Genomic DNA, 120,664 nt, shown 5'->3' on the forward strand with positions numbered 1-120,664 from the left:
GGTTTCTAGGTGGGCTTAAAAAATCTACAGTGAAACAAAAGTGTACATTTTAACTAATGTTTATTGACTTTTAAAAAGACCACAGTAACATGACAGTATAAGTGGAGATGCTCCAAAATAGGCTATTGGATATTCAATGTACAACAATAGTTTTAGGTAACAAGCAAATATGTGTTAAATATGGGCCACAGTCATCATGACACCTCTTTATGAAAGGCCTTTACTTATGAACTTAAACAGATTCATTTTCTACCCTCTTATTCATTAATGCTGTGGGCATACACAGGATTTACATGCCGGACGGATTATCTAACATGGAGGGAAAACTTACGGAGCTCTTGAGGGAGTGTGCAGCGTCTTAGCGATCGTGAATTGGAAACGGAGAGAAGGGTTCAGGGCGACCAGGACCTATATGTAAGAAAGGCATAGTAAAAGACATAATTATGAACGGCTATAAACTGTATGTACAAAATATTTTGAATAAAAAAAATGGTTTCAATTTCAACGAAGGAATCAATGTCCTTTCCATCATCACCACTGTCCCGGAGAAAAAAACTTGCGGAAAAAGCCATGTGCGTTGTGTGCGTGAGTGTAGGTGTATGTGTGTTTCAAAAACAAAGAAACGGGGGGGGTGTGTGTTCAAAACAACAGGCGTCTGCGCTCAAGGCTCTCTATCTCTCTAGTCTTTGTCTTACGGACACTTACGAATCATTAACAGCATTTCAAAACATAATTTATGTTTTAGGGTCTAAAACAGAGGCTGTAGGGTTTAAAAAGTCAATCAGTCCAGCGTTGTCTAGAACTCCCACTCCCAGGGCTTGAAACGTACATAGGGGGTTTCTATCTCCGCGGAGTTTGTAGAATATCCTAGGGTGTAATAAGGTTTAGCCACACCAATCCTTGTTTTGAACCAAAATAATTTAGGGGTTAAATATAGCTGGGGTCTAGTCCTAAAAAAAAAAACGTCACCCCGGCTCTGTAAACTCATTCCGTACTATACGACTTTTGAGCCAAGGCGCAAACTTCTCAACGAGTCTAGTGAACCAATAGTTCCCACTGTTAGCATCGTTTTAGCGCAGTTACACACATGCAGGAAGCAGCCCCAGAATAGTTTATCGGACAAGATCATCTGTAAATCCTTCCGCTTTCTGAAGGTGAGTTCGTGAAAACGTATTATTTTAGATTTGGGATGCGGGGACTTGTTTGAACATTAATGATATTATTTATATTAAACAGGAGTTATATGTGTTTTAAAACGATGACAACAATTATTATTTTATTTACGTCAAATGCACATATTCATGTAATTTAAAACGTTCGCAGGATATGCAACATTAAGCCAACTGCATCCCGGGGATAAATGATATGGAAAGCCTTCATTAGAATGGAATTCCGAAGAGCAACGGTTGGACACAGAATTTTACGAGATATCTATATGTCAATGTATGTATTTTTTTATGATAAAATGTAACACCCGACAATCGAAAACCATACAACCTGGAGGACATGATCGAAACGGAAGGGGTACCCCCGGAAAAATGAAGAGTAAACATTGAATTCGGAGATTTCCCCGCTTCAAAATGACATTTCGGAGGTCTCTGATTTGCGGTTGTTTGTGATGGGCAGAACAAGTTAAGGAAAACTCCGAGGCTGAAACAACATTCAGTCATGCTATTCTAAAACAGGAAGACAACGATTTTTTACAGATATTCAGAAACAGATGGACAATAATTATCTATAATGTGTTTTTTTAAATATATTTTTTAGGCAATATGTTAAATGGAACGTATTCTTATAAGTTAAAATGTATCTATTTCGTATAAATACATGTTAACATTATCTAACGTCTGTATGATACCAAGAGGCTACAGGGCATAATGGATTGGGAACAGACAGAGTTAGACGGGATTCTCAGAAGCAAACTGCGACCGGTCCTTATCGTGGCCATTCACTAATACACTATTTTCGGCGTAAGTCCCCCCACCCGACTACGGAAGAGCAGATGAAACAGAGACAATTCTGCGGGCTTGTACTGAAGGCCTTAACCTACTCCAAACACAAGCCGCAGACAGGACAGATAAAACGATAGACGGTGATCTTTCCTTCCTCATGGAACTTTTTTGAAGGGGAGTTGAATATTAGAGGTGATGTTTTGTATATATATATAGTATTATCTAAGAATGATTGGTATTAATTCTAGCATTTACATGTATGTTTTTTTAAAAAATGAAGGCTATTTATACAAGGAACATTGTTTTTATTCATACTGTTTTAAACAATAGCTTCTGACCCCTTAGGGTCTACTTGAACCGCTTATTAAATCAGACTCTCAGACAGAAAGTATGATTAGAAACATGGCCAACTATATTCAATCTGTGATTAGAAGCGATAATTAGAAGCTATGACAAAACTATGATCAAACTATGATAATAAACTATGAACAACTATGAAGACAGGGCTGTATTGTGTGGAATGATGAGCTATTATTTAAGTGTGTAATATTACTCTTCTCTCCTCTCTCTGTCAGGCTATGAAAAAGAAAGAGAAAGGACAGGGATCCTGAGTGTTTGATAGGTCTTAGATTTTATAGACAGGGTATCTGTAAAACACAATGTGACAACTATTGAAGATGCAAAAAGGGGTTTTCAGAATATATTTGGTTGCAGATTTGTATTATTATAAAAAGTAATATAAAATGATTAGAATCTTTAGTATTATTATGTTACATGTGCGAGACATACCAGAAATGTCAGCGTAGACAACTTACAAGAATGTGTTTACCAGGCCGTGATGAAAACATTTTAAAGGAGCTTTAATTCAAACATGCAAAGAATATATATTTGATACAATTACCAACAGTTAAAAACTGTTGTTACAATATCACAAATAATGTTTCTCGGACTAACACACTGTAGAGTTTCCTATATACTAAAGAACATCACTAAGACAAAACACAAAAAGTTGTAATACAATCAGTATACATGGCATTCTATATGGAAACAGGTACATTTTTGAAAGATTATGATGTTGATGTGATTTTAAAAAATTCATTTCTCAATTTAGGATAATACGGTTTTATTTTATACTTTACTTAAATTGTATATTTATCTAGCCTCATACCAGGCTAATACAATACCAAGCCATGCAAACAGCTAGGAATTAACCCAGAACAGTTGTGGGTCTTTATTATTATTATTATTATTTTTTGGAACATAAATGATCAAGAATACAATAGGCTTGATTGATCCTCAAACCTATCACGACATCCTAGAATGCACAGACATATGCAAAACCATAAAACTCTGACAAGAAACAATGAAAATCTTAACATGACTACATGCCCTGCCATTATTTTTTAGTTACCATCACCAATGGTTGAATTTGGTACTTTTTCTATGTAGATGCACCGAGCCTCCAAGTGGCTGGAGACATACAACAGGCTAAATTAAAATGACCCAGTATGTGAAAAGCGGGGGGGGGTCGCAATGTATTTTTTTATGTTTGGTTTTTGTTACAACCAACAGGGCTTCCTAACATTCGACATAACTAGTAAGCTTACGAGGGAGATTAGAACTCAAAAGTAATATGGGGGTAAGAAAGATCATAAAGGTAATTTCATATTTCGGTTTAGGGGGTTAATAACTTTTGGGAAAACAATATTCACACTATGTGGATTTATAACATGTTAGAGATCCATCACATCATGATGTAACAGGGATGAGTGGCGATTCAAAGTACAAACAGGAGTCTTCTGGAAACTGCAATACGTGTTAAATATGTTTTTACATACAGCCATAACTGAGTGGTTTCACAAACTCCCTTTAAAGGTTTTGTAAGAAAGTTGTAACAGGCCTCATTAAACAGTCTAGAGATTAACCTAGAGCACGCAAAAACATCAAACATTTAGAGCAGCTTGGAGATTATTCCCCATGTAAGGTGGGCAAAGAGCTGATTTATCATACCAGTGTCAGGGTTTGCTAACTCTGGAAATTCCTTTGGTATGGTAAATCAGCTCTTTGCCCACCTTACATGGGGAATAATCCCAAGCTGCTCTAAATGTTGATGTTTTTTGGTGTCTCTAGGTAATCTCTTAGACTGTTGAATGAGGCTGTTACAACTTTCTTACAAAACCTTTAAAGGGAGTTTGTGAAAACCACTCAGTTTAGGCTGTATGTAAAACATATTTAACACGTATTGCAGTTTCCAGAAGACTCCCTGTTGTACTTTGAATCGCCACTCACCTGTTACATCAATGATGTGATGGATCTCTAACATGTTTATAATCCACATAGTGTGAATATTGTTTTCCCTAAAGTTATTAACCCTAAACCGAAATATGAAATTACCTTTATGATCTTTCTACCTCCCAATATTACTTTTGGTTTCTAATCTCCCTCGTAAGGCTTACTAGTTATGTCGAATGTTAGGAACCCTGTTGGTTGTAACAAAAACCAAACATAAAAAAAATACATTTGACCCCCCGCTTTTTCACATACTGGGTCATTTTAATTTAGCCTGTTGTATGTCTCCAGCACTTGGAGGCTCGGTGCATCTACATAGAAAAAGTACCAAATTCAACCATTGGTGGATGGTAACTAAAATAATGGCAGGGCATGTAGTCATGTTAAAGATTTTCATTGTTTTCTTGTCAGAGTTTTATGGTTTTGGTCATATGTCTGTGCATTCTAGGATGTCGTGATAGGTTTGAGGATCAGATCAAGCCTATTGGTATTCTTGATCATTATTGTTCCAAAAAAAAATAATAATAATAATTAAGACCACAACTGTTCTGGGTTAATTCCTAGCTGTTTGCATGGCTTGGTATTGTATTAGCCTGGTATGAGGCTAGATAAATAATACAATTTAAGTAAAGTATAAAATAAAACCGTATTATCTAAATGGAGAAATGAATTTTTTTAAAATCACATCAACATCATATCTTTCAAATGTACTGTTTTCCATATAGAATGCATGTATACTGATTGTATTACAACTTTTTGTGTTTTTGTCTTAGTGATTGTTCTTTAGTATAATAGGAACTCTACAGTGTGTTAGTCCGAGAAACATTATTTGTGATATTGTAACAACAGTTTTTAACGTTGGTAATTGTATCAAATTATATATCTTTGCATGTTTGAATTAAAGCTCCTTTAAAATGTTTTCATCACGGCCTGGTAAACACATTCTTGTAAGTTGTCTACGCTGACATTTCTGGGTATGTCTCGCATGTAACATAATAATACTAAAGATTCTAATCATTTTTTATTACTTTTTTATAATAATACAATCTGTCAACCAATATATTTCTGAAACCCCTTTTTGCATCTTCAATAGTTGTCACATTGTGTTTTACAGATACCCTGTCTATAAAATCTAAGACCTATCAAGCACTCAGGAGTCCCTGTCTTTCTCTTGTCTTTTTCATAGCCTGACAGAGAAAGAGAGAAAGAGTAATATTACACACTTAAATAATAGCTCATCATTCACACCACTACAGCCCTGTCTTCATAGTTGTTCATAGTTTATTATCAATAGTTTTGATCATAGTTTTGTCATAGCTTCTAATTTATCGCTTCTAATACAGATTGAATATAGTTGGCCATTGGTTTCTAAATCATACTTTCTGGTCTGAGAGGTCTGATTTAATAAGCGGTTCAAGTAGACCCTAAGGGTCAGAAGCTATTGTTTACAAACAGTATGAATAAAAAACAATGTTTCCTTGTATAAATATGCCTTCATTTTAAAAACAATAATGTTAAATGCCTAAGATTATACCAATCATTCTTAGATAATATTATATAATATATACAAACATCACCTCTAATAATACACTCCCCCTTCAAAAAGTTCCATGAGGAAGGAAAGATTCACCGTCTATCGTTTTATTTGTCCTGGTCTGCTGGCTTGTGTTTGGAGTTAGGTTAAGGCCTTCAGTACAAGCCCGCAGAATTGTCTCTGGTTTCATCTGCTCTTCCGAGTCGGGTGGGGGGACTTACGCCGAAAATAGTGTATAGTGATCATGGGCCACGTAAAGGACCGGTCGCAGTTTGCTTCTGAATCCCGGTCTAATCGTTGTTTCCAATCCATTATGCCCTGTAGCCTCTGGGTATCATACAGACGTTAGATAATGTTAACATGTTTTATACGAAATAGATACATTTTAACTTATAAGAATACGTCCATTTAACATATTGTGCTAAAAATATATTTAAAAAATCACATTATAATGATAATTATTGTCCATCTGTTTCCTGAATATCTGTAAAAATCGTTGTCCTCTGTTTTAGAATGCATATGAATGTTGTTTCAGCCTCGGAGTTTTCCTTAACTTGTTTTCTGCCCATCACAAACAACCGCAAATTCAGAGACCTCCGAAATGTCATTTTGAAGCGGGGAAATCGTCCGAATTCAATGTTTTACTCTTCATGTTCCGGGGGTACCCCTTCCGTTCGATGCATGTCCTCCAGGGTTGTATGGTTTTCGATGTCGGGTGTACCATTTTATCATAAAAAATACATACAGTTTGACATATAGATACTTCGTAAAAATTCTGTGATCCAACCAGTTGCATCTCGAATTCCATTCTAATGAAGGCTGTTCCATATCATTTATCCACGGGATGCAGTTGGTTCCTGATTTATCCCACAGCATTAATGAATAAGATGTGTAGAAAATGAATCTGTTTAAGTCATAAGTAAAGGCCTTTCATAAAGAGGCTGTCATGATTGACTGTGGCCCATATTTGACACATATTGCTTGCTACATTAGAKCCTAAAACCTAAATTATGTTTTGAAATGCTGTTAATGATTCGTAAGTGTCCGTAAGACAAAGACTAGAGAGAGAGAGAGAGAGAGAGCCTTGAGCGCCAACCGCATGGGCTTTTGTTTTTGAACACACACCCCGCCCCCGTTTTCTTTGTTTTGAAACACACATACACTCCAGCACACGCACGCACACACACGCTCGCACATGGCTTTTTCCGAAAGTTTTTTTCTCAGGGACAGACTGAGCTAAGAGTGAACAAACTAGCGAGTTCAGGACATGGTGAGATTCTGCTTTTAAAACCATCTTTTATTTCATTCAAAATATTTAGTACATACATTTTATAACCGTTCATAATTATGGTCTTTTACGATGCCTTACTTACAGATCCAGAGGTCTGGTGGAGCCAACCCCCATTATCCGTGTCCAAGTCACCATCTAAATGCTGGGATCTCTTGCTAGGTTCATCAAAACTCCGTAAGTTTTCACTCCAGGGGTAGATCATACGTCGGGCCTTTTGGTCGAGACTATGTCTCAAGGACAGTCTAGGCCAGCGCTTTAACTGTTAGCGATTTTGGAAGAGACTGTCCAGCTTATTCATAAGGGTTATGAAAATCGGATAATCCAACCATTTAAAACTAAACACAGGAATAAAAAAGTTTACATCTTTGCATGCTCTGGAAGATACAGGAGAATTGACAGACTTTGTAGCATTAGCACCATCATAAACTTCACAGGCTAAAATTGTCACTTTGTTGTCAGGGCTATAGTCCATTGAAGCGATTCTTAGAGCCTTCAGATCCCTGCCCCCGAATACCGGTTCTTCCAACGCATAACCGGGCACATTTGTACCACTCAGAGCCTGTTCCATTTTACAGAGCGCCAGCCTGATCTTTAGCCATTCTCTCATCCCCAGAGCAGGAGAAAAAATCCCAGGTTTTGCCGGATAAAGGGGTTTGGGTCCAATGTCTGTGAATATCTTTACCGTAGAATCCTCCGGGTGGAATATGTAAGAAATATGGCCATCACTCGTACCCAAAAATCCTTTAAAACATTCTGGAGCTTCACACAGAACTTCTTCAAGGCTTTGGTCACTGGGTTCATGACAAGCCGAGCATAACATCCCGAAAATTGGCATAGGGGGCATTTTTGTTTAATATTCAGGGGGTTATCATGTACAGTCTTAAACCGGGATTGTTCAGGGGCTTTATAAGGCTTCTGCAAAGACCAATACCCCCTGACATTCGTGTTTCCTAGACAACAACCCCGGAGGGCTATAAGCTATAAAATAGGCCTTACTCTTTGAAATGTTCAGCACACACACCCCCCACCCAACCTGGTCCCCAACAGGACACTAGACATCAATCATTTTTTTGACAGCTGGACTTAGGGTCATCAATCATTAACGGCCTGTCAAATGGACCCTTACTCACCCCATAGCCCCCACCTAACCAGGCTTGCCTGACCAGAAGACATGCACACGTCATCACTACATAGGGTTCACATAGAGTTCACATAGGGTCATCAATCAAAATTTTGACACGTCACATCTACTTTAATCTCTCTCACCTGGTCAGTCTATGTCATGGAAAGAGCAGGTGTTCACCTAATACCTTTTTTGCACTATTGGTTAGAGCCTGTAAGTAAGCATTTCACTGTAAGGTCTACACCTGTTGTATTCAGCGCACGTGACAAATTATCTGATTTGATCTTAATATTTTGTGCACTCAGCGTACAGTCGCCCACCCATCCACCCCAACCAACCATCCTACTTTCATTTTTAACTTAACTAGTTAAATATAACTAAATGTAATCGAAAATGTTCTACATAGTCCCCAAAAGTAATTATTTATCATGAGAGGGCCATAAACAATAATTAGTAATGCTGCATACTCAAAGAAAGGTTACAATCTCAACTTTCTGGTAAAAAAAATAGTTTTACATTGCTGAGCTGTAGTCACTTTTGAGGACACAAGGACAAGTACACAATACAAAAATGATGAAGATATGAAAATATTTCATATGATTTATTTCATATTCAACAAAACTGTATGAATAAGGCTGGAATTGACGTATATGCTTTCTAAATATAACATAATAAAATTATAAAACAACCTATAAGAATTCACCTTCCTTATATCTGTAAAATACATATTTGTATGTTTAGTGTTAGAAAAAAATGTGCATATTTTCTAAAGGTCTCCCTTGATCAAAACGGCTGACCCCATCGCTGTGTCTCACAGAGCTCTAGCTTGGCTTCCTGAACTCATTAGGAATTTGCCTTTCATCTCATATTAGTCCGTCTATAACAAATAGAAAGTGTTTTTTGATTAAAATCGACTAATTATTTTAGATTTATGGCTATAATTTGATCTCTGAACGTGTTACCATGATGAAACCACTTTCTCCTGCTGCACTACAATTGGAAGCATGTGCTTTCTCAGTGGCTGTGACGTAGGTTTCAGCCAGGAGTTGATGGACAGTCAGAAAAGTGAATGAAATGGTAGTAGGGACATCCCATCTTCAAGTGGTTTCAGATTTCACATTCTAAATCACATAAGCTCAGAAAAGATATTACTGTGTCTGTGGGAACCAGGGTTATAGCTCAATGCAAGCCATTTCGATCTACGGTGTCCACTGATCGATTTGAGGGAAAATGACGACCGGAACTAGTACCAGAACCACGCAGGTCCCCTAAACAGGGGACTTTACATCTAAGAGGTTTTTAAAGCTGCAATATGTAACTTTTCGGGGCGATCCGACCAAATCCACATAGATGTTATAGATCTGTCATTCTCATTAAAAGCAAGTCTAAGTGGTAGATACAGTATGTTATATGTGCATATTTCTATGCTTCCCGTTCTTAAGTCACATTTTTGCGTCTTTTACTTTCGGCATTGTACACCAGCTTCAAACAGCTGAAAATACAATATTTTCAGTTATTGAAAATATATTTCACAGCAGTTTAGATGGTACAATGTTTCTCTTGCTTGTTTTGTCACATCATCTGAAATTAGGCAAACTATTCGAATTTTTGTGATTTTTGCATACTGTACAGTGGAGGTGTCAAAATACCCATAAAACCTAGCGGTCAAACAGGGAAATTGTTCTAATAATTTTTCCAGCACTAATTTTTCCCATAGGGGATTTAAGAAACAATTAAAATAAGGGCTGTGTTTCATGTAGGCTTACCCTGGAATTATGTTTTGATAACCATGTAAATCTCTCTCGGACAAGGTGACATATCAATATATTCGTCTCAAGGAGGACTCCTACCAACAGAGCCTTCGCCCTCTGAGGAAGAGACTGAGCGCCCTGCAGAACAGCAGCACTGTCACCATCAGACACACCACCAAGGCCCACAACTGTGAGAGAGATAGATACAGTGCCTGTTTAGTTTGCATTTGCACATGACTGTTTCTTCTCTTTTACAATAATATATACTATTGCACTAGCACTTTGATAATTACTGGACTTGCCAATGTCTTGTGTTATGCTTTTCTGTCTGAATGTCTCATGATTGTCTTACTGTTTGTATGTCTCTCCCGCTCCCTCCCCAGCTACCGGTCCTGAGCCTGAGAGCCTGTCCTATTGTGGGAGGCTGGTGAGGTTGTTTGGTGTGGGGCAGGAGGTGCACTTTGTTTGTAAGGCTGGTTGTGAGCTGCTGGAGCCCCAGACCAGAGTGTTACTGGCGTCTCTGAAGTGGAGCAGCCAGCAGCCCACATGCAGGGGTGAGTCAGAGCCCTGAGCCTTTGCCGACCTCTGTCTGTGACTACTCTCCCTCCGTGCCTGGAAGGATAACATGGTGTTATTCTACTGTTATATTACCTTATTCAATATTCATGAGTGAGGAATCCCTTTTACTACTGTATGTAGACTGTATCTTATTGCTTTTACTTGCTCTGCTGTGTGGTGTAACCTTTTAGGTCTCTTTCTGTTCCCCAGTCTTAAACCCCCTGCCGCCCTACCCACGCCCTCCTACCTCTCTTCGTCCTCCCGCGTCACTTCATCCTCCTCCACAGCTCCTCCCACTGCACGTATGACACAGGCTTCAGCATAAGCTGCCGCGACAGCAACATCTGCACAGGTCAGTACGGACAAATCTTACCTGAAAGAAGAAAGAAGAGTCAACCAGCAAAATGGTCAAACACCACAGGCTCCTCTACTTCAAATGTGTTTCACTTTTAAGAACCAATCGGTTCTTAGATCCACACAATCTTAGAACTGTGTGTACGTCATGGGATCTTTATATAGGAGTGAGGTCAGTGCACTGTTGGGACACACCACCAAGGCCACCAGGGGTCTTTTCACAGTCCCGAAATCCAGAACAAATTCAAGAAAGCGTACAGTATTATATAGAGCCCTTATCGCATGGAACTTCCTTACATCTCATATTACTCAAATAAACAGCAAACCTGTTTTCAAAAAAGAGATAAAGCAACACCTCACGACACAACGCCTCTCCTCTATTTGACCTAGATAGTTTGTGTGTGTGCATTGATATGTAGGCTACGTGTACCTTTAAACATTTTTTATGTAGTTCTGTCCTTGAGCTGTTCTTGTCTAATGATATAATGTATTATATTTCATGTTTTGTGTGGACCCCGGGAAGAGTAGCTGCTGCTTTTGCAACAGCAAATGGAGATCCTAATAAAATACCAAATATTGGAAGAGGCCTTACAAAATACTGTATGTAAACTAAAGTACTATCTATATCAGTGACATATTGACAAACTGTGTTTCAGACATTGGCGAGTGTCAGTTGTTCCCACTGGCCCAGCCTGGGCGCCTGTGTACGCACACCTGTATCAACACCCCTGGTAGCTACCACTGTGTGAGTAGTGCTAATCTAGGATCAGTTTTGCTTTTTAGATCATAATGAATAATGTTATATGGACAGATCTTAGATCAGACCATTCTATTGGCAAACATGCAATCATTGGAAAGTAAAATTGATGACCAACGAGCAAGATTAAACTACCAAAGGACATAAAAAACTGTAATATCTTATGTTTCACCGAGTCGTGGCTGAACGATGACATGAACATCATACAGCTGGCGGGTTTTACACTGTATCGGCAGGATAGAACGGCAACCTCTGGTAAGAAAAGCGGTGGCGGTCTATGTATATTTGTAAACAACAGCTGCTGCACGATATCTAAGGAAGTCTCAAGGTTTTGCTCACCTGAGGTAGAGTATCTCATGATAAGCTCTAGACTACACTATTTACCTAGAGAGTTTTCATCTGTATTTTTCGTAGCTGTCTACATATGACCACAGACTGATGCTGACACTAAGACCGCACTCAATGAGCTGTGTACCGCCATAAGCAAACAAGAAAACACTCACCCAGAGGCGGCGCTCCTAGTGGCCAGGGACTTTAATGCAGGGAAACTTATATTTGTTTTAACAAATTTCCACCAGCATGTTAAATGTGCAACTAAAGGGAAAAAAAACTCTAGACCACCTTTACTCCACACACAAAGCTCTCTCTCTCCCTAAATTGGGCAAATCTGACCATAATTCTATCCTCCTGATTCCTGCTTACATGCAAAAATGAAGGCAGGAAGAACCAGTGACTTGATCAATAAAAAAGTGGTCAGATGAAGCAGATGCTAAGCTACAGGACTGTTTTGCTAGCACAGACTGGCTTCATCAATAAGTGCATTGAGGACGTCGTCTCCATAGTGACTGTACGTACATATGTAACGGGGTTGGTTATGTTTCCACTTGCCTCTAAAGAAATGTGTATTTAATGTTCAAGCATTCTTATTGGTTAGTTCAACTCTGATGACAATAAGGTGTGTTGTGATTGGCCCCGCTTGCAGATAGGGGGAGATCGCGAACGTCAGGTCTTCCCAGTAGGAAAATGTGATGCAAGGGGTAGGTCACGTTCTGAATACTGTTTTCTATTTTCTATTTTACAATGTGTACAAGTTTGCTGTACGTTACTGATTTATACATGTGTGGGTATATGGTACCTGTTAGGGATTGAGGGGCTTTCTGGGATGTGCTTTGGCATATGATTGCTGTAAATAAGTGTGTTAGCTAGCATACACCGATGTCATGGTCACATAAGCCACTGCTAACACAGTTGTCTTCATGCTACAGATTTTGCCATCGACAGCATCAATACTGTTAAGCCCTGCACAACTAACGTGCTGTTTCCCATTTAACAATAGGTATTTACACATGTTATATTTTGTATTGTATTTTTGTATTTTGTTCGCCCAGTAGGAAAATGTGATGCAAGGGATTTTGCCATCGACAGCCATCAATACTGTTAAGCCCTGCACAACTAACGTGCTGTTTCCCATTTAACAACAGAAATAAATGATGCTCAACTGGGACCACTGGCCGAAGTGATTTATTTTGAGAAAATACAACGCATGGAGAGTACATTATACATCTGTTACACATACCCCAATCAGGCGCCATGGATTACAGGCAACATACACACTGAGCTAAAGGGACTGTAACCCGGAAGCTTATAAGTAATCCTGCTATGCCCTCTGACGAACCATCAAACAGGCAAAGCATCAATACAGGACTTACAGTGGGGAGAACAACTATTTGATACACTGCCGATTTTGCAGGTTTTCCTACTTACAAAGCATGTAGAGGTCTGTAATTTTTATCATATGTACACTTCAACTGTGACAGACGGAATCAAAAATCTAGAAAATCACATTGTATGATTTTTAAGTAATTAATTTGCATTTTATTGCATGACATAAGTATTTGATCACCTACCAACCAGTAAGAATTCCGGCTCTCACAGACCTGTTAGTTTTTCTTTAAGAAGCCCTCCTGTTCTCCACTCATTACCTGTATTAACTGCACCTGTTTGAACTTGTTACCTGTATAAAAGACACCTGTCCACACACTCAATCAAACAGACTCCAACCTCTCCGACAATGGCCAAGACCAGAGAGCTGTGTAAGGACATCAGGGCTAAAATTGTAGACCTGCACAAGGCTGGGATGGGCTACAGGACAATAGGCAAGCAGCTTGGTGAGAAGGCAACAACTGTTGGTGCAATTAATTAAGAAATGGAAGAAGTTCAAGATGACGGTCAATCACCCTCGGTCTGGGGCTCCATGCAAGATCTCACTCGTGGGGCATCAATGATCATGAGAAAGGTGAGGGATCAGCCCAGAACTACACAGCAGACCTGGTCAATGACCTGAAAGAGAGCTGGACCATAGTCTCAAAGAAAAAAACCATTAGTAACACACTACGCCGTCATGGATTAAAATCCTGCAGCGCACGCAAGGTCCCCTGCTCAAGCAAGCGCATGTCCAGGCCCGTCTGAAGTTTGCCAATGACCATCTGGATGATCCAGAGGAGGAATGGGAGAAGGTCATGTGGTCTGATGAGACAAAAATAGAGATTTTTGGTCATAACTCCACTCGCCGTGTTTGGAGGAAGAAGAACGATGAGTACAACCCCAAGAAACCCATCCCAACCGTGAAGCATGGAGGTGGAAACATCATTCTTTGGGGATGCTTTCTGCAAAGGGGACAGGCGACTGGCCGTGGCTGGGTCTTCCAGCATGACAATGACCCGAAACACACAGCCAGGGCAACTAAGGAGTGGCTCCGTAAGAAGCATCTCTAGGTCCTGGAGTGGCCTAGACAGTCTCCAGACCTGAACCCAATAGAACATCTTTGGAGGTAGCTGAAACTCCGTATTGCCCAGCGACAGCCCCGAAACCTGAAGGATCTGGAGAAGGTCTGATGGAGGAGTGGGCCAAAATCCCTGCTGCAGTGTGTGCAAACCTGGTCAAGAACTACAGGAAACGTATGATCTCTGTAATTGCAAACAAAGGTTTCTGTATCAAATATTAAGTTCTGCTTTTCTGATGTATCAAATACTTATGTCAATGCAATAAAATGCAAATTAATTACTTAAAATCATACAATGTGATTTTCTGGATTTTGTTTTAGATTCCGTCTCTCACAGTTGAAGTGTACCTATGATAAAAATTACAGACCTCTACATGCTTTGTAAGTAGGAAAACCTGAAAAATCGGCAGTGTTTCAAATACTTGTTCTCCCCACTGTAGATCGAATCGTACTACTCCTGCTCCGACGCTCTACGGATGTGGCAGGGCTTGCAAACTATTACAGACTACAAAGGGAAGCACAGCCGAGAGCTGCCCAGTGACACGAGCCTACCAGACGAGCTAAATTACATCTGTGCTGGCTTTGAGGCAAGTAACACTGAAACATGCATGAGAGCATCAGCTGTTCCGGATGACTGTGTGATCACGCTCTCCGCAGCCGATGTAAGACCTTTAAACAGGTCAACATTCACAAGGCCGCAGGGCCAGACGGATGACCAGGACGTGTACGCCGAGCATGCGCTGACCAAGTGTCTTCACTGACATTTTCAACCTCTCCCTGTACGAGTCTGTAATACCAACTATGTTCCAAGCAGACCACCATAGTCCCTGTGCCCAAGAACACTAAGGTAACCTGCCTAAATGTCTACCGACCCGTAGCACTCACGTCTGTAGCCATGAAGTCCTTTGAAATGCTGGTCATGGCTCACATCAACACCATTATCCCAGAAACCCTAGACCCACTCCAATTTACATAACGCCATAACAGATCCACAGACGATGCAATCTCTATTGCACTCCACACTGCCCTTTCCCACCTGGATAAAAGGAACACCTATGTGAGAATGCTATTCATTGACTTCAGCTCAGCGTTCAACACCATTGTGCCCTCAAAGCTCATCACTAAGGCAAGGACCCTGGGACTAAACACCTCCCTCTGAAACTGGATCCTGGACTTGACGGGCCACACTCAGGTGGTAAGGGTAGGTAACAACACATCCGCTACGCTGATCCTCAAAACCGGGGCCCTTCAGGGGTGCGTGCTCAGTCCCCTCCTGTACCCCCTGTTCACTCATGACTGCACGACCAGGCACGACTCCAACACCATCATTAAGTTTGCCGAAGACACAATAGTGGTATGGCTGATCACCGACAACGTCGAGACAGCCTACAGGGAGGAGGTCAGAGACCTGGCCGTGTGGTGCCAGGACAACAACCTCTCCCTCAACGTGATCAAGACTAAGGAGATGATTGTTGACTACAGGAAAAGGAGGACCGAGCACACCCCCATTCTCATCGACCGGGCTGTAGTGGAGCAGGATGAGAGCTTCAAGTTCCTTGGTGTCCACATCACCAACAAACTAACATGGACCAACACACCATGACAGTCGTGAAGAGGGCACGACATAACCTATTCCCCCCCAGGAAACTAAAAAGATTTGGCATGGGTCCTCAGATCCTCAAAAGGTTCTACAGCTGCAACATCGAGAGCATCCTGACTGGTTGCATCACTGCCTGGTACGGCAATTGCTTGGCCTCCGACCGCAAGGCACTACAGAGGATAGTGCGTACGGCCCAGTACATCCCTCGGGCCAACCTTCCTGCCATCCAGGACCTCTATACCAGTCGATGTCACAGGAATGCCCTAAAAATTGTCAAAGACTCCAGCCACCCTAGTCATAGACTGTTCCCTCTGCAACCACATGGCAAGCAGTACCGTAGCACCAAGTCTAGGTCCAAGAGGCTTCTAAACAGCTTCTACCCTCAAGCCATAAGACTCCTCAACATCTAATCAAATGGCTACCCAGAATGTTTGAAATGGTACAGGACTATAAACAGTTTGGGAACCACTGCACTATGAGATTAAAAGCTACACTGATTCAATGCAGAAAGAGATTCTCTACACTCTCAATCATTTTGAAACAAACTAACAATTTAGCTGTTTCTGTGGAGAGAGAGAAAAATATATATTTTTGAAATGTCATTGTCATCACTGTGCAGCTCCACCCATAATTTGGCTCACAACCTCATTCACCTAAATTAGCCCTTGCTCTGAACAATAATTGTTTTATTGAGCATATAAATAACTACTGAAATTAAGACAGATACACAATACCACAATAGAAAACATTTACAGGGGTTTAAGGATGTGAGTTTGGATATTGTTTTTTGTTAAGTTATATTTCCTGGGTGAAACAAGAAGAACCCTCCTCACCCTATCCCTGCCTCCTTGTACTCTGTCCCAGGCGGTGAAAGAGGAACCCGTGAGTGGTGTTGGACAAGGCCTGCTCCCAGGCTCCCAACTTTGTCTCCTTCCACTTCCTGCCTGTGGTCTCCAACATGTCCGCCCCAACATGTCCGCCCCACGGGTGCCTGCAGGCGACACGCTGTGCTTCGGCCTGCTTCGGAGTCACGGCCGCTACGCTCGGGCAGGCAGACGGGCACTCTGCTCCGGTGAGCCCCATGCAGTGCCCTCTACTCTGGAGGCAGAGGTGGAGATGAGCGATTCTAGAGTGAAGAAGAGCGAGAAGGGAGAATGAGGGGGACAGTGGTAGAGAAGAGGAGAGAGCACTGTCTGGTGTGGTGGAGAGAGATTTGAACTACTGCGAGAGCATTGTGGGTAATGGCGAGGGGGAGGCCTCTGTGTAGATGGCTATGCTGTGTTCTACAGGAAGTCCTGAACTAGCCATACTGTTGTTTTTTCTCACTGGTCTGTCAATACAGGGATCATATTGTAAATCTTTTTTATTTTTTATTAGGCTTTAGGCTGCTCTCATTATCACCTTGGAGAATTTGAGGTATTTTTATGAATGAACCTCAGAGGTTGTGCATTTAATACAATGTTGTTTCTTTGGGCTATGGAATTAGTAGCTTTAGTATTACAGGCAGAGCACCTCAGGTGTAATGCATACTATAAATGAGAGGTCATTAGTATTGAGAATTACCATACTTAAGTGGTATTTGTCTATATTTGTTTTGTATGTGTTTTCTTTTTTTTAAGGCATGTGTGATTTGAGGTCCTCTTCAAACTATATGTTCTGTACCTTGTTTTCGCAATTTCTAAATGTTTATCATTTTGCTTAATTGGATATTCTCTGAAGTTGTAGGAATACGTTCATATAATAAAAATCTATCCATTTAACTAATAGTACCTGTAAAGCTTCACTGTGCATGTAATAACACTAATATCGTTGGCCAGGGCGACTTGGCTGAGGCACTCGTCCCACTCACCAGGCTATTGGAGCTGTGTCTTGGCCAGCTGATTGCGGAGTGTTCAATTAAATCGTTCCACCATTCCATCACATTGCAAATGATAGGAGCTGGTCCTGGTCTTCTTAACACCCAGCAACGGTCTCCAGACACTATCTAAAGAACATTCAAATGACAATATTATCAAAACGTAAATCGTTTTCTAAATGTTGTCTACTATCCAGTGCACCTGGTCCTTACAGGGAGAGTACACTATCTATCCATCTGCCCATGTATGCACTGGAAGGCAGACAAACAGGATCTATCAATCCAGCCATCCGTCTGACAATGACCGGATGTGCACACACACACCAGAATGTCACAGGTCAATTCTTCAGATGGTCATGAGGCTTATCTGCCTGGTGAATAGAAAGTGTTCGTTTTTCTACAAATAAGGGTCTTATGCAAGGTTTGCCAAATTCAGTCCTCGGGACCCCAAGGCGTGCACGTTTTGGTTTTTGCCCTAGCACGACACAGCTGATTCAAATAATCAACTAATCATCAAGCTTTGATGATTTGAATCAGCTGTGTAGCGTTAGGGCAAAAACCAAAACGTGCACGCCTTGGGGTCCCAAGGACCGTGTTTGGGAAACGCTGAACTAGCGGTTAGTGTTGGGCCAGTAAGGTTGCTGGTTCAAATCCCAGAGCAGACTAGGTGGGAAAAAATGTAAAATGTGCCCTTGAGCAAAGCACTTTACCCTAATTGCCCCTGTAAGTCAGTCTGGATAAGAGCTTCTGCTAAATGAATAAATAAAACAAATATAAGACTTACTGGGGCCGGTCGAGCACATGAAAGGTTAAACCCCATGCAAACAGCAAGGCAGTGTGTTCCCTACAAACAGATAGGTAATTCACTACTCGTGGCCCGAGAGGACCCCTGGCATGAGTACTCATACTGAATGTAAGTTAAACTACCATGGATGGTAGTGCCTAGCACAACCTGGCATCGTCGCCAACCAGGCTACCCTAAAAAGGCGTGGCAACGAAGTGAATTTAGAGGTATGGCAACGTGACTATGTACAGCCAGGCACACAGAGTAGGATGTCATGCATCCACTCTCTTGTGGAGCTGGAGAAAAAAGTTGACTGAAGTTGTGACCACTGGGTATGCTTCAGAATGTACTAAAATCAACAAGAATCTACAAATTTATGTCCATGTGTCAATACTGACTACTTTTATTCCTAGACTAGACAAACTGTGTGCAGAGGGCTGGAATGAATACCTTCCTGGCTTGGACCCTAAACTGAGGTGGTAGGTGAGTTAGTGTTGATGAACAAAAAGCTGTCCCAAGTGGGTTTTGAGGCTCTGCCTGGCACTACAACCTCCATCCTCCCAGTGTCCCAACACCTCTCTCAATAGACATTATGCTGGTACTGGTCATTCTATTCACAGTGGACAACAGTATAAAAACCTGCAGTCTTTATTATTAACAAATTGTCCAATTTCATCTGTACAGAACAAAAATCTAAACCAGGGAAATACATTATTCTGTTACATCTCAAGTACATGGCATAATCAGAGATGAAAGCAAATGGACCTCCGTAAATTTAAACACATTACAAAACATTTTTCATCATAATCTTAAATCAGATGTTATAGACATTGTTAAAGTTATCATTTCATTTTGACTTGATGAAAGCTTTTGACAGACAGAAATAACAGTAAGCAACAGTAGAACGACTCAACAGTATTTAATGCAGTCTGGATAGCACAAGAGAGGAGTGCTGGTTAAAAAAAAAGCCATGAGATCTCTTCTTGGCGTCTGTTAGAAGGTTACCCCTCTCCCAAGTTGGGGTATGACCGCTTTGAGGGGTGCACATACACACCTTTGCTCAGTTTGAAGGGGTGTTAGGAGTGGGCCAGGGGCCTGTGGTATATGTATATATACACACACACACACTATGTACATACATGAAGGATCCCTATCTTACACACACACTTTATGTACATACATGGAGGAACACTATCTGGGATTGTCAGAGTAGGCACGCATTGACAAATCTACCTTTTGGATCATTACAGCAGAGTCCATTTCACAAGTCAAATTATCAACTGTTTTTACAAGCAAGGAAGGAAGGAAGGAAGGACTCACACCAATTCAAGAACAAGGCAATGACATAGTAGCAATAGGAGAAACTACTAAAATCCCATTTACATGGCATGACAGTTTGTTTTGCGAAAACGATTGTTGAATCGTCATGAAAATGCCTTTGAACTCTTCTCGTTGAGAGGGCTTTCCTCTGACTGGATTGGTTAAAGTTTAGGTCCCATCTGAATCAGTACTTTTGAGTAATAACTGAAACACAAATGGCAACAGACAGAATTCATTCCCGCACTGAGGAAAGAAACTCCTGGAGTGATAACACCAAGCCCCTCCCCCCCACCACCACCCTCAGCTCCCAGGCTTCACTCGAAGGCGAAAGCCTTTGGCTATACAGGCAAGAGAATACCACAGTATGTGTCGTAATACCTATAAAACCTAGTGGTCAAACAGGGAAACGGTTCCAATCGTTTCCCCACCATCCACTTTTTCTATTCTATTGCATGATGTCTACTTTTATGCTAATTTGCATTTTTGAATCAGAGTAAATAGAGCCGAATATATTTATAAAAGTTACCTTGTCGGATTGAGATGTATATGGTTATCCAAACGTCACGCCAGGGTAAGCCTACATGAAACACAGCCCTTAAGTTTTTCTAAAATCCCCTGTGAAAAACTAATTGGAACCATTTCTCTGTTTGACCACTAGGTTTTACAAGTATTTTGACACCACTGTGGGGCTCTGGAGAAAAGGCAACAAGATAACATTCAAATCAAAAAAGGACTCAAACTTTGACCATTAGTAAACAAATAAATAAGGCTAGGACCAAACAATATACAGTACCAGTCAAAAGTTTGGACAAACCTACTCATTCAAGAATTTCTCTACTATTTTCTACATTGTAGAATAATAGTGAAGACATCAACTATGAAATAACACATATGGAATCATGTAGTAACCAAAAAAAGTGTTAAATAAATCAATATATTTGAGATTCTTCAAAGTAGCCACCATTTGCCTTTATGACTGCCTTGCACACTTGGCATTCTCTCAGCTTCATGAGGTAGTCACCTGGAATGCATTTCAATTAACAGGTGTGCTTTGCGGTCAAATTCCTGCAAAGAAACTACTACTAAAGGACACCAATAAGAAGAGGCTTCCTTGGGCCAAGAAACACGAGTAATGGACATTAGACCAGTGGAAATTTGTCCTTTGGTCTGTACAAATGTGAGATTTTTGGTTCCAACCGCCGTGTCTTTGTGAGACACAGAGTAGGGGAACGGGTGTGCGGTTCCCAACGTGAAGCATGGAGGAAGTGTGATGGTGCTTTCTGGTGACACCGTCAGTGATTTATTTAGAATTCAAGGCACACTTAACCAGCATGGTTACCACAGCATTATGCAACGAAACGCCATCCATTCTGGTTTGCGCTTAGTGGGACTATCATTTGTTTTTCAACAGGACAATTACCAAACACCACCAGGATGTGTAAGGGCTATTTGACCAAGGAAAGTGATGGAGTGCTGCATCAGATGACCTGGCCTCCACAATCACCCGACCTCAACCCAATTGAGATCGTTTGGGATGAGTTGGACCAGAGTGAAGGAAAAGCACTCAACAAGTGCTCAGCATATGTGGGAACTCCTTCAAGACTGTTGGAAAAGCATTCCAGGTGAAGCTGGTTGAGAAAATGCCAAGAGTGCGCAAAGCTGTCGTCAAAGCAAAGGGTAGCTATTTGAAGAATCTCAAATATATAATTTGATATGTTTAACACTTTTTTAGGGTTACTACATGATTCCATATGTGATATTTCATAGTTGATGTCTTCACTATTATTCTACAACGTAGAAAATAGTAAAAATAAAGAAAAATCCTTGAATGAGTAGGCTTCCAAACATTTGACTGGTACTGTGCGTATATAACTAAAATAACATACAAATGTGCAATGGTTCCAGTATAATTTCAAACAAAAACTTCTCTATAACCACTTGTCTTTTTTTTTTTTTTGCATTGTTCTTGACCCCTTCTACCACCATTCTAACGCCGCTACAGATACCCTTGGCTTAAACTTGCTACATGGGAAGCTTTGGAAATGTTAGTGTTCAAAATTAGACTTATCTTTCTGCACCGTCTGTCACCAGTGTTGTGTCCAATCAGACCACCTAGACCCAGCTCTCCCAACTTTGAAATGCCCATTGTTAACTCTGAGTACCTTGAGAGAAATGTGTGTGACTACTCGCCTGGATGTCCAGCCATCTAGTCAATGCTAACCGTTTCTCTACCATACCACCCATTCGGTTAGCATTGGCACTGGAGCCATCTATGATACACTGCCAGTTCTGTCAGTATAATCACAAATTGAGGAATCAATCATATTTATCATCAGTTATTATAAGTGTACGACTGATCTAATATGCTGTAGGCTGTTGACTCCTCTCCTATGTGGCTCAGTCGGTGGAGGACAGTTCACACCTGGCAGTCTCATGGCAAATCAGTGAATGTAATAAACATGGGTAACCTGAAGTCAGTCAACCCCCCCACCGCCCTCTCAGGAGAATAACAATATACTAGAAAAACAGTTAACACTCCCATTTCACATACACTTTCATTCTCACAAACACTCACACTAAAAGCAATTTATCACTACTGAAATCATTGAAAGCCTCTCAGGAAGAACATAAGTACGGAGACGTTCTTTCTGTCTCTCTCACATAACTCTTACTGTTTATTGTGAATCCACCTCCCCTTCTACCCCACTGACCCCCCCCACAAAAAACATCTGTAAAGAAATATTACCTCTAAATGAGATAAAGCAAAAAAAGAAAACCACTGCAAGAGAAACCAAAAGCAGAATCCAGAAATTTAGCTTATGCCCCATCGGGCTGGCCTAACTGGGCCGCTCGATGGTACAGGTCTGTTAGCGTTAGCTGGTTAGCAGTGGAGTGATGGTGGACAAACAGGTGGCGGCAGCGTCCTTCTAGAAGTCTCCTGTATAACTTCAGAACATCAGTCAGACACTGGAGTGGAGATGGTGGAGGGGTTATGAGTCGGTCTCACAGTCAGGGCATGTCCACTCTCACACCAGTGAAACCAACTATTATAGGGTAGACTGGGTAATCTAGGCCAGGCCCGCACCCTATGTGGCCCTCAGACAGCATAGCAATGATGACAGAAGCTCGAATGGCTGGCTCCCCCTAGAAGCCAGTCTCGGGGAGGGATGTGGAGGCGGCTGGGGGGGTAGAAGAGGAGGATAAAAAGGAGGAGATGGTTTGTACATGGAGCCAGGCTAAGGTCAGGGCAGCTGGGGCTATGTTGAGTGAGGGCCCTGTCCTGGTTCTGTGGCCCCTCTCTCTACCTGTCCTTCTGCTCCTGCATTAATCGCTTGGTGATGCGGCCACACAGCAGTCCAAACAGGAAGAGAATGCACACACTCAGGCCAATCATAGCCAGGATGTAGGTCTTGGAGGGTGAGGTCATCACCTGCATGGCCAGGTCTGAGAAGCCTTCGGCCGGGGCCACCTTGGAGGGACATAGGGGGTGGGGAGCAGGTGTGGGTGTCAAAGTATGAAAAGGTAGAGATTGTTCAATGTGATATTGTGTGAGTTGAATCCTAGGCAATAAGAGGGTAGCATCCACTGATAGCTCAATTCCTGACAAAAAACATACACGCATTAAAAAGTGTGATGGTAATGTTTGGTAGGTTCGCACTTGTTTTGAAGGGACTCAGGTGTGAGTGTTTAGGCAAGCTAGTGACGTCTTGTGGGTGTGTGTGTGTGTGTGTGTGTGCGCGCGTCTTGTTCACCTTGGCTGCGTAGCTCCACATGTCGATGCGGTCCTGCAGTCTCTTCTTACACTCTGGCTGCAGACGCACCCTCTTGTCCTGCAGAGCCTCCATCAGACAGGACATCTCTGACGAGAAACACAAGCAAAAAGAAAAGGCCATTCAGCACAGAGAAAAAGGCCTTTCAGGAACAGGGATGTATGTACAAAGGACAGAGGTGTTTGTACAAATGTGCAGGTGGTGTGTGTGTACTACTCACGGCGTCCTCGTCCTGGTGGAATGGCAGCACACTGGTGCTTGATGTCCAAAGCGCAGGCCGTGTGGAGGACAGGGTCCACAAAGATGTCTGCCTTACTCTCCTTCAGAATGTTGAGAGCCTCCTGCAGGGGGGGGGGGGGGGGGGGGGGGATAAAAGGATGTTTCTCAGACTCTTGGCTCTTAAGAAGGCTGAACATTGTCAGTTTCTGTTTACCAAGAGGAGAGGGAAGAGAACAGAACCACCCACCTTCTTGCAGCCCTCCACTTTGATCTTGAGGAGGTTGACTTTAAGACACTCCTCTACTTGACCGGTCTGCTCCTGGGCCGCAGCCTCCTCTGGACACAGCCGAGAGATCTGACACGCAGAAGGGTAATGTATAACCACCATTTCTTAACTGTGTTACAAAGCGTGTGTGTTTGTAATAGTTCTGGGGTGTATTGCGACGATTCTGTAGCGAAATATTTCAACTGTTTACTCCACACGGAAAACGATTTGCAACAAAACAGAGTTTCTATTTGGCAAATTCAGGAAGGTCCCTCCCTATTTCGTTCCGTTTGGTTCTTAAAAACTGTATATGGTTTCCATTGCAAGACAATGAATACACCCCTGTTTAGACCCAATCACCTCATCGGTGCAGTGAATCTGCAGCTGCGGGTCCAGTCTGTAGTCCAGAGCTGACTCCTGTAGGATCACTCTGATCTGGTCCTCACAGTCTGGAGACAGACGCTGTGGACACACACGTAAGAGAATGGTCTAAGTACACCCACACAGACAAACACACAGACAGTACGTGTAACCTACCTACCAATCCCTCAAACATGGTCGACTATACTGAACAAACATATAAACATGTAAAAGGTGGGTCCCATGAGCTGAAATAAAAGACCCCAGAAATGTTCAATACCCACCAAAAGCATATTGCTCTCAAAAGTTGTGCACAAATTGGTTTACATCCCTGTTAGTGAGCAGTTCCCCTTTGCCAAGATAATCTATCCACCTGACAGGTGTGGCATATCAAGAAGCTGATTAAACAGCTACACCCTGTGCTGGGGACAATAAAAGGCCACTAAAATGTGATGTTTCGTCACAACACAATGACACGGATGTCTCAAGTTGAGGGAGCGTGCAATTGGCATGCTGACTGCAGGAATGTCCACCAGAGCTGTTGACAGACAATTGAATGTTAATTCCTCTACCATAAGCTGCCTCCAATGTCGTTTTAGAGAATTAGGCAGTACAACCGGCCTCACAGCCACAGACCACGTGTAACCACGCCAGCCCAGGACCTCCACATCTGGCTTCTTCACCTGCAGGATCATCTGAGACCAGTCAGCCGTACAGCAGATGAAACTGAGGAGTATTTCTGTCTGTAATAAAGCCCTTTTGTGGGGAAAAAACTCATTCTGATTGGCTGGGCTTGGCTCCCCAGTGGGTGGGCCTTGCTCCCAAGTGGGTGGGCCTATGCCCTCCCAGGCCCACCGATGGCTGCACCACTGCCCAGTCGGGTAAATTACATATATTAGGCCTAATGAATTAATTTCAATTGACTGATTTCCTTATATGAACTGTAACTCAGTAAAAATAGTTGAAATTGTTGAGTTAATATTTCTGGTCCGTATAAGGAGACACAGTAAACATGTGTAGTCTGACCTGGTCTGCATATTTGAGTTTGAGGCAGGAGACAACCTGTCCCTCCAGCTCACTGTCTCCTGTAGCCTTGTTCAGGATGTTCTGGCAGAATTTAGGGATGTCAGCCTTACACGACTTCCTCAGCACCGGGTTCAACCTGTAGTCTGGACAGAACACAAAAGAAGACAGGGTGAACCATAGGGGTTAGATTGGGGAGACAGGGTGAGAACCATAGGGGTAGGGTAATACTACAGAGGTGTTGTGTACTGTATGTTTGGTGGAAGCCATAATCTCTGCTCATATTGTGAGCTATAGTGTGTGTGTATATTCAGTATCCACCTGTATTCTGTGTGATCTGTCTCTTGGTGATCATCTGTTTACACTTGGGGTCCATCAGCTCGCTGTTCTTGTTCTGCTTCAGGCACTGCAGCATGTTCTTGGCATCAGCCTCAGTACAGAACCGCTGGCAGAGACACAGACAACACTAGGACACTCAGAAACACAGATGAAGGCAGCGTAGCTGGTGAAACGTTGCTCTCTATTATCGATTAAATGTATTGCATCTATGCAGATGAAATACACACACTGGGAGAGAAGACACAGGGGAGAGACCAACAGACAACAAGCCAGTCATCATGTCTGTATGGGACAGTCTTAGTAGCAGCCAGGGATCTCTCCTTCAGAAAAGTACTCTGAAATGTAACTTCATACGGACACAACGTAATCAGGAATCATGGTTTGACTGAGGCACCTTTGAGCATAGCTACATTGTTGAAAAGTTCCTTACATTCCTTGCTTTGGGTTTGGACCAGGGTCCTTGTGTTATGCATTCGGTGCTAAAATGACTCTGAAAAGTACATACCCGAATCATCTGCTTGCAGACCCTCATGAGTTGGAAGTCCAGCTCTGGGTCCATCATCTCTACCTCCTGCAGCTTGAACACCCTGTGGTGACAGCGCTGGGTCAGCTGCCTCTTGTTCTCCTTCAGACATTCTATCACCTATTACAAACGTCAAAGTCATCAATAGTTGCCATCAGCGTAATCAATAGTTATGAAAAATACTGTTTACACTAAATGCTTTTTCAAGGCACACAAACAGTTGTCAGTGGGCCTTACCTGGGCATTCCCGAAGGCCACGTTCTGGCACAGCCTCCCAATGTCCTGCTTACAGGAGTCGTAGAGCTCAGGCTCCAGACGGACATCCTCAGACATCTCCAGCTCCTCCACCCTCAGCTGCTTACGACACTTGACAGACACGCGCTGCTCCTTGACGTCCTGAAGAGTGTCGTTCCTCACCGTGGTGCTTAGACAGAGCACTACATCCACCCTAGAGAGACAGCAAGAGAGACAACATTTGGGTCCGTTTAAAGTTTGACTGTAATTGGGTCAACTATGCCCAGGTTCTCTCTCAGACGAGACTCACTTCTTCTTGATGTTGGGGCAGAGTTTGAGCACATCCTCTTTGCAGGCCATCTTAAACTTGTAGGAGAAACGGAAGTCCTTAATCTGGACCTGAAAGGGAGGCGCAGAGAAAATGGGAGTGAAGCAGCTGTCAAAGTCATGGGTTCAAATCTCACATACTATCAAACTGGATGAACTCACTGCACTGTAAGTTGCTTTGGATGAAAGCGTTGGTTTAGATGCATATTGTATGTTTCTCACTTCCATCTATCCAATCATTTCAGATCGACACCAGTGTTGGGAGTTTATTTGGAATTGGGCGACAGACAGACTCACCAGTTGGAAATGTGTGACTCCCACAGCACACTTGTCGTTCATCTCCTTCTGGTGTTTGTTTTGCACCAGACACTCCATCAGATCCCCCGTGTCGATCTGGTTATCTGCCACCTCCTGGGAGAGAGAAGGGGAGAAATGGTCAGGATAACCTGATCAGTTAATGGATAATTTTACATTCTTGACAGGAGAGAAATCCCAGTCATTGTTAGTGGAGTTAAAATGGGGGTTGGTGGTATGAGAAACCCTGAGAGGGCGCTCGGGGCTGTGGTAGAGGTAGGACTCACGTGACAGTGCGACTGGATGACTGGCTCACAGGCTCTCATCAGCAGAGTCTCAATCTGAATGTCCTGGTGGGAAAAGAGAAGAACGCCCTTTTACCATGTGACCAACCATAGTTTACCACAGCCAGTTCTTCTTACAGAGCAGTCAGTCAGCTAGTCAGTCAGTCAACCAGTTAGTCAGCGTGTCCCTGGTACTCCTGTCTCTCTCACCTCAGACGCCAGTTCAGTCAGGTTCCCCACCACATCCCTGCACTCTGACACCAGCTCCTCTAGGTGATCCTGTAGACACTCCAGTTCCTGGAACACCAAAAAAAGTCCATGTCAAACTTTTTACACCCTGGTTGTGCAATTACTGTCCCCCTGATCTAACCCCAATATGTACAGCCATATTCTATAGTAAAGGACTGTCTGCATCCAGCATTTTAAAGCAAAACCATCACGTCAGCAGTTACAGGCTACAATTCAATGAATGGATGAGATGGCTTATTATGCAAGTCATCTGAATTTGCTGTGACAGACAGCAAGCGGTCTCCTCCAGTACCTGTCCAGACTCAGTCTTCTCACTGCACCACTTCCCCAGGTCAGTCATACAGCGTCTCTGCAGCTCAGGGTCCAGCTTCACATCCAGCGCCCTCTGGTGGAGGATACGCTGCACCTCCACTTTACAGTCCCGGGACAGCTAAAGAATATCAAGAGAATAGCACTCAACATTATAAAAAAACACAGGATCTGGATCAATTCCATTTCAATCCAGTCAATTGGACTTTCAGGAACTTCCTAAATTTACTGATTTGAAATGGAATTGAGGCCAACCCTGTTTAGGATGCAGGACAAGAGAACTAGACAGTAGGGGAGATAGGAGCCCCCAAGACAGACAAGTGTCAACACTTATGGAAGGTCCCATCAGAATTATATGTTTGCTTGTAGTGTACCTTCAGTATATTGAATGGGCAATCACAATAAATAATCCCACTGTTAACGTCACCAATCAACCATTACAGTCAAATATTAAAAAGGCCCAATGCAGATATTATTTCAATATCAAATCATTTCTGGCAAAGARGATTTACTCAGAGAATTTAGCATGATTAGAGAGATTAGAATGTGATTACAGCCATGGTCAAAAAGTGGACACTGCTCCGTGAGCAGAACGGCGCCAAAGTCGAGCGTCATCTGACAAGCTAACTAGTGCCTACAGGTTCATGTGTGATAACATGGGCTTTTTATAAATGAAAACCACAGAATAAAAGAAAAACACTTGCACACAAAATTAATTTACAAAGCGAACAAACAGAATCAGTATCTACCCTCCCCCATTTTTTGTTTATTTCTGAGTTTCCCCTTTATAATCACCATAGAAACAGGCCCTCTCAAAGTTGATTGACCAGGGTTTGAGGAATAGAAAGCCATTGATCTCGAGATGAAAATGACAAAGGGTATCAAGTTGATTTTGATTGGTCCAAAGCGTGGAAACATCTCCAAATGTTACCACCTCGCAACGTCTAAATATGGAAGCGATACAACCAAGACCAGTGCGGTCTAAACTAGCAACGTTCACAACAAACAATCTTATTTAATCAACACTGTACAAGCATATTAATGTTATAATATTGTAGAGAACAATCTAACGATTCACTGTATGTGATTCATACTGACATAGGCAAAAACATAACTAGGTTTAGACACTAATTTAGTAGCACCCTCTTGAATTGGCCCGTATTTCACGTCATTCTCGAGCAAGAATTTTGCTAGGACTGTCTGGGAGTGGTTATTGGTAGACAGGTTTGGAACTCTGTTATTGATCTATTAACCAATTTACCGCCTGGTGTTATCACCAGGCAAGCCGAAACTCACGCCAATCAGGCTGATGAGGTCTTGCGTAGATTGCATTTTCAACCAGCAACTACCAGGAAATACCACGGATTCCATTTCTTAACACTTTTACAGTGTTAGTTACTGCAGGAAAACAGAACTTTGACTGCACTGGGCCTTTAAGGTAGTCATTCTCAAGACCATTTCCGGGAGTATAGTGATCGTTACATCACATAATCCCACTGCTGATACCAATGACACATTCAACATGTAGAGGTGCATGCACTCATACTTTAAGTCGTTGGCTAAATCATTTCATTATCAAAAACGTAATCGAATTGACATTCTCCAACAAGCAAAATCTATAATATGCCTTCATTTTGACCAGAATCAACTTCAGGAATCAGAACCCAATCAAATCGTGATAATCATCCCAAACAAAACACTGAACTTACAACGAAAACACGTCTTCCTGTTTCTTCCACTGCATTTCCCTTTTAAAAAGGACAACACCTTCAGAATGTACTGAGGACAGATGCATTTCTAAAAAGGTCCTAGATCACTTCAGACAATATTTAGGTTTTCTGTGAAAATTTGACATTTAGCTACATCTATATTGATGTTCCTCTACATTAGCCACTGATAGCTACGTTTTGTGCAGCGCACTGCGGTGAAATCAGTCCTACCCGCCGTCCCTGCTCCTCTGTGCGGTAGGCGTGGCGGTACAGACAGGAGAAGATGGCACCAGGTGGCATCATCTCACTTGTCTCGTTCCAGCCGTGGGTGTGGCACAGGCGGGAGGCATCGCCCTGGCACTTCTTATAGAGGATGGGGTCCAGTCTGGCAGACAGTAAGAGGAGTGTGTGTGAGGATTAAGCAAATACATTTATAACATCCTTTTACATCAGCAATTGCCACAAAGTGATTTTACAGTAACCTGGCCTAGACCCAAAAAAGCAAGCAAAAGCACAGTGTAGGAAACCATACCAGGGCACACTGACCAGGCATACTAAAAACCCTTAATATGGAGTCTGATCAGGCCCCTAATAGGCTTTGAATGTGTGAAGCATGTGAGAGAAATTACAAGATTGTTTAATACTGTTTATGCGTCGAAAAGCTATTATGAGTATTCTCTCATCTGTGTCTGTGGGGCTGAGTTGGGCCTCTGGAGCTTGAGCTGACAATTGAGTTGCAGCCTGACATTCCATAGACAACATGTGGTGGGTGTAACCGAGATAGCCTGGAGGAGTAGAAGAAAACCCCTCAGTTTCTAATCATCCTGGAATCTGGGAAACTAAACCGGGGTTGGGTTAAAACAGCACCAGGTGCAGATAACCATGGCTGATCTGCATGGGAGGTGTGGAACCAGCCATGACTAAGCATTCTTAGTGTCAGCTATATGAGAAACAGGATTCCTCCGTAAAGGTTAAGCTCTCGGCAACACACTTTAAAGTGTGCGGTCGACCAGCCTCATTATTGCAATAATTAATCAATATTGAATAAAGATGATTGTTTGAAGAAATGACAGTCTCTTACTTGATTAGAATATTCCACGACAAGCATCACCATAAACTAGTAGCATTGCTACTTACTTCCAGTCCCGTGCTATGAAGTACTGCAGCTCTAGAAGCCTGTGTTCACAGTCCTCCACCATCTTCTCGGTGTACAGGTGCTCCATCAGACAAGACAGGATCCTACACAAAAGCATGTTAGAGCTTAACAATTCCACAGACAAATGTTCTGCTAGCTTTGTGTCAATCAAGCAGGAGAGAGTAACAATTTTGTGACTCACATGGGGTCTCCGTTGCGGATGTGTTTACAGGCGGTCTGGATGACAGACTCACAAGCCTCGTTCAGGGCCCGGTCGATACGGTAGTCTGCCCCAGGATCAGCCTCCTGGATCAGGGTCTGGAGCTAAGAGAAAGAGAGACCCAAACCTTCAACAACCACTGTCTGGTAATGGGAGGGTTACACAGCTAGATGACTAGGCAAACTGCACGTGTAGTAAAACTTGACAGTGGTTCTCTTTTCTGTTTGACCTCGGTGGTGGAATGTCCTAAATTAAACTAATTTTAAGATGAATTCCTGGTGATTATACAGGCTTTTTTTTTTTTTACTACAAAAAATTAAAATAAATTAACTTCTTATGGCTGCAATCCCGTTAACGGGATGATATGACAACAGCCAGTGAAAGTGCAGGGCGCCAAATTCAAACAACAGAAATCTCATAATTAAAATTCCTCAAACATACATGTATCTTTACCCATTTTAAAGGTAATCTTGTTGTTAATCCCACCAAAGTGTCCCATTTCAAATAGGCTTTTCAGCGAAAGCACCACAAACGATTATGTTAAGTCACCACCAACTCACAGAAAAATTCAGCCATTTTTCCAGCCAAAGAGAGGAGTCACAAAAAGCACAAATAGAGATAAGACTAATCACTAACCTTTGAAGATCTTCATCAGATGACACGCATAGGACTTCATGTTACACAATACATACACTGCTCAAAAAACTAAAGGGAACACTTAACACAATGTAACTCCAAGTCAATCACACTTCTGTGAAATCAAACTGTCCACTTAGGAAGCAACACTGATTGACAATAAATTTCACATGCTGTTGTGCAAATGGAATAGACAACAGGTGGAAATTATAGGCAATTAGCAAGACACCCCCAATAAAGGAGTGGTTCTGCAGGTAGTGACCACAGACCACTTCTCAGTTCCTATGCTTCCTGGCTGATGTTTTGGTTACTTTTGAATGCTGGCGGTGCTTTCACTCTAGTGGTAGCATGAGACGGAGTCTACAACCCACACAAGTGGCTCACATCAATGCGAGCTGTGGCAAGAAGGTTTGCTGTGTCTGTCAGCGTAGTGTCCAGAGCATGGAGGCGCTACCAGGAGACAGGCCTGTACATCAGGAGACGTGGAGGAGGCCGTAGGAGGGCAACAACCCAGCAGCAGGACCGCTACCTCCGCCTTTGTGTAAGGAGGAGCACTGCCAGAGCCCTGCAAAATGACCTCCAGCAGGCCACAACTGTGCATGTGTCTGCTCAAACGGTCAGAAACAGACTCCATGAGGGTGGTATGAGGGCCCGACGTCCACAGGTGGGGGTTGTGCTTACAGCCCAACACCGTGCGGGATGTTTGGCATTTGCCAGAGAACACCAAGATTGGCAAATTCGCCACTGGCGCCCTGTGCTCTTCACAGATGAAAGCAGGTTCACACTGAGCACGTGACAGACGTGACAGTCTGGAGACGCCGTGGAGAACGTTCTGCTGCCTGCAACATCCTCCAGCATGACCGGTTTGGCAGTGGGTCAGTCATGGTGTGGGGTGGCATTTCTTTGGGGGGGCCGCACAGCCCTCCATGGGCTCGCCAGAGGTAGCCTGACTGTCATTAGGTACCGAGATGAGATCCTCAGACCCCTTGTGAGACCATATGCTGGTGCGGTTGGCCATGGGTTCCTCCTAATGCAAGACAATGCTAGACCTCATGTGGCTGGAGTGTGTCAGCAGGAAGGCATTGATGCTATGGACTGGCCCGCCCGTTCCCCAGACCTGAATCCAATTGAGCACATCTGGGACATCATGTCTCGCTCCATCCACCAACGCCACGTTGCACCACAGACTGTCCAGGAGTTGGCGGATGATTTAGTCCAGGTCTGGGAGGAGATCCCTCAGGAGACCATCCGCCACCTCATCAGGAGCATGCCCAGGCGTTGTAGGGAGGTCATACAGGCACGTGGAGGCCACACACACTACTGAGCCTCATTTTGACTTGTTTTAAGGACATTTCATCAGTTGGATCAGCCTGTAGTGTGGTTTTCCACTTTAATTTTGAGTGTGACTCCAAATCCAGACCTCCATGGGTTGATAAATTTGATTTCCATTGATCATTTTTGTGTGATTTTGTTGTCAGCACATTCAACTATGTAAAGAAAAAGTATTTAATAAGAATATTTCATTCATTCAGATCTAGGATGTGTTATTTTAGTGTTCCCTTTATTTTTTTGAGCAGTGTATATGTCTTGTTCGATTAAGTTCATATTTAGATCCAAAAACCTCAGTTTACATTGGCGCCATGTTCAGAAATGCCTCCAAAATATCCGGAGAAATTGCAGAGAGCCACGTKAAATAACATAAATACTCATCATAAACTTTGATGAAAGATACATGTTTTACATAGAATTAAAGATACACTTGTTCTTAATGGAGCCGCTGTGTCAGATTTCAAAAAGCTTTACGGCAAAACACAATATTCAATAATCTGAAAACAGCGTTCAGCCACAAAAGCAAGCCATACAGTTACCCACCAAATTGTGCAGTCAACAAAACTCATAAAAAGCATTATAAATCTTCACTTACCTTTGCTGATCTTCGTTGGAATGCACTCCCAGGACTCCCACAAGAAATGTTTGTTTTGTTCGGTAATGTCCATCATTTATGTCCAAATAGCTATTTTTGTAGCGTGTTTGGTAAGCAAATCCAACATCAGGAAGCACGTTCACTAAAAGCTGACAATGTCCAAAAGTTCCGTAACAGTCAGTAGAAACATGTCAAACGATTGATTCAATCAATCTTTAGAATGTTTTTAACATAAATCTTGAATAACTTTCCATCCAGAGAATTACATTGACTTCAGATGAGCGATGGAACAGAGCTCCCTCTCATGTGAACGTGCATGGTCAAAGAATGGTCAGGTCATGGCAGACCTGACTAATTCCCCTCTCATTCGGCCCCCCTTCACAGTAGAGGCATCAGACAAGGTTCTACAGACTGTTGACATCTACTGGAAGCCGTAGGAAGTGCAAACTCATCCATATCCCACTGTGTATTCAATAGGGTCTTGGTTGAAAATCGACCAACCTCAGAATTCCCACTTCCTGTTTGGAATTTTTCTCAGGTTTGCCTGCCATATGAGTTCTGTTATACTCACAGACATCATTCAAACAGTTTTAGAAACTTCAGAGTGTTTTCTATCCTATACTAATAATAATATACATATATTAGCAACTATGACTGAGGAGCAGGCTGTTTACTTTGGGCACCTCTGTGCACCTTTCATCCAAGCTACTCAATACTGCCCCTTCAGCCATAAGAAGTTAAACAAAACTCTGAACACCTCCCCCTTCCAGACCTCCCCCGCCCACCTTACACAGCAGCACCACTCCTGGGGAGAACCCTGTGAACTCACAGCTTTCTGGCAGAGGTTGTCGATGGTGCCCATGTCTCCTCGGCCCACCCTCATGAGGCAGTGCAGGGTGCGTCCCTTGCGGTGGAGGCCGGAGCAATGGGCCTCGATCTCCCCACGGCAGTGTAGCACGATCTCAGGGCTCAGAGAGAAGTCCTCCATCAACATCCTCCTGTAGTCCAACATCTCCCCCTGACACTCACCGCTCACCGTACGACCTGGAACACACACGTCAGGAAAAGTCACATAGGAACTACAAGTGGGGCACTAGAAAGCCATTTCATTCCATTAAGTGGAGAGAAAAATCCTCAAAGTAACAGCAGTGTGACACCGTATGAGAGAAAGACGAATACAGATTGACCAAACAGGTTGACAGGGAGAGACACAGATATAGATTAGGAAGAAGAGACAGCCAGCCTAACCTCTGTGTACGGCAGACTCCAGACAGAGCAGCAGGTAGGAGAGGCGGGCCTCGCGTGCACGGGGCATGTTGGTGTCCACACTGCAGCGGTACTTCCTCAGGTCTGTCTTGCAGGCCTTGGCCAGGGAGTAGCTCACCTTGTAGTCCTGGGTAATCAGCTTCTGACGCGTGGTCAGAGCCTCTCTGCACTGTGGAGGTCAACCAAAACACAGGTCGGGTCACAATCTCCATCTGACTCACTGACTAATAGAATGGAATTACCAGAACAGATATTCCCATTCAATGGTGTTCTCTACATTTTAGACAACCTTGCTGACAAAATGCCTTGCAATAACAGCATTATTCATATGGACAAATGACAAGTAGCAGAAGATATGATTATTTTGGCGATGACTCCGTTCCAACCAGGCTGTAGAGCAGAACACGTACCTTTTCAGACATGGCCTCCTCAAACTTGTGGTTGAAGAGACACTTGTAGACTCTGCCCTCTCCGGCTGGAGTCTAGAAATCAAAGAAAATAGAATTGTGATTCAATGATGAATTCATTTTCACATTCCCAACGTTAGTGACAAAAACACCTTTGCAAGGAGCTTGGATTCAACTCGGATAAAAGTCTGAATTTATCTGACCCCGAATCTCAATATTTAGCCTCTAAAGAAAAGAAAGAGACGAGAAGGGAACAGGAAGAAGGTACTCACATTTTCACAGAAGCGCTCACGGTCCTCCCGGCAGGAAAAGTAGAGGTACCTGTCCAGGTGGAAGTCGTCTGAGGAGAGTTCGGCCACACGCATGATGGCCTTCTTACAGTCAGGCCTGATGGCATGGGCCCCAGGCTGCTCCTCTGCCTCCCTGACCAGACCCTTCTCCAGGCATGCTATCACCTCACCTTGGGAGTGCACGTCCTGAGGGACAGACAGGGTGGCATGGGGACAGTGAGATGGATACGTTCAAGTTGGCTACAGCACTGACAAGCCTTTGTGTACTGATGCGTCTCTGTGTGAGACCAGAAGTGTTAACACCCAGAGTTGCGCTTTGGATCCGATGTTTTTATCAAATATTGTTTTTCAAAGGATTTCTTTTAGCAATTTAATAGAACACACAACCACAAAAACAGTCAGAGAGGGGAGGAAATACACTAGTAAATACAGAGAAGTTAAATATTTTAAAAAAGGACCAACATTTTTTTTTTCTTCCAGCGTCAGTAGTTATTGCCGTTGTGTTGCCCTGACAACTGGCTTTTGATTCCTGAAGGCATGGTCATTAATCATCCTGTAGAAATGAATAATTCAGAGGATGCCAGGATGAAAATATAAATTGTTTAACACTGGGAGTTTTGGGAGCGTGGAAGCTAAATTCGTCATAAATCATGACTGAAGTAGCTAAGTTACTGACTGTAGTGAGTGCAAACTCAGGAGGACTCATAGCCAGGAAAACCACACTGGATCTCAGAGCAGCACAGAGGCAGTAACTCAAGCCTGACTACATTATGCCCAAAGCAGGAAACCTCATGTAGTCATAAGCCATGGTGGAACACAAAGTGTCAAATAAAAAGGAAAACCAAACAAATTAGAAACCAGCACAAACAAAATGGGTATATCCTGCGCCTGTCCGTTTTTTTTGTTACCTCTAGAGACAGAGACCGATTCATACAAATCTAATGCTATATAAAGCCCTCATGACAAATTCCTGATTTAAAACGTGAGCAAGTGTTCCATCTTTACAGATGTGTAGGCTACTGAGTCGCCAGTGAAATGAGTTGAGAGTAGACAGTAAGAAGAGACAGGTGTGTATGAGAGTTAGACAAGGTTAGAGCTATGCCTATAGATGTGGTCCCCTGTAACTCAGCTGTTAAAGCATGGCCAGGATAGTGGGTTCGATTCCTGGGACCAAATGGATGTAAAGCGTCTGCTAAATAGCATGTACTCTGATATATCACAGAGCAATAACAGACAGGCGAGAGAAGGCCACGAGAGCAGTCACCTTCTCGCCGGTGGATATGCTGCCACAGTGCAGGCTGTTGATGTCCTCGCGGCAATTGTCCATGAAGCCACAGATGAGGCGGTAGTCGCTGAACACAATGCTGGTCATCTTGGTGATGTACTGGTTGCACTGGTACTCCGTGATGTTGCCGCGGTGATCCACCAGGCAGGACACCAGGTAGCCCTTTCCTCTCTCCTCCGCCGCACATTCTTTTATCTGAGAGGAAAGAGGGGAAAATTATGGTTAGCGTATGTCACAATATATCTTTCTTACACAATTAGTTTGCATGGGCATCAAAGGCCTGTGCACGTAGGGATTAAGCCAAAACCAATCCATGATTAAAGAATGGAAGAAACTACTATAGGCAGGCCACTTAACTGTAATTGAAGCTTTTCCAGTTGAGCATGGGTGTGTTAGGCCAACTTACAAACGGTGTGTTGGTACTAGGTGTTGCTAGGTGCCAGGGACAGTGACAGCATGAGGACAGGACCTAACGGTAGCGGCAGGTAGCCTAATGGTTAGAGCATTGGGCCAGTAACCGAAAGGTCGCTAGTTCAAATCCCCGAGTCGACAAGGTGAACAATCTGTCAATGTGCCCTGGAGCAATTAGGGTTGCCGTTGATAATGGCTGACCCTGGCCGCTCGCCGAGGGTGTCTCAGGGGGAGTTGGGATATGCAAAAAGCCCATTTCATGCATGTGTATAATACACACACAAGGCCATTGAGGAGAGGATATGTGAAACAGGACAAATAAGCACTCAAATAATAATAATTATTACCTAGTCAGATGCATAAAGCTCTGCAAGCTAGCTATCCAACTTACGTCGGTGATGGTGGTCTTGCACACCTCCACAGCCACAGACTCAAACTTGGGGTCAGTCGTCAGGTTCAGCTTGTAGTTCCACAGGAGCTGGAGAAAGAAGACATTAAACAAGTCTATTGATAGCTCAGAGAAAACAGTACAGGTCCACTGAGTGGGAAATGGAAGCAGGGGTGTGATAGCAGGTCAGACCACAAGTGGGGCTAACAACGCTGTATTAAATCGTTATTCACATTCAGTTACACAAATTGAAAGGACGGTTTAATGATGTGAGGGAGGGAGTTCAAAACACTTACATGGTTGCAGTCAGCAGCGATCTCGGTTTCCTGGAGAGAAAAAAAGGGTCAAATTATGATTCGAACCGTAAAGAGAAGCAGGAAAATGCTGGGCAGTGAGCAATTAAGAGCACAAGGCCAAACAAACACAGTGATGCAGCACTTCAGTTGTCAGTTAGTGTGGAGTAGAGAAGAGCTGAACACAACACTTAGCCACCAGTAAGATGTAATGACTCAACAACTTGTAGGGCTGTAGAAACATACGAGTGTCACCTGTCAATATCAGTCCCATTTCACTTTATACCGTTAGTGGGCCTATAGCTACTGTCCTGACTGAGCCCACCTCCTAAATTATCACAAGGCCATTGAGGAGAGGAATGTCTGCATGCCTCTCCTTAGCACCTCTCAGGCCAGGCTGACTGATGTATGGCCTCCCTATGGGAGCTGAGCCGCAGGAGACTGACTGTAAGCAATGCAGTCCTGTCCAACTAAGCACTAATCATCGCTATAGTGTTAAAATAACACTCTACAAAATGGCCTACTACAATCTACAGGAGGGCAGTGCCACATGGAAGCCAAATCTTGTGGTAGCATTTGAAATAATGTCACTATTTGAATATCATGCATTTTTCCCCCAGTCAAAATAAAAATACTTTGATTAAACTTTGGAACTGATTTGTTGTGCAACTTGGGAGGTGCCACTCTGCTTGCAGCAGTTCGGGGGATGGGCAGAGGTCAGTGTGTGRGTTTGACGAGCGAGCATACGGACTCTTGCTAGTTAGACAAACTTGTAGACGCCATATATCATCATCATCCCATCTGGTAGTGCCCGTCTAATGCATCAAATCGATGGAAAGAAACTAGCTAAGATAGCCAGCTATGTTAGCCAGCTAGCTAACGTTAGGCTAATTGAGGCTACTGTATTTTGCTGTGCTTCCCGTCCTTATCTACAGCAAATCCATTCAGATTCCACAGCCTACCTGATGGTTGCTCGTTGTAGCGGACTCCTCATTTAGCTAACTAAAAATCTGAAATCGAGGCTCTGTTCCAGGGCCTTCCTATTCATTTGCTTGAAATCTATGGATATACATGCACTTCATACGCCTTCCACTAGATGTCAACAGGCAGTGGGAGGTGGAATGGGGTGTCTAGCTTGATCTGAGGTCGAACAAGAGCTCTTGGAATGACGTGACCACTATTTCCTTTGTCTACCAAGGCGCGGGAAGGACATCAGCATTGGCTTCTGAAAAGCGTTCGGTATAGACGGCTAATATCTCCGGCTTTGATTTTATTTGATACATGTGATAATATCATCGTAAAGTATGTTTTTTCAATATAGTTTTATCAGATTATTCAACGTTTAATCGGGAGTTTTGGAGTTTTCCGTTCTCTGCGTTAGGTGAAGATGGACATCTTCGCGSCACTTGGCTAGCTAAGGTTGCTAATTCGACAGGAGAAGAGGACATTCTAAAACCAAACAACGATTTATTCTGGACAAAGGACTCCTTGTACAAGATTCTGATGGAAGCTCAGCAAAAGTAAGAACCATTTATGATGTTATTTCGTATTTCTGTGGAAAATGTTTAGTCGTATTTTCCTTCCTTTTTGCGGGCGCTATCTCGCTATAACGTAAGCTGTTTGTTATGGTAAAGTTATTTTTTTAAATCTAACACGGCGATTGCATTAAGAACTAGTGTATCTTTCATTTGCTGTCCAACATGTATTTTTTAGTAAAGTTTATGATGAGTTCTTTGATTAGATTAGGTGACTGTCCAAAATTCCTCCGGAGATTCTGGTGAATCGATGCTACATATTCACAATGTATAACCACGGTTTGCAGCTCAAAATATGCACATTMTCGAACAAAACATAAGTGTWTTGTATAACCTGATGTTATAGGACTGTCATCTGATGAAGTTGGTCAAGGTTGGTGATTAATTTTATATCTTTTGCTGTTTTTTTGCGATCGCTACCTTTGCGGTGAATGAATGCGGTTGTGTGTTTGGCTATTGTGGTAAGCTAATATAATGCTATATTGTGTTTTCGATGTAAAACACTTAAAAAATCTGAAATATTGGCTGGATTCACAAGATGTTTATCTTTCATTTGCTGTACACCATGTATTTTTCATAAATGTTTTATGATGAGTATTTTAGGTATTTCACGTTGCTCTCTGTAATTATTCTTGCTGCTTCGGTGCTATTTGTGATTGTAGCTGCAATGTAAAACTATGATTTATACCTCAAATATGCACAGTTTCGAACAAAACATAGATTTATTGTATAACATGTTATAAGACTCATCTGATGAAGTTGTTTCTTGGTTAGTGACTAATTATATCTCTATTTGGTCGGTTTTGTGATAGCTACCTATGCGGTAGAAAAATTGTGAAAATATACGGTTGAGTCTTTTGCTATTGTGGTTAGCTAATAGAAATACATAGTGTTTTCGCAGTAAAACATTTTAAAAATCGGAAATGATGGCTAGATTCACAAGATGTGTATCTTTCATTTGCTGTATTGGACTTGTGATTTCATGATATTTATATGCTAGTATTTACTTGTGGCGCTATGCTAGGCTATGCTAGTCAGCTTTTTTACTGATGAGGATGCTCCCGGATCAGGGATGGTGATGAAGTAGAGGTTAAATTCATTTTAAAAAGTTAGCTTATTAACAGTGAAACTTTTTTTGTGGGATACACAAGGCAATTCTAGATCTTGTGGCATATTTTGGTTAAACGATCCCCAATTCAATGGAATTGCAACCTTCTGCATGCACAGTGCATTCTTCCATCACATGTACAGCTGATTCTCCAGATCTTGCACCCTAATGAGATGCTATTGAGCTAAGGACTACATGCTTTCTGATAAGTTTTGATCACAATACTGGGTGGGTTGAACATATTTTATATGACATTTTTTTGTTAACTAGAAAATAGTAGCCTAGAGCAAAGTGTGTTTTAAATCATTTCTAACTTCCTAACAATTTCTGCTAGTTAGTTTTTGCTACCATGTGGGTTTTAGCTTGCTTAAGCCTGCTAACTGAGTGGTAATTCACTTGTTTCCATACACGTTTTATTTTAAAACATGTATCTTACAAAAGGAGTTGTTTAATCTAACTGCTTAACCATTTATCTGTACTTGGAATTGTATTTGTTTTTTGTTTTTTTACAAGAAAATGCCACGGGCACTATCTGATGTGTGGAGACATTTCACTGCAGAAGGAAAATGTAGTTGGAAAAGCTGTGTACATTTGCAAATACTGTGCCAAATCATGTGAAAAACGCAACAAAGATGCAGAATCATCTGGTCTAAAGTTCCCTCAGAGCTCACAATAAGCTACCTCTGACAAAAGTCCCTCTACTTCTATTCGAGGTGAAAATGATGAATCAGACACCTTATCGATAGCAACAGCTCATGGTCCTCCTGGAATCAAGTTGACTCAATGGAGGAACGTAGTCAGAGAAATGCTGATGAATGTCTTGCTCGAGCTGTGTATGCAACTGGTTCACCTCTGATGCTCACAGGCAATGTGRATTGGAAGAGATTTCTGAATGTTCTTCACCCAGCATACACCCCTCCAACCAGACATGCTTTATCTACTCATTTGCTGGATACAGAGTTCAAGTGAAGGTCAAGCAAATCATAGAGAAAGCAGACTGTATTGCAATCATCTCTGATGGGTGGTTGAACGATCTTTGGCAAGGAATAATTAACTACATCATCTCCAACCCTCAACCAGTATTCTACAAGAGCACAGACACAAGGGACAACAGACACAGAGGTCACTTCATTGCAGATGGGCTGAAGGCAATAATCAATGACCTTGGACCACAGAAGGTATACTTGCACTGGTGACAGACAATGCTGCGAACATGAAGGTTGCTTGGTCTAAAGTAGAGGAGTCCTACCCTCACATCACACCCATTGGCTGTGTTGCTCATGCATCTAATCTGCTTCTCAAGGACATCATGGCACTGAAAACAATGGATACACTCTACAAGAAACGGTTAGGTATGTGAAGGGTCATCAAGTTATAGCAGCAAAGTGAGAAGAATAAGAGCACCACATTGAAGCTGCCCAGCAACACCCGTTTTTTATTTATTTCACCTTTATTTAACCAGGTAGGCTAGTTGAGAACAAGTTCTCATTTACAACTGTGACCTGGCCAAAATAAAGCAAAGCAGTTRGACACATGGAATAAACAAACATTGTCAATAATAGGGTAGGGGAAAAAGTATATATACAGTGTGTGCAAAAGAGGTTAAGATAAGCGAGGTAAAGGCAATAAATAGGCCATGGTGGCGAGGTAATTACAATATAGCAATTAAACATTGGAGTGATAGATGTGCAAAAGATGAATGTGCAAGTAGAGATACTGGGGTGCAAAGGAGCAAGATAAATAAATAAATACAGTATGGGGATGAGGTAGATTGGATGGGGTATTTACAGATGGGCTATGTACAGGTGCAGTGATCTGTGAGCTGCTCTGACAGCTGGTGCTTAAAGTTACTGAGGGAGATATGAGTCTCCAGCTTCAGTGATTTTTGCAGTTCGTTCCAGTCATTGGCAGCAGAGAACTGGAAGGAGAGGCGGCCAACGGAGGAATTGGCTTTGGGGGTGACCAGTGAAATATACCTGCTGGAGCGCGTGCTACGGGTGGGTGCTATGGTGACCAGTGAGCTGAGACAAGGCGGAGCTTTACCTAGCAGAGACTTGTAGATGACCTGGAGCCAGTGGGTTTGGCGACAAGTATGAAGCGAGGGCCAGCCAACGAGAGCGTACAGGTCGCAGGGATGGGTAGTATATGGGGCTTTGGTGACAAAACGGATGGCACTGTGATTACTCAGCAAATTGGATGCAGTCTGAGTGTTGGAGGCTATTTTGTAAATTACATCGCCGAAATCGAGGATCGGTGGATGGTCAGTTTTACGACGGTATGTTTGGCAGCATGAGTGAAGGAGGCTTTGTTGCGAAATAGGTAGCCGATTCCAGATTTAATTTTGGATTGGAGATGCTTAATGTGAGTCTGGAAGGAGAGTTTACAGTCTAACCAGACACCTAGGTATTTGTAGTTGTCAACCTAGGTATTTGTAGTTGTCCACATATTCTAAGTCAGAACAGGGCAGCGATCAGTTGAAGKGCATGCATTTAGTTCTACTTGCATTTAAGAGCAGTTGGAGGCCACGGAAGGAGAGTTGTATGGCATTGAAGCGCGTCTGAAGGTTAGATAAGTGTCCAAAGAAGGGCCAGAAGTATACAGAATGGTGTCGTCTGCGTAGAGGTGGATCAGAGAATCATCAGCAGCAAGAGCAACATCATTGATGTATACAGAGAAATGTCGGCCCGAGAATTGAACCCTGTGGCACCCCCAGACTGCCAGAGGTTCGGAKAACAGGCCCTCCGATTTGACACACTGAACTCATTCAGAGAAGTAGTTGGTGAACCAGACGAGGCAGTCATTTGAGAAACCAAGGCTGTTGAGTCTGCCGATAAGAATGTGGCGATTGACAGAGTCGAAAGCCTTGGCCAGGTCAATGAATACAGCTGCACAGTAATGTCTCTTATCGATGGCGGTTATGATACCGTTTAGGACCTTGAGCGTGGCTGAGGTGCACCCATGACCAGCTCTGAAACCAGATTGCATAGTGGAGAAGGTARGGTGGGATTCGAAATGGTCGGTAATCTGTTTGTTAACTTGGCTTTCGAAGACCTTAGAAAGACAGGTCTCCCGGGTGGCGCAGTGGTCTAGGGCACTGCATCGCAGTGCTAGCTGCGCCACCAGAGTCTCTGGGTTCGCGCCCAGGCTGGGCTGGGTTCGCGCCCAGGCTCTGTCGCAGCCGGCCGCAACCGGGAGATCCGTGGGGCGACGCACAATTGGCATAGCGTCGTCCAGGTTAGGGAGGGTTTGGCCGGTAGGGAGGGTTTGGCCGGTAGGGATATCCTTGTCTCAGTATGTAAAAAATAAAATAAAAAAAAGAATGTTATAAAATGTATGCACTCTACTGTAAGTCGCTCTGGATAAGAGCGTCTGCTCTTGGCCGGTAGGGATATCCTGCAGGCCAAACCCTCCCTACCGGCCAAACCCTCCCTAACCCGGACGACGCTATGCCAATTGTGCGTCGCCCCACGGATCTCCCGGTTGCGGCCGGCGGCGCTGCTGCAGGCCAGCAGCATAGCACCCTGCATACCACTGCTGGCTTGCTTCTGAAGCTAAGCAGGGTTGGTCCTGGTCAGTCCCTGGATGGGAGACCAGGTGCTGCTGGAAGTGGTGTTGGAGGGCCAGTAGGAGGCACTCTTTCCTCTGGTCTAAACAAAGATCCCAATGCCCCAGGGCAGTGATTGGGGACACTGCTCTGTGTAGGGTGCCGTCTTTCGGATGGGACGTTAAACGGGTGTCCTGACTCTCTGAGGTCATTAAAGATCCCATGGCACTTATCGTAAGAGTAGGGGTGTTAACCCCGGTGTCCTGGCTAAATTCCCAATCTGGCCCTCAACCATCACGGTCACCTAATAATCCCCAGTTTACAATTGGCTCATTCATCCCCCTCCTCTCCCCTGTAACTATTCCCCAGGTCGTTGCTGCAAATGAGAACGTGTTCTCAGTCAACTTACCTGGTAAAATAACGGTAAAATATTTAAAAAAAAATATATATAAAAAAATCCTTGTCTCAGTATGTAAAAAATGTAATAAAATGTATGCACTCTACTGTAAGTCGCTCTGGATAAGAGCGTCTGCTAAATGACTAAAATGTAAATGTAAATATAGGTCTGTAGCAGTTTGGGTCTAGAGTGTCACCCCCTTTGAAGAAGGGGATGACCGCGGCAGCTTTCCAATCTTTGGGAATCTCAGACGATATGAAAGAGGTTGAAAAAGCTAGTAATAGGGGTTGCAACAATTTCGGCAGATAATTTTAGAAAGAGGGTCCAGATTGTCTAGCCCGGCTGATTTGTAGGGGTCCATATTTTGCAGCTCTTTCAGAACATCAGCTATCTGGATTTAGGTGAAGGAGAAATGGGGGGGGGGTGCAGGGCTGTTGACCGGGGTAGGGGTAGCTGGGTGGAAAGCATGGCCAGCTGTAGAAAAATGCTTATTGAAATTCTCAATTATAGTGGATTTATCGGTGGTGACATTGTTTCCTAGCCTCATTGCAGTGGGCAGCTGGGAGGAGGTGCTCTTATTCTCCATGGACTTTAGTGTCCCAGAACTTTGTGTTTGTGCTGCAGGATGCAAATTTCTGTTTGAAAAAGCTAGCCTTTGCATATTGGTTCCTAACTTCCTTGTAAAGTTGCATATCGCGGGGGCTATTTGATGCTAATGCAGTACGCCACAGGATGTTTTTGTGCTGGTCAAGGGCAGACAGGTCTGGAGTGAACCAAGGGCTATATCTGTTCCTGGTTCTCCATTTTTTGAATGGGGCATGCTTATTTAAGATGGTGAGGAAAACACTTTTAAAGAATAACCAGGCATCCTCTATTGACGGGATGAGTTCAATATCCTTCCAGGATACCCGGGCCAGGTCGATTAGAAAGGCCTGCTCGCTGAAGTGTGTTTTAGGGAGCGTTTGACCGTGATGAGGGGTGGTCGCTTGACCGCAGACCCATTACGGATGCAGGCAATGAGGCAGTGATCGCTGAGATCTTGGTTGAAGACAGCAGAGGTGTATTTGGAGGGCAAGTTAGTTAGGATGATATCTATGAGGGTGCCCGTGTTTACAGATTTGGGGTTGTACCTGGTAGGTTCATTGATCGTTTGTGTGAGATTGAGGGCATCAAGCTTAGATTGTAGGATGGCCGGGGAGTTATGCATGTCCCAGTTTAGGTCACCTAGCAGCACGAGCTCTGATGATATGGGGTGGGGCGATCAATTCACATATGGTGTCCAGGGCACAGCTGGGGGCAGAGGGTGGTCTATAGCAAGCAGCAACGGTGAGAGACTTGTTTCTGGAGAGGTGGCTTTTTAAAAGAAGAAGTTCAAATTGTTTGGGTACAGACCTTGATAGTAAGACAGCCTGCAGGGTTCTAACTCCGCCCCCTTTGGCAGTTCTATCTTGTCGGGAAATGTTATAGTTAGGGGATGGAAATTTCAGGGTTTTTGGTGGTCTTCCTAAGCTAGGATTCAGACACGGCTAGGACATCCGGGTTGGCAGTGTGCTAAAGCAGTGAATAAAACAAACTTAGGGAGGAGGCTTCTAATGTTAACTTCTCTAGGGTAGGGGGCAGCATTTTCACGTTTGGATGAAAAGCATACCCAAATTCAACTGCCAATTACTCATCCCCAGGAGATAATATATGCATATTATTATTAGATTTGGATAGAAAACACTCAAGTTTCTAAAACTGTTTGAATCATGTCTGTGAGTAAAACATAACTTATTTAGCAGGCGAAACCCCAGAGGACAAACTATTCAGATTTCTTTTTTTTGAGGTCACTGTCTTTTCAATGAGTTTATTGGGAAACCAGATTTCTAAGCGAATTGCTTGCAGTTCCTACGGCTTCCACTGGATGTAAACAGTCTTGAGAAAGGTTATTCCTTGAGGTTGAGGTTATTCCTTTGTGTAATGAAGAAATACGGCCATCTTGAAGTCGAGGCACTCCAGGTGTCCTGGACATGCGCTTCAATCAAACAGAAGGCATGCTACATATCATTTTAATCCTGTATTGAACACATATCATTCCGTCTTCAATTTATCGATTATTAACGTWAAAAAATACTTAGTTGTATTACAAAAAGTAGTTTGACATTTTTTGGCAACTGTTACAGGTAACCCTTGAGATATTTTGTCGTCACGTTTGGAACCGGTCTTTTTCTGGATCAAACGCGCCAAATAAATGGACATATATAGACGGAATTAATCGAACAAAAAGGACAATTTGTGATGTTTATGGAACATATTGGAGTGCCAACAACAGAAGCTCGTCAAAGGTAAGGCATGGATTATATTTTTATTTCTGTGTTTTGTGTCGCGCCTGCTGGGTTGAAATTTCTCTCTATGCTCAGATAATAGCATCGTATGCTTTCGCTGAAAAGCCTATTTGAATTCTGACATGTTGGCTGGATTCACAACCAGTGTAGTTTGGTAATTTGGTATCTTTCATGTGTGATTTAATGAAAGTTTGATTTTATAGTAATTTTCATAGTAAATCATTTTAATTAGGCGCTCTGCATTTTCTCAGGCTTTTTGCCAAGTGATACAGTAGCGTCTTGCCTAAACTCAGATTTTTGGATATAAATATGAACTTTACCGAACAAAAAATACATMTATTGTGTAACATGAAGTCCTATGAGTGTCATCTGATGAAGATTATCAAAGGTTAGTGATTCATTTTATCTCCATTTACGCATTTTGTTACTGCTCTCTTTAGCTGGAAAAATGGCTGTCTTTTTCTGCGACTTGGCTCATACCTAACAATCGTTTGGTGTGCTTTCGTCGTAAAACCTTTTTGAAAATCGGACACTTTGGCTGGATTTACAACAAGTGTAGCTTTACAATGGTGTAAAATACTTGTACGCTTGAGGAATTACAATTATGGGATTTCTGTTMTTTTGAATTTGGCGCCCTGCAGTTTCACTGGCTGTTGACGAGGTGGGACGCTACCGTCCCACATACCCTAGAGAGGTTAACATGCATGAAACCAAGGCTTTTACGGTTACAGAAGTCAACAAATGAGAGCACCTGGGAAATAGGAGTGGAGCTAGGCACTGCAAGGCCTAACCTCTACATCACCAGAGGAACAGAGGAGGAGTAGGATAAGGGTATGGCTAAAGGCTATAAGAACTGGTCGTCTAGTACGTTTGGAACAGAGTAAAAGGAGCAGGTTTCTGGGCGCGATAGAATAGATTCAAGGCATAATGTACAGACAAAGGTATGGTAGGATGTGAATAGTGGAGGTAAACCTAGGCATTGAGTGACGATGAGATATTGGCTCTAGAAATATCATTTAAACCAGGTGATGTCACCGCATGTGTGGGAGGTGGAACTAAAGGGTTAGCTAATGCATACTGAGCAGGGCTAGAGGCTCTACAGTGAAATAAGACAATCACTAACCAGAACAGCAATGGACAAGGCATATTGACATTAGGGAGAGGCATGCATAGCCGAGTGATCATAGGGATCCAGTGAGTAGTTAGGCTGGCTAGAGACACAGCTGACGGGGCTAGCAAGCTATCAGAAGGGCCATAGAGGGATGTCGCAACGGAAGAAGTCTTATAGCCTCCATGTGCGGAGCCTCCTCGTGCGGTTACGTCGGCAGACCATTCGTGATGGATTAGTAGTGTTCTGTGTAGTAAAGGGGGTCCAGTCCAATTGGCAAAAATAGGTATAGTGGCCCAAGAAATTGGCCAATGGATCTCTTCAGCCAACAGTCCTATATGCTCTAGACAGCTAGCGGGCCGCGGCTAGCAGATGGGCATTCAGGGGACGTCGCGACGTTGTAGCCAGTTGAAGAACCCCCTCGGGCAGATTACGTCGGTAGTCCAGTCGTGAAGGATTGGTGGGGCCCCGAACCGGCAGTTAAAGGGGTCCAGGCCAATTGGCAAAATAGGTATTGTAGCCCAGGAGTGGCTGATGGACCTCTTCAGCTAGCTAGCTGCGATGATCCAGGTGAAAAGGTTCAGAGCTTGCGGTAGGAATCCGGGGATATGGAGAGAAAATAAGTCAGGTATGCTCTGGTTTGAATCGCGTCGTGCAAACTGGCGAGAGTTTTCCGAGCTTAAGGTTAGCTGACTACTAGTTAGTTGGCTAGCTTCTGTTGGGGTTCCAGTTCAAAAGTAAAGAAAAATACTTTCGAAAAAAGCAGATACACAGCACATTGGGTGAGGCGGGTTGCAGGAGAGTATTCTGAAGTTCAGGTTTAGAAAAATATAAAAAAGATATGCGAAGAAAAAAGATACATACATGGGACACGACAAGACGAGGACAAAGACGRCTGACTGCGACGCCATCTTGGATAGAGTTCTATCCGTTGGGGTGGTGTTGTCATCATGTTTGACAGTCTCCTGGATGGGAAATAGTCTCTCCAAGAAATGGCCATAATCACAGTATGCCGATATGAACAGCCCCATCAAGAGGATCCTCCTGGATGATGTATTTTGGGAGAGAGTGGTAAGCAGCCTGAAACCTATAGCAGTAGCCATTGCACGGATTGAGGGAGACAATGCCATCCTGTCTGATGTTTAGACTCTGCTTGCAGATGTAAGAGAAGAAATCCGTACTGCCCTGCTCACTTCACTGTTTCTCCAAGCAGAGGAAACTGCAGTTCTGAAATACATCAAAAAGCATGAAGACTTCTGCCTGAAGCCCATACACGCCACAGCGTACATGTTGGACCCCATGTATGCTGGCAAGAGCATCCTGTCTGGTGCAGAGATCAACAAGGCTTATGGTGTCATCACTACCATGTCTCGCCACCTTGGCCTGGATGAGGTCATGGTTCTTGGCAGTCTGGCGAAGAACACTTCCAAGCAAGGGCTTTGGGGTGGAGATGCAATATGGCAGTTGTGCCAACATATATATCTCATCAGCCACCTGGTGGAAGGGACTTTGTGGGTCTGAGGTTCTTTCCCGTTGCCGCCATCATCCCCCAAATCCCACCAACATCAGCCGCCTCAGAGCGCAACTGGTCCTTGTTTGGGAACACACACCAAAGCACGGAACAGGCTGACCAATACAACGATTGAACAATTGGTGGCCATTCGGGCAAATTTGAGGCTTTTTGAGCCTGACAACGAGCCATCCTCAACAAGGTTGGAAAGTGACAGTGAATATGAGGCCTCAGAGTCTGATGTTCAAGAGGTGGACAATGAGGAGGTCCAGGGAGAAGACATGGAAGCCTGAGAGGAAGACAGTCTAGAAACTAAAGCTTTGGTTATCATTTTACAGATGTTGAAAATATTTTGGGAGATGCGATGGATCATTGGGGATCATTCAATATTCCCTTTTGTTGTTCAGTGAAATCATTCCATGTGAAGAGTCAACTCACTAATTAAAGTTAAATTCGTAACCAAGTAGTTTTTATTTTTATTTCTATTGGTAGGATTGAATCATTTGCAATTACATCTACTTATGGCAAGGTACATGTTTATGTTTGTCTTCATATGATATGGTAAATATATCCAATGCAAAAAACTACATTTAAATGGTATTAATATAAATTTGCATATAGTACCGTTAATTCCCACAGAAWGTTTCCACCTCTGAATATTCCCCAAAATGTGGAACCCTAATACAGACTACAAGTTTTCACAAACTGCATTTAATCTCCCTCTGTAAAGCTGGTAAAGTGACAACCAATTCACCCCACGTAGAATCCTCTTTCTCATCTATCTACCCCTGGCAGAGATCAACTGTGAAGTAATGTGTGCGAGGAGAGCTTGAGTACCGTTATCATGCTAATCACACATTAGCTCTGCGGTCCATCTGCTATCTTCAGTTGCTGCAGCATGTTCTTTGTCTCACCCATTCATAAGGAGTGATTCACACCCTCACTAGCAGAGCAAAGTCAGAGAGCACCGATAAAAACACTGACACATTGTGCCTAAACTGTCTAAGTAAATAGTAGGCTACACCTAACCCACAGTTTTGGGGATAGGATAAATGGAGCAGCCACGACACCATATATGTAGGCTATACTGACACCCAGGCGAATGAAATTTCAAATCAAAATGTTTTGTCACATGCTTTGTTAACAGGCGTATACCAACAGTGAAATGCAAACTTACAGGCCTTTTCCAAAATTGCAGATTTTTTTTAAATATATTTGTTAAATCAAAATATATTTTATATTGATTCTTCAAAGTAGACACCCTTTGCCTTGACAGCTTGGCATTCTCTCAACCAGCTTCACCAGGGATGCTTTTCCAACAGTGTTGAAGGAGTTCCCACATATGCTGAGCACTTGTTGACTGCTTTTCCTTCACTCTGCAGTCTAACTCATCCCAAACCATCTCAATTGGGTTGAGGCCAGGTGATTGTGGAGGCCAGGTCATCTGATGCAGCACTCCACTCTCCTTGGTCAAATATCCCTTACGCAGCCTGGAGTTGTGTTGGGTCATTGTCCTGTTGAAAAACATATTGAGTGGGCCTAAACCCAAACCAGATCGTGCAAGAATGCTGTGGTAGCCATGCTGGTTAGGTGTGCCTTGAATTCTAAATAAATCACTGACAGTGTCACCAGCAAAGCACCCCCACATCATCACACTAACTCTTCCATGCTTCACGGTGGGAACCACACATGCAGAGATCATCCTTTCATGTACTCTGTCTCACAAAGACAGCGGTTAGAACCAAAAATCTCAAATTTGGACTCGGACCAAAAGGACAGATTAGACTGGTGGTAATGTCCATTGSTCYTGTTTCTTGGCCCAAGCAAGTCCCTTCTTATTGGTGTCCTTTAGAAGTGGTTTCTTTGCAGCAATTTGACCATGAAGACCTGATTCACGCAGTCTCCTCTGAACAGTTGATGTTAAGATGTCTGTACTTTTTATTTGGGCTGCAATCTGAGGTGCAGTTAATTGCTGATTTCTGAGGTTGGTAACTCCAATGAACTTATTCTCTGCAGCAGAGGTAACTCTGGGTCTTCCATTCCTGTGGCGGTCCTCGTGAGAGGCAGTTTCATCATAGCGGTTTTTGTAACTGCACTTGAACTTGAAGTTCTTGAAATTTTCCGTATTGACTAACCATGTCTTAAAGTATTGATGGAGTGTCATTTCTCTTTGCTTATTTGAGCTGTTCTTGCCATAATATGGACTTGGTCTTTCACCAAATAGGGCCATTTTCTTTATATCACCCCTACCTTGTCCTTACAACTGATTGGCTCACACGCATTAAGAAAAGAAACTCCACAAATGTACTTTTACCAAGGCACACCTGTTAATTGCAATGCATTCCAGGTGACTACCTCTCACGAAGCTGCTTGAGAGAATGCCAAGAGTGTGCAAAGCTGTCGGAGGCAAAGGGTGGCCACTTTGAGATTTTGATTGAACATTTTTGGGGGTTAGTACATGATTCCATGAGTTATTTCATTGTATTGATGTCTTCACTACTATTCTTCAATGTAGAAAACAGTAAAAAATAAATTAAAACCCTTGAATGAGTAGGTGTGTCCAAATGTTTGACTGGTAGTATTAATGCTGCAATAGTTTGTGTCGGGGGCCTAGGGTCAGTCTGTTATATTTGGAGTATTTCTCCTGTCTTATCCGGTGTCCTTTGTGAATTTAAGTATGCTCTATCTTTCTCGGAGGACCTGAGCCCTAGGACCATGCCTCAGGACTACCTGGCCTGATGKCTCCTTGCTGTCCCCAGTCCACCTGGTCGTGCTGCTGCTCCAGATTCAACTGTTCTGCTTGCGGCTCTGGAACCCTGACCTGTTCACCAGACGTGCTACCTGTCCCAGACCTGCTGTTTTCAACTCTCTATAGACAGCAGGAGCGGTAGAGATACTCTGAATGATCGGCTATGAAAAGCCAACTGACATTTACTCCTAAGGTGCTGACCTGTTGCACCATCTACAACCACTGTGATTATTATTATTTGACCCTGCTGGTCATCTATGAACATTTGAACATCTTGGCCGTGTTCTGTTATAATCTCCACCCAGCACAGCCAGAAGAGGACTGGCCACCCCTCATGGCCTGGTTCCTATCTAGGTTTCTTCCTAGGTTCTGGCCTTTCTAGGGAGTTTTTCCTAGCCACCGTGCTTCTACACCTGCATTGCCTGCTGTTTGGGGTTTTAGGCTGGGTTTCTGTACAGCACTTTGTGACATCAGCTGATGTAAGGGCTTTATAAATACATTTGATTGATTGACTGGTATAGTATGTGTGAGTATGTGGGTAGAGTCCAGTGTGTGCAGAGAGTCAAAAAGAGTTAGTGCAAAAATGGTCATTGCAGATAGTCTGGGTAGCTATTTTAACTAGGGATGCACAATATACATTAAAAAATAAATAATTATTAAATAAATGCCAACATTGGTATCGGCCGATGTCTAGTTTAACGCCGATGTGCAAAACTGACGTGCATACCTATATAACGTAGGTACATGACGTAACAGCACGTAAAATGTTGCGCTATATGTGCAACACAGCATTACTAAACTAGCCCACAATGTCTGCTATGTGGATCGAGCAGTCAACAAAACAAAATTTCAGCGAGATAACTCAAAGGCAAAATCCACTAAAGCCAAGATAATGGAATTCATTGCCCTTGACAATCTACCATTCTCTGTCGTGGGTGATGTTGGCTTTCACCGACTGGTCGAGCACCGGTACACACTAACGTTACCAAGTGGGCTATTTTTCAGATGTTGCCCTACCAGAGTTACACAGTAATAGTGTCACTGCTATTAGCTTCACGACGAACGCCGTTTGGGTCTTCGCATGTCAAACTTTTTTTTTTTTTTAGGGCCTCCCTCTGACACAGTGATGTACATGGTCGTACGCACTACAGTACCCTCTGTAGCGCTTTGCGGTCGGATGCCGAGCAGTTGCCATACCAAGCGGTGATGCAGCCAGTCAAGATGCTCAGTGCAGCTGTAGAACTGAGGATCTGAGGGCTCATGCCAAATATTTTCATCCTCCTGTATTGGTGTGTTTGGACCATGATAGGTTCTTAGTGATGTGGACACAAAGGAACTTGAAGCGCTCGACCCGCTCTACTACAGTCCCATTGATGTGAATGGTGGCGTGCTCGACCCCCCCCCCTTTCCTGTAGTCCACGATAAGCTCCTTTGTTTTGCTGACGTTGAGGGATAGGCTGTTGTCCTGGCACCACACTGCCAGGTCTCGGACCTCTCTATAGGCTATCTCATCGTCGTTGGTGATCAGGCCCACCACCGGTGTCATCTGCAAACTTGGTGTTGGAGTCATGCACATCCACGCAGTCGTGGGTGAACAGAGAGTACAGGAGGGGACTAAGCACGCACCCCTCCAGGGCCCCCCGTGTTGAGGGTCAGCGTGACGGATGCGTTGTTGCTTACCCTCACCACGTGGGGACTGCCTGTCAGGAAGTCCAAGATCCAGTTGCATAGGCAGGCGTTTAGTCCCAGGGACCTTAGCTTAGTGATGAGTTTGTTGGGTCAATGAACAGCATTCTCACATTGACTGGACAAAAGGAGCAGCTAAGGCCAGTGTGGAGTGCAATAGAGATTGGATCATCTGTGGATCCGTTTGGGCGGTATACGAATTGGAGTGGGTCCAGGGTTTCTGGGATGATTTTGTTTGTGAGCCATGACCAGGCTTTCAAAGCATTTCATGGCTACATTTATGAGTGCCATGGGGCGATAGTCATTTAGACAGGTCACCTTGGCATTCTTGGGCACAGATCTAAATCTCAGAAATAAAATGTTTGCTTTTAACCAATGCAGCCACAGCTTCTCTGTGCTGTTGTAAARCAGTCTACTAAATATCAGTCACTTTTGGACCAAATCTGTGGGGGGAATCACAAAGCAATGCCATGGTCAGTGTTGTGTGGGTACATCAGGCAAAAATCTCAAATTGTATATTTTTCCTCCCTCTGACATTTTCTCACTCACACACAATGTACATACATCACTGACGGGCCATTAATGTCACCTCCKTTCAGAGACAGCTCCCTCGAGACCCTCACTCCAGATGTCGCTCTTTATATCCACACTCATTTCCCAAACTGCATGGATGCAAGTTAATGTTAAACCCATAAATATCACGTCATCTCTCAAAGACTGTCTTGTCTGAAGCATATCGGAGTGAAGGCGGCTCTCCCTCTATAGGGCATGGAAATCGACACCGCACAAGATCAGCCATCATGACTTCATTTTATGGAATCATCAATACCAGACAGACAGCTTCTGGAGCAAATCTGAACTTGTCATTGCATTTGCAGTTGAAGTCGGAAGTTTACATACACCTTAACCAAATACATTTAAACTCAGTTTCACACAATTCCTGACATTTATTCCTAGTAAGAATTCCCTGTCTTAGTTCAGTTAGGATCACCACTATTTTAAGAATGTGAAATGTCAGAATAATAGTAGATTGAATTATTTCTTTCTTTCATCACATTCCCAGTGGGTCAGAAGTTTACATACACTCAAAAATAGAACTGTTTGGCCATAATGACCATCGTTATGTTTGGAGGAAAAAGGGGGAGGCTTGCAAGCTGAAGAACACCATCCCAACCGTGAAGCACGGGGGTGGCAGCATCATGTTGTGGTGGTGCTTTGCTGCAGGAGGGACTGGTGCACTTCACAAAATAGATGGCAAATGATGTGGATATATTGAAGCAACATCTCAAGACATCAGTCGGGAAGTTAAAGCTTGGTTGCAAATGGGTCTTCCAAATGGACAATGACTCCAAGCATACTTCCAAAGTTGTGGCAAAATGGTTTAAGGACAANTTAAGGACAACAAAGTCAAGGTATTGGAGTGGCCATCACAAAGCCCTGACCTCAATCCCATAGACAATGTGGGCAGAACTGAAAAAGCGTGTGCGAGCAAGGAGGCCTACAAACCTGACTCAGTTACACCAGCTCTGTCAGGAGGAATGGGCCAAAATTCACCCAACTTATTGTGTGAAGCTTGTGGAAGGTTACCTGAAACGTTTGACCTAAGTTAAACAATTTAAAGGCAATGCTACCAAATACTAATTGAGTGTATGTAAACTTCTGACCCACTGGGAATGTGATGAAAGAAATAATAGCGGAAATAAATAATTCAATCTACTATTATTCTGACATTTCACATTCTTAAAATCAAGTGGTGATCCTAACTGACCTAAGACAGGGAATCTTTACTAGGAATAAATGTCAGGAATTGTGAAAAACTGAGTTTAAATGTATTTGGTTAACCTCTCTGGGGTAGGTGGGACGCAATCGTCCCACCTGGCCAATAGCCAGGGAAAATACAGAGCGCCATATTCAAATAAAATGATATAAAAATCAAACTTTCATTAAATCACACATGTAAGATACCAAATTAAAGCTACACTCGTTGTGAATCCAGCCAACATGTCAGATTTCAAAAAGGCTTTTCTGACGAAAGCATAAGATGCTTTTATCTGATGATAGCACAACAGTAAACAAATAGAGTAGCATATTTCAACACTGCAGGCACGACACAAAATGCAGAAAAAAATATATAACTCATGCCTTACCTTTGACGAACCTCTTTTGTTGGGACTCCAATATGTCCCATAAACATCACAAATTGTCCTTTTGTTCGATTAATTCCGTCGATATTTATCAAAAATGTCAATTTATTTGGCGCGTTTCATCCAGAAAAACACAGCTTCCAACTTGTGCAACGTCACTACAAAATCTCAAAAGTTGTAAACTTTACCAAAAGATTTCAAACTACTTTTGTAATACAACATTAGGTATTTTTAAACGTTAATAAATCGATCAAATTGAAGAAGGGGTGATCTGTGTTCAATACAAAAAGAAAACAAACTGACGCAACTTTTCTGGTAATGTGCCTCTCTCAAACAATTTACTTCAAGTGACTCATTTAAGATGGCCGTACTTCTTCATTACACAAAGGAAAGACCTCAACCAATTTCCAAAGACTGGTGACATCCAGTGCAAGTGGTAGGAACTGCAAACAAGTCCCTTAGAAATCTGGTGTCCCAATGAACTCATTGAAAAGACAGTGACCTCAACAACAACAAAAAATCTGAYTGGTTTGTCCTCWGGGTTTTGCCTGCTACATAAGTTCTGTTATACTCACAGACATGATTCAAACAGTTTAGAAACTTCAGAGTGTTTTCTATCCAAATCTACTAATAATATGCATATCTTATATTCTGGGGATGAGTAGCAGGCAGTGAATTTGGGCATGCTATTGATCCAAAAGTGAAAATGCTGCCCCCTACCCCGAAGAAGTTAAGGTGTATGTAAACTTCCGACTTCAACTGTATATAAATATGCTACACATTGTGTTGTTAAATGAATATAAACTTTATTGATCTTAAAATTGTCCCCGTTACATGCGTATAGATTTTTACTTTAGAAATATGTCTGATGGAAGACGTTTTGTGATGTCATCTTTAAAAAGTTATCCTAAGCCCACGGATACATGAGACAAGACGATTTTACTAGATTTACATTTCAGTCATTTAACACGCGCTCTTATCCAGAACGACATAGCAAGGCACTTAACCCTAATTGCTCCTCTCAAGGGCACATAGATGATTCACATAGTGGGCTCAGGTATTCYAACCAGCAACCTTTTGGTTACTGGCCCAATGCTCTTAACCGCTAGGTATACTGCAGCGCAATTTGCTTGATCTGTGTTTTTTGAACATCTCATATCAGCTGCTGGAATTCTCAAAATGCAACATGTCAAATCTTTAGCTAAAGTCTTGCAACAAGACCGATCCATTTAGCTAGTTAGAGAACACTGCGCTAACACTCATTCAGTCAAGCAGCTAGCTAACCTAGCTTGCTTATATTTCTCTGACAAGTCAAAGTGTGCCCTGTCTCTGGTGCATACATATTTCATGATACAATACCCTGATACACGTGGAAACTTTGTTTCATTATGTCATTGTAAAGAGGCACCGGTCTGATCTGAATGACAGGTCTTCAGTCAGCTGATCTACATCAAAACATTCTAAAATTGGCTAGTTTTGTCTTGTTGAGACTTATGTCGCCTGTTGTATCTGAACTGGGCATTAGGCCTATCCTTGACCTCAGAAACCATGAAAGTAGTGCACGCCTGCACATTTTTTGAGCTTATGTGAATTTGAGAACTGAGCAGTTTAATAAGGTTAGCCTACATCAAGCAGAGAGGAAAACTGCTGTGTTGTACAGATTTCCTTGCAGTGTGCAATGAAATATCATCAATATTTCCCCACAGGTGACTAAGGCTGGACGAGTGGACGACAATGTTTAGGCTTATTTCCTGTAAACAAAACAGCAGTTGGCAGGATAAATGAAAATCTAGTGTTAGTGGGACAATAGCCATTTGCAATAAAAATAACACTTGTTATTACCAAAACTAAGACCGTACAATGCATTTTAGCTCTATTGAGACTATGAATAGCCAAATAAAAAAAACTTCAACCTGAGAGAAATTTCCAAAATGCCTCAAATTTAACCTGTGGGGTGTTCTATGAAGCAAGCTAGATCTACTTAGGGTTTTCAAATCAAATCTTATTGGTCACATACATATATTTAGCAATGTTATTGTGGATATATTTAGCAATGTTATTGTGTGTTCCTAGTTCCAACAGTGCAGTAGTATCTAACAATACAAACATATCTAAAAGTTAAATGGAATTTAGAAATATATAAATATTAGGACGAGCAATGTCAGAGTAGCATTGACTAAAACACAGTAGAAGAGAATACAGTATATACACACATATGAAATGAGTAAAGCAGTATGTAAACATTATTAAAGTGACCATTGATTCCATGTCTGTCTATATAGGGCAGCAGCCGCTAAGGTGCAGGGTTGAGTAACCGGGTGGTAGCCAGCTTTCCAAAGCTAGCTAGCTTCACATTCTAGTTCAGGCTTTATCCGTACTACGACAGTGGATATCGCTCATCCGCCTGCAGCAAACTCTAGCAGGCTTGTAACTGCGCGTGCATGTCGCACATGGCTAGTCGAATGCCAAACTCTTCTTAGATCCATGGCCAAGTTAGTGCCACATTTTCATTTGTGCCGAAATCAAAATGAAAGAAAAGTTATTGGAAAATTAGGCCTAGGCTTTTAGAAATGTCTTTATTTCATTACGTATATTTAATGCTGTCTTTGGTGTGCTTATCGCTCCTATCTGTGGAACAGGAAGTTGTCATAGACATAATCCATAGTAGGGTTTTGGAACCTCTAACCCTGGCAATTTGACGATTAAACCCATTGGGTACACTAGCAATGGCAGCCAGTCTTAACTTGAATGGGAACTGCCATATTTGGATTATACAGTATGTCTATGGTTGATTACAGCTGTCTGTTTGCCTTTCACAAATAATCTGAATGCAATAGTGCAAAAGCAAATGCTGTAATTTCTAAAATGTGTTGTGATAGGAAATTAGGTATTTTAACATTAAATATTTTATTAATCAAATGTTTTAATCTGTTGTCTTACTCAAATGACGGGGATGATCTTTGCAAGGTTAGGCCCATCTGATTTCATTGGTCCTCAACTCATGGCTTAGACACGTCATTCAGGGTTAATGGAGTCCTGAGTTCGCCTGCTCCGGAGCAGGTTAGTTCTGAAGGATTCGTTGCTATAGAAATGTTCCTGGCTAAAAGGTGAGCCACTTTCGTGGTACTGGTTACCCTAAGTTGAACTCAGAGTTGACCAAAGTTACCTCGCCAACACCCCAAACTGCATTCGTAGTTTAGGGCTCTGAAGCTGAAGACGTGTTCCAAAATTCCAAATCAGAACTTTCAGAACTAAACGAGTCAATCCACAAAGCCTGAAAGTAAAGCCACACTGCCATGGTCTCCTCCCTACTCTGTGAATGGACCACGTAAACAAAACCACAACTACCAGGGAGGCTGACAGTGAGAGGAGTAGCCTGGAGACAGGCAAAACACTGTGTGCCTCAAACTACCCACAGCCAAGAGAGCTAAGCCAAGACTGCATGACTCTCCAGCCTCCTCAATGAACAGGCCACAAAAATAGGCTCAACATCTGGTGAAAATAAATAAAAGAATACATTTCACAATGAAGAGGACTGAGATGAGAGAAACTACCTGTCATTAACATTAGACAAGCTCCTTGTCCCCCCCCAAAAAAATCAAGGCTTAACATGTTCTAGAATAGATAGTCTAGAGTCTATGTCTAACGATCAAGGAAAGCAAACCAAAGTGACTGATGATCATCACACCAGAAAACTGCAGGTACTAGCCCCTGGAGCTCTCAGGGCCATTGTCTTGAGGCTCAGGTGCTTATACAAATCTGCCTTCTGCAAACACCGGATATGGACTGAACCAATACATGGGCTTGAAGAGACGATGAACATGACATGACCTCCTCTGATGTTCAGGATCCGTCAATTCAAATCCCAGCTCTGCAAATGTTATGTGAAAATAAGTTCAGTACTCACCAAAATATGAAGTTTTGCAGAGCAACTATCGCCATTACAGTCGTTACGCAAGGCTGTAATACAGTTACGTTTGCAGAGCTGGCTAATGGGATCCTGGGCGTCAGAGGAGATCTCGTCATATTAATTGTCTCCTCAAGACCAGGTTGTACTGGTTCAGATTAGGATAGAGCGTCTCACCTCTAGCTTTCTGGCCCCAGGCAGAGGTGGTCCCTCAACACAGATTACTGTAGATATTGCCTTTCCCAAGCCTATCCATAACCATTGGCTGGAAGCTTAAAAACCGTCACTGAATCGCCTCCTACATCCGCCTATTCTTCCTCTGAACAGGACATTGCTGTAAATGTTGGCTCTGATAGACAGTAAATATGTGTTAGACATGATTCCCAACATATCATTAGAGGATCAAGCTAGCCATTGTTAATTTAGCAATGGTCATAGCTTGGCACATCTGTAGATATTAGCTAAGTGARTTGGTAAATAACGTTAGTTCACGTTAAGTGATGAAGACTTCACTTTACTAGTTAACACGGTCCTAAATGGCTGGTAAAAAAACAAAAAAAATATCAGTATTTTCAGTACATTTCTCAAATGATGAAGTTCTCGAAGCATATTGAATAATAAATGACCATACTTTCTTTACATCTTTTTGCACCAAAGTAGCCAGCTGGCTAAAAGTTAGCATCGGATAGCTAACGATAACGTTATAGTTTGAGTAAAGCCCACACCCAAGCTCTGGACACAATAACACTCACTCCACCATACCTCTTTCCTATCCTGGAGGCACTCAAGCACAGCCAGGTTATTGTTCCAGGAATGTTTTGGACAAAGCCTGGTCAAGTCCTCCCGACAAGCCCCCTCTTCGGCCAGCTTCCAGCCGCTGGTGCGTCTACGAGGTGGCGAGGCCGCGACGACTGGAGAACCTCCATTTACAGCAGCCGGAACTGCGGCTTGATTTTGAGCCTGGATATTAACCCTAACTGCAGTATTGGCGATTACACTGTTCGCAGATTTCTGTCCTCGAATGGGATGCATATACAAAAGGACAGKCATCAAAAGCAGAAGAGGAACACGTCTACAAGCCGCCATCTTCGGATAACTAGCTAGCTTGGATTGCTAGCTGCAAATTATGACTACAGTGGGATGGGACGTTTTCGTGCATACGTCGGCGTGTGCGTTGTTGGCAACCTCAAATCATAGAGCTACATTTTCTAGACTGAACATCTAATTGAGAACATTGATATGGCCCGACTCGTTAGTTTCTCTGTATCACAATCACCCTTCTAACTTGCAATAAACACAAGTATATATAGTTTGGGACTCTGGGCGGCTGCGTTTACACTGGAAACCAAATTCTGATATTTTTCCCACTAATTGATCTTTTGACCACATCAGATCTTTTCACGTAGGCTCTTTTTCAGCTGGTCTGATTTGCCAACAGACCAATTAGTGGAAAAAGATCAGAATTGAACTGCCTGTGTCAATTCGCTATCGCAATGGGGAAATCTAATAATTTTGTTTCTATATTTTTCCCACTAATTTATCTTTTGACCACATCAGATCTTTTCACGTAGGCTCTTTTTCAGCTGGTCTGATTTGCCAACAGACCAATTAGTGGAAAAAGATCAGAAATGAGCTGCCTGTGTAAATTCGCTATCGCAATGGGGAAATCTAATAATTTTGTTTCTATAATCTGACTTCTGTCTGCTCTCATTTGTTCCTGACATAACCCATGATACTGATATTTAATCTATGAAAATACAAAACCATTGATTACTGATCTTTAAAAGAGCACTATAGACAATGCTCATTGTTGAAGACAATGTTTATTATTGAAAAAAATATGATTTATGAAAATAGCGAGCTAGCTAACCGTTTGCAGCTAGCAATCTGCAGTATGAATCACACACCAGGATAGGATTGGGCAGTACACTGTATATACCGTACAACAGGGTATTTGGAAAAAGCCACAGGAGGGTTTTTCAATACCGCCAATACCATTGAAACAGTTACGTTTTTTAATAAATGTGAATATTTTTAAGTACATACCTGCAGTCAACTTGTGCAATATGTTAGGAGATAAAGAACATTGCATTCTTCATCTCACCTGTCACATTATTATGAAGCTTACAGGCAGTACCCAGTCACGTTAGGTGGTGTTTGTTTACAAGCACACAATGAGAGACCAGAGCCTTGAGTGTCACTCACTGTTGTGCAGCATGCGCCAGGTGATGTAATWACAATATGGAACTCACAACTAAATATCTTATCATTATTAAGTCAGTCTGTTTTGTGCATGCAGCACTGTGTAGCATTTTTAGTTACTTGTATAGTGTAGGTCAGAAACTGTACAKAATGTTCACAATGCGGTTGTTAGTATTTAGTTAGCATTTTCTATGGTATTTTACATGTACTTGTTAGCATTGCTAAACTTTGGATTACAGCGCATCAGTGGGGTTTGAAAACAGCGCCCCTTGTGTTCAGTGTCAGTATTACAAACTATCCTGGTATGGCACAAGGTCAGTATAAAGTTTAGACACTCTGGATATCACCCCAACCTACATCAGGATGAACAATAACCAATTATTTATATTTTAWTACATTTGAAATTGTATAAACATTTGGTATAAAATATACATGTATATATCATTTCCTCTGGATCTAAAATAAGCAAATAATTTTTAGTACATTAAGATTTTATAGATGTCCTATAGATGTCCTGATTTTCATCCATGGATCCATCTCAAATATTTCGTTTAGACAGGCAGCCCATTTCTGATATTTTCTTCACTAAATGTGTATTTTGACCAACCAGATCAGCTCTGAAAAAGATATGAAAAGATCTGATATGATTGGGCTTTTGACCAATTAGTGGAACAAAGATTAGGGCCACGTTCAGTTGCCAAACGTTCTCGAACGTTGCAGATAGAAAATGTAATTTAGAGCCGATGGCATTCCTTATTCTACATATCAGAGACATGTTTAATCTACATAGCTTTCCTATCTAAACGTTCCAAAACGTTCAATCCTGTTGAACGTGCCACACAATTGGGCTGCCTGTGTGAACGCAGCCTAAGACCAGGAGCACATTCAGCAGGATTTAACATTTTGGAACATTCAGATAGAAATAAGCAATGTAGCTCAAACATGCCTCTGATATGTACAGTAAGGACTCACATCGGCTCTATTCATGYAATTTCTATCTGCAACGTTCAAGAACGTTTGGCAGCTGAACATGGCCCAGTGAAGAAACACAACATTGCAAAATTAAAACAAACATCAGCAGCATGGCTGACAAAAACAGATTCATCTTCACATCCAGAGGAAAAGCTACAGAGCAAAACGCTGGGTAGTGGTGAGTGGGTAGGAAACCCTTGTCTTGCTGTACTATATCTGCTGTGTCATTTTTGTTKATTTTGATGGGATGTTTTCAGTTATCCTCAAATGTAAACATTTAGGACAGTGGTGTAGCTGTACTGGCACTCCAGCTATCAGTTTGTTGATAACAGTGCAGCAGTGTGATATCTCTCCAGTCCCTCCACTGAGCATACCCAACAAAGGCTCCTCTGTAGTCTAAGAAAAGGCTGTTTTAAATGGATGCCATTTATACAGTGCAGCAGCTGCGCTACTCATACATGCTCTATGCTGATGGTGTGTGTGTTTTCCATAATCTCTCCTTATTCCCACTTGTAGATTTTGAGCATCTTCTCAGTGAGCGAGGCCAGGTAACTGCCCTGATTCACCTCAAACGGGCAGATGTCCAACACTGGGAGGTCAGCAGGCAACTTCTGAATCAGGGATCCACTCCCTGCATCCCACACCTGGAACAAAATGACATGATTAGAATCAATAGATCAATGTGAAGCTCTTGATGCCGTTTCATATTTTTCAAACAGCCTCAAATCAGAGTCATATGTCTCTCAGTATTATTGAGTTCTTTCAACTACAAAACAGTTGAACCATTGATTCTTCCCTAATCGCAGCAGTGGGTGAAAGTTTAGGGCTCTATCTGTAATGACTGACACAATGTGCTCCCTGTCTCCACAGTGGACCATCATTTCCTTGACCCTGTTTTCAGTGCTGCATACAGATGTTCACAAAACAATTATTATTCCCAATGCCCACGATTCTGTACACAAGTGATACACAGAATTGAAATCATTGCCAATCAATGCTCACCATTGAATACGTGTGAATACACACACACACACACACACACACACACACACACAAGCCAGTGGCTCACCATGGTGGAGTTAGTGGACTCGTCCCCAGCACAGACCAAAGTGGAGCCCTTCCCGGCCGGGCTTCTGAACACAGCGTTCTTGGTGAGCACTTTGCAAGAGGAGCCGGCGCTGAAGGTCTGGACAGGGTAGCAGGAACACAAGGGCTCCTGGGCCGCATCCTGCTGTAGAGTCCTGTTCAGCTCCATCAGAACACAACGCAGAGACGGGTTGGAGCGCCCTGGGGTCACACGGGGTCAAACACAGAGACTGTCAGTCAAAATACTGGTGCTAGTGGTCAACACCGACCCCGGTCCTAGAGAGCTACTGGGGAATTCAGGCTTTAGTTCATGCCGAGCTTAGAGATATTAGAATCAATCCTGCAGCCAGAAGCCAGGACTAGTGTGAGAGTGGGCAGATTTCCTAGATCCAACAAAGACTCTGGCAGCAGTATCAAGCAGAATTCTATCAGACAAAAGATTATACATTTTATTTTTAACACACATTTTTATCCACAGTTAAGTAAAGTCATACTGTATATAAAATAAAATAAATCACAACAGCTGTGATGGAAACAGGAAGTTTCAGTACAATTTTATAAATGCCAACAGAATTCGTTCATTCGACACGATGGGATCTTTTTGTGTCGGTAAAATTAATTATGTGAGAAATGGCTGTGAAAACACAGTTATGCGACATATTGATATAATAACCATCATATCAGAGTAAACTTGGAGTCACGCGATGATATGGTGTGTAGTCCTCCCACTACTACAACTCAGGAAACCATGCAATTTTAGGTTACAGATAAAATAAGTTATGATGAACATAACAGGGTGGTGCAAAGTGCACGGTGATGAGCTTGATGCTSCTTTCTAATAAATATCGAGGGTCTTATTCTGGTGACATGATGATGATGGCTGCCATTTGACAAATAAAAATAATCTTGCTCTTTTGTCTATAATAATCTCATCATGTAGTAGGCTATACTCGCACTGTATCAGCACGCTGTTGGCTAGAGCACATGTGCCAAGACCAGAGTGGACACATTCGCTATGCAACGCAAACATTGTTGAAAATGCAATGAAAACCCATTTAAATAGTATTTCCTATTTGGTCAATGGGAATTAAACTGCAAAAGTTGTACACTACTTCATCACGCACAACCTTTTATAACCAACAAAAAAATCTCTGGTGGAAAAATGCCCATATTGTTTTTATGCATATTTTTGGATATTCACATGAAAATCTGTTGCCAATTGGATGGAAACCTAGCCACACACACACACACACACAGTGATTCTGCTAGCACTTCGTGTTCGATTAGCTCTGAGTAGAGAAGAGCTGAACACAACCGGTTMCCAACAGTAAAATGTTATGATGACACACTTCAGCTCCTTCTCTTTACTACAGACAGTGCTTCATTGTCCCTCAGTCTCTCACCTGGTCTGTAGGTGACCAGACAGTGTCTGCTCTCTGGCTCCACCTGGATGTCTGTGCAGCCTCCTGTCTCCAGGGGCAAAATGTGGGGTCTGTAAGTGGTGCTGTCCACCTGCTCCCAGAAGCAGCCCCCCTCCAGAGAACCTGCGATGAGGCCGCCACACGGGAACGAGCTGGAGGAGGCGCGAGGCACGTAGGACAGGGAGGCCACGGGACACCTGGGAGGAGCCAAAGGTCATGGTTTGGCCTTGTGGTTTTAAATCACACACTGTATATGTATTACACCATGTGAATGACATTTCACACACCATGTACATATTACATTTAACCATCTTTGAGAATGAGTAGCAAAACCCAACTGCTGAAAATAAAATACCAAATCTAACTTTTTCTGGTCAGATCCTGTGGTCAGGGAGGAAAATCTCTGGGCCCTAGCTACAGTGACTTCAGAAAGTACTCATACCCATTGACTTATTCCACATACTGTTGTGTTACAGCCTAAATTCAAAATGTATTTAAAATATTTTTTCCTCACCCATCTACACACAATAATGACAAAGTGAAAACATGTTTTTAGATTCCCTCAAATGTATTGAAAATGAAATCCAGAAATCTCATTTACATAAGTATTCACTGTAGAAGCACCTTTGAGTCTGAGTAAGTCTCTTGGAGCTTTGCACACCTGGATTGTTGATCATTCCTAGACAACCATTTTCAAGTCTTGCCAGATTTTCAAATCAACTAACTCGACCACTCAGGAACATTCACTGTCTTTTTGATAAGCAACTTCAGAGTGTGTATTTGGCCCTTGTGTTTTAGGTTATTGTCCTGCTGAAAGATAAATTCTGGTGGAAAGCAGACATCCAGGTTTTCCTGTAGGACTTTGCCTGTGCTTAGCTCCATTACGTTTCTTTTTTATRCTGAAAAACWCCCCAGTCTTTAACGATTTCAAACATACCCTTAACATGATGCAGCCGCCAACATGCTTGAAAATATGGAGAGTGGTACTCAGTAATGTATTGGATTTGCCCCAAACATAACAATTACAGTATTACTTTAGTGCCTTGCTGCAAACATATTTTGGACAATTTRTATTCTGTACAGGCTTCTTCCTTTTCACTCTGTCAATTAGGTTAGTGTTGTGGAGTAACTAKCATGTTRTTGATTTCACCTTTATTTAACCAGGTAGGCTAGTTGAGAACAAGTTCTCATTTGCAACTACGACCTGGCCAAGATAAAGCAAAGCTGAACACAACCGGTTGRCAACAGTAAAATGTAATGATGACACACTTTAGCTCCTTCTCTTTACTACAGACATTGCTTCATTCAACKTGGATGTTGCTGATCCATCCTCKTTTTCTCCTATCACAGCCATTAAACTGTGTAATGGTTTTAAAGTCACCATTGGCCTCATGGTGAAATTGCTAAGCAGTTTCCTTCCTCCCTGGCAASAGTTAGGAAGGATACCTGTATCTTTGTATTGACTTGGTGTATTGATACACCACCCAAAGTGTCATTAATAACTTCACCATGCTCAAAGGGAAAGTCGATGTCTGCTATTCCTTTTAACCCATCTACCAAGAGGTTCCCTTCTTTGCAAGGCATTGGAAAACCTCKTGTCTTTTGAATGTGTATGTGTAGGGTGCAGAGATGAGGTAGTCAATCAAAAATCAAACACTATTATTGAGTCCACGCAACTTGTGAAGCAAATTRTTACTCCTGAACTTATTTAGTCTTGCAATAAAAATAGGGGTTGAATACTTAGGACTCAAGACATTTCAGCTTTTCAATAATTTGTAAAAATTATTCAAAAKACATAATTCCACTTTCACATTATGGGGTGTTGCATGTAGACTAGTGACAAAATCTAAATGTAATCAATTTTAAATACAGGCAGTAACACAACACAATGTGAAAAAGTCCAAGGGAAGAACACTTTATGAAGGCACTGTAGGATATATAGATACAGTTGAAGTCGGAAGTTTACATACACCTAAGCCAAATACATTTAAACTCAGTTTCACAATTCCTGACATTTAATTATAGTAAAAATTGTCTTAGGTCAGTTAGGATCACCACTTTATTTTAAGAATGTGAAATGTCAGAATAATAGTTGAGAATGACTTATTTCAGCTTTTATTTCTTTCATCACATTCCCAGTGGGTCAGAAGTTTGCATACACTCAATTAGTATTTGGTAGCATTGCCTTTAACTTTGTTTAACTTGGGTCAAAACTTTCAGGTAGCCTTCCACAAGCTTCCCACAATAAGTGGGTGAATTTTGTCCCATTCCTCCTGACAGAGCTGGTGTAACTGAGTCAGGTTTGTAGGCCTCCTTGCTCGCACACACTTTTTCAGTTCTGCCCACACATTTTCTATAAGATTAGGTCAGGGCTTTGTGTACAAACCTTGACTTTGTTGTCCTTAAGCCATTTTGCCAAAACTTTGGAAGTATGCTTTGGGTCATTGTCCATTTGTAAGACCCATTTGCGACCAAGCTTTAACTTCCTGACTGATGTCGCTTCAATATATCCTGCAGCAAAGCACCCCCACAACATGAGGCGCCACCCCCGTGCTTCACGGTTGGGATTGTGTTCTTCGGCTTGCAAGCATCCCCCTTTTTCCTCCAAACATAACGATGGTCATTATGGCCAAACAGTTCTATTTTTTTGTCATCAGACCAGAGGACATTTCTCAAAAAAGTACGATCTTTGTCCCCATGTGCAGCTGCAAACCGTAGTCTGGCTTTTTTATGGCGGTTTTGGAGCAGTGGCTTCTTCCTTGCTGAGCAGCCTTTCAGCTTATGTCGATATAGGACTTGTTTTACTGTGGATATAGATACTTTTGTACCCGTTTCCCCAGCATCTTCACAAGGTCCTTTGTTGTTGTTCTGGGATTGATTTGCACTTTTATTACCAAAGTACGTTCATCTCTAGGAGACAAAACGCATCTCCTTCCTGAGCGGTATGAGGCTGCGTTGTCCGATGGTGTTTATACTTGCGTACTATGTTTGTACAGATGAACGTGGCACCTTCAGGCGTTTGAAATGCTCCCAAGGATGAACCAGAGTTGGAGGTCTACGATTTTCTTCTGAGGTGTTTGACTGATTTCTTTTGATTTTCCCATGATGTCAAGCAAAGAGGCACCGAGTTTGAAGGTGTTTAAAGGCACAGTCAACTTAGTGTATGTAAACTTCTGACAGAGGTCGACCGATATGATTTTCAACGCCAATACGATTATTGGAGGACCAATAAAAAGCCGATACCGATTAATCGGACGATTTTTTCCCCTTTTATTGTAATAATGACAATTACAACAATACTGAATGAACACTTATTTTAACTTAATATAATACATCAATAAAATCAATTTAGCCTCAATAAATAATGAAACATGTTCAATTTGGTTAAAAAATGCAGAAACAAAGTGTTGGAGAAAGAAAGTAAAAGTGCAATATGTGCCATGTAAGAAAGCTAACGTTTAAGTTCCTTGCTCAGAACATGAGAACAATATAAGCTGGTGGTTCCTTTTAACATGAGTCTTCAATATTCCCAGGTAAGAAGTTTTAGGTTGTAGTTATTATAGGAATATAGGACTATTTCTCTCTATACGATTTGTATTTTATATACCTTTGACATTTGAATGTTCTTATAGGTACTTTAGTATTGCCAGTGTAACAGTATAGCTTCCATCCCTCTCCTCGCCCCTACCTGGGCTCGAACCAGGAACACATCGACAACAGCCACCCTCGAAGCAGCGTTGCCCATGCAGAGCAAGGGAACAACTACTCCAAGTCTCAGAGCGAGGGACGTTTGAAACGGTATTAGCGCGCACCCGCTAACTAGCTAGCCATTTCACATCGGTTACACCAGCCTAACTCGGGAGTTGATAGGCTTGAATTCATAAAACCTTGCCTACAGAGCTGTGAGGGGAACGGCACCTCCGTACCTTCAGGCTCTGATCAGGCCCTACACCCAAACAAGGGCACTGCGTTCATCCACCTCTGTGCCTGCTCGCCTCCCTACCTCTGAGGAAGTACAGTTCCCGCTCAGCCCAGTCAAAACTGTTCGCTGCTCTGGCACCCCAATGGTGGAACAAACTCCCTCACGACGCCAGGTCAGCGGAGTCAATCACCACCTTCCGGAGACACCTGAAACCCCACTCTTTAAGGAATACCTAGGATAGGAAAAAGTATTCCTCCTACCCCCCCTCCCCCTTAAATGAGTTAAGTGCACTATTGTAAAGTGGTTGTTCCACTGGAATATCATAAGGTGAATGCACCAATTTGTAAGTCGCTCTGGATAGAGCGTTCTGCTAAATGACTTAAATGTAATGTAAATGTAATAAACACAAGCAGAGCTGCTGGCATAAACGCACGAAAGTGCTGTTTGAATGAATGTGCTACGAGCCTGCTGGTCTGGCACGGTGCCCACCATCGAGCTCAGTCAAGACTGCTCTATCAAATCATAGACTTAATTATAACATAATAACACACAGAAATACAGCCTTTAGGACATTTAAATGGTCGAATCCGGAAACTACATCTCGATAACAAAACGTTTATTCTTTCAGTGAATGAATATACGGAACCGTTCCGTATTTTAACTACGGTGGCCATCCGATCAGTCTAAATATTCCTGTTACATTGCACAACCTTCAATGTTATGTCATAATTACGTACAATTCTGGCAAATTAGTTCACAATGAGCCAGGCGGCCCAAACTGTTGCATATACCCTGACTCTGCGTGCAATGAACACAAGTGAAGTGACACAATTTCACCTGGTTAATATTGCCTGCTAACCTGGATTTCTATATATGCAGGTTTAAAAATATATACTTCTGTGTATTGATTTTAAGAAAAGCATTGATGTTTATGGTTAGGTACACGTTGGAGAAACGATAGTCCTTTTTCGCGAATGCGCACTGCATCGATTATATGCAACGCAGGACACGCTAGATAAACTAGTAATATCATCAACCATGTGTAGTTATAACTAGTGATTATGGTTGATTGATTGTTTTTTATAAGATAAGTTTAATGCTAGCTAGCAACTTACCGTGGTTTCTTACTGCATTCGAGTAACAGGCGGTGGTTAGAGCGTTGGACTAGTTAACAGTAAGGTTGCAAGATTGAATCCCTGAGCAGACAAGGTAAAACATCTGTCGTTCTGCCCCTGAACAAGGCAGTTAACACACCGTTCCTAGGCCGTCATAGAAAATAAGAATGTGTTCTTAACTCACTTGCCTAGTTAAATAAAGGTGTAAAGAAAATATTTTAAAAAATATTTTAAAATTCTGCAAAATCGGCATCCAAAATTACCGATTTTCCGATTGTTATGAAAACTTGAAATCGGACCTAATTAATCAGCCATTCCAAATTATTGGTCGACCTCTACTTCTGACCCAAAGAAATTGTGATACAGTGAATTATAAGTGAAATAATCTGTCTGTAAACAATTGTTGGAAAAATTACTTGTGTCATGCACAAAGTAGATGTCCTAACCGACTTGCCAAAACTATAGTTTGTTAACAAGAAATTTGTGGAGTGGTTGAAAAARGAGTTTTAATGTCTCCAACCTAAGTGTATGTAAACTTCCGACTTCAACTGTAGGTGTAGTGGGACAAACTGTGGTTGAGAATATAGACAATACAATATAGACCAATAACCCCTGGTCTGGCTGTCAGACTTACCTAGAGCGTAGTGGCTGCAGCTCCTGGACGTGTGTGCTGGTGTCTCTGGTGTCATACACCAGCACAGAGCCGTTACTGAGACCAGCGTACACATAGTTGTTGTTGTCCAGGCACCAGCAACAGCTCCACACTGGCTTACCCGTGTTGTACGTCTGCACCACTGTGTTGGTCATTAGACTGCAGGAGAGAAATAAATAAATAAATACTGTCCTTTTAACCATCAGCGTTTTGTTTTCAATCTAGGTCTGACTGATTCTTGCAATCAAAGAATGTTCTACCTTAGCAAGTGCAATGTTCTTCTCCATCTGAGCCTGGGGRTATTAAGTCAACACCATTCTGAAATAAACTGTCCTGATAAATCTCTCTGCTTGGACACTGACTGATTATCTGTCTCTTGTGGTTACCTGGTGAGTTTGATGGTGTTGTCCAGGGCAGCAGAGAGCAGGAGGCTGTCAGCTTGTCTGTTGAATGCCAGGCCTCTGATCTGTTTGACATGGATGGGAACGTACTGGCATGCCTTCAGATTCACCGTACTCACCTTCTTCACACCGTAGCCTGGCGGGTAGACACAGAGAGAGGAAGAGAGAGACAGAGTGTGAGGGAAGGAGAGAAATGATTCCAAGAAATGGCTTTCATGTCTTARAAAACTCAGAAATGCTTCTTGGGAGGTAGCAAATATTTCAGACGGTTGAAAATATGCCCTCTGATATTTTCATATCTATGCAAAAATACAAAAATTCACACAGTTATTCCGTACTGAAAGCATATCAAAGCTGATCAAAGGTCTTACCGGGCACCAGGGTGGTGTGTGGGGAGGGAAGGGAGGCCAGCAGGCAGCTGAGGGGTTCACAGTAGGACAGCACCCTGCAGCCCCCCGCCTGGGACACTAGCACYGCCTTGGAGAAGACGTAGTGGCCCCCCTGGGTGCTGTCCTGTCTCTGTGAGAGCCCGGAGAGAGAGGCCCCTGAGTTCTTAGAGGGCCTACAGCCAGGCTGGGCCATCAGCGTCTTCAACTCCTGGGASAGAAGGTAGAGAGTGATCCAACTGTTCAATGGAAGTCCGTGTTCAAGCATAACAGATGTGATCAACAAAACCTTGAAATTCAAGATATGATTAATATCAATGATTATAGCATGTTGTTCTAATCTACCTGATAAACGGATGGGGGAGAGAGGGGGGAAGGGGAATTACAGATAAATCAATAACAACATCAAAAGGAACAAAGTACCTGTATCTGCTTGCGTAGTTTCCCACATTCGTCTGTCATCACCTGCAGTTGTAGCCGGCACTGGGCTGACTCTAGTTCAGCATTCCTACGCATTGACTGCTCCTGCTCTAATGACCTGCACATATAACAAAACATTCAGACTCACTGGCTGTGTCCYAATACCCATACCAGTGTACTACATCCTTAAACTGCATAATATGCACTCATCGTGGTATACTCATCGTCGTATAGTAAAAAGTATGTAGTACGCCAAGGCCACAACGCAGTAGCGGCTCCTGACTGGTTGAGAAGGTGGGGCGGGGCTGAGTGCGGGTGGATTTCTCCCAATTCAACAGACATGCATCACAGTAACCAGGCTGATAATAGATCATMTCCAATTTTATTAATTTCTCTAAGCTCTGAATAAAAAAGGAATGGAGTTACAGGCCTACTCAGGCTGGTTATAGGCAAACTATCACATTAGACCTACAGTGCATTTGGGAAGTATTCACACCCCTTCACACTTTTCCCACATTTTGTTATGTTACAACCTTAATCTAAAATGTATTGAATTATTTGTTTTCATCAATCTACACAGACAATACCCCATAAAGCAAAATAATTAAAGTACCTTTACATAAGTATTTAGAACCTTTGCTATGAGACTCGAAATTGAGCTCAGGTGCATCATGTTTCKATTGATCATCCTTGAGATGTTTCTACAACTTGGAGTCCATCTGTGCAAAATTCAATTGATTGGACATGATTTGGAAAGTCACACCTGTCTATATAGGATCCCACAGTTGACAGTGCATGTCAAAGCAAAAACCAAGCCATGAGTTTGAAGGAATTGTCCGTAGAGCACTGAGACATAATTGTGTCGAGGCACAGATCCGGGGAACAGCACCAAAAAATATCTGCAGCATTGAAGGTCCCGAAGAACACAGTGGCCMCCATCATTCTTAAATGGAAGAAGTTTGGAACCACCGAGACTCTTCCCAGAGCTGTCCGCCCGGCCAAACTGTGGAGAAGGGCCTTGGTCAGGGAGGTGACCAAGTACCCGATGGTCACTAAAAGAGCTCCAGAGGGGGAGAACCTTCCAGGAGGACAACTATCTCTGCCTTTATGGTAGAGTGGCCAGACAGAAGTCACTCCTCAGTAAAAAGCACGYCAGCCCGGTTGGAGTTTGCCAAAATGCACCTAAAGACTCTCAGACCACGAGAAACAAGATTATCTGGTCTGATGAAACAAAGATTGAACTCTTTGGCCTTAATWCCAAGCATCACATCTGGAYGAAACCCGGGCACCATCCCTAAAGTGAAGCATGGTGATGTTTTTCAGCAGCAGGTACTGGGAGACTAGTCAGGATCGAGGGAAAGATGAACGGAGAAAAGTACAGAGAGATCCTTGATTAAAACCTGCTCCAGAGCACTCTGGACCTCAGACTGGGGCGAAGGCTCAACTTCCAACAGGATAACAACCCTAAGCACACAGCCAAGACAACGCAGGAGTGGCTTCGGGAKAYGTCTCTGAATGTCCTCGAGTGGCCCGGCCAGAGCATGGACTTGAACCCGGTCAAACATCMCTGGAGAAAATAGCTGTGTAGCAACGACAATTTGGTTCCATTTCAACATATTTATTACTGAAACAAAAGTGCTGTAACATGCAGTACCAGTCAAAAGTTGACACCTACTCATTCCAGGGTTTTTCTTTATTTGTACTATTTTCTACATTGTAGAAAAACAGCGAAAACATCAAAACTATGAAATAACACATGGAATCATGTAGTAACCAAAAAAAGTGTTAAACAAATCAAAATACACTTTATATTTGTGATTCTTCAAATTAGCCACCCTTTGCTTTGATGATAGCTTTGCACATTTGGCGTTCTCTCAACCAGCTCCACCTGTAATGCTTTTCCAATAGTCTTGAAAGACTCCATCACACTCCTTCTTGGTCAAATAGCCTGGAGGTGTGTTGGGTCATTGACCTGTTGAAAAACAAATGATAGTGGGACTAAGCGCAAACCAGATGGGATGGCGTATCGATGCAGAATGCTGTGGTTGCCATGCTGGTTAAGTGTGCCTTGAATTCTAAATAAAATCACAGACAGTGTCACCAGCAAAGCACCCCCACACCATCACACCTCATTCTCCATGCTTAACGGTGGGAGTCACACATGCGGAAATCAAACGTTCACCTACTGTGTGTCTCACAAAGACATGGRGGTTGGAACCAAACATCTCAAATTTGGACTCAGACCAAAGGACAGATTTCCACCGGTCTAATGTCCATTGTGCGTGTGTCTTGGCCCAAGCAAGTCTCTTCTTCTTATTGGTGTCCTTTAGAAGTGGTTTCTTTGCAGCAATTCSACCATGAAGGCCTGATTCACGCAGTCTCCTCTGAACAGTTGATGTTGAGATGTGTCTGTTACTTGAAATCGGTGAAGCATTTATATGGGCTGCAGTTTCTGAGGCCGGTAACTAATGAACATATCCTCTGCAGCAGAGATAACTCTGGGTCTTAATTTCCTGTGGCGGTCCTCATGAGAGCCAGTTTCCTCATAGCGCTTGATGGTTTTTGCGACTGCACTTGAAGAAACTTTCAAAGTTGTTGAAATTTTCCAGATTGACTGACCTTCATGTCTTTAAGTAATGATGGACTGTTTCTCTTTGCTTATTTGAGCTGTTCTTGACATAGCCCTATTTGGTAAAATACCATGTCCAGATTATCTTCTGTATAGCACCCCTACCTTGTCACAACACAACTGATTGGCTGAAACACATTAAGAAGTTAAGAAATTCTACAAATGTACTTTTAACATGGCACACCTGTTAATTAAAATGCATTCCAGGTGACTACCTCATGAAGCTGGTTGAGAGAATGCCAAGCGTGTGCAAAGCTGTCATCAAGGCAACGGGTAGCTACTTTGAAGAATCACAAATATAAAATATATTTTGATTTGTTTAACACTTTTTTGTTTACTACATGATTCCATATGTGTTATTTTATACCTGTCTCTTATACACATCTAGATGTGTATAAGAGACAGGTTCTGCCCCTACCTTGTCACAACACAACTGATTGGCTGAAACACATTAAGAAGTTAAGAAATTCTACAAGAAATTCTACCTATCACTTGCAGCCCACCTCTCCCATGCATTGTGGAAAAGTGTGCATCACWCTCTCAACCGCTCCCTACACACAACAGTGAATAAGGTCAAATCAAGAGGAGCTCAGCTACCTTACCTCTTCATATTCTCCTGCTCTGTGTTGTCCACAGCCCTCAGCTTGCGTGCGTACAGGAGGACGATATCAGAGCGCTTGGCCTTCTTGTTGCACTGCAGACATGCACAGAGCAGTAAAGGTCATTATAAGGACTGGACATAATCTGAGGGAATATTTTCTTATCAATAAATTACATCATTGTCTGTATGGTAAGTCAATGCAACTGTATTTTAGTCATTTTGTGGCAGTATTTTCTCAGATTTAAGTAATTCAGAGGGCATTTATTAGGTTTCAAATTATTTTTGACTGCTTGAGGAAATTCGTCTCCAGCACAGAYTCAATTTGGTACCAGTCATTACAGTGGAACAAGGAGCATTTTGTCACCTAGGAGGGACTGCAAATACTGAGTACAGACCTTCCTGAGCAACTCCACTCCTCTGCCCCCAGACATGCCGAGGCTGACAGACAGACATGCAGACACTGACCTGGGGACACTTGGCTCCCTGGCCCTGGCCCTTCACCCAGCGGCCAATGCAGGTGTAGCCGAAGAGATGTCCGCAGCGCAGGGTGGCCAGGCGGTGCTCCCCTGARGTGGTCCAGGGCTCAAAGCAGATAGAGCAGGTCTCCCCCTCCCCCTCATCTCCTTGGGACGAACGAAGAGCCGCACCACTGGTGGCCACTGGGGCTGTTACACTCTTGAAAGGGGACCGAGAGAGCATGCCGATGGTACTACAGAAACTGCACTAGCTAGCTAATCATGGAAATATTATTCCCCTCCAAGATTCTAGGACCATCACTGGCAATGAATGTGGTCTTACCTCAGGATTCACTTGATTTCCAGTCTCTGTCCTCGCAGCCTCTGTGGTTGCATTAGAATCTATACACAGGATAGACATGGTTAGATTTAACTCTTCATAGGTGACAGTCTAAAATGGCAATGCGTGGAACAGACTTGAGCTCGAGGTTGGTTTACCTGAAGGATTTAGGCCTTGCAGTGGCGTGGCTGCCACAGGAGGGTTCATTCCTAGGCTGGAGGGAACAGCAGGTTCGTCAGGGTCGTGAGGGTCTACTGGCCCTGCGGGGTCTGCCTCATCCTCTGACTCGCTCGACTCAGTGGTATTGCCAGAGTCAGGGTTGGCTGCAGGGACTCGCAGCAGGAAATCTAGGAAGCGGCTAGCAGAGGGAGAGGTCTGGGTGGGGTAGAGCGCCCTGACGCCTGGCCTTTTATCACACACAGACAATACAGGAACAATAAATGAGTTGTTGGTGAAATAGGTACTCAATGAAGTATACAATGTCTCCGGTACAGTTTAGAGGGAGTGACTCCAGTCCAACCATAACTACCTGGCTCTCCGCTGCCTCAGGGCTGCTGCTGTAGTGACGCTGGGCCCAATATGACCCTCCATTCTGATCCTGGGCCCAACTTGACCCTCCACTCTGATTCGGTTCTGACTGAACGCCCAGGTGGTCGGGAGCCGTGGCGGGTCTAGGGGAGCCGCGTCTGCCTCGTCCTCAACCTCAGTTTCGCTGCCAGAGTCAGGGATGATGATAGGGAGCTCCACATGGCCTGCCATAGCATCTGGTTCTGGTTCCCTCCTGGGGACCCCCAGCTGCAAGTCCACCTCCATCGCCTCCATTTGAAAAGCACTACGTAAAATATATTGTAATTATTATCCTGAATTTGTCCAATAGAAACTTATTTTTGTTGCAAAAGGTTTTCCGTTTGGAGTAAAAAAAATAAAAAATAAACGGTTTGTAACAGAATCTGCGTAATGAGTAGGGCACGCAAGGGCACCCCTGTAGGGCACGCAATGCTGCCTGGAGCCACATAGCTAGGGTGACAACAAAAATCAGGTTATGTACAATGCCTTCAGAAAATATTCACCCCCTTGACTTTTTCCACATTTTGTTGTGTTACAGCCGGAATTTAAAACGTATTTAATTGTGATTGTCACTTATCTACACACAACCCATAATATGGCAAATTGGAAATGTGTTTTTTGAAACCTTTACAAAATCATAAAAATTGAAAAGCTGAAATGTCAAGTCACTAACTATTCAACCCTTATGTTATGGCAAGCCTAAATAGGTTCAGGGGTAAAAATGTGCTTAGCAAGTCACATAATAAATTGCATGGACTCACTCTGTCCCCCAATCGAGCAGTGAATTTCAAACACATATTCAACCACAAAGACGAGGGAAATTATCCAATAGTTCGCAAAGGGCACCTATTGGTAGATGGGTAAAAAAAAAATAAAGCAGACATTAACTATCCCTTTGACCATGGTGAAGTTATTAATTACACTTTGGATGGTGTATCAATGCAGTCAGTCACTACAAAGATACAGGTGCCCCTCCTAACTCAGTTGCCGGAGAGGAAGGTAACTGAGGGATTTCACCATCAGGCCAATGGTGACTTTAAAAGTTACAGTTTAATGGCTGTGACAGGAGATAACAGAGGATGGATCAACAACATTGTAGTTACTCCACAATATATATATATTTTTTTACCCCTTTTTCCTCCCTAATTTCGTGATATCCAATTGGTAGTTACAGTATTGTCCCATCGCTGCAACTCCCGTACGGACTTGGGAGAGGCGAAGGTCAAGAGCCATGCATTCTCCGAAACATGACCCTGCCAAGCCGCAATGCTTACTGAGACACTGCTCGCTTAACCCGGAAGCCAGCCGCACCAATGTGTTAGAGGAAACCCTGTACAGCTAGTTACCGAAGTCAGCAGGCATGCACCCGGCCCGCCACAAGGATTGCTCCGCAATAGTAACCTAATTGACAGTGAAAAGAAGGAAGCCTGTACAGAACACAAATATTCCAAAACATGCATACTGTTTGCGATACAGGACTAAAGTAATAATGCAAYAAATGTGGCAAAGAAATTGTACTTTTTGCACCAAATACAAAGCATTGGGTTTGGGAAAATCCAACACAAAAACATCACTGAGTATCACTCTTCATATTTTCAAGCATGGCYGTAGCTGCATCATGTTATGGGTAGGCTAGTCATCGGCAAAGGACTAAGGAGATTAGCATAAAAAGAAACTGAATAGAGCTAGGCACACAAAATCATAGAGGAAAACTTGGTTCAGTCTGCTTTCCACCAGAAACTGCGAGACAAATTCACCTTTCAGCAGGACAATAACCTAAAACAGTGGAGTTGCTTACCAAGACAACATTGAATGTTCCTGAGTGGCCTAGTTACAGTTTTGACTTAAGTCGGCTTGAAAATCTATGGCAAGACTTGAAAATGGCTGTTTTTTTTTTAGCAATAATCAACAACCAACTTGATAGAGCTTTAAGGATCGTTTAAATAAATGGGCAAATATTGTACAATCCAGGTGTACAAAGTTCTTAGAGACTGACCCAGAAAGAATCACAGCTGTAATCGCTGCAAAAGGTGATTCCAATGTGTATTGAACACTTATCTAATCAATAGTGTTTTATTTCCATATTTTTGTATATATATATATATATAATCCCCCCCACGTTGAAAGAGTATTTTGTGTAGATCGTTAACAAAAAAATGACTAAATCCATTTGAACAAAACTTGGAAAAAGTCGAGGGCTGTGAATACTTTCTGAAAGCACTGTAACTTGCATGCAATGCTAACTAGTTCACTAAATTGCCACGCAACGTTACTTGAAAAATGGTTAACACAAGCTAAATTGGATGGACAATCTAACGTTACGTTAGTGATAAGACCAGTTATGTAAATGAGAATACATTAGCTAGCTAGTTAGCTATGTAAGATAAATGTTAGGTGACAATTGGCACATTTAATAGGTAGCCAGCTAGCTAGGTAACAATGATAGCTAGTTAACTAGCCAGCTGCTAGGAAGTGCAAAACACAAAGCGGGATTTTGGAACTAGCAGTCACCGTACATTGAGACGGAAACCGAAGGCCGCTCTGKTAACTAGCTAGCTACTGTAGTTACTTGAAACCGTAAACATCACAATTAGCTAGCAAGTTGTAATATTACGGTACATTACCGATGTGGATATTTCGTGACAGTCTCGAATGTGATCAATGAAAAAGTACGGAGTTTTCATATATAGCAAGTGGCTACTCTTTGGAAATAACCTCCTTGCTAATAAACTAGCTAGCTAGTTATAATGCTAGCTCCACTCAGATCAGTCTGCCGCTTGCCGGGCYGTGTAAATTAGCAGCTCGCCTCTTCCTACCTTGGAAAATCGCGTTTTACCAAAACGATCCTTGACAGTGTCAAACTTCGTGAGTTACCATGACAAGCTAAATGGTTAAACTATATTACTCTTAAAGCATGACATTTGATGTAATTATAATCCGTTCCTAGTTTCGTTGCTATCTCCGTCGTCATTTGGAAGGCTCGAATATCCCCGCCAGTCTTCAATGGCCCGCCCCATAATGTTTCAACACCACCATTGGTGCGGCGCCAGACTACTAAATATTATGCTAATGAATACTGGCCTGAATACTGTAAATTGTCACTCACAAACAAATCGCTTCATTATTAAATATTTTATTTATTTTCAAAGCTTTGTACCATAGTAGCAAACATTTGATGGTGTTYCTTTAATAGTTTGTCAAATCAATTGCAAATCATTTCACAGTTTCAAAGTTATTCCTGACTAATGATGTGAAAATGTACTAGGCTTAAATGACATCACAGGCACTTGATCAACCGTCTGTAGGTGTGGTGTTGATCATCCCATGATGAATTTGGGGCGGCCAGTTGATGTCTTTAAACTGGAGCTGATAACTGTTCTTGTTTATCCTCTTCTCCAGCCATGTTTCTGAGAACTCTGGAGATGAAACTCTGTTAGTCCTCCTCTAACTGCTCCACCACTTTGCGGAGCTTGTCCACCAACACTGAAACAGACAGACTTGATTACACAATCTGTCCTGGGTATTATAACACCTCTTAATGATGATGATCAGAATGGAAATAAGAAACAAGGATAACAGGACAAATAGGAATCAATATGGAACAGGTGAAATAATTGTATGTAGGCCTACAGTATGTCATAATGTCTAGGCCTATTAGTTGTGTGTGTTGAAGGMATTACCTCCTGCCGTTGGCCTGTGGAAGCTGTCATAGGAGCGACAMGCGTTGATCAGTTCTCCCAACTGTTTTGGGGAGTCTTCAGGAAGAGGTTCAGTATATTTGTCTTTACTCACCCTCTTTAACACCTCTTCTGGTAAGCAGTCTGATCAGAAGACAAGAGAAAACAGAAATGGAATGACAGATGTCTAAATATGACAGAGCAACCATATGCTTATAGAGAGAGAGAAAACCCAACCATGCTATTTTCAGATGTATCATTGGCATTGCTGTTAGTAGAAAGGCTGTGTTTAATAAACACTAACAGAGTTGACACACACCTCTGAAGGGAATCTCGCGGGTTGCAATCTCCCACAGGACAATGCCAAAACTGCAATGGACACAATTCAAACAGAGTGAGCTTGCAGTAGACTGAGGGCCTACATTAGACTAACAAATACCATTTCAACATAAAAAATTGAATGGGTTTGTGATTTTACATTCATTTACAATATCTGAGTGTGTGATGGAAAGCTGACCTGTACATCTCACAGGCTTTGTTGTAGGGGTTGTTGATACTCTCAAGCTGCTCCGGGGAGCTGTAGCATAAGGAGCTGCAGCATAAGGAGCAGCTCTTCCGGTCCTTAGACTTCTTCAACGAAGTCTCTGTTTTCGCCAGCTCCAAACCTCCTAGCTGACCACACAACAATTACATTGAGGTGGAGTACTTCGCCTATCACTTTGTAGTGCCAAACACACATGGATGTGTAGTGGAATGCATTAAACCTCATACCTTCACTCTGTACCCGGTATCTACTAGGAACTTGCTGCTGTTGATGCATCCATGCACTTGAAACTTCTTCTCAGACTGGTGTAATCTACAGTGAGAGAGGGATTAGCTAGTCATGTCAGGGTAGCTCAGTGTGATTAGGATACACTTTCTTGTTCTGTGAACTTTGGTGAGCGAGGCACAGGGCACAGATACAGTGTACCCATTATTTTAGTGAAGGGGAAACACCAGAGCATACTGTATATTATTGGTGTGTAGAAGTTAATAGGTGGATCATAAGATGCATGAATAGCATCCAACGTTCCTCTGTTGAATTTAGCCAAATTGTACCCGATGTGTACCCAGTGACATTTGGCTGTGGCAGGGGTGCGACCATCAGAGGTGTGACTTTATTAGCCAGCTTTTGGTGTCGCTTTCCACCACGCTGGTGGAAKCCTTTCATGTCCGCCAACATTTCATGTTGAAGGTGTCTGTACTGGTTGCGACAGAGACCTTATTTAACATAAATGTATGATAGGCCAATTCCTTAGTTKAAATTGTATAAATATAACACATTTATGGCAACGATATGGCAGAGATGGTGCTTCATGTGTAATAGGTGTACTGTCTGGGCTACGTGTGTAAGGCACAGGGTAAAGAGTGGTATAATGTACCTGTAAAGGCCTTGAGCTGCATCCAGACTCATGCGGGCCCTTCTGTCCCAGGGCAGCTTACTTTGGGAATCCAGCACCTCTCTTAGACTGCCCTTCTCACAAAACTCCATCACAATAAGGTAGTTTGGATTGGGACCTGCAGGACAACAAGGGTAGAGAAAAGGATGATTAAATGCAACAAGGGCACATCATCATCACATTTTGATATCATATCCTGCAATCACATGGTGATTATATCCCATCTCCTATTTGTTCAGCAACTATTTCACATACTGTAAAACAAATAGAGTAGCCCACTCACCGCACTCTTGCTGGACACAGATCCCAAACATTCGCAGGATGTTTGGCGACTCAAAGCGCTTCATAGTCTCCACCTCCTTTTTGAAGATGCTTCTCACCTGACTGCGTGGGACAAACATTACCGATTAGGAAAATAGATGTTTAGAACTGAAGTTTATACTACAATAATTCTGAGATGTCTTGTATGCTACGCTACATACCTTGGGCTTGTGCTCCTTGGGTAGGTGTATCTTTTGATGGCTACTGTGAATTTGTTATACTCTCCTTTGTACAAAACTGAGTTTTCATTTTTTAATATGGGCTCTTTGGGCATGTCGTAGGTCAGCTCCTCTGGCTTAATCTCTCTGATGTCTTGAATTAAAATGCTGGGCTTCTGTACTGTAAATGGATAACACACAACAAAGCCAATAACATAAAGTCACACAGGCACTTAGGAACATAACACATCAATTACACAGATAACTCAAGGTACCACAGGACAACACACAGTGTTGTAAAATACAATGCGGATGGAGGGTGCTTGCCTGGTGCAGGATGCAAAACTGTTCTGTGTTTTGGGATCTGATTTGAATGACACATTGTTTACCATCCCATACCATCCCATGCACATAATTTATCTGTGCAGAGTGCCGTCAATATAGTTTGTGTGAGTGGAACAATAGTGCTTGTAGTATCAAACAAAAACGTAGAAAGGTGTAAACCACACAGGAACAAACAGACTCTCAGCTCCTTTTTATCACCTGGTGCTAGTTGGGGAATGTGAGATTAATGAACACAGCAGTTGCTCAGAATCCAAATTAAATAGTAATTACCAAATGCCGTATGATGTTTGAATGTGATCAATTGGCAACAACTAAGGACAAAACTTTTTTAGTTACATTAAATTAGACATTTATCTATATAGGCTTACTCACAGGTTTCCAACATTGCTTTGATGTCTTTCACATCCTTTTTGGTGGAGTCCATTTTCTCATGCATTGTGTCCAATCTTTCCTTGGTGCCCTCCGCCAGAGACTGTAGCACTGTGGGTTATATTGGCACCGATATTACATTTTTGTCTCATACTGATACTAGATATTTTCCTTGCCAAAAAAAAACAGATACCGATAACCAATATTAAAAATGTTAGCTGCCTTAACTATTTAACTGTACTAGAATGTACTAGAATTAACACACACACGGACGCAGCGGTCTAAGGCACTGCATCTCAGTGCAAGAGGCGTCACTACAGTCCCTGGTTCAAATCCAGGCTGTATCACATCCGGCCGTGATTGGGAGTCCCATAGGGCAACGCACAATTGGCCCAGCGTTGTCCGGGCCATCATTGTAAATAAGAATTTGTTCTTAWCTGACTTGCCTAGTTAAATAAAGGTTACATACACACTGACCAAATAGTTATTTTGTTGGCATTTACCTATGTRCCCATTACCAGTAAAACATAATATAAACCTATTTCTTTCACTTACTTGCTGTGATGTTTCATTGTTCCTTTTTTTCCATTCTCAACCAGGATTTCTATGGAACGCCGTTTAGGTCTTTGGGTGTCAAAAAAGATACACGTCAAATAACACGACATAATCTGTTTCAGTAGCTATAGTTAGCTAGCAAACTATATAGCTATGTGTCATCATCTAAAATAACCCTAATTTATAAAACCGTTCTTATTTGATTAATGGTGGTCGGACCCATCTATGTGAAGCTAGCCACAATAAGGATTAGCCACAATAGTGGACTTGTGGTTAGCCTTCAAAATAAAAGTGTGGTATAATTCTACTATTTGTATTCATTTGCATCACTGCGAATGACATACTTTTATTTTGAAGGCAAAACGCAAATTCCATTATTGCGCTTAATCCTTATTGTGTCTAGCTTCACAGCACATAACCCGGTCCGGTCGAGCCTCACTAGCCAGATGAAGCTAGCTGGCTGCTTATAACGTTAGGTTTGGGCAACAGGGTTTAGTAGCTGGCTAGCTATTTACTTGCATGAACTTAAGTTCAATTTTTCAATAGGCAACTGGAATTAAATATCATTTATTATAACACAAGCATATTTGCTATTACATTGTTATTAACTAACTTCTTTCCCAACAGGGTTTCTCACAAACTCATAAGCAGATACTGAGACCCACACACACCCAGAGACAGATGCTGACACAGGCCTTTTCATAAAGACTGATAAGAAAAGGGTGCCTGGTACTGCATATCACGAGATACTGAGACACACACATACCCAAGGACAGAGGGCTGACGCAAACCTTTCATAAACACTGATAAGACAGGAACATCTACGCACACACAAAATCTCCTCTTCAGTCTGAACATTTTACAGAGACACACAGAAATGTCAAAATAGGAACATCTACGCACACACCTAATCTCCTGTTTTAGCCTGAACATTTCTGAAGACAAAGAAATCTACTCAGAGCCAATGAGACAGTGATACTAGCCTGAAGGGGACCTCGCCCAACTCATCAGGACCAACCAGAGGACAAGAACTTCCAGACTCAACCTACTTTCTATCTTTGTATAAAATGTCTATGCACTCTGTTATCTGGGCTTCTTTCGGAGAGTTCCATTTGAGCTGATGAAAGGGTCCGTGCACGCTATTTCAGATATCTTTACCTCTGAATAAATTGCTTTTAATTAAACCTATCCACCCGTCCAGAGTCTCTACTTCGTCTCGATTCTCCCAGTAAACTTGTGATATCAACACAACCTAGCTAATACTTACTCACAAGGATTCCTAATCATTGTAAAGAATAATGAAATGACTGCAGTTTCTACTGGTAATTGTTTTCAGGCTGGTTGTATTGGTGCTAGGCTAGTAACTTAGCAAGCTAAAGCTAGCTACCCCAGCAGTTGCGGTCGAACAAATTATGCTTTATTACCAACGCGGCATTGTAAACACAATCGCGTTGCCGGTGTTTACTTGTTTGCTGACTTTTTTGTACAGCTTTGACAGTGCTACTGTATCTTTTTTTGACAGGCAAAGACTGCGTTCCATCGGAAAATAGTGCACCTTGTAGTGTTAACCGGTGCTCGACCAGTCGGCGAAGCCAACATCACCAACGACAAAGAACGGTTGATTTTCAAGGGCAATGAATTCCATTATCTTGGCTTTAGTGGATTTTGCCTTGATTGTGTCCGCTGAAATTTTGTTTGTTGACTGCTCGATCCACATAGCAGACATTGTGGGCTAGTTTAGGAAATGCTGTGTTTCACGTATAGCACAACATTTTAGTGCGTAATTTACGTCACACGGTACCTTTATAATAGGCAGTGACGTCAGCTTTGATATCAGTTTTGCACGTAGGCGTTAAACTAGACGTCGGCTAATAAGCGTTGGAATTTTTAGCAAAGAATAATAATAATAGCGTAACGATATGTTCACCGATATCGTGCATCCATAATTGGCACAATGTCACCTGCCTGAAATTGCCCCACCCCACATATGGTGTACCCTGTGTCTCACATTTTTGCAGCTCCAGACAATCAATCTCTCGGTCTTCCTCATCCTCTCTCCATCGTGTCGCCTCTTGAAACACCTGCTGTAGCTTCTGTCTCTGGTCCACCTGCAGGGCAAGCGAGAGCACCTGAGCTGCATCATTCAAGCGCTCATTCAAACTCTCAAAATCATCTCCCTGGTCGTAGGCCTTCAGGATGCGCTTCAGGTAGCTGGCACTGGCGTATTTCTTAACCACATCCTGGGCAGATTCTAAGGTGAGTTTGAGCTCACTCAGGCCGTTCTCCACATGGGCAGGGTATTCCCCCAGCCCCTTCACCTTTACCGCCCTCACCAGCTCTTCCAAGGCTTTTACGCGCATACCCAAACGCTGACATCGCTTCTTGTTGGCTTTCACTTCACCACATAGAGAGTAGAGCTTCTCCGCTATGCCCAAGATGGGATCTACGATGTCCATGCCTGGAGAAAGAAGAAATGGTTTTAAGAAATTGTTAGGAATTTTGTTAATAAATAATTAAAACAATTTCTAGCTTTAGATAAAACTATAACTAATTGAACTCTGCACGCCTGGTGAAAAGAGATTTGTGTTGTGGGTTATAAAATAAGCAGAAAGGGTCGTTAAACTATGGTTGAACTGACCCAACTTAGCCCTGAGATGTTTAGATAAAGTAGTGAGTAACTTGTTAGGTCTTCCATTATCTTGAGTTGTCTGCTAAAGTGGTAATAAATTATAGTGAGCCTTCAGGAGGATAGGTTATATTGTGTGTCATGTGTGTGCGCTGGGAAATTGGAATTCACTTTTGAACCTGTTTTCTATTTGTCAGGACGAGGAGATTTATTCTGTAGCCTATGACGTCATATCTTGTATATAAACCTGTTGTTTATGGTCAAATGGTAGCGTGCTCCGAGAATAAATACTATTATCTAATTTTAATAAGACTGTATCCTGTCTATTTTATGTTAATAAGTATCTTACAAATTCTTATAAATAGACAGATTGATTTTAATTAATGAGTACATTAGAGGAATTATTTAATTCCCTCAACAGAAATGCATTCGACAAGGTCTTCCCAAAACATAGCTCTGAGAAAGTCTATCTACCAAAGCGTATATACAGTACAGTATACTAYCTTGTTGACAGAGCACAAACCTTGTTCAACAATTCATGTTGAACCCATCCCATAGCAGCCTTACAAGTTCTGGCGACATCTCTCCCACTACAAATCAGTTTTATTTTATGTGCAGATTGTATGTGTGTTGGCATTGTTACCACCTGAGGGCATTGATGATATCAGCTGAAACGACTACATCAGGTTTTCAGGGGTGTATTCATTACGTAAACCGTTTCCCATATAAAAAGCAAARGGAARGAAACTGGGAGTGACCTACCTGAATTTGTTCAATAGAAACTCATTTGCGTTTTCTGTTTGGAGTAAACAGTTTGTTGCAAAACATTTAGCAACAGATTAAATGTTTGGCAAAAGTATCGGCGTAATGAATACAGCACAGGTGTTTTCTTGACCATAACCACTTATTTCCCACAAGCTATTTTGGCACTGAGTAATGTCAGATAATGTCTTTTGAAAACTAGTCAGGAAGAGGAAGGGAAACTTGCTTATCCCTGATACACATCTGATGTGAGGTACTAATGAGCTGTTTGAYTTCTTGCGAAAGCTGAGGGAAGTTTATTTCGCCTTAATTTCAAAAGAAATTATCACTAGTCTTGACAAACAATAAGGGCAGGTTTCCCGAACCCAGTTTAAGCTCTGGCCTAAAATGTACTTTAAATTGAGAAAATTGCTGTTGATGGCATGGATATGATGWGGCTACCTCTTGAAAAACAAAAAAAGTGTTTTAGATGCATGCCAGCAAACCCACTACACAACACTAAACAATACATTAATTTCACGATAACGGTGACAAACGGTGTCCACAAACTGTTAGGGCCTACATAAAGCTGTCCCAACCACAGAGTTGCAACAGCAGTCCCAACACCTTATCACTGCTACACCTGGCTATCAGCGGAGCCTTGTCTGGCAGCGAAACATTTCATTCAGCCTCATTTACTGCCTTTTAAAAAACATAGCTGACATGGCTGACTTGCTTAAACAAATGTGGTTTCTACTGACAATTGAGATGTACAAACTATGGAATAAGTGGACGAAGAGTGGATAAGAGACAATCCGTAATTTCAATGAAGACAATGACCGAGCTAGGACGGACATAGTCAATATAACTATTTGTTCACCACTTTTGAAATGTACAGCGASAGAATTCAGAACATGGGCTGTTCTTACATTATTCTGCCTGTCCACCAAGTCAGAAGTGTAGGATAAATATAGGGGGCATATAAGTAGACAAAAAAAGCTCTTACAATATTTAACAATTACATTTCTCTAAAACAGGCTATAGGCTACATGTGCACCACCAAGTCAAAACAGTAGGTGAAATTAGGAGGGGAAACGGGACCAAATTATAAGGGTGAGGCACATAGGCTACTAACAGCTTACTACACAACATACACTTAGTATTACTTTCTTAGTGTCACGTTCTGACCTTAGTTCCTTTTTTATGTCTTTATTTTAGTTTGGTCATGGCGTGAGTTGGGGTGGGCATTCTGTTGTTTTTTCTATGTTTTGTTCTGTTCTATTTCTATGTGTTTGGCCTAGTATGGTTCTCAATCAGAGGCAGGTGTCAGTCGTTGTCTCTGATTGGGAGCCATATTTAGGTAGCCTGTTMTCTATTGTGTTTTGTGGGTGGTTGTTTCCTGTGTCTGTGTTTTCACCATACGGGACTGTTTTGATTTTCGTTTGTTTATTCACTTTGTTATTTTGTATTTTTGTAGTGTTCAGTTTTTATATTAAAATGGACACTTACCACGCTGCACATTGGTCCGATATCTCTTACTCCTCGTCAGAAGAAGAGGAAAGTCGTTACACTTAGCTACAGAAGTATTATCTCCCTGGTATATTACATCATTTATGCAGCAGCATACAAGACATTTTTGGACTCACCTTGTCCAAAATCAGCAGTCCAATCAAAGCTGCTGTAGATATAACGTGATTTGACGAAATTTTATCTGTGACCAATGACCTCTGGCATTCTCTGGATTTATGGTGATTTCAAGACAACTGGSAACAAGGTTGAGTCATGAAGACGTCAGGTCAAGGCTCTAGAAAGAGGCCCGAGTCCCCGACTTGCAATTCCAAGTTGGATGACCGTTCAAARGTATTTTCCCAGTCGGAGCTCATTTTATCCCCCAGAGTTCCCAGTTGTCTCAAACTCACTGAAATCAGATTTCCCAGTTCTGAGTTTCAAGTTGTTTTGAGCGCGGCAAAAGTCATGCTGGATTGACACCATGGCCAATGTTGAATGTTTATCCCTTTAAGATGTGAAAAGAGACCATTGAACCCAGACTCGGGACCACACACCACTCCACTGAATTTGAGTTTTACCGTTAGGTTTGGCGGTGACATAGTGTCCCCGTGAGTGACAGAACACTGAGCCAATCACAACACAACTAGAGAACATTACTAAAGCTCTGTATTTTCCATTGGCTGCCCCACCATCACAGAAAGCACTGAGCTTGGCTGAAATACCTGCATTTTGGAGCTGCCTTACTCAAGAAGGCAAAAAAGAGACCAAGTTTGTATGCACATTTTTCACACAAAAAAAATACTTTGTTGCAAACTTAAATCTGGCACGTATTAATGCCAAAGTAACATCCAAACAGGCACCCCCCCAAAAAAGGTGGGTCGCCACTGAGTTAGAGTGCAGTATAACGGCAGATCTTCTGCAATTAATGTATCCAAAATACCAGTGACTGCAGTTACTGCAGTTTCAAAACMGCAATCTTTTTTTTGTAAGGGCTGTGATATAGTCGTTTCAACATATCAGATGGTAGCCTACAATGCCATAGAAAGTAATAGGCTACTTGATAGCTAACAGATGCAAATGTATCATTCTCCACATTTAATGTCAGTTTCATTGAGGACTTTTCCCCATTACAGAAGCACGCGAGGGAGTTCCATAACTTCCATTTAAAATGTCCACTKGCGCAGCCCCCAAGAAGTGAGCATGCGTAAAACACTAAATATTGTGAAGCATCAGCTCTAGTGTAAATGTTTTAATTGGAAAACGGTTGGAAAAAAACTACTGTCGGCATAATGACAATCTAAATAGCCACATATGACTTAAAAAGATGTCTCCTCTCACTCACGTGACTCAGCCAATAGTGGACTAACGCTACGCTTCGAACACCGACATCGTTTTGCGCAAAATAGTATGCAACATCATCTGGATATGTATGCAACAATAGTTCGTTTTCAAAGTAGCCCAATTAGCAGAAAACTGCAGACATGGCAACCCTGCTTTGACTAGCCGTTTAGTCAGCGAATCAGGGCGTCACCATGYAAACTAGATTGTATGGCAGAAAGACTTGCTTCAAGCTAATGTAAAAAAAACTTAAGTATGCCCTTACCTTTTACTTTACCTTTATTGCAAGTCAGTTAAGAAAAATTCTTATTTACAATGACAGCCTACCCAGGCCAAACCCTAACAACTCTGGGCCGCCCTATGGGACTCCCAATCACAGCCGGTTGTGATACAGCCTGGAATCGAACCAGGGTCTGTAGTGACACCTCAAGCACTGAGATGCAGTGCCGTAGACCGCTGTGCCACTCAGGAGCCCAAGGAAATATTTGAGGGTCTATGCAACGCCTTTAAACAATTCACTTAGGTAAAGGGAAATTATTCCATACCAGACTCCATTAGATCAAAAATTCTGAACCAACTATATTAATTTGGGAACATGTCGAAAAGCATTAAACATTCGTGGCAATTTAGCTAGCTTGCTGTTGCTAACTAATTTGTCCTGGGATATAAACATTGGGTTGTTATTTTACCTGAAAGGCACAAGGTCCTCTACTCCAACAATTAATCCACAGATAAAAGGGTAAACCGAGTTTGTTTCTAGTAATCTCTCCTCCTTCAGGCTTCTTCTTTGAACTTTATATGGTGGTTGGCAACCAACTTTAATGTGCATTACCACAACTGACTGGAGTGTGGACCTCAGTTCATTTTTCAATCACCCATGTGGGTATATGCTCCTAAAAACCACTGAGGAGATGGGAAAGGCGGGACATGCAGCTCATCAAGCGCCTGGCTATGCACACACTCGTTGATTGCAGTGTGGTGCAATGATTGAATAACAAGTATGTGCACATTTATTTTGCAACGCTCGCATGTGGTCAGCATGTTACAGTATTTGTCAACTTCTACTCTTACTTCACTAAATTCCTAAAGAAAAAAACTCTGTAAAAAGTACCCAAAAGTACTGACACTCAAAAGTACTCATTACATTTTTACAGGAAAATGGTCCAATTCACYCACTTATCAAGAGAACATCCCTTGTCATCCCTACTGCCTCTGATCTGGCCTAATCACTAAACACAAAGGCTTRGTTTTTAAATTGTGTTGGAGTGTGCCCCTGGCTCTCWGTAAATACATCTGTAAATTAATAAAAGGAATTTGAGATGATGTATACTTTTACCTGACCTTTTGATACTTAAGTATATTTGAGCAATTCCATTTACTTTTGATACTTAAGTATATTTAAAACAAAATACTTCTAGACTTACTCAAGTAGTATTTTACTGGGTAAATTTCATTTTCTATGAAGGTTTCTTTACTTTTACTCAAGTATGACAATTGAGTACTTTTTCCACCACTGAACAGATCCCCCATATCACTAGTAGTGATATAGTCACATCTGTTGATTGGTTGCATTATCGATTGTTCCACACATGGAACATATCAACTGTTCAATGACAATCAGCAGTTTTAGCATTAGACAGGAAACAGACACACTCTAGTAAGAACTTATGATGAATGGTTTGAGCAAAAAGTATTGTTCTCAACAGCAGGATGTAGGCTGTAAGACAAATCTCACGCATCACAAGCACTTGTTATTGTTCTCTGGTCAACCTCAAACCTATTGTAAGTTTGAAATGAAACATACCCTGAAAGGCTGTTGTTGTCAGTGCTGAGACTTCACTGACATCTGAAACTCAATGTGATCTCCTTTCAGTTTCAGATGTCAGTGAAGTCTCAGTACCAACAAAGTACCAACAAAACAACAGTCTCTCAAGGTATGTTTCATTTCAAACATACAATGTATGGAAGCCCATTCCCACCACCAAAAAAACATTACAATGTCAATACTATCTCAACATTGCAAGATACTAACTTCAAATTTCGAGATACTAACTTCAAATTTCGAGATAGTAGAACATATATATATATTCCTTCATTTGTAGCATTATGTGGCAATTTTCATCTATCCACTTTGCAGTGATCAGCACAGCACAAACTACTGGCCAGATGGCATTTGCCCCAACACTTTTGATTAAAAAAATATTGACACAGTAGCYTTGAAAATAGGGACAAAGTACTGTTGTTTAGACTGATTTTCATCATGATTTGTCAACTCATGCACAATTAACAGGGTGCTTCAGTCTGATCTACTGTAGCCTACTGATAACAACCACAGCTGCAGGTAGCCTAGAGAAGCCTATGCACTCTTGATTTCCTCTGGCCAGGGGAAACAAAGRGGTAATGTTATGTATTTATAGCCTAAAATGTGCCTATTTATACGTGTATGTGTTAAGAGAAAATATGAATGTGATCAAATTTGGTTTATATTTKAACTTTGGCTGGCTAGYCTACCTAGACTTTATCAATCCCAAATTATTGGTGTGAATTAATTAAATATGTGAAATTGAATTAAACAATAATGTATGTTGATGCTAATATTATGTACAATATTCAATTATGTTTGCATATGATAACAATAGCCTAATATATTTCATATGCCATAAACTATTGTTTTTTAACAGTTTCACTCAATTCATTCTAATTAACTTAATCATTATGACACACCCCTCACTATTGTCATTGGTTGCACTAATTGCACTGTTTGTCTACATAATCTTGTTCAAGTATTCATGATGTTATCCTGAAGAAGGCACAGTGATGCTGAAACGTTGGTGATTTACCCAATACATTACTGGGAGTTTATATATGGAGTGTGCAAATCTTTTTATTTTTTTAGTTTATTGAATTAATCAATCAACACAAAAGTGATGACATACTGTGTGATTAACCTTTACATTACAGATGCAAAGTCCTACACTATGCAACCCTGCATAAAGCAAGTTCAGTTCTATTAAGCAAGTTCAGTTCTATTATCCAATCGCAGTTGTCTAGTTTTTTTTTAAACAATATGACCTGCTTCGAAAACATCTAGTCCCATCATAGCCCATATAAAACTCTTTAACAGCAGATTTATTTCTATGTCATACCCTACAACTAGGGTCTGAAGCTTTACCTGGTTAGGTAGCCTACCAGATCCGGAACCACCAGTCTGGGACCTGTGGTGTCACCTCTGAAATCACCACACACTGTTACAAATGAAGAAACATTTCCTATAAGTATGGTCTACTATCTCAAAATTTCGACTTAGTATCTACTTTTTTTTTTTAGATAGTATCGTGACATTTTTTTGATAGTATCGACATAATTTTTTTTCAATGGAGGGATTGGGCTTCCGTACCCTTTGTGTACACCTACACCACTACTACGCACAGTAGAGCTGTGCACTTCCTGTGATTATTTCCGTTCATGTCTACTTATCTAATTTCTTTCCTAACAATAGTAATAGCATGTTATAATATGTTCTGACATGCATGCCTAGGACTTCTTACTCAATCAAGAGACACCAAATTACCCAATTTTTGAATAAATACATTTGCCCAATCAAGTGTTATGAAATCTGCCTAAAATGGCGCTGAGTGTGTAGTGGGAAGATGARGCTGCCTTGGCCCCATCCACATGAGGTTGGCTGAAAAAAATTTACAGAGCGGAACCAAAAGTACTATTCGCTATAGTGCAGTGGCATCATATACGCGTTGTACATTTATTTGGTCCTGTCATGTTTTGCTTCCGTGTGGGAACAACGCTCTTGTGCCTTCCTGGGTTAGGATTTACATGTTGACATTTCTGRGTGAAATGGGTAAAAATACTGAACCGTCGGTAGCTATATAGTTGGTAGACTTGCAGCTAATTAGCTTACTGTGAACGTGCGTTTGATGGAATGCTTTTTTAAATGTAATACGTTAATTAGCTAGGTAGCTAGCTAGCTAACAAAATGTTAACCAGGCTTGGAGTTTTTGGTTATATGAACATTGTCAAAACACTTTGCACTAGTACAAATAGGTACCTTCAAGGCTTCYCCTCGGATAATGATATAAAGAACTTTATTATAGAAAACACTGAGATAGTAAGAAAGCATAACTTYACCCCAGAAATCCATTTGAGACTGTTCACCCCAAATTGTCGGTTTTGGCATGCAAGACCAGAACTGTGGCCTTTCTCTGACCCATTCTGGGCAATATACTGGCCAGGGGGACAAGCACTCGCCAGGTACGTTATTGTTTTGAAAGCACTATTGTATTCAAATGAAATGGATCAAATTAATTACCACTAATAAGCCCATAATATAACCCACCACCTCTCCAGGTATCTATTGAGTAACCCTGGAGTGTCGCATGGCAAGAGAGTGTTAGATCTGGGGTGCGGCTGTGGAGCCTCTGCTATAGCTGCCAAGTTCTGCGGTGCTTCTCATGTAGTAGCCAATGACATTGACCCTGGTAAGACAACACTTTTGTACATTTCACTGATTGATTCTATCATTGGGGTATGAAGACCTCTGTCCTGATTCTCCCTCGTTCCAGTTGCAGCCATCGCGACCCAGCTGAACTGTGAGCTGAATGGCCTGAACCCCCTCCCTTGTGATACGGAGAATGTGATTAGTTCAGAGCCCAAGGAATATGACCTCATCCTCCTGGGAGACATGTTCTATGAGGAGGTGTTGGCAGACAGCCTTCACAGCTGGTTAAACTGCTGCATCCAGACCCACGGGACACAGGTCCTGATAGGAGACCCGGGGAGGGCCCAGTTTGAAGGACATGGCATCAGGAGGCTCCTGCGTCAGGAGGCTCAGTTTGAACTGCCTAAAGCTGTCAGAGAGGAGAACTATGGACTGACCTGCAGCACTGTGTGGCGCTACCTGCCTGAACTCTGACAGACATCTTTCACAAAACCATATTTGTATGTGCTTTAGAGCACTCGTGACACTTGACATATGATTGTGGAATTGATATCAGCAAGTGCCTGGCATTGACACAATCAAAACTTGTCTATCTTCTTTGCCATGAAGTCAAATGTACTGTCGTTAAACAACCACCTCTTTTGACATCTCAAACCTAACCGTATCTCTTTTATACAAAACCCTTCAATAATGCCACAGTAGTATGGGGTGTTGTCTGAACAACAAAGTTGTACACAGATCTATGAATTGAAAATGACAAGTAACAAATGTAATACAGTACATATTTCAAATGCAATCAATCACATCTGTGTAAACAATAAAGCATGTAAACTTACACTGCAGTCAGACTGCAATCCAATGACCTAACAGTAGGGGGCATCCACACTCCTTACTCTCATTCATGACATGTCCTGATTTAGCCACTACCACCTGACCCTGAGTTGGCTCTAGAAAAATTATACTCCATATTTATTCCTCTGGCAGATAAACACACTCTTTTTAAATAATTCAGAGTCAAATATAGATTAAACCCTTGGTTTTCTTTGGAATTATTTGAGCTCATTCAGAGGAGAAATCAGGCTTTGGCCAAAGCAAGGAAAACTGACTCTAGTGGACTGGCAATCCTTCAGACAATTGAGAAACAGATGTACTACCTCATTTAAGAAAGCTAAATCAAGCTACTTTTTAAGCTCTGATTTTGGAAAACAGTAAATGCACTGAAGCGTACAAATTCCTCTTCATCCCTGCCTTATCAAGTTCTGCCTGACTGGCATCATAACTGAGAAGAATGTGATAAGTGATGCTTTTAATCATAATTTTATCTCGGCAGGCTTTTTATTTGAGAGAAACGGTGGTGTAGTTGACCCTGGTCAGTCAATCATCTGCTCTTCCCTCTGCCAGACTCGACGGTTAATCTGTCAACTTCTAGGGAATCTTTGTTTTCATTTCAACAATTTACTATCTGTTATGTGCTAGATGCCTTGCTTAAGATTGATGTAAAAAAAAAAAAAAAAAAACATCCTCTGGTGCTGATATGCTTGATACATTTTTGCTGCAGCTCTCTGCCCCTCTGATTGCTGAATCATTAACCCTTATTTTTAACCTGGTACTATCCCAAGGGTTTGTAAGGTGGTCCATGTACGCCCTTTCACAAAGGTTATGACCCTTGTGCCCTAAATAATTATCGGRCTTCTTGCCTAGCTAAAATATTAGAATCTTTGATTAATTCTCAGCTACCATCTTTGCCTTTGTACTTTTCTTATCTTTGAAATGTATTCTAAATGTACAGTGCATTTGGAAAGTATTCAGATCCCTTCCCTTTTTCCACATTTTGTTATGTTACCGCCTTATTCAAAAATGTATTAAATAAATGTTCTCACATCAATCTACACACAATACCCCATAATGAAAAAGTGCAAACAGATTTTTTTATTTTATTTAGCTAAATAAAATAAAAAGTACCTTAATTACATAAGTATTCAGACCCTTTGCGATGAGACTCGAAATTGAGCTCAGGTGCATCATGTTTCCATCAGCATACCTTCTATAATGAAGGTCATGTATACATTGGTACATCTTATCTTCTTTGTTTTATATAAGAAGTACAAAGGCAAAGAAGCCCATACCTTGCTAAGAAGAGCCTTTACCTAACATACATGCAATGAACCTACTACTATGTGAAGGGTCCAAACAGATATTAGAGAGAGAAGCATCTTTTTTCCATGTTACAAAATAAAAATATTTACATGGGCCTGTTTTTATTAAGTGTGATAATAATAATGCATCATATAGTTAAACAGGCAGTTCCCATCACAGTGTACCTGAACAGACTTTGCTCCAACATATTATTTATTTCCAAATGTAAGATTGTATCACTACTTTCGTGCTTACATATTTACAACAAAAACTGAGTAACAATTTCTAAATCGAGGACAGGGTGCTGCGTGCATACAACCAGGTTACAGCAAGGACATCTCAAATGAAGTACAGTGAAAAGAATGTCCTAAGTGCATTTACAAAAAAAAAATGTTAGAGAATAAATAAATATTAAATGTTTTTGTGTATAAATTGCAAACATTGACAGAGAATACAACACTGAGCAGCACATCCAACTAACTATCGAGGTTTGATCTTCAACCACTGTTATTGATGATAATCACACTACAAAGCTAAGATTTACTGAGACCGGTGTTTTTTTCTTTAGCGGACTGTAAATAACAACCATTAGCCTAGTTCAGTCACTTTGGTCCCAGAAGCTTCGATCATTTTAAGGAGTTTGTGTGTGTTCTTTCCATCCCTCCTCCTGCCATCCTCTTCAGTGCTCCCTTGGAGTAAGTACAAGTTGCTCCTAATGTCTTGATCCAGGGTCAGAATCTAATGGGTAGGTTAAGGATTGTGGGTAGGGTAATCTGTTCCTAGGTCTGCATTTATGGGTAACTTTTCCCTCAGTACACTGTCCATGATAACTGTTGGAACTTATCTGGGTCTAAAAGGTTATGCAGGGCCTCTTGATCTGAAAGGCAAAGGAGGTTAAGGTTTTAGCTGTTGTTGGGTTTTGAGAATGTGAAATATACTTATTCATGTCACTGATGGAGTGCTAAGATTTAGAGGGTCTACACCAGAAGTTAAGGGTTATAGGAGGAAGGTATATAGTGTGTGCAACTAAGCTTGGAATGTGTTGAGTGCAGGGAAGCAATAACACGTGGCAGGCATTGATAAGAGGAGATGGGTGGAGATTTTAGAAACTAACAATGTCCCTGTGGCAGAGAGTGTAATGCATAACGTTTACATTATGTCAGGATATGTTATTGTTAGCCATCAGAGATCCTCTGGGAGGAGAAGAGAGACAGTCTGGTATCAATAACCATGACAGCCTTGAGTTAGGGAGGAGTGAGCACTTTTTGGTAGAGGTCAGGTTAGATGAAGTGAGGAAGAACAGATATCACTAAGGTTCTGTCTAGCAACAGAGATGCATTGGCTGTTCAGATGTGGAGGAGGAGACTCAGCCTCGGAGAAAGGGTTAAATATCAGTGCTTGTGTGAAATGTCGGTTGTCTGAATTACAACTGTATCGACCCTTTGGGAAGAATTAAGCTTCTCTAGTGTCCGTGAGGTTCTAATTTTCAGAGTAAATAACTAACACTATACAGTTGAAAATTTACCACACTTGTCTTTTGAATGCCAATTTATAAACACACATACAGGTCTGGACTGGGCTAGTGAAACAGACGGTGCTGCTAACAGTACATTTTCCTCCACTGTCCCGGTCCCCATACCAGGCTCTCTGCTCGCAGACACACGTGACCGCCCTCAACCTACCAACTGTTTGAGCTATCAAAAGATCTAATTGGATAACTCCATCGGCAACATTTCTAATCAGCTGTGGAGTGAGCTTACGGTACATTCTTAACGCTGTTATAGTAGACGACTTATACTTTGAGCTAAAGGCTCACCAGTGATGAGAGGACATCCGTCGAAGGTAAAGATGCGYACGTTGGGGCAGTTTGTAAGCACAGCCCTCACTGCCTTGCCTGTCAGGTTACGACATCGGGCCAACTGGAGTTCCTACAACACATCCAATCACATAGTTTATAGATCCCTGTCTGCCTAGACATAATACTCTGGCTCCAAAATAACATGGGAAAATTTCACACTTGGAAGTCTTTGTATAAAAACAAATAAAACTTGAATCAAGGTTGGACGTTATCTTTCCAAGTGTGCTTAGATACTAAGTTGCTGCCATAGCCATCACCTTGAAGAACTTGTGCACATAGCTACTTTTTTGCACACTTATACTATACTAGGGGTATTAATTGATCCTTTTAAGTTTGAACAAACAAGATCTACACAACAAAAGCATAAAGGGACAGAGTTTTATTGTCCTCTATGAGGAAATGATTTTCATATGCACATTTGTTGGTCTTCTTACCTTCAAACTATTAGAGCACGGTGCAGTAGCCAGCCCAATGACACCCTCATCTGTAACCTGAAACAAAGCGCATATGAACTCAGTTTTGCTGAGGTGATTGTCAACTAAATACTTACAAGCAATAAGCAGTGTACATTAGCTACATCAGAAGTTTGGTACTTCTAATGTGCGTTGTGGTGGAAAAACCTCTCAGAAGTCAGTTGGATCTCAATATACAAAAGCTTTACTACGAGCATGCATGCAAGGGAAAAAACAATTAGACTCGCTCTTTGTTCACGCATACATTTATAGAACAAAATGGGGAGGGGTGTGGGGGGGTGCCATATGCCACTTGGATGAGTCAGTTACTTCTACATATCACTAGGTAACAGTCCCAGAGGTAGCAGACAAATCATACCAAGGACACACAACCTCAGTTAACAGAAACCACAAAAGATTGTTTCACAAAAAGTTATAACATGGCAGTTTAGAAACAGTTATAAAACAGACTGATTAAGTGAAAAGGGCAACTTGAAACTGTGTGATTGAGCAATCTTACAGATACTAAGAGGAACAGGCTGACCTGTTCCTTATTCAGGCCATATAAGATGACAAATTAAATGTTCCTCTTCCAAAGCGTTAAAGTACCAACCTGGCAATGCTGCGTTCCAGAGGGATAAACCATAAATTCCTGTTATACTAAGATAATCTAAATCTTAGGAATAGGAGCGCAGCCTTCACAAAGTATTCAGTCCTAAACCCAGGTTTTAAGTTTATTAGAGAGATATGTCATCCAATCTGTGCGCGAATCTGCAGTGAAAACGTAATAAGCATCTCACTCACTCAATTGAATTACCTGGGTTCCCGAGAGATTGAGGCTATGGAGAAGCATGCAGTTTCCTGCCAGTGCCAGCAGGGCGGCGTCTCCCACAGCAGAGCAGCCCCAGAGGGAGAGGACCTCCAGCGAACTGCAGCCGTGGGCCAGCGCCAGGACCCCTTCATCGGTCACTGCAGCACACTCAGTCAGGTCCACGACCTGCAGGCCTGGGCAGGAGGCCGCCAGGGCCCTCACACCTACAGAGAACCGACCAATCAACATGTTAGTTGTATAGAGCAATGTAATTGTATTAGATCACATCAAATGTCATATTGTGTTGTAATAATAATTACTTTGTGAGTGCTTAATTTGACCAGTTTCACACATGTACAAGTCTGTATTATATGCATGTGTAAATTGGAAATGTGTTTTTTGCATATTCCAACTCCCCCTGAGACAACCTCGGAGAGTGGGGTCACAGCAAGGGTCAGCCATTATCAACCGCGATGTATTGTATTATGATGTTCATTACATTGTAAAGTACTGTATTGTAAACAAAGAGATGGTCCAGTAAAAAGCATGAGCTGGTGCATATCCAAGAATGTTGGTAGAGGTGCTGACTAACAATAGTAAAGTGATTTTGGATTTTTTTAACACAGAAATTGTTACATTTGGTAGGCAGGTACCATCTGAGGTGATGCTGGGGTGGCCCCGCAGAAGGATTGTCCGGAGCTGCGGACAGCAGATTTGTTGCAGGGTGGAGTCAGACACTCTGCAGTTCACCATGTCCAGCTTGTGTGTCCCAAGATGCATCAGCTGAGGGCAAACACAGTAAGAAGTGTGCAGGAGTTGGTTCTATCCCAGTAGTAACACAGAATGAATAGCATGACTTTGATTAMAATCATGTGTGTTAGTGCTGGCCAAACCAGAGAGGAAGAGAGAGGCCCAACTCGGGGGGAAATCTGTCTCCCTCCAACAGGTAGTCTTTTTTTTTTTTCGCCCACCAAGCAAGCAGTTTTTGTATAGAGATCAATAAGAGTGTGTCGAATTTGGTCATCAAAATTTTGGGGGGTGGATTTGATCAAATAGAAGTTTTGTAATGCTTAAGTTGTTACAAATGTACTGATAAATAGGACACGTGACATCCCGGCAACTCTGAGAAAAAKAACTTCATATCGGAGTTGTCTCAGGGTAGCTATGCATATTCATGGTATGAGGCTAGTAGCATAGCGCATCTCTCCATTGAATACAAGCAGTTCACCTCAACCACCCTCATCGAATATTCAAAATAGGATTACTATATTGAATTGTATCCACCAAGCCAAAAAAAATAATAGGTGGGAGGTAGACAGCTTGTGTCGTGGAAATATTTGCTCAATCATATTTCTCAGATACCGGAACTTGTGAATTCAAATAGACTTTATTACAAAGTAACAAGCCGAGCTGGTTCATGGATTAACTGACTTTCCAGCCTCGGCACACACTTTCTATTCAGTTTTCATCCTTACGTCACACACATAGTAACTCCTCTTTATGTTAATGACTCATCCCCTCTGGCATTTAGCCACCATTATKATTTTGCCTTGCACTCATTTCAGCTTGGTTTCCATTTTCTTATTGGAAGATTCTATTGGTGGCGTAACCATAACAATGATACAAAAATAAACAGACACGCACACTCCTAATGCATGTGCATGTCTAATGGTGCTTAAGTAATGCAAACCTATGCTCATAATGCACGTCTAATGAAACTCACTGGACTAGGTAATGGCTTCCATTAGCCTAATGACCTAGACACACATATAGAGTGCACTGATTCTGCTTACTACTCTAAGATGTATAATGTGCACATGTAACGGATGTGAAATGGCTAGCTAGTTAGCGGTGGTGCGCGCTAATAGCGTTTCAATCGGTTACGTCACTCGCTTTGAGACCTTGAAGTAGTGGCCTTTGTGGAGCGATGGGTAACGATGCTTCGTGGGTGACTGTTGTTGATGTGTGCAGAGGGTCCCTGGTTCGCGCGAGGGGACGGACTAAAGTTATACTGTTACACACACACGTACTGGAAAATTCCCAATGCCTGCTGTGTCGCTTTGTGGATGACTCCCATTGTTAGGGTGGAGAGATGTATCTTGTCAGTATATCCATAATCCTTGGCTAAACACATGCCCTAGCTCAATTGAGGGCGCTGCTGGTGGATGATATATGTACTGCTGGGCTGGAACAAAAACCTGCACACAGTCAGAACTGAAAGTGTCCACTGTGGTTCCAGAACAGGAATTCTCCAGAACCACAGTGGACAACCGTATTTCATATAACACACAGCTAATACCTGGCTGATGTTTAGGTCGGTCACCGTGCCCTGTGATGACATGATTCGTAGCAGCGTGTCTTTTATGCCCGCAGGTAAAGCCATGAAGTTACTGAGGTATCTGTCCGCATAGATTGCGACATATACGGCGCTTCTGCAAGAATGGAAATGTACATCAATGAACATGTAACTATCTAACTAGTAGGTGACGTTAGCTACACTAGACACCTAGCAAGCTAGCTAGACGAATTGTTACAAATCACATTTCATAGACGCTCAAAAAACYAACATTTCTGTAACCTGTCAGAGCTACCCACTCACATATTCAAAAGCGAATCCATTGCCAAAATGGCACTCCTGTGTCTGTGCAAGTAGGTATGGAGAAGCTAACCTCCTAAAGCTAGCTCCCTGACAGGTGATCCAAACACAYATAAAACAATGAGCCAGATATTTCACCGGATGTATAAATGTGAAGCATCCGGTCGGCGTTTCCACTCACTACCAAATATGGTGACGACAGGAAGCCCAGTGGTCGGCTGTGGGAAAAGATGGAGCAAGATTTTGGCCGAAATTCAGCAAATGTTTTCATCGATGAAACATTTGATCTCCATACAGGTTTCTGTTTCCAAAWTTATAATCTGTAACACAGAGTGGACTGCGTTTTTGACAAATTGTAAAAAATAAAAATGCGTTGTTTAGAAGGAGTGCAAGGGCGAATTGAATGATTMCAGCCTCGCTCTTCACAGAATAGGCGAACTTCCCATCACTACGCAATGTCGAACAATCCCAGTCAGTCACTTTTCACCCGGGGCAAACTACACCTACCCGGGGAGAAAAAGTGTATTTTATGCCTTTTATGTCTTTTTAAATTATTTTWAATGTTTTATTGTAATCAGATTGCAGATACTTTTGAAAAATAATAACTTTTAGCCAGCAGAAAATAGGAGTATTGCGCCGTGATTGGCTCAGTCTTCTGTCACTCATCGGAACACCACCTCATCGCTAAATGTAAGTCCTTAGTAAGGGTAGACAGCCAACATTTCAGCCCTTTGTGTCCTGCCACTGCCATAGCTATATTACAAGTGCCCTTCCAAGAAGGCTCGAGGTCATTGGTCACAGATAAAATGACGTCAAATCACGTTATAGTCATCATCATCATGAATCAAGTCCACAATCTACTGGTAAATTATTTTTAATCCTTGTCATATGAAGAGAAATAATGAAGAGAAATTATAGATCGGTACTCATCGGCCATTGGACATAAAGATTACACAACAAGTTGGAAATCGCAAATTCAACAATGAGTCGTTTGGAAGGAATCAGTGGCTAACTGCAAGCATTTCAAAGCAATCATTAGCCTTGCTTTTCATTGGCGTGGCTGTGTTTTTTTTCTTCCCATTTCCCACCATAAATTCAGAGAATGCCAGACATTGATGACAAAATCTGCCCACAAAGGACCGCCACGCCAGCCACCTTCCTGTTTAAATGAGCATATCACAAGGTCAGTCCAAAAATGTCTTGCATGTGTAACAGTATAGCTTCCGTTCCTCTCCTCACCCCAACCTGGGCTCGAACCAGGMACCCTCTGCACACGTCAACCACAGTCACTCACGAAGCATCGTTACCCATCGCGCCACAAAAGCAGCGGCCCTTGCAGAGCAAGGGGAACAACTACTTCTAGGTCTCAGAGCGAGTGACATCACCGATTGAAGCACTATTAACGTCAAATAGTGTTATGACATGTATCTTTTTTCACATGCAAAGACCCAAAACGGCGTTCAATGTGCCTCATCCTAATAATTTGGTATATACTGTGGGCTAAATCAAGGGGAGTAATCAAGGAGATAATGATGACCAGGTGTGCGTAATGATGAGGAGCAGGTGTGCGTAATGATTGGGAGCAGGTGTGCAAAATAATTGTTGCCAGGGCCGGTGGTAAGTAGACCAGCGACGTCGAGCGCTGGAGGGGGAGTAGGGGTGACAATGTGGGAAGGAAGTTTGGGACAAACCAGAAAAAAAAGGGGAAAAAGTCATGGCATTCTTTTGGGAGTTGCCGGGGACCTCACAATACATTATCACCATTCTATATGTATTGCCAGGGACCTCACAATACAATATCCCCATTCTATATTGCGATTCGTTACTGTGATTTTATTGTGATTCAATGTTCCAAACATATTGCTAACTATATGTCTGCTGCAGATGGACAAGAGACCCATGGAAAAAGGTTTTATCAGTCATGGAAATGCAAGAAATATCGCACAGTAAAAAGGCCTCGTTCATTATTTCATTCTGGCTTCCATTATTGTCACGTTGCCATGCCAAGCTAGAATTTGTACATTTGTATTGTCAGTAATGTCAAGACAAAGAGGTCTGTGAAGAGGGGTGGGTTTCTTTAGGATTTATATTAGGCATAGATGCTTGTAATGTCCAACTGGTTTAGTCATGATGATAATACTGACATGACATCGTGACACGCCTCCAGGTCAACACCTACAGTACCTCATCATGTATATTCCAAACGCCGTTCTGTTTGGGCTGTACATTGTTAGATGAATATCTTACAAAATGCCCTCTTTTGTAGTTTCATTATGTCTTTAGTTATTGTCCTGCATGATATTTGGATGCAAATGGGAAACCATCAGACCAGGCTAAACATTTGTGTGATTTTGAGAGTCCGTCTATCACTACTTGTACTGCATGTAAAATCTGTGGTTCAGGATTGTCTAGCTTAAGCTGAATAGGCAATATGATTTATTTATCATGTTTATTTGTCAGGGACAATGTACAGTACAACAAAACACCAGTTTTAACATTAACATTTCATCAGGTGTAAAGCTTAATGTTTTCCACGATGAATATGTAATTCTTTCATTCAGGACAGATCATTGTTTAAAATATCTGGCTCAAGGTTTACTTTATTGTCCCCAAGGGGAAATAGGTATTGTACACACATAGCTGCTCCATACAGTAACAATACAAACATGAAAGTACTTCCAATCACAAATACTGCACATCTCCCTATCATACGTAGCCGACCAAATCACAGATGATTTAATCATATATACAGTACCAGTCAAAAGTTTGGACACACCTACTTATTCCAGGGTTTTTCTTTATTTTACTATTTTCTACATTGTAAAATAATAGTGAAGACATCAAAACTATGAAATAACACATATGTAATCATGTAGTAACCAAGAAAGTGTTAAACAAATCAAAATATATTTTATATTTGAGATTCTTCAAAGTAGCCACCTTTTGACTTGATGACAGCTTTGCACACTCTTGGCATTCTCTCAACCAACTTCATGAGGTAGTCACCTGGAATGCTTTCCAACAGTCTTGAAGGAGTTCCCACATATGCTGAGCACTTGTTGGCTGCTTTTACTTCACTCTGCGGTCGGGTGATTGTGGAGGCCAGATCATCTGACGCAGCACTCCATCACTATCCTTCTTGGTCAAATAGCCCTTACACWGCCTGGAGATGGGTTTTGGGTCATTGTCCTGTTAAAAACAAATGATAGTCCCACTAAGCGCAAACCAGATGGGATGGTGTATCGCTGCAGAATGCTGTGGTAGACATGCTGGTTAACTGCCTTGAATTCTAAATAAATCATTGACAGTGTCACCAGCAAAGCACCCCCACACATCACACCTCCTCCATGCTTCACGGTGGGAACCACAAATGCGGAGATCCTCCATTCACCTACTCTGCGTCTCACAAAGACATGGTGGTTGGAACCAAAATCAAAAATTTGGACTAATCAGACCGAAGGACAGATTTCCACGGTCTAATGTCCATTGCTCGTGTTTCTTGGCCAAGCAAGTCTCTTATTATTGGTGTTCTTTTAGTAGTGGTTTCTTTGCAGCAATTCGACCATGAAGGCCTGATTCACGCAGTCTCCTATGAACAGTTGATGTTGAGATGTGTCTGTTACTTTTTATTTGGGCTGCAATCTGAGGTGCAGTTAATTGCTGATTTCTGAGGCTGGTAACTCCAATGAACTTATCCTCTGCAGCAGAGTTAACTCTGGGTTTTCCTTTCCTGTGGCGGTCCTCATGAGAGCCAGTTTCATCATAGAGCTTGATGGTTTTTGAAATTTGTATGGTGGTTGAAAAACTAGTTTTAATGACTCCAACCTCAGTGTATGTAAACTTCCGACTTCAACTGTATATATACTTGTTTTTCAACCACTCCACAAATGTCTTGTTAACAAACTATTGTTTTGGCAAGTTGGTTAGGACATCTACTTTGTGCATGACACAAGTCATTTTTCCAACAATTGTTTACAGACAGATTATTTAACTTATAATTCACTGCATCACAATTCCAGTGGGTCAGAAGTTTACATACACTAAGTTGACTGTGCCTTTAAACAGCTTGGAAAATTCCAGAAAATGATGTCATGGCTTTAGAAGCTTCTGATAGGCTAATTGACATCATTTGAGTCAATTGGAGGTGTACCTGTGGATGTATTTCAAGGCCTACCTTCAAACTCAGTGCCTCTTTGCTTGACATCATGGAACAATCAAAAGAAATCAGCCAAGACCTCAGAAAAAAAGTTGTAGACTTCCACAAGTCTGTTTATCTTCATATCGAGCTATCCACTCTATATAAAGTGTTATTTGATTTTCTCCCCTTGGAGTGGTCGTGATTATAGCAGCCGCCACAAACACTGACTACATTGACTACATACAACACACGTCCTTGTAAAATCCTTAAACACTACTCGAGTTTTGGGCACCCACAAGGTCTGTTTGAATTTATGCATCATGTTGGAAGGGCCATCATGGGTGATCCCATGATATAGCTCTGCTAGTGTCCCTAAGATAGCTGGTGGAACCAGCAGCTGACCCTCCTTTTTATGACGCCACAGGCCTTCCGACYTCACCTCTGCTCCCTTCTCTAACCACTGCCATTTAACTCTACCAGGAGTGGCTTCCTGCATTTCCAGCAACTCTCTCTGTCCCCCACTATTGTACATGGTTGTCCCGCACAAACTGCATGTTTTTGTGTGATGACTGCATTACAATGTCTATCCTTATGTACAAACATCTCAAACTCTCTATTTACGTCTGGAATTCCCTGTGCTGGGGAATGGCTCTTCACACTCTGGTGTCCACTCTACCGGGTCATGTCCCCTACCGTCAAAGCATTTAATGGTTTAGCCATTAATGAGAATGACGGTATAAAACTGTGGACATAACCGAATAGTCCCTGTGTTTTCTTAACCCCTCTAATTGTTGTTGGAATTGGCAGTCGTTGGATTGCGTCTTTTTGGCCAACCGTCAGCTTTCTTGCATTGAGAGATAGTGTGTCCCAGGTATGTTACCTCTGGGAGCGCAATRTGTGCCTTTTCATGGGACGCCTTCAGACCAACTTTTGTTAGGTGTCTCAAGAAGATGACAAGATCCTCTTCATGGGCTGTCTGAGAATCTGAACGTAATAGCATGGCCTTTTTCTGCCTTGTTGTTAGATGGGGTAAATTGTTTCACCAGCTCATCTTTTATGGTTATTGTGGCAGATGGCCTCAGCCTTTGATCTTCCCCCCTAGGGCTGTCTTGTGTCCATGTGGGACACTCTCTTATCCAGTGTGTCATACTCCCACACTTAAAACAACCCATTTCTTCACCCCTGGCAGGTTTTCCGGATTTATAGTTTCTCTCCCTCTTCCTGCTCGGCTGCCAATTTGCATTACCTTGAGACTCCTCCCCAGCTGGGAAATTATCCACCACTACTCTGACTCGGACCCCCACTTGTCCTAGCCCTGACTCTGCCCGCACCGCTGCTGCAATTATGTCTGTCCATGCACTACGGGCATGGTTATGTTTCTGTACCAGAGTGTTTTGTTTCAGAGATAACCATTTGCTCCACAGCATCAGAGCCCACTTTTGACTACGTGTTTTCACCCCTGGTGCAAAACATCCCATAATTACCTCCCTCTACATATCCTCAGGGACGTCTTTTCCTGTAACTGGAAATACTGGAAACTTACGGTGACAACTCCTATACATGCTTTTGCACTCCTCATCAGCATCCTCACCCAACTTGTTTACTGTTTGTGCCCACCGATCTGTGGAGTTTTCAGGTGAAATAGCCAAAGCTCTTTTACCCTGTCTCCACTGGTTTTTACAAAAATGACCTCCCGAGTGCTGAAAATATAAGTTCTGTACACTGAATATATATTTCTCACTTCGACACAGTAGGGTTATATTGTAGCGTTTTTAGAGAGAAACTTTCCACAATACTTGGGCCATCACTCAATAACTATATTACCTTAGCAATTTGGAACTTCTGAATTCATTTATCATTTTATTTATTTGTTACTGTTTTCTTCTCACAAATGTTCCAATTATTTATCTACTTATTTCTACAAATTCAAATGTATATATATATATATAGCAGCGGTGCGGGCAGAGTCAGGGCTAGAACAAGTGGGGAGCCGAGTCAGAGTAGTGGTGGATAATTTCCCAGCTGGGGAAATATGTATATATATACAGTGGGGAGAACAAGTATTTGATACACTGCCGATTTTGCAGGTTTTCCTACTTACAAAGCATGTAGAGGTCTGTAATTTTTATCATAGGTACACTTACTTGTTGGTAAGTGATCAAATACTTATGTCATGCAATAAAATGCTAATTAATTACTTAAAAATCATACAATGTGATTTTCTGGATTTTTGTTTTAGATTCCGTCTCTCACATTTGAAGTGTACCTATGATAAAAAATTACAGACCTCTACATGCTTTGTAAGTAGGTAAACCTGCAAAATCGGCAGTGTATCAAATACTTGTTCTCCCCACTGTATATATTCACCCCCCCTTGGCATTTTTCCTATTTTGTTGCCTTACAACCTGGAATTAAAATATATATATATACATACACTACCGGTCAAACATTTTAGAACACCTACTCATTCAAGGGTTTTTCTTTATTTTTTACTATTTTCTACATTGTAGAATAATAGTGAAGACATCAAAACTATGAAATAACGCATATGGAATCATGTAGTAACCAAAAAAGTGTTAAACAAATTAATATATTTGATATTTGAMATTCTTCAAATAGCCACCTTTTGACTTGATGACAGCTATGCACACTCTTAACATTCTCTCAACCAGCTTCACCTGCCTAGAATGCCAGCATCCCGGAGTCACTTCTTCACTGTTGATGTTGAGACTGGTGTTTTGCGGGTACTATTTAATGAAGCTGCCAGTTGAGGACTTGTGAAGCGTCTGTTTTTCAAACTAGACACTAATGTACTTGTCCTCTTGCTCAGTTGTGCACCAGGGCCTCCCACTCATCTCTCTATTCTGGTTAGAGCCAGTTTGTGCTGTTCTGTGAAGGGAGTAGTACACCGCGTTGTACGAGATCTTCCGTGTCTTGGCAATTTCTCACATGGAATAGCCTTGATTTCTCAGAACGAGAATAGACTGACGAGTTTAAGAAYAAAGTTATTTGTTTCTGGTCATTTTGAGCCTGTAATCGAACCCACAAATGCTGATGCTCCAAATACTAAACTAGTCTAAAGAAGGCCAGTTTTATTGCTTCTTTAATCAGGACAACCGTTTTCAGCTGTGCTAATATAATTGTAAAAGGGTTTTCTAATGATCAATTAGCCTTTTAAAATGATAAACTTGGATTAGCTAACACAACGTGCCAATACAATAGTCATTTACAACATTAACAATGTCTACACTGTATTTCTGACCAATTTGATGTTATTTTATGGACAAAAAAAAATGCTTTTCTTTCAAAAACAAGGACATTTCTAAGTGACCACAAACTTTTGAACGGTAGTATATATTCACCTGTGGATACTTGCATCAAATACAGCTCTCACCCATGAAAATCAGCACACAGTCATTGTTTTCACCTATATTAAATACAAGTCTCCACTCCAGTATCCCCTTCCCTTGAACCCTGTCTTTGCACCAAGCACTGGGCAGCAGGTTGCCTAGTGGTTAGAGTGTTGGACTAGTAACCGAAAGGTTGCAAGATCAAATCCCTGAGCTGACAAGGTAAAAATCTGTCATTCTGCCCCTGAACAAGGCACTGTTCCTAGGCCGTCATTGAAAATAATWATTATTTCTTTACTGACTTGCCTAGTTAAATAAAGGTAAAATCTTTTATTTTTTTAAACAACCGCACATTTATGCTCTGATAGGGACGCACACCTACCTGAATCAATCACCTAATATGACCCTCCTGCGTTGAACGACCCTCAAACAACAGCACATTATGGTGAGACTCTGTATAGTGAATTCCCACCCCAGACCATACAATGATACAACCCAACTGTAATGCCCTCACCCGAGCACCTAGGCCCCCACCCGGAGACCCTCTATAGACCTGTGCCGGGTATGTCCTAGTCACAGTCCTTCCCCCAAATTCAAAACTACTACCAATAGTCTGCACCCTTATGATGACCAGACTCTATTTCGGGGTACCACCAACAATGGTTTCACATAAACTAATTGAAACTTCTTTTTTTTTTTGCAACCTCAAAAACATGGGGCACAGGAGGTATTGGTAAGAAACTAGCTTACCTTTTTTATAATTTTTTTACCATTATTTTAACAGGTAAGTTGACTGAGAACACATTCTCATTTACAGCAACAACCTGGGGAATAGCTACAGGGGAGAGGAGGGGGATGAATGAGCCAATTGTAAATTGGGGATGATTAGGTGACCGTGATGGTATGAGGAACAGATTGGGAATTTAGCCAGGACACCAGTGTTAACACCCCTACTCTTACGATAAGTGCCATGGGATCTTTGGTGACCACAGAGCGTCAGGACACCCATTTAACGTCCCATACAAAAGACTGCACCCTACACAGGGCAGTGTCACTACCCTGGGGTATTGGGATATTTTTTTAGACCCAAGGAAAGAGGGCCTCCTACTGGCCCTCCAACACCACTTCCAGCAGCATCTGGTCTCCCATCTAGGTACTGACCAGGTCAAACCCTGCTTAGCTTCAGAAGCAAGCCGGCAGTGGGATGCAGGGTGGTATGCTGCTGGCTGTTAGGCCAGCCACCTCCACTACCAATTCTCCTTCCCACCAAATCTGTCTCTCAAGGGTGAATCCTCTTCATCCGACGCCAATTGTTAAAACTGAGGATTGCTTCGTCAGTGCCACGTTTGTATTTGTAAGCAAACTGAAATGGGTCCAACAGTGTGTTTAGTCTGACCGAAGCGTACACACCATGATCTCTTCAATACACTTCATTATAATGGAGGTCTCTACAGTCTTTGTTTTCTTTGGAAGAAAGCTTTTGGGGAAGAGAGGTGATGAATGTACAGACCTCTGAAAGACAGGGACCCAGGCTTGTGTAAGTTCCTCTGCACAAATCAGAGACGCCATCAGGACCTGTTGCCAGACTTTCGTGACCATGCTAATTTGGGGCTAGCTGTTCTAGCATTGATTGATACACTCACAAAAGCTTGGATTGCTTTCGCTGCAAAGCATATTTTCAAAATCTGACACGATAGGTGGATTAACAACAAGCTAAGCTGTGTTTTGGTATATTTCACTTGTGATTGCATGATTATAAAAAGTTTTTGTAATATTTTGCGCCCTGCAATTCAGCGGTTGTTTAGGAAAATGATCCCGCTAAAGGGATCCGTAGCGCAGAGAAGTTAAAGACTCTTGTGGCCTCTCTAGGGTTAAATTCTAACTTGGTGTCAGGCCATCAATAACAATGGTGTTGAGCARGTTAACACACTTGGCAGAGAAGTAATGTCAGTCACTTTATGTAGAGGTCATTAAGTTCATTTGCCATTGTCTTTCCYTCTGTTGTGTACAGTGGTTTTCTCATGTGAGGCATGCTAGTAATGGATTTTTTTTGTTAACCCTTGTCCTTGAATACACTTCATTCTAAGCTGGTTTGCTGCCTAATCRTGCAAGATTAATTATATTTAGCCAAACACTATTTTATTGTCATCATCTGATGATAGTCAAATAGATGCCATGAGCTATAATAATCAAACTGTCACGCCCTGACCTTAGAGAGCCTTTTTATTTCTCTATGTGGTTAGGTCAGGGTGTGATTTGGGTGGGCATTCTAGTTTGTCTGTTTCTTTGTTGGCCGGGTATGGTTCCCAATCAGAGGCAGCTGTRTATCGTTGTCTCTGATTGGGAATCATACTTAGGCAGCCTTTTCCCCACGTGTTTGTGGGTAATTATTTATGTTCTGTGAGTGTATGTGTGCGCGCCACGGTTGCGTKACGTTCGGTTTCTYTTTACCTGTTTTTTGTGAAGGTTTCACTCCGATTAAAGATGTGGAATTACATGCACGCTGCGCCTTGGCTCATTTATGACAGGGAGTTTGAAGAAAGCGATCGTAACACAAACATAGATTTATTGGTAAATGAAAAAACGGTAGGCTGCCCAATTACACAAGAGTAATTATAATGAGCTTTATTCACAAAACACAATTTTATTGTCATCATCAGATGATAGCTGAACAGACGTCATCATGAAGTATAGGCCTAATAATAAAGATTTACTGGTAATAAATGAAAAACTGGTAGACTAATAACCGACGTGAAAATTATTTTTATTTTCATAAGTGAGGTGTTGTGTGTTTTGTTAACATTCAAGTGACACAGTATGATTCTCTATTAATACAGTGGCTTTTAGCTCTCCCAGTTTTGTTTCACACGGTCGGGAACTGACCAATAAAAATGTGTTAAACGAAAAACAACACACTCAATCAAAACCGTCTAACCAATTACAGKGCTCTGGTGTAACGCCTATCACTGTTGAGCCTCCCACTTCTGTTGACACGCCCACGTTCAGACACACCCCACGTATGCAGCAAAGATATTTATAACTAACCCAAGATAGGTCATCAGTGTCGTTTACAGTGGGAGCAAATTAAGCATAGTGGACGGAACAAGCAAGGAGGTGAGCAAAGCCAAGCATGAGCTAGCGAGATCCTATTGGCGCTTTGTAACATGTGCTGCATCAAGTCTATAAAACTTAGTGCACTGTAACAGATTCGAGTTTTGGGGACAGAAACTTTTATTGAGATCAGACTTTTCATCAATGAGAAAATTTGCAGAATGTCGGCCCAATTTCACCTAGTCCCATTACTTTTGACTGGACTTTCTCTCACTACCATATGTGGTGGTGATAAAASGTTCTAAATGGATGCTTCAGCTTTATAGCCCCTGTGACGTGTCTGGGTTACCCCTTCTGTCTGTSAATGCAATTTTCCATACTTGGCCAGCTGCCACTTCTTCTTCTTCGGTGGGGTTTAACGGTGGTTGGCATCACCACCACCTACTGTACTGGAGTGCGGGCCAGAGACAGGGAGGAACTAAATCCTACCTGCCAGCACCGTTTCTCTTAAAAAAATATTCGATATTTAAGACTGTATCTAATGATGTTCTACTCAGTATGCTCTTTAAACTCAATTCCTGTTGACCATTCTCCCTCATACTGGATCTGTGGTGGATATTTTAATCAATAATGAGAAGAGACAAGCTCCATCACCAGTCAGGATAATAACATTATTAAAAACGTATCGATAAGGGAGCTGGTCACACCACCCACACAGTGAATGGAGTGAGAGCCCACTGAGTGGAGTGAGCCTCTGGGTTATATACTATCTCAGGATAGGTCCAACCTCAGAGATGACATACAATGGTTCCAAACACTAACCCCACACATCCTGTGCCACACCTTGGCCCCAAATACAAAAAACTTGTTGTTTTGTTCAGTTATAAGAATTTAAAAGGACATTTGTTGTTACTTAGTCTCCACCGTGCTAAAAAGGGAACCAGTGGAAAGAACAATCTCCCCCAAGTCCCAAGGAGGGGGTGACTGACGCACAGACATTGTGGAGACAAGTGATTGGTTCCCCATTACTCACGCCATCCTTTCACATGGTTTGCAATAGGTAAAGACACATTCATATATGGAAACAATGTTCCCTTCTGACCTCCTTTGCCCTATTTTCTTTCTGATGTTCTGCACAGCAACAGGGACATGTAATAGACAATTCTGACTTCTTCTCTCTCCTCTCTCCTCCATATGAGGGAGGAAGTGCAGTCGCCAACACCAGAGTCTGAAGGGAGACATATCAACAGTAAATAAAACATATTTAGCAAATGAGACCTTAATTATGTTATGTTACTTAGCTAATTCTGATTTCCCCCCAGAAGATCTCAGTCGCTCTCTTTCCCTCACTGCCCACACTGTATCAGTACATGTTCCACTGTCTCTGTTTCCTGGCAGTAATCATACCTTCCTGTTGGATGATTTCCTATCACATTTAATGTCTTATTCAACCGGCTGTGTTCCATCCTTAGTCTTGTTAAGATTGCCTCCTCTCTTCTGTCTCTTCCTGCCGTCCTCCTCTCCCCGACTTTTCTCTGTACCTGGAATAGATGCCTGCCCTTAGTGTCTCTGTTCCACTGCCATCTCTGCCATATTGTCCAAAGCAGAGAGGGAGTGCCCTTCTCAAATGGAACAGAAATCTGTGCCACTCAGTCATGTTGTCAACAAGGCAGCATGGTGCATCATCCAGAAACTTACAGTGCGTTCGGAAAGTATTCAGACCCGTTGACTTTTCCCACATTTTTTTACGTTACAGCCTTATTCTAAAATTGATTAAAAAAAATGTTTTGCCTCATCAATCTACACACAATACCCCATAACGACCATGCAAAAACTGTTTTTTAGAATGTTTGCAAATGTGTGTATATATATATATATATCAGGCCTTTATGGTAGATTGACCAGGCGGAACCACTCCTTAGTAAAAGGCACATGACAGCCCACTTGGAGTTTGCCAGAATTCACCCAAAGGAGAGACCAGAAAATAGCTGTGCAGTGACGCTCCCCATCCAACCTGACAGCTTGAAAGGATCTGCAGAGAAGAATGGGAGAAACTCCCCAAATACAGGTGTGCCAAGCTTATAGGGTCATACCCAAGAAAACTGGAGGCTGTAATCGCTGCCAAAGGTGCTTCAACATAGTACTGAGTAAATATATATATACAGTATATATATATATATATATAATGAAATGTCACATTTACATAAGTATTTAGACCCTTTACATCCTTCTCATGATGCCATCAATTTTGTGAAGTGCACCAGTCCCTCCTGCAGCAAAGCACCCCCACAACATGTTGCTGCCACCCCCGTGCTTCACGGTTGGGATGGTGTTCTTCAGCTTGCAAGCCTCCCCCTTTTTCCTCCAAACATAACAATGGTCATTATGGCCAAACAGTTCTATTTTTATTTCATCAGACCAGAGGACATTTCTCCAAAAAGTACGATCTTTGTCCCCATGTGCAGTTGCAAACCGTAGTCTGGCTGTTTTAGAGCAGTGGCTTCTTCCTTGCTGAGCGGCCTTTCAGGTTATGTCGATATAGGACTCGTTTCACTATGGAGAAGAACGGACTGTTATCCTCCCCCCCCCCCCAACCCCCCCCCCCCCCCCCCCGCATTCACAAAGTCCTTTTGCTGTTGTTCTGTTGAGTTTGCACTTTTCGCACCAAATTATCTCAGGGACTAGAACGCGTCGCTTCCTGGACCGGGGTATGACGGCTACGTGGTCCCATGGTGTTTAAACTTGCCTACTATCTGTTTGTACAGATGAATGTGATACCTTCAGGCATTTTGGAAATTGCTCCCAAGGATGAACCAGATTTGTGGGGGTCTTACAATTTTTTTCTGAAGTCTTGGCTGATTTCTTTTGATTTTCATATTGATGTCAAGCAAATGAGGCACTAGTTTGAAGGGATAGTACCTTTGAATATACATCCACAGGTACACCTCCAATTGGACTCACATGATGTCAATTAGAGCCTATCAGAGCTTCTAAAGCCATGACATCCTTTTCTGGAATTTTTGCAACTGTTTAAGGCACAGTCAACTTAGTTGTATGTAAACTTCTGGACCCACTGGAATTATATACAGTGAATTATAAGTGAAATAAATCTTGTCTGTAAACAATGGTTGGAAAAATGACTTGGTGTCATGCACAAAAGTGATGTCGCTAACTGACTTCTGTAATAGAATACATTTTATTATAACACAATCATATTGCTATTACGTTGTTTATAACTAATTCTTTTCAAAAACAGGGTTTCTACACAAACTCATAAGCAGATACTGAGACCCACACACACCAACAGAGACAGGATGCTGGCACAGACCTTTATTAAACACTGATAAGAAAAGGTGCTTGGTTCTGCATTTTCAGAGATACTGAGACACAAACACTATACCCAAAGGACAGAGGGCTGACGTAAACCTTTTTCATTAAACACTTATAAGACAGGAACATCTACGCACACACAAAATCTCTCCTCTTCAGTCTGAACATTTTTACAGAGACACACAGAAAATGTCAAAATAGGAACATCTTACGCACACACCTAATTCCTGTTTTAGCTTTTTTGGAACATTTCTGAAGACAAAGAACTCTACTCAGAGCCAATGGGACAGTGATACTAGCCTGAAGGGGACCTCGCCCAACTCATCAGGACCAACCAGAAGACCAGATCTACCAGACTCAACCTACTTCATTTATCATATATAATGTCTGTACAAATTGTTTAGAAGGGCTTTTTCGGATAGTTCCATTTGAGCTTGATGAATGAGTCCGTGCACGCTATTTCAGATATCTTTACCTCTGAATAAATTGCTTTTAATTAAACCTTATCCACCCTGTCCAGAGTCTCTACTTCGTCTCAGTTCTCCAGTAAACTTGTGATATCAACACTTGCCAAAACTATAGTTTGTTAACAAGAAATTTGTGGAGTGGTTGAAAAACGAGTTTTAATGACTTCAACCTAAGTGTATGTATATGTACCTGATGTGAAATGGCTAGCTAGTTAGCGGGGTGCGCGCTAATAGTGTTTCAATCGGTGACATTACTCGCTCTGAGACCTTGAAGTAGTTTTCCCCTTGCTCTACAAGGGCCGCGGCTTTTGTGGCGCGATGGGTAACGATGCTTTGAGGGTGGCTGTTGTCTGTGTGCAGAGGGTCCCTGGTTTGAGCCCAGGTAGGGGCAAGGAGAGGGACGGAAGCTATACTGTTACATATACTTCCGACTTCAACTGTATTTACACTGAGCTGCGCTTCGATAGATGGGTCGAAGATGGAAGACTGGTTTGCCCAGCAGAGATCGCCATTGTCCTTTGAAGAATCTTTCTGGTCGTAGTGTTGCAGAGCGGATACGTTGTACTCTGTCGTTCTTATTAGGAGATTGTTTGTCCTTTCCTAGGTTACGCACGTTTACACATGCAGCTGATAACTTCACTTCTAGGATGTATCAGTTCTTCTTTCATGAATAAGAGTTCAAAGTTCATACCATTTTGCCATAATCAGCTCGTGCTGAATTCTGGCTGGTCTAGTAGAATTTCATCCTTCCAGCATGGTGATCGTCACKTCCACGTGATCTGGTCTCATGTAAATTTCGCTATGTAGAGTGGATGTTTAACCATTCGCAACCACAGCTCACGCTGGGTTTGCTTAGTCTGACGTGAATTGGGTCACGGGGGCTTTTATACTGGAGAAGAGAAGGGCGTGTTTCATCCCTTTCCAATCAATGTCTGTTCACTTGGGTGTGGCCACTGAGTGAGCGTAGCTTACTGATGAAAACAATTCTCTCATTTAGAAGGCTAAAATMAACATTTAATCTTTTCACAAATAGTTTAATATTTAAGCATTTAAATTGTACAACAATTCCATGTGAATCTGATYACTAGAACGTTTAGACTTTCCAAGATACAATTTATGTTGTCCTGTCATCAGTAATAATGTACCAGACAACAACTGATCTGACATCATATTCTCTAAGTACCAACGGATACTTTCAACTGGTTGGATTACAGAAATATTGTTCCATTCCCAACCTTTTGATGTTACTGTATTGCAAAGTCTCTCTCTGTGGTAACAAAGGATTTTCAAAAGTGGAGAGAAGGGGGAAAGGTATTTATGGGGGGGTCATAAACCGGTGAGGGGAAGAGAGGGAAAGGGGGTTTTATGACCCTCACCCAACAGGGCAAAGTCATGACAGATGCATTGGCTAATGGCCAACAAGATAAACCATAAACTAAAAGGACAGGTATCATGCTTGTAAACAAATWATAAATTAGCCATTATCCAATGGTTGTGAATGCATCCAACTGGTATTTACGACTTGGTAAATTCCCAACTCCCACTTGGTTACGAACGCATCATTAATGGAAGTGAGAATTTACTATGTATGACTGAGAAAAATACACTCGAACGGCCCTCCAACTGGTAATTAGTAGTGGGAAATGTGCCTTTCATCCTGAGCTCCCACTTCTCCCACATGCTGACCTCTGACGTGACTTACTAAGTAAAGGACGTTGATTACTGCATTTTTGGCAGTTAAATACAACAGCAAAACATTATTTATATAAAGCAATCTATTAATATGTTTTTTAAACACTATAATTTGTTTACAAGCATAATAGCTGTACTTTTAGTTTATGGTTGACACAGCTTATTGGCAATTAGCATATTGGTGTTCAAAGCACCTGAATGCATCCAACTGGTATTTACAACTTCACAAATGMTAATTACCACCTTTCCACTTGMTTATGAATGTAGTATAATCCTCTCGCTTTGCTTCTTTCTCTCTGGTATGGGCGATTGGGTGTGTGTATGGAAAGCAAAACGGCTAATTGGGCAGATTTGTTGCCACTCAAGACCGTTTTGCGTGGCTGATTGGGCTGCGTGGCAAGTTGATAAAGGTTACTACAAGCTCTACTCCTTTGATCTATGTGTGTGCGTGCATGTGGTTGTAGTGAGATTTTTGCAGTAGCGGACACCTTTTAGTAACATGATTTCTTCACCGTTCCCATTCCCATTCACAAGGGGSCGATAGAAAAGTATTTTATTTTTGTCTTTTCATTTTGTTGCCTTCCCTTGCTAGTGATAGGAGGTTCGGCTCCTTTAACTGATTCTGATATTTTCGACTTGTTCAGTCATTTCATTCAAATGTCTCTTTGTTTTTCAGTCCAACAGGAGTGTATCCCTCAGACCATCCGGTGCATAGACATCTTGTGCCATTGTGATCCGTGCGCAAGCACCCTGTTGTGGAGACTACAGCACATCCAGCCTGTGGGTGGACAGGTCAGTATCTCATCAAATATGATACAGCATTGTGTAAAACATTTCATTTTTTTGATAAATCAAAATGTTGACTTTTTGTTCCCTTTTCCCCAWGTTTTAGACATGAGGCGTGACATGCAGAACATCAGGCTCACACCACGAGAAGCAGTGCATGATCAACACCACCCTCAATCTACTTGAACTGATGTAACTCTCTCTCACTCTGGGGGTAAGACATAGTTTAAACATCACAGATAGAAATTCCCACTGTGCCCATGATAAAATGCATTCATTGTTCACTTGTTCTTCAACAATGTCAGGTACAGGCAGTGATGACTGGGGCCTTCAGCAAGTTGGACACAGGAGGTAAGAAATAGTTTGAACATCACAGATAGAAATTCCAACTGTGTCTATGATACAGTAAACTACATTACTTTACTTGGCTGCTTTGATCAAAACTTGTATGTAATATAACCTATTCTGGGAGCCTAATGTGTGTGTATGAACTATGTGGAATATTTTTTAACCATTGGCTCCCCTAAAAATAGGTACTGACAAGAGGAGCAATATGAGTCTGTCAGAGGTCATCACATTGGATGGGGATGGTGATGGAGACTTTGGTGGTCCACACAACGAAGAAGCGGGTGTTCTTTCCAGTGATGTAGAGCTGCCCTTGGACCTGGTGCCAGTAAGGATGGTCTTCACGGAGGCTGTAAGACACTCCCTCTTTGATATAGAAATCCTTTGACTTCCCTGCTTCTTCAATGGCAAGGCCCCTTGCACAATAAGAACACTTCACCACTGCTGTGATGCCCACCAGACCATCCGGTGAGCCACCCAGGATCCCAGACCCCGTGACCTAAATCCCTGACATTTTGAATGCCTTGATTCCCTCCTCCAGGGCCCCCAGCTGTGCCCTGGACACTATATGTGAATTGATTGCCCCCATCTATCTTTAGAGCTTGTGCTGTTAGGTGACCTAAACTGGGACATGCTTAACACCCCGGCCATCCTACAATCTAAGCTTGATGCCCTCAATCTCACACAAATCAGCGTCATCTGGGTTTGGCTGGCGTAGGCCGTCATTGTAAATAAGAATTTGTTCTTAACTGATTTGCCTAGTTAAATAAATAAAGAAATACACAAAGAGCTGCTTAAATGAGAGACAAGGGGTACTTGTCTCCATTTCC

General features: G+C 42.1%; 5 protein-coding genes and 2 long non-coding RNA genes across 14 annotated transcripts; 3 read left to right on the forward strand and 4 right to left on the reverse strand.

Annotated features, from left to right (window-relative positions):
- The first annotated feature begins 6,637 nt into the window (after window positions 1-6,637).
- LOC111971897 (uncharacterized) lies at window positions 6,638-13,113 on the forward strand. 2 transcript variants are annotated; one of them, XR_011480721.1, is made up of 5 exons: window positions 6,638-7,240; window positions 10,001-10,130; window positions 10,324-10,494; window positions 10,709-10,850; window positions 11,509-13,113. It is a non-coding gene; the product is annotated as an uncharacterized lncRNA (long non-coding RNA). The 2 variants fall into 2 exon arrangements; XR_011480720.1 differs by having other exon boundaries at window positions 10,709-13,113.
- Window positions 13,114-19,262: 6,149 nt separating this feature from the next.
- On the reverse strand, window positions 19,263-61,554 carry LOC111972009 (Golgi apparatus protein 1). Of its 2 annotated transcripts, XM_023998833.2 has the most exons (26): window positions 60,885-61,554; window positions 38,114-38,143; window positions 37,821-37,907; window positions 36,998-37,213; window positions 35,716-35,919; window positions 35,447-35,518; window positions 35,019-35,205; window positions 34,600-34,814; window positions 31,193-31,314; window positions 30,993-31,094; window positions 30,087-30,240; window positions 29,856-29,894; window positions 28,130-28,267; window positions 27,799-27,885; window positions 27,592-27,654; window positions 27,308-27,421; window positions 26,994-27,082; window positions 26,687-26,897; window positions 26,432-26,569; window positions 25,909-26,032; window positions 25,591-25,733; window positions 24,565-24,666; window positions 24,187-24,294; window positions 23,941-24,061; window positions 23,703-23,809; window positions 19,263-23,419 (listed from the first exon to the last, which is right to left on the reverse strand). In XM_023998833.2, the coding sequence occupies exons 1-26, from the start codon at window positions 61,206-61,208 to the stop codon at window positions 23,252-23,254; spliced, it is 3,465 nt and encodes a 1,154-aa protein (XP_023854601.1). In that variant the 5' UTR covers window positions 61,209-61,554; the 3' UTR covers window positions 19,263-23,251. The 2 variants fall into 2 exon arrangements, with proteins under 2 accessions (XP_023854601.1, XP_023854602.1); XM_023998834.2 differs by lacking the exon at window positions 29,856-29,894 and having other exon boundaries at window positions 60,885-61,551.
- A 372-nt stretch (window positions 61,555-61,926) lies between these two features.
- LOC111972010 (E3 ubiquitin-protein ligase rfwd3.S) lies at window positions 61,927-80,318 on the reverse strand. Of its 2 annotated transcripts, none has more exons than XM_023998835.2 (13): window positions 80,108-80,318; window positions 77,254-77,556; window positions 76,883-77,130; window positions 76,728-76,786; window positions 76,395-76,604; window positions 75,931-76,022; window positions 72,703-72,817; window positions 72,265-72,490; window positions 71,879-72,029; window positions 71,475-71,651; window positions 65,786-66,000; window positions 64,366-64,583; window positions 61,927-63,940 (listed from the first exon to the last, which is right to left on the reverse strand). In XM_023998835.2, the coding sequence occupies exons 2-13, from the start codon at window positions 77,544-77,546 to the stop codon at window positions 63,797-63,799; spliced, it is 2,148 nt and encodes a 715-aa protein (XP_023854603.1). In that variant the 5' UTR covers window positions 77,547-77,556; window positions 80,108-80,318; the 3' UTR covers window positions 61,927-63,796. The 2 variants fall into 2 exon arrangements, with proteins under 2 accessions (XP_023854603.1, XP_023854604.1); XM_023998836.2 differs by lacking the exon at window positions 80,108-80,318 and adding an exon at window positions 79,916-80,065.
- A 90-nt stretch (window positions 80,319-80,408) lies between these two features.
- Window positions 80,409-91,272, reverse strand: LOC111972013 (mixed lineage kinase domain-like protein). Of its 5 annotated transcripts, none has more exons than XM_023998837.2 (11): window positions 91,059-91,272; window positions 86,164-86,613; window positions 83,604-83,711; window positions 82,890-83,067; window positions 82,691-82,791; window positions 82,390-82,525; window positions 81,740-81,824; window positions 81,486-81,640; window positions 81,288-81,337; window positions 80,972-81,112; window positions 80,409-80,707 (listed from the first exon to the last, which is right to left on the reverse strand). In XM_023998837.2, the coding sequence occupies exons 2-11, from the start codon at window positions 86,609-86,611 to the stop codon at window positions 80,583-80,585; spliced, it is 1,527 nt and encodes a 508-aa protein (XP_023854605.1). In that variant the 5' UTR covers window positions 86,612-86,613; window positions 91,059-91,272; the 3' UTR covers window positions 80,409-80,582. The 5 variants fall into 5 exon arrangements, with proteins under 5 accessions (XP_023854605.1, XP_023854607.1, XP_023854606.1 ...); XM_023998839.2 differs by having other exon boundaries at window positions 80,409-80,774; window positions 91,059-91,271; XM_023998838.2 differs by lacking the exon at window positions 91,059-91,272 and adding an exon at window positions 90,374-90,504.
- Window positions 91,273-94,029: 2,757 nt separating this feature from the next.
- On the forward strand, window positions 94,030-95,657 carry etfbkmt (electron transfer flavoprotein subunit beta lysine methyltransferase). The gene is made up of 3 exons (XM_023999443.2): window positions 94,030-94,635; window positions 94,732-94,862; window positions 94,947-95,657. Exons 1-3 carry the CDS (start codon window positions 94,361-94,363, stop codon window positions 95,294-95,296), a joined length of 756 nt encoding a protein of 251 aa, XP_023855211.1. The 5' UTR covers window positions 94,030-94,360; the 3' UTR covers window positions 95,297-95,657.
- Window positions 95,658-96,728: 1,071 nt separating this feature from the next.
- amn1 (antagonist of mitotic exit network 1 homolog (S. cerevisiae)) lies at window positions 96,729-103,124 on the reverse strand. Its single transcript, XM_023999366.2, has 7 exons — window positions 102,679-103,124; window positions 102,379-102,511; window positions 100,733-100,862; window positions 100,086-100,303; window positions 99,251-99,307; window positions 98,775-98,886; window positions 96,729-97,835 (listed from the first exon to the last, which is right to left on the reverse strand). Exons 1-7 carry the CDS (start codon window positions 102,696-102,698, stop codon window positions 97,768-97,770), a joined length of 738 nt encoding a protein of 245 aa, XP_023855134.1. The 5' UTR covers window positions 102,699-103,124; the 3' UTR covers window positions 96,729-97,767.
- A 16,521-nt stretch (window positions 103,125-119,645) lies between these two features.
- On the forward strand, window positions 119,646-120,210 carry LOC139028488 (uncharacterized). The gene is made up of 3 exons (XR_011480692.1): window positions 119,646-119,703; window positions 119,795-119,826; window positions 120,023-120,210. It is a non-coding gene; the product is annotated as an uncharacterized lncRNA (long non-coding RNA).
- The last annotated feature ends 454 nt before the right edge of the window (window positions 120,211-120,664 follow it).

The sequence above is a fragment of the Salvelinus sp. IW2-2015 genome, linkage group LG13 (genome assembly GCF_002910315.2).
Source record: "Salvelinus sp. IW2-2015 linkage group LG13, ASM291031v2, whole genome shotgun sequence".
Lineage (NCBI taxonomy): Eukaryota > Metazoa > Chordata > Actinopteri > Salmoniformes > Salmonidae > Salvelinus > Salvelinus sp. IW2-2015.